The sequence below is a fragment of the Tamandua tetradactyla genome, chromosome 5 (genome assembly GCF_023851605.1).
Source record: "Tamandua tetradactyla isolate mTamTet1 chromosome 5, mTamTet1.pri, whole genome shotgun sequence".
Lineage (NCBI taxonomy): Eukaryota > Metazoa > Chordata > Mammalia > Pilosa > Myrmecophagidae > Tamandua > Tamandua tetradactyla.
The window spans coordinates 113,678,030-113,822,208 of record NC_135331.1 but is presented as its reverse complement, the minus strand read 5'-3'; the positions used below and the strand labels follow the sequence as shown (position 1 = coordinate 113,822,208).

General features: G+C 35.6%; 1 protein-coding gene across 3 annotated transcripts; it reads right to left on the bottom strand.

Moving 5' to 3' along the window:
• Positions 1–35,112: 35,112 nt before the first annotated feature.
• FAM83B (family with sequence similarity 83 member B) lies at positions 35,113–132,221 on the bottom strand. 3 transcript variants are annotated; one of them, XM_077162118.1, is made up of 5 exons: positions 132,131–132,221; positions 110,085–110,596; positions 47,530–47,694; positions 46,654–46,778; positions 35,113–41,646 (listed from the first exon to the last, which is right to left on the bottom strand). In XM_077162118.1, the coding sequence occupies exons 2-5, from the start codon at positions 110,526–110,528 to the stop codon at positions 39,351–39,353; spliced, it is 3,030 nt and encodes a 1,009-aa protein (XP_077018233.1). In that variant the 5' UTR covers positions 110,529–110,596; positions 132,131–132,221; the 3' UTR covers positions 35,113–39,350. The 3 variants fall into 3 exon arrangements, with proteins under 3 accessions (XP_077018233.1, XP_077018232.1, XP_077018234.1); XM_077162117.1 differs by lacking the exon at positions 132,131–132,221 and adding an exon at positions 132,023–132,120; XM_077162119.1 differs by lacking the exon at positions 132,131–132,221 and adding an exon at positions 131,644–131,691.
• Between the last annotated feature and the right edge of the window lie 11,958 nt (positions 132,222–144,179).

Genomic DNA, 144,179 nt, shown 5'->3' with positions numbered 1-144,179 from the left:
CAACATAAACCCACCAGCTACATCTCAGTAGTGAGTACCCATTGGATTCCTCTCTGCAAATGATAGAGTGTGTTACCTTATGACCAAGAAATATCTACTTTATTGACCTCTTCCTTTGGGGACAATTCCAAGCAGGCACAAATTCCAAGCAGGTTGGTCCTTGAAACAGTAATATTCTCTTCTCTGTGGAACATTTTCCCATCTCTCCTTCAAATTTTCTTCTGTGTCATATTGACTGGCAGAAATTAGATCTGAGCCTTTGCAGATAGATACAATACTGGCTTCATTTGAGGGGAAAGCCATGGGGGGAGAAACTAACAGAACTTTTGTTTGTAATTCACTACATCTTCCTCTCCCCAGTGGCACACCTGAGCACATATGACACACTCTGTGTGCTGCATTAGAATTAGAATGTTTACTTCTTGAAGGAGACAGATGTTTGGGGGAACAATTCAAAAGAAGTGAAAAATCAAAATGTTTGTAGTACGTATGAGTATGCATTTTATTTTTACAAGTGAACACCCACAGATTTTCTTGTATTATCATCAGATGATATATTTGAAAAAGTACCGACTACTGTGGTGTATTAGTGATGGAGCTCTGTTTGAAGGAATTTCATTGAACCTTTTGCTCTACTTTCTTAATGGGAAGGAAGCCCTCACAAAAAGATTAATATATAAACCCAATTTCTTGGTATACATTACAAGAGGATGAGGATTGGAAGGCAGCCAACTGGTAAAAATATAAAAAATATTTATGAGGGCATCGGCAGTTAAAAGTAAAATTTGCATAAGAAATTTCTAAACTTTACATGGAAAATGAAAGCTTTTATTTCTTTTACTTGAGGCTAAAAATATACACAGTGGCATAAATCTGTGAAGATCCATTTTTGAAAAAGTCTACAATATAAATGAATATGCAGCCCAATTATGTATTTCATTGAAGGTCAGCAATTATCTTTATATTAATATATAAGTATTAACAAATAAAATATCTTTATATTAATATATAATATATTAATCTCTTGGGATTAGGGAAAGAATACTATAGGGGAGAGCAAAATTCATCTAGGATTCTAACATTTAAACTGACATTTAAAAATGAAGGTGATAATTCTCAAATGCATAAAACAAATACTAGTTATTTACTCAGTTATTAAGGGAACTCAGTTACTAAGAATTTTAAGATATCTTAGATTTCTAGCTGAAGACAATTTATCAACCTTTTTAGCTTGATAGTTGCTTCTAAATTTGTGACAACAAACAAAAAAGGAAGAGAGTAAGAGAAGAAAGGAAGGAAGGAAAGATAGAGGAAGCGAGAGAGAGACAGGAAGAAAAGGCAGCCATCCCCCCACATCTCCTCAAAGCTATTCCACACTGCTTCAACCCTCTCCACCATGATTCTACTTCTTCCATTTTCCCAACCTCTCAATAATTGGTCAAAGAGGATAGGAATATCTGGTAAATAATGATAGTCAATAATGGCTGCCCATACTTCTATGATTTTTCAAAGCAGAAGTTGTAAATAGTGATCTAGAGAAGACATTTATTATATTCCTTTTACCAACCAGTCCCCAAGTCTTGCATGTTCTTCTTTTATGTAAAATATTATTAATCTTTTCTTTTTTAATTTCCATTTCCACCCCGCACTGCATATCAGTGTTTTCATATCTCACCTCTGGATAACTTTAACAGTAATTTAACTAATCTTTCTGTTTTCAGTTATTTTTCCTTCAAGTAGATACCATAAATCAGGTCAATTAATCTTTCTAAAATGCAAATTAAACTTGACATCTCCATGCCATGGTTATTTGAGATTTTAAAAAGCGTCCTAGATTAAGGTACAAGTGTCTCCACCCCCTAGCCCCAATCCGCATTGATCGCCTTTTATCCTGCTACTTTCAGTGGTGATCTTCAGCTCTACTAAGAAAATTTCGATATCTTTTATAATATATCAGACTTATTTTTTTATTCAAAAATTTTGCTGAGATTGTTTTCCTTCTATACTTTGTGCCATCTCTCTCCCATATTATTAAACTCATCGTTCTTTAAAATAATAAAATTAAAATTGCCATACTCCATAAAGTGTTGTGCTCCCAGCTCAGATGGTCTATACTCTCCCCACCTGTAACTATTTAATTGGATTTTCTGAAGTAGTGTTAGGAAATGGTTTACTTGTATATCTCTCCCACACCTCCCTACCCAAATGAATGGTAATGAACTCTAGAGTTTGTTTTTCTACCTCTAGCAACATTATTCACAAAGGAAATATTCAATAGATATTTTGTGAATAAATAAAACAAAATATACAAAATAACAGAATTCTTACAAATTAATTTAATATCCTGAATACATAGCAACATTTTGTTTTCCATTTATATTCATTAATTTTATTTATTAATTAATGAAACTATGTACCAATGAGGCCTAGTAGAAAAGACCAAATTTATAATCAAGCACTAAAATAAAGTTGGGAATATTGAAAGTGTAATTAATTTGCAATAAAATACACAAGGTTTGGAATCCTACTGACCAGAATTTCAATCTTAGCTTCCTCATTTCGAGACAAATGATTGAGAACAAATTGCTTAAGAAGATTTCCATTTAAGTCTCAGAATAATATTGAGTTATTCTGAGATATAAATGAAATCATGCAAATAAAACAGCACGTCTGTCCCAGAGAATATGTCCCATAAGTGATTACTATTTCTATCATTCACTGTAGTTGCAGTGCTATTATTATCCTTACTTTAGCTCAAAGATTAATTATGCTATTTAGGGTATAAGCCAAGGTGCTGTATAAACAGATCCCAATATTTCAGACAGAAGAGAAGTTAGTTTCACTTTCAATTATACAAGTCCAGACGTAGGTGAGTAGTTTTAAGGGGGATAAGTGAGGGCTCCATGAGGATAGTCATGGAGCCAGGAAGGTTCCAGCTTGTTGCTTTGTCATTACTAAGGATGTTGAACTTTTTCCACAGACTTCACATCTATATCTCAGCCTGAGAGACAACATAAGCATGGAGAGCAGAAACTTGCATTTGTTAAGCATTTAAAGCAGAAATCGCACCTTTGCTTCTGTTCAGATCCTACTGCAAAACAAATACTCACATGGCCACACTGAGCTGCAAGAAAAGCTGAGAACTGGAATCTATAATTGAGCAGCTATCTGCCCAGCCCAGAAGTTGGAGTAAGAAGAGATCCATTTCTTTTCAGAGAATAAAGAAATTCTCTTATCAGAGAATAAAGGAATATGGGGGATCCTAGCAGTCAACTTTAGGCATAAACTATAAACAGTCTTTTTCACAGATTAGAGTTCTCAGTCAACCACCAGAAAATGAGGCTGGGTGTGTTGCTTCTTCTTCTGGATGCAACCGTTAAATAGCTTTTGATTTTAAATTGTATTTATCTTAAACTTTCTCTAAGTATTCACTTTTCTCTCACTTTAAACTCCAGGGACATCTTGTAAATTACAGCTCACCTCAAAGCCAATGATGGCAATTGGGGGCGAGGTTGATTGTAAATTCAACAATAAAATCTGGGATAAGCTTAGTCTAGTGGTTCTGAAGTCTTTGTTGATGATGACCTCAGTAAGGAAAATATTTATATTGAGACCCAATGTATACATACATTTATATTACATGCGAAATAGAATTAGTTTTCCTTTTTTTGAAAAGTAGTAGAGCCCTTAATTTCATGACCCACAATTCGAAAGACGTTGACTGTGTTTATATAGGTCTCTTAAATGTTTTGGAATTTATTACCTTTCCCAAGTTGTAAAAGTTGTCTTTATATGAATCAGAACTTTACTATTCCATTACAAGAAATAAATAATTATTATAAACAAATAGAGCAGAAAAACACCTATACCAAGCAATATTGAATGTCTAGGCAATTTCAAGTTTTGTTTTCCTGGTCCCTTATTAAATGAACATGACAGCCTAATGGAATCAGGTTGTCATATGCACTGTGTTTCAGGGGCTCTTCTTACTTTGCTGATGGAGTATGGAGAGAGGATTGAAACGTGGATCAGCAAAATGTGACTGCCTGGGTTTGAATTCTGTTTCCGCCACTGTCTAGCAAGTTATTTAACTGCTCTATGCCTCACTTTCTCATCACAAAATGACAATAATAGCAGTAATACCTATTTATGGGATTGTTCTAAAAATTAAACTACTTGAAAGGTGTTGTAATGATCCAGCAAGTGTTAGCAAATTTAAATGGTTCAGCTAATATACAGTGGATGCCCAACATGTATCAAGCACATTTTAGGCAGTAGAAGTACAACAGTTAACCCAATAGAAAACACACAAAAACTCAGCTGTTATTGAACTTGCATTTTATGACCATCTCATTTCAACTCTAAAGGTTTCATTGTCCTCATTCTACATATAAGGAAAGTGAGTTCAGAGCCGTGATGTGATTGATCCAGTAGCTCATCAAGTAAAAACTACAATTAGCAGTGGTAAAAATCATACCCAGGTCAGTCTAATTCTCACAACATTGCGGCTACCAAAGATCATGCTAAATGCACAACAAACATTTCTTGAGATTCTCCTATGCACCAGGCACAAGATAAGTCACATATACTGTATAACCAGCCAGTGAGAGGCAACACATTTTCAGGCTTTGATGTGATGATTGTGGAGACCCCAGGGCCACGTGAGATAGCCTCCCTTCTCCGTGCTCTCCTGCTCCCGGATGAGGTTCCAGTGATGGTTAACACGTTTGTTCCAGGGGAGAAACCGACAGTAAATCACTTCTATCTGAGAATATTTGAATGAAGAAGGAACAATTTGTTTGGTAAGTTGTGAAAGGAGAAAACCTGCCTCATTTACTGAAATTCAAGGGCAGAATCAATATTCTTGATGGAATAGATTATTTCTTTTACTGCGGGGTTGTGTCTAAATATAACTCTCACTTTAATGGTTTGCTTCTACACAAGGGAACAGTATTTGCCAATGATTAAATGGGGTAATGGATTTTGTTCTAGCTGTATTATTTTGCTAGAACTTAAATAACTCTGCTTATACATTATTTTTTCTCACTTGTATGATGATTTGAGAACCTATTTAGCATATGAAAAAAGCTTTTGTGAGAATCTTTCATTTTAAGGAAAAAAGTGTGAAATGTGTTTTATTTATTCAGCTCATTTAGGGATTAGTTTATCCATTTAATTGAATGTTGTGAAATATTGATAGGGGTAACAAACTTTGTACAAAACAATTTTGAAAACATAAGCATAATAAAAATGTTAATACTTTATATAATGATAACATAATTGGAACCTTGATAATTTAAAAGCAAATTTGGGATTAGTATTAACATAAATCATCAGATCATCATTCTAACATTTTTTCGTGTACAGTCATCTAGATATACATATAGGAAATCTAATATTTACATGAATAAATAAGCCTTAAAAGCTGTTTAAAAAGAAGAAGTTCTTGATATTAACCTATTTAAAATTTTTTCTTTCTTATTGGAGTGAAGAAAAGTGGTTGTGAGGCATTCTATGACTTTAAATTCCATATAAATGGACATTTAATATAGAATTACAGATGTTATTTAAGGACTTAAACAATCAAAAACATTTTAAACCACAATAAACAGACTATTCACATTTATTTATGAAAGCACCAAAATCACAGTTTTCTCTGTAAATTATTTTACAGCATATAGCATGTGAATATTTTTTATAGACGAGTTTTAAATATTTGCTGTAGTTAAATAAATATATAAGGTTATGTTATATATTTTTTTGTTTTGTAAAGCAATGATGCCTTACAGAGTAAGCAAAATAAAGCAAACCATCAGATCATCAGTAATTTTTACATACATCCATTGCTAGTACATATGTAGTTTTATGTTCTGTTGTGGTTTTAAGTGATTTTTTATATATTATATCCTTTACTCTTTATCATAACTCATTTTGGAAATCCTATTTTAACTTCATTTCACAAATAAAGGGTTGTGTTCAACTTAGAGAATCAGGATGTATGCTCCCATCCAAAATTTGGTTTAGTGATTGAGCCTAATGAGCCACACACACTCAAAGCGATGACGAAAAGGCTTGTTATTCACACAATGAGACTTTCTGGGGCGAGCAGGGTGGTTTCCCAAGCAGGCCCAAAATGGCTTGAGAGAATGGAGTAAAGACTGGTTTGGCCCTTAAGGTGCTATTGCAGGTTGAATTGTGTTCCGTCAAAAATATGCTCAAGTCCTAAATTCTGGTCCTGTGACTATGACCCTATTTGTAGATAAAATCTTTGAAGATGTTATTTAGGATGATGTCAGGCTGGATTAGGGTGAGCCTTAATCCCATATAACTGGTGTCCTTAATAACAGAGGAAATTTGGGCACAATCAGTAAAAGAGAGACAGAGGGAGGCAGCTACGTCACAGAGGCAGGGATTCTCCTCTTTGTGAGGAAGTATGACCCTGCCTTGATGGCATATTTGTAGCCTAAAGAATGGTGAGATAATAAACTTCTGTTGTTTAAACTAGGTGGGTCTGTGTTCCTTGGGTTACAAAAGTCCTGGGAAACTAAGGCAAGTGGTTAGAAGTTGGGGTTGGAGTGAGGGTTTCTACAGGTGGTTTGAACTTTCCATTGGTGACAAAAAAGGGAGCTCCCAGGGCTTCTTGTTAGCTTTCCCAGGAGTGGTGGGATTTGAAAACTGCCCATGGTAAAACAAGAAAAATGGAGTCAGATTATCAAATAAATAAACTGAGAAAATCAGCATGGATAGCTTATCCAAGGTCATAGAGCTTGTAAACTGCAGATCTAGGCTTAAAACTCAGGCAGTTAGCATCTATGCTTTTAGCCAATATACAAGTTTTCTGATTATAAAAGCATCATTTGCTTACTGTAGAAAATACAAAATATGTAAATAAATTTGGAAGATAAAATAAAAGTTAGTCTTCATGACATAACACAGAGAAACCCATGGTTATATTTAGTTCTTTCTATACTGTCCTTTAAGAGTTACTACATTTTAATATCTGTATAGCACTTTGAATTTTTTTGAGTTAAACATTATATGCTAAACATAATTTTTTGGAATCCACTGTTCCTCAATGTGGTAATAGATTCTAAGACGGCCCCACAATCCCCATGCTTGGTGTTACCTCTGTATTATACCCTTCCCTTGAGTTAGGCAAAACCTGTCTTGTTTTTAATCAAAAGAAAATGGCAATGGTGATGGGGATATCACTCCCATAATTATGTTATTTTATATAGCAAATTTAAGAGATTTTGCAGAGCTGTAATTAAGGTCCCTTAAATTAGTCAAAAGGGAGATTATCCTGAGTAGACATGATATAATCTGGTGAACCCTCTAAAAGTAGAACTTAGCCTTCCCCAAAGAGAGCCATTCTCCTCTGAGTCTTGAAGAAATGAGCTGCTATGTGCTTACAGGGTAACATGGCCAGGAACTGCTGGTGGCCTGTAGGAGCAGAGAACAAACCTGTTGACAGCCAGCAGGAAAACAGGGACCCTAGTTGTATAACCACAGGAAACCGAATTCCACTAACAACCATGTGAACATGGAAGGAGACCCTAAGAATGGAATATGCAGCCCAGCCAGCAGATAGCTTGCAATTTTGTGATACTCTGAGAATCCTTCTAAGCCAAACCTGGACTCTTGACCCACAGCAACCAGTTTAAATCCAATAAATACATAGTAATTTGTGGTATAGCAATAGAAAGCTAATGCACTCAAATATGCATTTGAAATCATGGCACAAGAATCTATTGGATAGATATGACTTATCTTACATCATTTACTTGTTTCACATAAATCCAATTCTAAATTTATTACTCTTTCTTCGGTATAAATACGAAGAAGTCAATCTAGAGAGTGAGATGCCCACATGTTGTTTTTTGCATTTGTAAATCCATTACTTACTGTCTCGAGGGGCTATGAACCTAAGTACCTGTCCCTGACTTAAACAGAAGAAAGTCCCTTGACTAACAAGACAAATCAGTCACTCTCCCTGGAATGTGAATGTCAAGAAGAGTTGCAGAAGCACTGAAAAACAATGGATCTGACTCATAGTGATTGTGGCATCCTGGTGGGACTTTTCCATGATTCCCTCATACCTAGATATCCAATCTCCAAGTGCCTCATTGTTCAATTTTTTTCATTCTGAGTTAACTCATATCCTTCTAATAAATAAATGTGCACACACATGCACATACACAAACACACCCCAGTCTGTTTCTGTTGCTTGCAATTAGAGAATCCTACTAAATCTTTGCATCAAAAGACTAAACTTTTAACTGCTTTTCAAATGCCAACAAGGAACCTTATAATGACTTTTAATAATATGTGAGATTTCCCATTTCCCTACATGCTAAGATTTTTAAAATCTTCCCCATTTGATAGGCAAAAAAGACATCTTTTTTTCATTTATATTAAAAAAATTTCTTTTTTTTTTGTATGTTCAATTTTCTCCCTTTCTTTGTTGGGACACATATATATGTTTTGAATGTCTCATATTTTCTCACATAATGATTCTTATCAATCTTCAAAATTGAACAAATTTTCATGGTTTGGTCTTTAGCTTCTACAGTTTCTTCACTTACTTTTGCTACTTGTTTTTTATCTTCCTTTTGGATTCATTTTATGGTAATAAAACATGTTCTATAGTCTTTAGCTAGGGTTTTTTGGGGATAAATTTTCTGAGCCCTAGCATGACTTTTTGAAAATGTTTTATTTTGCTTTCATCCTTGAATAATTGTCCACCTGAGTGTAGAAAATTATGTTTGAGTTTTTTTTTTCATAAGAAATATAAAGGTGCTGATGCACTGCATTCAGAGTTCCAAAAAGAATTCTGATGCCATTGTGATTGATTCTTGGTTCTTTAGTCATCTATGTCTTCCTTCGTTAGGCTCATAGTACTTTTCACTTTATTCTAGATCTTCTGGAATTTTATCACAGTAGTTCTAGGTGTAAGATTTTTCTTTGTTCATTTTTTTCACCTTACTTGGCACCCAGTTAGCTAACAAGTTTAATTTATGTGTTTCTCCAATTCTTTCAGTATTTATTGTGTTTTTATTTTGAATATTCTATTTGCATTGAAATGCCTTTATACAGATATTGGAACTTCCAGATCCACCCTCCTTTTTTTCTTACTTCTGTTTTCATTTATTTAATTTACTTCCCTCTTGGCTGTGTTTGGAAGAATTCTTTATTTGATCTTACACCTACAAATTTACTCTTCATCTGAGTCCATTCTGATAGCCATTATATCTGTTTAATTTTATTTATTTTAATAATTTTTATACTTTCAAGGTGTCTGACTGTTCTTTTTTTTTGAACCACATTTATTCTTCATCATTTTGAGGATAATAGTTTTATTTATTTTAAGGTCTTGCTCTTTGTACCCTAATCATACTATTCCACAGGTAACATTCTTCTATTCCTTGCCATTCCTGCCTCCTTTCCTTGGAGTTGTATTGCTCGCAGAAGTGGAAAATTTTTCTTTCGTGCTCATTTTTCTGGTATGTAGTGAGGGGCAGGACGCTATGTGAAGGAAAGAATCAGGAGCTAGTTTTCTAGTCACAGAGTTTTCTGGGTGTCTCCTGCCACCCAGAGCACTACCTTGTCTCTCTGGCCCATGGACCCTACCTCACTGTTCCTGCCTGAACACAAAGACCTTTACTTTACCTTAAACAGACAGGGGAATGGGGCAGGGGAAGTGACCTACCAACATTCTTTCAGTTGACCCACAGTCCCTTCTTCTTTAACACAAGCATCATATCCAAACTTGGAAGCCTGGAACATCTCCCATCATTTTTATTTTTTTCTTTTTTCAGGAGTTTTCTTACATGCAGCTTTTGAGCTCTGACTGACTCCTTTAATCTGGTTTCATTACCTGCTATCTTCCAGTGATTGATCATCATTTCTAGTCTACTGAGAAAAAGTCTTTCTATTTCTAGATCCATTATGGGTTTTAAAAAATATATCGTTGGGTATTTTATAAGGGAGGATTGACTAGAACGCTTACTCATTCTACCATTGTAACATAGTTCTGAAGCAACTTTCTAAGCTTAAAGTCATCTGAAGAGATTACAAATGAAACTGTCTTTAGATGGCCTTTTTGGTTTGAAAAGGCAGTTTTTCAGCTAAATGCATTTCCTTCTTCCCACAGCCCTGAGGAAGCACTAATTCTTTAAATCTCTACCCTGTTCTGGGAGGGTTGAAATAATGGCCACCCTCAGAGCCGGCCCCCAGCAATCTGAATTCACTGATCAAAAGCTGTGATCAGTGATCAGTCGTGCCCCACCCCCCACCCCGTGTTGAGGAAAAAGCTTTAATGTCCCTTTCTGCCACCAGTGAGCTACCCAGGGATTGGACCTTCCAGCATCCTGCCCAAGAGTAGGGTGTGGACATGCAGTGATGTGTGCTGTAGTGTACCAAGCTTTACTGTGCTGTAGCCACCTCTTCCTTCTGCTCTTCCCTGATGCTATATAGTGTTCCTCTGGCCTGAGTTTCAAAATAGGTGTTTCAGACTATTTCTACTTGTATAATAACTGTTTTTATGGAAGGGCTGGAGCTCCCCACTCTGCCATCTTCGCTGTGTGTGTACAAAGTTAATTTTTTTAATGTATAGTGTATAACAAATGACTATGACCACTGACTCATTATATAAAAATTTCTTTTTAGTTTCTAGTGTATTAGAATAGCTAGAAGGAAATACCTGAAATTGTTGAACTGCAATCCAGTAGCCTTGACCTTTGGTAATGATTGTATATGATTGTATATATAGCTTTCACCCTTTGACCATGTGATTGTAAAAACCTTGTGACTGACACCCTTTTCATCCAGTGTATGGGCAGATGAATATTAAATTAAAAACAAATAGCAATAATAATGGGGGTGATACATGGTATTTGTGGCTTTGGGTTTTCTTTTTAATTTTTATTTCCTTTTTCTTGAGTAATAAAAATGTTTTAAAATTGGTTGCACAGCTATATGATGATGCTGTGGCCCATTGATATTATACTTTGGGTGAATTACATGTGTGTGAATTTCAATAAAGTTGCATTACAAATATACAGGGGTCCTATTTGGAATGATGGAAATGTTTTGGTAATTGATGGTGGTGACGGCAGCACAATATTGTGCATGTAATTAACAGCACTGAAATATATATCTGAATGTGATTAAAAGGAGGAAATATTAGATTGTACATATATAGTAACAGCATAATTTTTTTTAAAAAATCCATGGAACTACACTACACAGTGAACCCTAACATGGACTATAGTTAATAGTAAAATTACACAAATGTGCTATTATCAGTTGTAACAAATGTTCCACACCGATGCAATGTGTTAATAATAGGGTGGCATATGGACTCATGTATTTTATGCATGATTGTTCTGTAAACCCACTACTTCCCTACTAAAGAAAAAAAAAAACATAGAACCATACAACACAGTGAATCCTAAAACATACTACGGACTACAGTTAATAATACAATTATAATAGCAATGTTTCAACAATTGTAACAATGCAAAATGTTAATAATATGGAAAATTGTGTCTATGAGTGGCGTAATATGAGAACTCTGTGCATTCTGAACAAATTTTTTGTAAACCTGGAATTGTTCTAATAAAAAGTAATTCCTCCCCCAAAATAACCATCCTTAAACAAATATATAGCATAATTGTCTATATTAAGTTTTATTTCAATTTTTAAAGAATTGTACCTTGAATAAACTAAAGACTAAAAGGAAATTTGTGAAAATATCAGGAAATATTTTCTTAGGAGGGAAGCTTATAATTTTTATTATAATTAAAAAAAAATTTTCTAGTGATCTACAATGAGGAAATAATATCTCAATAAGTAGTAGGAGAATTTATTTTTTTAATTAATCTATTAAATAATATTTGTCTTTATTTCTCAACATCTGTGCTGGTTTGAGAGTATGTATGTCCCCTAGAAAAGCCATATTTTAATCCAAATCCCATTTCATACAGGCAGAATAATCCCTGTTCAATACTGTATGTTTGAAACTGTAATCAGATCATCTCCCTGGAGATGTGATTTAATCAAGAGTGGTGGATTAGGTTATGACATATCTCCACCCATTTGGGTGGATCTTGATAAGTTTCTGGAGTCTTATAAAAGAGGAAACATTTTGGAGAATGAGAGATTTCAGAGGGAGCAGAGAAGAATGACGTAGCCACGAGAAGCAGCCAGTCCACGAGCCAGCGACCTTTGGAGATGAAGAAAAATGCCTCCTGGGGAGTTTCATCAAACAAGAAGTCAGGAGAGAAGAAGCTGACAGATGATGCCGTGTTCGCCATGTGCCCTTCCAGATGAGAGAGGAACCCTGACCGTGTTTACCACGTGCCTTCCCAGATGAGAGAGAAACTGACCGTGTTCGCCATGTGCCCTTCCAATTGATAGAGAAACTCTGAACTTCATTGGCCTTCTTGAACCAAGGTATCTCTCCCTGGATGCCTTTGATTGGACATTTCAATAGACTTGTTGAAACTGGGACATTTTCTCGGCCTTAGAACTGTAAGCTAGCAACTTATTAAATTCCCCTTTTTAAAAGCCATTCTGTTTGGGGCATATTGCATTCCGGCAGCTAGCAAACTTAACAGCATCTTTCCCCGATTATTTCATATCTGATAATTTTGCCCCCTACTTGCCAAGTTAAGATGTTCCCCCTATTTCTGACTTCAAATAACCTCTTGACTCTGAAGATCCCCTCCTCTATTATGGAGGTTATAAGTTTACAAGAAAATCATACAGAAAATACAAAGTTTTCTCTTAATCTACCCAATTGCCAAAACATGCAACATTAATATGTCATTGTGGAGTTTTCTTAATTAGTTGGAAGCATCCTTATACAAAATAGCTTGGACTAGGTTGGTGTTCCTCCCTGGTAACAGACAAGGCACTAGTGACAGAGTGGATGGGGGAATGTATTTCAACACCGTTCCAATCACATCACATAGAATAAATTGCAAACTACCTCACCGAAGCAGGGGAAGCAGAAACCAAGCAGCTGTCACCACTCTGGCTCACTGGAGGCAACTAAGGAAGAAAAGGTTCAGGACCATTGAGAACCAGCAGATATGCCACGCTGGATAATATGCCTAGTGAGCCTTTAAATTGCTTCCTTAATTTAACACTATAGTATTTTGCTTAGAGAAATCTTTCTTGGAAGCAGAAGTAACATTTTTAAAGCAGAAATTCATGGCATGAAACTAAACCCAATTTCCTTGCTTTCCTTTCAAAGTCTGTGTTCAAAATATAAAAAAGGAAAATAGATAATAAATATGGTAATTTAGGGGGTCTTACTAATCCTCAGTAGATGTATTGAGTAAGGTATCAATTAACTACTAAGGAGACAGTAAACTTACTGATCTGTTAAATGGATTATGGATTCAATCTTCAAATTAAATCTTCTTTATTTAATTTTGAAAACATTTAAGTGGTAGATCTGGGAGCAATGAACTACTAATATGTTTTGGCCCCCCAAACCTCTGTTTCTTTGGCAGCCTGTATAAAAAATAGTATTCTAGTATGCATTATGAATTATACTTAGGGATAATTTCAGTTTCAAAACTACTTTGGACTTACTGTCAGCATATATTATTTAGATCTATACATTAAACTACATGGCAATTCATGGTAGTTTACTCCCACATTTAAAATGTATGTGCTGTGTGGTGTTGGATCTACAGGCAGAGCTCAGGAACTAATTCCAGAGGCATCCTCTTGCCCAGTTAGCCCTTAACCATTACCTCAGTGCGACTCTGTAGCACCAAACAAAGAAAATTCCATTTCTTTTATGGACAGTGATTTTTCTGGCTTTGTCCATTTAGGCTCACTCTAGCAGAATGAGTGACTTTGATATAGTGAAGATTATTCAGAACAATTCCCAAATTACAGACATGTGTCCTTCTTCTGTAAATACCTCAGCTCTACCAAATGGAGGGCTGATATTTTAAATTCCCGATAAGCAAATCTAAGTACTATTATAATATTCAAGCCCAGATTGTATTGGAACATTATTTTTGTTGTCCTGTGTGAAATGAAGATTTATATCAAAAATCTTAAATCTAAGTGCAATGCCAACAAAGCTGGCATCTTAAATAGATGGTCTCTGAAATTCATATGCAGGCATTCACAAAGACTGTAAGGTAATCATTAGTGCTGTCTTACTCTCCCAAGACATGGTCTTGTTTTTGCTTTTCTTTCCTAGTCCATATATGGCTTAGCAATTACGAAACTGAATTCAGAGAAATGCCTCAATATTCCAAGCAGACAACTTGCATAGGTTCATCATCACACCTAAATTTTTCACTAGCGAACCAGCCAAGCATTTGCTGATCTATAGGTCCAGTCTCCCACAAGATTATTTTTCTAACAATCTTTATCCTACATTAACCATTCTCTTATCTTGAATTTCTCACAACTTGAAAATTTGAGGTAAATAATGCAGAATTTCATTTATTTTTATACAAGAGAAAAGCTATTTAAAATTGTTGATAGTTCTCTTTCTTGTGATACAGACATCTAGCCTTAAGTTTTCAAAATTTCACCAGGAAACTGTCCCAAGCTGCACAAAAATAAATCAAGTAAATCACTAGAGGGAAGAATATAATGTGGCATACTTTGTCTTGGCAAAGAACTTTGACTTGATGCCGGTAGTGAGTGATGGTATATTTTAAATGTAGTGCCTCACCCATGGTTGCTCTCTGTGTAGGAATTTACTTAGGGATGAAGGACAACTCTGAAAAGATCAGGAGTGGGACTTACATTCCTTGTCTTAGAAGTTTGAAACCATTGGAACAGGTCAAATGACTGAAGGTTGCCCCCCTGAATGAGACCAGGGTTCCCCAAGAAGAAACATTGTTGAGAATGGGATCCAACCCATGACCCAATATCCAACCCTTGACCCTATATCTGAGGAGCCCTCATTCCATGCATTGTGTGGCTGATGATGGAGACCCTCCTGCCAATCATTTGAGTAGCACAGGTGGGTCTCAGCAGAGGCTGTGGGTGTGAATGAAGGACATGTTCTGTAAGGGCTGAGCCTAACTCTGGAGTGGCATAAAAATTTCCTTTTGGAGCTTTGTCATTTGACTATGGTAATAGATATAATTTGTTTTCTACCCCAGTGATAATACAGCACGTATCTACAATAATGATATTTTCTTGCATTTTTGTAGATGAAACCTTTACAATGGTTTTATTTCTTCAAACAAGTTATTATCTCCCTGAGACCAAGAACTATATCTTCTACATTTTTTGCAGATAACATCAATTGTGGTAATTTGTATATAATAGACATGTGATATACTTGTTCATTGAACAATATTTTACATTTATGTGGAGTTATGGTTCACAATTTCTTCCACAGAAAAAAATTATCTGACTAACACACAGAGAGACAGTTTAAAATTCAGGGAAATAAGGAATTTGTTCCCCATAGTTAGTAACTGGGGAGCTAGAATGCAAATGCAAGCTTAAATAATCTAAATGGGACTAACCATCCCAACTAAAAATAAATGACAATTTGATGATCATCAAGTCAAATTTCGACCACAGTTTATAGTTTCTTTTTTGACCTTCCACTAGATGAGACTCTTCTGTTTACCACAAAGCCCACCACTCATGGTTGAGCTACCCCTGGCACCCCTCAATGACTCAGGTTACTATTTGGCCCCTGAAGACACAATATCATAAACAACTTCATGAGGCATGCAACATGGAGAGCTCAGTCTTCTCACTTCCCTACCAGTTTAGGCACTTGGCTTAAAACAGAAGTCATAAATGGTTAGAAGGAAGCAAACCAAGCAAAGAGAGAGACTAAAAGGTTAAAGGGATACCAGGTAAGGCATGTGTTATGGGAGACCCTCATAAAAACAAAACAAAACAAAACAAAACAAAAACTCTCTATGCCCTGGGACTTCTGTCCTATAATAATCTTTCCTTCTTATAGAATGCAAAAGACTTACCAACTGTGAGTTTCATTTTTAAGCAAGTAATAAGTTTCCTAATACCCCTTTCAAGACGCAGGTGGCGTATCAACAAGGGATGGAATTACTTAAATTGATGTTTCTACCCTTATAATCCTTCCCTGTTTTTAAAACTAATTTATATATGTCTTGTTTATTGTATTTTATTACAAATTAGAAAATAACTTGTTCCTCAGTGATATAAATTAAAGGAGTTATGATTGAAAATTCCTACATGTATTTGTTAAGCTGCTGGAATGCAATATACCGTAAACAGAATGGCTTTTAAAAAGGGGAATTTAATCAGTTATAAGTTCACAGTTCTAAAGAAGTGAAAGTGTCCAAATTAAGGCACCTAACAAGTGGTTACCTTTGTTCAAGAAAGTCCAAGGCCTTTCAGAACACCTTTGTTAGTTGGGAAGGCACGTGGCTGTTGTTTGTAGTTCCCTTGCTCCTGGGCTCCACTGCTTTCAGCCTCTGCTCTTGGTGGGATTCCTTACTTTGCTTCTCCGGATCTGGCTTTCATCTCTTGGGTTCCCTTGGCTCTCTCCAGGTTCTTCTGGCTTGCATAACATCTCATGGCAATGCCTGCTGGACTCCAACCATCACCAAACACCCATATCTCTGTTCTAAGCTCTCTCCAAAATGTTTCCTCTTTTAATGGACTCCAGTAAACTAATTAAGACCCACCTGGAATAGATGAAGTCACATCTCCATCTAGTCAAAAGATCACACCAACAAATGAGTGTGTCACATCTCTGTGGAGATGATCTAATCAAAAGTTTATGCACTACAGTATTCAATTAGGATTAAAAGAAATGGCTGCTGCCACAAGATTGAATCAGGGTTAAACCATGTTTTTTCTGGGGTACACAACAGATTGAAATAGACACACCATACAGCCACAGAATCTGTCCAGATGAAGATAGTAGATGTAAGGACGCATCCAATTTTGGGAAGAGTCCCACTGGCCTCACAGGTCATACCGTGTACCCCAGCAGCCACAAAGCCCAAGCCCCCAATGTGTTTCCCCCAATGGCTGTGAGGGCACCATGAACCAAAGGCCCAGAACTGACTTGACAGTTAACAAATTCCAATTCAGGCCAAAGCTGGAAGCAGTACTAATGGTAGTTTCATATCGCTTGACATCATATTTAACAGAGTATTAAAGTACAGGATTTCCCTTTTGGCCAGTCTACATTTCTAATTTTCTTGAAATGTTCACCTTTTTATGCTCTTAAAACAATCAAAGAAAGTCCTGGCTCAGAGAAGGTGATTACTTTCATTTGACAGATCTTAAAAGACAATTGATATTCTGATTTATACTTAGGATCTTCTAATCATTAAATTGCCTTAAATTGCATCAGTTTTATTAAAAGTCTGCTCCTCTGTCCCTTTCCATCTTCTCTAATTCCAAAGGCATCATTCAAGGCTAGTTAGGAAGGCTCTATAAGTGCCTTAAAGAGCCCTTTGCAGAAAAGGTTTTTCATATAGAAAATAGATTTTTAGAATTTCTGAGTGTTTCTTTTTCCGATCTATTTGCAATACTTTGCTGTTGCAGTTAGTTAAGAAGAGCTATGAGGCTATGTTGGGCTCAGAAAGAAAGAGTTATGAGCTGTGTTTGTGGTTTTTCCAGAGGCTACCCAGGAAGAGTGAAGACAGAGGGGCGTCGTATATCTGCCATAATTACTCTGACAGTCTTTACATGATAAATATGATCCATGCGCTTAACTCGGTTAGGGCTCAGACTTGTGGAAATGTCAGCAAGAAACAAGGGCTAGGGGCTTGACCAACCCTCTCATAAGGCTGACAGCTGACAATGACTTAGCCAATGCTTAAGTATACAAATTGCAGCATGAAAAGGGGCTACGAGGACTGAGCTTTGACCAGGTTCATTTCCAAGGGTTCTGATTTGGCAACTCAAATCCCAGCTCAGAAAATTACTTAAGAAAAGGAAGATGGCAGCCCTGGGCACCTGGTTGCTTTGTCTTGGCTTTAGGACTCCTGGAAGTGGTTTCTTTATGGGACAAGGCACAGCCCTTGGGCAACATGAAGGATTAGTTAAGTCGAGAGAAATGGAAAAAAAATGTGAAAAAAGCAGGAAATGGAGTTGTAAAATAGAAATTAAGGTTAAAAAGGGGGTAGCTAATTGAAAAAACCTGGCCAGGCAGGGTAGGGAAAATTACAGTTTGGCATGAAAACCCAAAATTTCAGTTATACTGGTTTAAGACTAACTGCTGCTAAGAGCAATCAACACAATCAACCTCACCTCCTGCCAGCTGCCTCCTGCCTCCTGTTGGCCTGCAGGTTGGGGATCCTGTCTTAGGCTCCAGAAGGTCGGCCTGAGCCTCTGTGTCTATCATGCTGATGTCATTGAGAGAAGACATCTTTTCTGAGCTGCCCAGGGGATACAACCATCTCAGACCTAAAGATGGAAAATCGTTGTGACAGATCTTTACTTTTAGCTTCATAGAATAGAAGGGTTTCAAGCAAATGTTTCCCTACATATTTCACACACCTCAGTGCAACATCATGCAGTCATGCCGATGTACAATTAGCCTTAGGAAAATCATTTTGGTTTCTCTTTTATTCTTCCATACGCATGGCTTCAAATAAAGCAGTTTATGGAAATAGATCGAATACAAGAGACAGGTGTTCTGGAATACATTTTATGTGAAAGAGGGCTTTAACATATTAGTTGAAATAGTTTTAATTTTTCTGTTTCTTTGTAATTTTTTCCCAACACTAATGGAACAATGCCAATAAAATAAGTGACATAATAAGGACGTTAATCTGTGCAGGAAAAGTAGATATACTTTACTGTCAAATAAAAGATGAGAAAAAGAGAAAATCATGGAGGGTAATCACTTATTCAAATCTGGTAATTGCCATAGTTAGTAGAATGTGTCTCCAGCTTTAGCTGTATGAGACTCACCTTCAGATTGTTCTCTTCTGAGTCATACTACTGTTTGAGAATTGCAGATTTATTAAATATAGAAAATTTTCTTAAACTGAATAGTTCCCCTTATTGATTTTTAGAGACCTACTTATCAATATCAAATGCAAACTAAGTACAGGGAGAAATAATAAAAATTATTTTAAACGGTTTATAATTTTTAAATTATTCCATTCTTTAATGAAATAATTATCTCTGTCTTTGGAAACTGATTAAGTAAAAATGAATGTGAAAATGCCCATTAAGGAATCTTTTCGATATATTTCAGCACTTGAATACTGTTTTGTTTTGCTTGTTTTGTATTTGTTGATTTATCCATGCTGTATTAGTTAAGGTTGTCTAGAGAAACAGAAACAACAGGGAACACTAGCAAATATAAAATTTATAGAAGTGTCTCACATGACTGCAGGAACGCAGAGTCCAAAATCCGCAGGGCAGGCTGTGAAGCCGAAAATTCCAATGGAGGATCTGGACGAACTTCACAGGAGAGGCTCGCCAGCCGAAGTAGGAAGAGAGCCTGCCTCTTCTGAGTCCTCCTTAAAAGGCTTCCAATGATTAAGCATCACTCATTGCAGAAGACACTCCCCTTTGGCTGATTACAAGTGAAATCAGCTGTGGATGCAGCTGACATGATCATGATTTAATTCTATGAAATGTCCTCATTGCAACAGACAGGCCAGCACTTGCCCAACCAGACAAACAGGTTCCCCCACTTGGCCAAGTTGACACATGAACCTGACCATGACACATGTCATTAAAAATATGACTGCTATGCCTCAATACTTTTTTTTTTAATTTGCTGAAGAAAATGTGTAGTGAAAGGTGTAATTGCTAGAAAATCCATACTTCTAAAAGAGATGGATTGGTTAATTCGACTTGTTCACTATTAGTTACATAGTACCAAGAAAAACACTAAGACAAGTGTTGCACACATCATCACTAGTACTAAGATGTTTGCTTATTTTATATTAATACCAATGTGGTCTTTTGTTAGACCACATGAAAAGAATATGTTTTTATTTGTATCATTAACTATGAATTTGGACACATAATTGTAAGCAAAATATAATAGAATATGTCTTTATATATAGTAAAGGGCTCAGCCTCTTTGGGCTTCTTGGTTTTTTACACCTCAATCCCAATTTTAAGAAGCCATCAGAAGGAAGTTAGATATATGACTACCTTTGTACTTATAAAATAGTTTTCATCACAGGAACTCAAGATAACTTGCATTCATTCTTACAAAACACTTGCCGGTCTTTCAGTCTTTGTTGTATGTCTCTTACGGCTTCTGAGATGTGCCTGGCAGAATTAATACCAACTTTTCCTGCCTCCTAATCAAGAGAGCTGAGCAAACCCAGTAACGTTATATAAGTTGCAAGTCTTATTTACTTAAAGACATGCTTATACATCCATGTATGGAGTTGTGTTTGTGGGAGCCCTGTTAAATAGCCACCTTAAAAGGATAAGTATGCCAAGAAGGTGCCACCATATCAAATATATTTGGTTTTCACTTTGGGAAAAAGTAGTATTGCCTTCAGAGCCAGTTGATGAACTAATGAGAGCCACATATCACTCTCTGAGCACGTTCTACTTTCATCAAAGACAGCTCCAACTTATTTTTATTGTTTCTTTTGTTTCTCTCTATCATATTACCCCCATGCTGGAGATGTTTTTCCATCTAAATTTAAAAAAAAGGAAATGCCAAACAGATTTTTCACAGATCTCTTCTATAAAAATGATATTGATAGATGCAAAATTAGCTAACATTTTAAAAATGTCCTGTAAGTCAGAAACTATTCCAGGACTTTATTTGTACAGTTTCATATTTAATGTTCAATACAACTCTGTGGTTGGGAACTATTATTATCTTCCTATAACAGCTTATTAAAAATGAGAGACTGAGAGATCACATAACTTGCCTATGGCCATAGATGCCTTGTATAACCCACTAAATTGGATTTCCTTCAACATTATTTCTGGTCTGTCTGAAACCTTAAATTTGCTCAAGCCCTGGGTACTAAATGGCTTGGCTACAAAGTTGTATGAAACTCACCTTCAGATTGTTCTCTTTTGAGTCATACTACTGTTTAAGAATTGCAGATTTATTAAATTTAAAAAATTCTTGTAGGCTAAATAGTTTCCCGTATTGATTTTTAGAGATCTCCTTGTTGATATCAAATGCAAACTAAGTACAGCATTACTTTACAGTAATTTCACCTGGTATATTTCTGCTTCTCTTTATCCCTAGCTCATGATGCCAAGTTCTCAGCAAGTGGGAGGGTCTAATGCACTTTTGAGCACCATTTCCAAAGAGACACACAAATCCATTTTGAGTAACAACATAGTTGAAAAAATATATATTGGTTCCCAGGATGGCTAGTTTAAAAGAACCATACTTATTTGCATAAAAATTAGCTAAAAAAAGCTAAGAATTTTACCTTCATTATCTATCTTACTTTTCACCAAAATTACATTAGGGAGCTACTATTATGTCTAGTTTATAGATCAGAGTGGGGCAAACTATTCCCCACGGGTTCTGGTCTATCACTTGTTTTGGTACAGCTGATGTGCATAGAACGGTTTTAACACTTTTAAATTGTTGAAACAAAATCAAAGGCAGAATAATGTTCAGAAAATTATATTAATATTCAGATTTCAGATTTCATGAATGAAGTTTTATTGGAACACAGCCATACCCATCTGTTTATTTAACTGCCTGTGACTGCTTTCACTGTACAAGGCCTAGTTAAATTGTTGCAACAGAGACCGGATATTCTGTGAAGCCTAAAAAAGGTCAGCAAATTCAGCAGGCTGCCCTAAAGGTTTCCTAAAGCTATTGGTGAAAATAAGATAAAATTCAGGTCTGATTCATCCTGGAGATCATACTTTTACCAATCATACAGTGTTATTGTAATTCTAGTTGTATTGTAGTTGATGAGACTCACACCCAGGAAGTAAGTCACATTTTAGTGACTCAATAATCTATAGTCCATCTAGAGTGTTGTGGTAGGTTTTATCACTTTGGGAAAATCGTGTGCTGCTGAATTTATAAGGAGACTTTTTTTTGCTTTGCTCAATCTGCATGGCACAGTAAAGTTCTGGTTCCATTTCAACTGGAATGGTTGCCAACCCCCATACCGCAAACACTTCCACTTCTAACCTAACTTCAAAAGCACAGCACATATGCTAGGCTTTTGGAATTGGATGAAAGGTAAGGGGACCAGGCCCAAGAAATAATTACCAATGATTATTCAAAATTATACATTCAGTTAATTGCCAGTAAAGAGAAAAAGAATAATCCTTTTCTGGTTTCTGAAGCCAGAAATATATTCAATCCATTAAAATGAAAGGAAAAAAGCAACATTGCATCATGAGAATCGTTCTCTCAGAACAACATTTTAATGTCCAATCTTCATTTCAATAGCAACTTTAAGCTCATTTTTAATATTATTTTAATCTATACCTCGGCAACTGTGCCATTTAAGATATCATAATTAAAAGTAATTGTACAGCCTGTTTTTGTCTTTTTCCCTATAGTGGAATGTTGTTGCATTCAACCAAGGACATGAAGGATTAGCGGACACCTGTTTTTAGGTCTTTTCAGAAATGCATAGACTGGGACACGATAGCAAAGTAATAATTATATTGTGATTATACATTGATTTATGGATTAGCAGATAAATCACTTGGTAGTGCATGCTATTCACATTGTCAGCTGTTAAGGTCCTTGGACTGAAATAACGAATCTGCATTTGTTTCATGGCTGCCCACTCAGGGAGGCTTCATCCTCCAATCAGTGCTCTGCTGGGTCTTGGGCAACTATTTTTGTGACTTGGCAATTGAAGGTAAATAGCACAACTTAGAAAAGCATTGCTTTTATTAGACTAGTGTTTACCTTAAGAGGAGAAGTGAAGAATATTAAGGGATTTTTAAACTCTAGGTAAGAAGAAGGAGAGATTTATTAGCAAATTGTAAGGTAAAATGATTGCATACAGTTAAAGTAAATTAGATATTCTCAAATAGTCTTCTCAGTGCCTTTAACTCATCCTCTAGGCAAATCTTGCTTCAAAATTAAACCATTTTCATAGAGTAAGTAAAGCATGTGACTCTCCATCTGGGTATGTTTTCTCCTTCCTCTGAGTCCTCTTACTATTATGCGTGCTATTGCACTTTTGGTCTTTCTTTTATTGCAGTTGTTTCTTTACTTGAATCATTCCCCTGGCCCTTCGTAATGTAAACTCTTCGAAGGCAAGTTCTGAATTTTGGCAAGGGATTTTCGGATCATGCAATAGGTGACTAATGAGCAAGCATTGACTTGGATTGAATAAAATGTCTAATTGTGGAAATGTATGTTATAAGGGAAGATATGCACGTTTACTTGACAGACCGAAGGGAACTAGATCTATGACACACAGTTTCTTAGGTGAAACTAAAACAAATGTGTCCCTTCTAACATCCAGTTTGCTTTGATCCTTTCCAAAGACAAAGATAAATATATAGTGTAGGGGTATATTATATATACATATATATTTTTTCCTAGAATGATAGCTAAAGAGAAACTGAACTTCAGAGAGAAATAAGAGGATTAGACCTGAAAATATTTGTACTCCTCAAAGCAAGGAAGGTACAGGAATAGCTCGGGAACAATGGAAAAGTACCTAATCTGAATACAATTTCAGCATTACCATCCTTTCATGTTCCAATCCAGAACACAAGCATGGTCCTTTCTTTCCCAGTCTCTCATCCTTATTAAGCATTTAGTATATACAGGGCATTGTGCAGGAACCATATTTATAGTTCATATTCTAAGTGCCGCAAATTAATTTTGATGAGAGAGATAGATAAATATGATACTTTATTATAATTTATTATAATAAATCTAGTCTGAGTAGACTTTGTGGTTAAGATGTAAGAGCATGTAAATTTCTTTAAAACTGTAGTCAATTAATCCAATGAAAGATGAGTCAGTCTTAAAACATGACATTTTCTTTCTCTGCTTAAACTTTAAAGTCCAGTGGTCTCAATTCAAATTTTTATTGTAACATTTACTAGCTCCTTGTTCTGATGAAGCTCTATAAATGTTAATTTCCTCATTTGGTAAATAAGGATGACAATCGGATCTAGACAATTAAATTACTGTTAAGGATTGTTTAAGACAGTGCGTTTGAAATGCCTAGCACATAATAAACACTCAACATAGTCTAGCTACTAATACTATTAAAATCAGTATTGACCTATTGTGCAGCTGTCCTTATTATAGATCCCTTGCTCCGTGAAGCAGACATATTTTTTAATGTATGATTAATGCTGGTAAAGTTTGGATTTATTCATTGGACTTAATAAGTCAACTCGAGATGCCTTATGAAACTTTTCCAAGCCCAGGAGTCCCTGGTATTCTCTCTTCATACTTAACAAAGCACAGAAGCACTAATCCTGATTATCTTTCAAATATTGTTTTGATTTTCAACCTAGCCCTAAATAGTTAAAATGCATTCATGTATATTTTATTGATTCTGTAGTTATTTAAATTTAATTTAATAGAATATATAAAACACCATTTAAAATCTAATATGTGGGGCAGGCAACAGTGGCTTAGTGGCAGAGTTCTCACCTGCCATGCTGGAGACCCAGATTTCATTCCTGGAGTCGCCCATGCAAAAAAGAAAAAAGAAAAAAAAAAAAAAAACTGATGTGTTACGTCTTAGAATGGTGGTAATAAAATTATTCAAAATTCCTTTACTGAGATGACATGACATTCACTCAAAAAGTAGCAGGTAGAATGGGGTGGGGATTTGGAAACTAGTAAACTGGCTAAAATAGTTGCTTCTGTTATTTTTGAAAGTGAGGTTCTTGTGGGGAGCATTAGATTGGCTTCTATTCAAACTTATTAAAGCCATCTTTGAGGTCACAGATCTGTCAAAAAATTCAGAATCTGGATTTGAAGTCCAGGGTATATCATGATGTCTTTGTTTCTGTAAAGTGACAAGATCAAAATGATTATAACCTCAGAATTTTGGGACAATGGCAAGTTAACGTTTTGTCACTGAATATAGTAAAATATTTAGAGAAAAAAGAGATCTATTCTCAAATGACAAATTATGTCTTATTCGATGATGTACATTAATAGAGAGTACATTATTTCCAACCCAACTTCTAATGTTATTTATCAAAAGTAATTATACCTTAGCACAAAACAAAAGATCTAGCCGCTGGATCCCTATTTTGAATTTCAAATCAGGATTTCTGCCTGGATGCCCTCTCAAAGATTTCCAGCATCAGAAAAACCGAGTTACTCTAATAAATTCCAAATCTGACTGGAATGTGTGCTTGAAACTGTGTAAAGAGCAGGTTTCTGTGGCCGAGTATATCAACTCTCAGATTATCTGCTTCCAAATAAACTCTACTTGCCCATCCTGGGGAACTTCATCTCACTCCTTGCTGCACCTCTCAAAGTTGAATACGATTTCTGGCCCTCTCTTTTGGTATCTCATTACACTCCCAATATTCTAAGTTCTGCCTTCTTTGCATTACCCCAGTTGTTGTAAGTACACCCTCCCCAGACTGACCATTGCTTCCCCCATTAGGAGAGATTTTAGCTTGAGGTCTTAGATTTTTCTTTCTCATTCAATCATAGTTACTCTGCCCGTCCTTGGTCTGGATCTGAAACAAACTTTACTAGGCAAGTGTTTTGGTTTGCTAAAGCTGCGGAATGCGGTATACCAGAAATGGAATGGATTTTATAAAGGGGATTTATTAAATCACAAGTTACAATCCTAAGGCCATGAAAATGCCCAATTTAAGGCACCAAAAAGAGGAACCCTTCCCGGAGGAAAGACAGCATCCAGGTTCCTCCGTGACATGGAAATTCATGTGGTGATGTCAGATGGCCCTCCTGACTTGGTTTCAAAATGGTTCTCTCCACTCCTGTGGGCCCTTCTGGTTTCTGCTGGGGGCTTTCCTTCCACATCTCTAAACATCTTTATCTAGTTTCATCTTTCAGCTCTTCATGTCAGCTCTCAGGTCTCTATGTCAGCTCTTTTAAGGACTCCAGTAAACTAAGTGAGACCCACCTTGAACTGGCAAAGTCACATCTCTATCTGATCAAAAGGTCCCATCCACAACTGGTGGGTTGCCTCTCCATGGGAGAGACCTAATCAAAAGGTCTCACTCAAACAATAGATCTGCCCCCACATGATTGGATTAGGATTAAGAAAACATGGCTTTTCTGGGGCACATAATAGTTTCAAACCAGCTCAGCAAATAATGTCAGACTAAAAGAAATCCTCTTCAAAAATGCTGAACCCTTGAATTTGGATTCTATTTTGAAAGACTGTCTGGTTAAAGAGGAATTCAGCAGATGACACATTAAGATAGTCATCAGAAGCTTCCTTGGATGTTACTTTTAGTTGAAGGAAATACTGTTGTTTCCATCTTGAGAAATTTTGAAGTGTGTTATATACATCTAAGAATTTAAGAAACAGCCAGCATCCTGGATATTGATCATGTCTTTTTAAGCAAAGATTTCAGGAAGGGTCTTTTTGTCCATTTTTAAATCACATAGTAACAAAAATAAATTGTTTTTTTAGCAGAGAAGGCACATTTCTGTTTTGGATACTAGAGAAAAAAATAAGGCTGAGAGAAGTGCCATTTGCTCTTCTCTTTTTGCCTCTCTTCTCTTCTCTTTACTTCTTTTCTCTTTCTATCTTTCCCTGGATAGTTTTACTTAGTATTAGTCATCCACTTCAATTATCCATTTCAAATCTATTTCTTACTTCTTCCATGAGTCCTGGCTACATGTCCGTAATGACTAACTAAAACTGGGTATCCCATAAGCATTGGAAATCTAACACAACCATAAATGATTCCCCATTGCCCTCCCCATCCCCCCAATTGGCTCCTCCTTCTATATGCCTTATCTCAGTTAAGGAGAAGATGATAAAATGTAATCATTAGCTTGACAATTAAATCTTTACAATTTCATCTAAAATTGTTTTTCTATCATTTACTGCTTCTTTTGCACCTCCCAAGATCAAATTGCTCTACATTTTTCTTTAAGAAAAATACTATACATCAGAGCTGTCTTTCTTTGTATATGCTTTCCCTCTGCCTAGAGTGTCTTTTCAATTTTTCTTACTGTAATATATTATCTTCACTATAATTTTTCACAGGGTATATTAATTGTTAGTTTGTGACTTTTTCATCAATAGATTGTGCTCCTGAAGGGAAGGAATCATAAGAACCCTAAATGTATCCAGCAAATTATAGTCATTCAATTTCAGTGGATGAATAAGTGATTTTCTCATACAATATGCAGAGTAATTATACCTATTTATTAGGATCTTACTGACATTAGGATAAGGTTGATAAATCAGTAAATAGTAAATTGTTCAAGATATACACATTTGGAGGAAGGGCTAAACATCTGGAAAGATACCATTTTGTTTTCTCACTTGCTTGCAGAATGATGGAAAAGTTAAGTCCATTTTCAAAGTAAACCAGAGAATGCTGCTTTATAACTTCTGTCTAATTCAAACATTCAGAGATTTTTTCAGAAATTTCCTTCATCTAATTTCAAACCAGTCCTTCATGTGTAATGTCAGGGCCATTTCTGCATTTAAAGGAAATGTAGATGGTGTACATGAACCACACAAAGAAATATACTTTCAGATCTTTTATAGTTCTATGGAATAATTGAGAATGATATTGTGGTTATATTGGAAAAGAACCCTTAGCTTTTAGAGATGCCTAATGGAGCACTAACAGATGAAATATGTGACCTCTGAGATTTGCTTCAAAATATTATGAAACGGTAGAGGAGAAAAGGGTCTTGATGGGGCAGATTTATCCATGGGTTGAGGATTGTTTAGGACAGATGAGGGATAACTGACACCATTGAAATAGTCTGTCCACCGAATATTTATCTGAAATCCCCTACAATATATATATATATATATTTTAAAACAAATACATTTTCCATTATGACCAATGTCAACACAATTGTAACATTAAATACTTGTTCTTATTATTTGTGATGCACTCTGGTATTTTCTCTTCTCTTCTATTTTGTCTGCCTGTATGAACCATTACATTATTTTCAGTTTTTGCTTGAGGATCATGACAAACACTATTCTATATAACAGAATATACCGTTAGGTACTGTCTTTCCCCTGTCTAATGTCCATTCCTGCCCAGTTTTCTGAATTCCATGCTAAATATTAATTTCCTCTTAAGGCTTCCAGACTTTTAAACATCTCTGATATTGCTTCAATTTTGACTCATGAGTCTTGTCATGAAGTCTGCTATTAAATAGTTTCCTAGGATCAGTTCAAACAGATAAAGATTTATGCAGGCCATAGAAAGCTAAGGAAATCTAGGAAGAACAATAAATGACACTGTAAAATTGTTTTCCCAACTATATTACACTAAATAAAATAATGTTGTCACAGGCAATTAAATTGTGTTTTTTTTTAAATTTAAATTTGACGCTGATAGAAAAAGACTCTTCCTTAATGTACAGCCTCTCATATGTTTCACTCTATCTGTACCCTCCCTGTTTTACTGGTATTTCTAATGTTACTTCCCGATTACCCTTTAGCTTTGCAATCAGTGAAAATCTTCCAGCTTCATGGATTCCCAGGCATCTCAGATCACTCCTTAGCTTATATTTGTACAACCAACTTTTTTTTTCCATTGAATTCTATTCTGCATTTTTAAATACTTTCCCATTTGCCAAGGTCATTTGCAATCTTTTTGTTCCTATGGTACAAGCTATGCCTCCTGGGATGGTGCCATCAACAAACAACAAGCACTTTACAAATTGCAGCATTCAGTTCTTAATGATAATGTCAAAGACTATCCACTCCCACTGAACCATAAAAAAGTTTCCTGTCACATCAGGTTAATACCCACATGTAACTTGACTTCAAGCCTTAAACTCATTTTAACGGATCAAACTGAATCAAGAACAATCGAGTACTACCAAGTCCTCACTATTAACAGGCTTATATAGTTGTTTAAAAAACTAACAAACATGATAGCTTTTGGATGATTCAGTAGATTTTCATCCATACTAACATATTTAAGAACCTAAAGTCTTAATAAAGATGAAATGTGTAAACTTATACGCTTTGTATACTCTAGCCTTCCATTATGGCTTGTAAGTATTCATATTAGATCCTCAAATGTATTTTAAGATCTTTGAGGCCCTGTATTCAATAATGTGGAAGACAGTGCTCAATGTACACTAGGCAATTTAATATTATCATATCAAATTAAAATTTGGAATAACACTCTTTTTTTTTTTAATTCTGACCTAGGGAGGCAAAGAGATAAAATAATTCCCAAAGATAGAAGAGAAAATAATTGCTTAAGCACTTGAAAAAAAAAAAAGGGATCTGTAGTATTTGTTGGTGATTATATGTTAAATAACTTAATACTATGAGAAACGAAACTTGCATGGATTTGGATGAGTCAATCTGGCATCTAACACTGAACAATTTCTAACTAATCTAAAATCTTTAGTCTAGTATAATAATCAAGCCTGCTTGCCATACTTTAAACACACATCTCTCTATTAACCAAAATGAAGTATATGGTTATGCGGGAGATGGTCTATCAGAATCCTCAAAATTCCTATGATTCCTTGACATGAGAAAAAGATAATTTAAGACTCTCTTTCCAGGGTCACTAAATACTAAGGGAAATTAAACCATTGTATATCAATACTGTAAATGGGATTCTGTCATTTTGATCTATGGCACAGTTGTTACTCTGTGCATGTCATAAGGAGCTGGCACTGGAACACGTCCAGCCAAGGTGGATTGCTGCTGGGAGCTACTCTCAGCCTGCCTTCTCCAAGTCACCCCATTCCAGGCAATCTCTGGCCTCTGGTTTTATATTCCTTGGAGTTCAAACAAAAACACGTGAGATAGATGACATTTAAAAAATAGATTTTAGCACTCAAGTACTTAAATTTTGATCTCCAGCATCTGCAAATCAACCTCTATGTCAAACATTGAGTTCACTGGACAGAAATATTAAGAATTTAAAAGTTATTACTCCCTTCAGCAGAGTGAAAAAAAAAGCATTCAAAGTAATGCTGGCAGGGGGGATGATAACCCTACCTACTTCAAAGGGGCTCAAATTATAGAGGGGATGCCTTTAATATCTCCACACTCTGGTGAGGTGAAAGATAATATATTTATTTAATACAAAGGAAGCCAAAGCATAAAGAAGTGCCAAATAATAGCATGTCAGGAGATAGAAGTAACATTCAGCCTTCTAGCTGCTCTTTGCACTTCCTTCTAATATTATCTAATTTTATTTTTAAATAATATCTTTCATCTTGTAATGATTAGGATGCAAAACTTATTTCTCAGTTTTTTTCTTTGGAAATCAAATGAGACTAACATTTATTGAGTCCCTTTCCTGAGACAAGCACAGAAAAGCGCTTAATACAAACAGAATTGTTAAATTTTAAATCACATGAAATACATTTAAAAAATGTTTGTCAAGCCGACTACATATTTTCATACTTAAATTAGCAAAATATGCAATAAGCAACATTTTATTCTGCTTGGGAGAGAAAAATGAAAACTTTAACTTCAAGTAAAAATCTCCTTGTTTCTGGAGATTTATAGTAAAGCCTAATTAACTGTGTTTATTTTAATTTGATGAATATTCTGATATATTCCACCTGTGCAGTTAAACTAAAATAACATTTTACTACTTTGTAAAATGACAGAACAAATCCAACATTACACAAACCAAAACAAAAGATTCTTCCTAAAATATGGACTAAGTATAATTGAATCTACCCGATTGAAAGATAAAAAGATATTTCTCAGCTAGGAAAAAAAAGTTGGAAAAAATAAAATTAGAAAATTATATACAAAGAAAATAACAACCAAATTTGCTAATACTAGGATGTATCCTGAAAATTGTTTCCTAAAGTAAATACCTGATAAGGAACTCTTATCATGAATATGAATATCATGGAATTTTGAACGGCTGCAAGAAGGAATGAAGTTGTGAGGCATGCAACTAGGTGAATGAAGCTTGGGAACAGTATGTTCTGTGAATGAAGCCAGAAGTGAAAAGACAAATATTATAACGCCTAATTAATATGGACTAATTTATAATGTGCAAATTCTGAGAATTGAATTCAAGAACTTAGGTTATCAGGGGAAGGCTTGGTGTAACGGTTCCAAGACTGTAAATGCTTATAGCAGTCACATCTCTTCCTGAGTTATAACTGTGATTTCTAAATTCTGAGACGAGGAGCTCATTGTGTATAACCTGGCCTCTTCTAGAACTTCGGGTATCTGGGTGACACCTGAGACTCAGAACTAGCGCTCTGCAGCTATGAAAGTCAGCATTACCCCATACAGCAACTGTTAATGAAGGGGAAAAGGAGATCTGAGTTCAATTAGGAATATGAATGAAGCAGATTTGGTTAGGACTAAGGTAAATCAGAGTAAAGCGTAAAGGATGATATTGACTGGGTTTTAAAGCTTCAACTTCTTGTCAGACCAAGGAAGAGATGTTTATTTGGTGTAAAATCTCTTTTTTTTGGTAGCACATTATCTAATTTAACCTGTATGGTCAGTTTATTCGAACATGATAATTACATGGAACGTTGAAAGTGGAGTGAGATCTTCTTGGTTTGTAAAGGTTAGTGTGATGCCCCAATATGTCCCAGAGTAATTTGGGGAGAATAAAAAAGTATTTGTGAAACCCTCCTCAGGGACTGAGGAAAAATATAGATATATTAAACTTCCCCACCTGGGGAATTTCTGATACTCTCGCAAGGATTGGGGCCTACCAATTTAATAGGCTGTGCCCTCAATCTTGGGGCTTGCCCTTAGGAAATTTATTCTTATAAAGGAAAAAGCTGAGCCTACTTATAATTATGCATGAGTCACCCCCAGAGAACCTCTTTTATTACTCAGATGTGGCCTCACTCTGAAAGACAATTTGGCAGGTAAACTCACCTACATCCTATGTGGGACATGATCCCAGGGGCATAAAGCTCCCTGGAAACATGGGACATGACTCACAGGGCTGGGCCTGGACTTGGCAGTGTGGGATTGAGAAGGCCTTCTTCACCACAAGGGGGAAGAGAGATGAAAACAAAATCGTTTCAGTGGCTGAGAAATTTCAAATAGAGTTGAGAGGTTATTCTGGAGCTTATTCTTATGCATTATATCGATACTTCTTTTTAGTTTTGGTGTATTAGACTAGCTAGAAGGAAATACTTGAAACTGTTGAACTGTATTCCAGTAGCCTTGATTCTTGAAGATGACTTGATAACTATAGAGCTTTTAGTGAGACCGTGTGATCGTGAAAACCTTGTGGTTGACACTCACTTTATCCAAAGTATGGACAGATGAGTAAAAATTAAGGACAAAATATAAGTCAATAATAGGGGAAGATAAGGAATATGAGATGTTTTTGGTATTCTTTTTTTCACATGGGCAGGCACCAGGAATCGAACCCGGGTCCTCGGGCATGGCAGACAAGAGTTCTTGCCTGCTGAGCCACAGTGGCCCACCCTATTTTTATTCTTATATGAATTAGAGTAAGGAAAATGTTCTAAAATTGATTGTGGTGACGAATGCAGAACTATATGATATTGTGAATCACTGATTGTATACTTTACATGATTATATGGTATGTGAATATATCTCAATAAAATTGCATTAAAAAAACCATGGAATTACACTACACAATTCATGAACCCTGAGTTAAACCATGGACTTTACTTAATAGTACAGTCATTAAAGTGTGCTATTATTAATTGTAACAAACATCTAACACAAAGCAAATTGTTTAGGCAGGGGGGTATATGGAAATTCTGTATTTTGTGGGTGATTGCTCTGTAAACCCTCAACTTCTCTAATAAAGTAAAAATTTAAAGAATTCAAAGAAAGAAACAAACAAAAGTTATGAAATAATGACTTAAAAAAGAAAGAAAATTTGAAAATTGTAAAAAAAGAAAATTAGAGACCAGATATGTTAATATCAAGATATATCTTGAGACTTGCTTCCTAAAATAAATCCCTGTTAAGAAGCTCTTTTATTATTTTGATTGTTGTTTTGATTTGCTATTTCATTTTAAATCGCTTTAATGAAAGTGAAATAGTAGAGACCATTCTGCCAAATTCATACCTTGTGTTTTGGTATGTATTATGTGTGACAAATATGACTTGTATTTCCTGGGCCTTTCTAGCTTGGTAAGAAGGAAACAGGAAGTTCCCTTCTGTGTGAATTCTGTGGCCATTTCAGCAACCCTTAATTTCTTACCAAATATTTTCTAGGAGTCCCTAGGGAGTGTCTTATAACTGCTCTCTGGACTTACCCTCTTGATGACATCATGGCATTTGTTCTTTTCTGCTCTGACCTACTGTGGTAATATCAGAAATTACTGCCTACACCCAAGGAGGCAGATGTGTCTAATGGATAGCCAGCAGAGCCTGCAGTTGTTGCTATAACCTTTCAACATTAGCAGAGAGGCTGCTGCTGAAAGCACGAGGTCCGCAGTGAGAGCACACATCATCTGCGTAGCTCTTGGCAACCAAATCTCTCGAAGCATCATGGAAATTTTAGAGGAAGGTTATGCTGCTTCAGGCCCTCACAGCAGACCTGTGTTGGTTGACAATCAAAATCACTAATGCAAAATCATCACTCCTTTCTCTTGTGTGACTAATGCATTTGAGGTGAATTTGGGCAGCTCTACTCTCGTTTCCTTCAGGATGAATTCTTCAGCTTTCTTTCCTTCACACAAATAAATCCTCAGACCAACTATGACAGTTCTCTAAAGATCTGAGTGTGAACAAAGCTGAAGTTTGGGCTCGGACCCTTTCTGCATTAAGCTGTGCTCTTTAATACGAATGATCATTCAGTTATAAACAGCATATTTTGAAGGTATGGATATTAATGGACTGTGTCTTTCTCCATCTACAGTGAAGAAAATGACTGTCTTTATGGAATTCACTACTATGAGGCATTTCTCATGTGTATGAGGCAGGACAGATAGCTCTTAAAACAACATAAGAATTCTTGCAGTTAGCATGGGTTATTAAACCACTCATGAAAACTTGCTGGCAGCTTCTGATTACCCAGAATCCTCCTTTTTCCCTACATGAGAGACTCCCTATGACCTACATACTTGGGACATATTAGGTTCTCAGTACAAATGTTAAATAAATAAATGAACCAGATCGTCGAGAACAAATCCCAAGACAATTACCCAATTTATATGACCAACTGTCTTTGTTAACTCGGAGACATTCTCCTGTCTCTTCTTTCTCATTATTGCATTTCTATTTCTGTGTCACATGACTTGTTTCCCCAGAAAGAGCACACATGTATCCTCTTCAATGCCCTTTCATCATTTTTTAGTACTTTGGGCCAGTCTTTGGCCCCTCAAATCAACAGAAACTGTTTATAAATTTCCTTCAGGATGGTCACAGAAATGAGGCTATTACTATTTACCTCACAATCCTCACTGAACTGAATTTTCCTTAAACATCAGCGTTTATGATTAAATATTAAAAAAAATTATCTTTATACTCAACTATTTAAAATCACATTTGTTTTTAAAGACACTCAAAAATTCCCAATATGCAGTATTTCAACTATGTCATAGCTTGTAAAATAATCAGTGATGTAAAGAATATGCCTTTTTTTTAAGAAAAATGTTTTCTGAACTTTAAAGATCTAACTTTCAGACTCCAGGTTACTGAATGTCAGTAATTGGACCAACACAGAGTCACGTCTAAAAGAATGTTTTTTACTCAATTTTTACAAAGCTATGCAAAAGTTAGTAACGTTTTCTTTTAAGAAACAGATTTCTCTTTCTAAATCACGTTATTTAAAATAACTATTATATTCCAGTAGAAACAGAGAATGAATATATGTGTAATGGTTGTTTAAAGACAGAATGTCATTTCTGGATAAATTGTGTATAAAATATAATTGCTAATCAAAATTGAAGTAAAAATGTCTTAGAGATGATTTCAAAATCCTGGGGGAAATATTTTTAAATGTATGAAAAAATCTAAATTCCTGGTTTTATTAACTAAGTGAAAGAGTGAGCTTAAATGGAGAAATCCAGGATCTGAAGGAAAAAAATAAACTCACAATATATTGATATTTGTACAAAATTATTTAATATTTATTTGTTAAACAAAAGTTAATTTGGAAGAATATTTCTTTGCTAACATTGTATGCATATAAAAAATTGACTCTTTGGTTTTATTTCATCTTTTTTGCTTTAAATACAATATAACCCAAATGAATATTATGGCAGTTTTTTCTTTTACAGCATCGCGCATAGATCACACATAATGTGAAACAATGATTCTACTTTACATCCCTTAGTCATATGCACATTAGATACAAACATGTATTCTCAGAAGAAAATAACAGTGGAATAACACAAATGACCGGGTAGCTCCCGAGAAAAGGTAAAATTAAAAGCAGCTAGAATTCAATTGCTTTCACTGCTTATCAGGATCCACACTCGGCATCTCTCCATCAAACAAGCTATCTGCATCCACAAGTAAGACTTCCAGCATATATCCACACCTCAATACACTACATCAGAATTGTGGTTAATCTCAATTGTTATAACAGAGGAATGAAAGTGTGTTCAGAATATAGTCACTTAAATTATTCCAAGGCCACCTGCCAAGAAATATTTTGATATTATATCCATTTTCTATAGTGTCTGCTTACAAACAATTCTCAGTCACAGAATAAAAATTACATGGTCAAACTTTATTATGAAACTACATCTAAGTGATAATATCTTTCCAGTATTAACATAGGAGAGCAAGGAAGGTATTTTGCTTGAAGTCTGGTAGTGTCTGTTTAAAACCTGAAACTTAAAACTCTGAGTCAGTATCTTGAAGTGTATGTGCTTATGCAGTTATATACCTGAGGAGTTTCCAACCACAGAGACTTTGGAAAGCTATTATATACCGGGATAAAGGTATTTACGGAAGAAATAAAAAATAGAAGGAAAACAAGGATAAAAAAGCAGAGAATAAATCTTCGTCATGTGAAAGCCTAAGCTGCCTGCCACAGGTGGATGAAATAAAGCAGGAAGCAAACAGCACCCTATACTCCTCAATGCCATTTCTTCAGAGGGAGGAGCTTATCAACTATTTTGATAGGTTAGTTCCATAATCTATTCATACATTTCCAGAAATTACAGCAGTCACTGTTCAAAGAGAAATAGTTGTGCCTGTCCATGCAAAAAAAAGAAAAATAGTTTTTCTTGTAATAAACCATGATTAAATCTCTGGTCTTTATATAGTTTCAGCTTTAAAGTTATACTATTCTAAATCAGGGCTTTCAATTTCAGAGCTGTCTTACGACAATTCTGTTAGTTACAAAAGATGCTCCATACACTACTAGCAAAGAATGGACATTTAAGTAAATCTAGCTTGGTTAAGCATGGGTTCAGGACTTTGATAAGTGGATAAAGGACTATGGTGCAGAATTACAGAAGTGAATTTTTGCTCAGAACAAAACGAACATTCTCTTCCACCCATGGTGCTCCAATTTTAATGCTTTTAAATAAAATGACACTGACCTATTAAGATCATACAAAAAATTAACTAGCAATTAGAAATGTTTCTCTTATTGCAACTGAATTCATTGCCTGATTATAAGGAAATACATATTTCAAAGGTTATTTTAAAAAATTCTCTGTAAATATACTTGACTTCCTTTCTTGTGATACATGACTGTTCTCTCTCAACGTTTTATTTTTATGCTATTAATTTGTTAGGAATTGTGCAAAATTTCCAGTCTATTACATTCAGCTTCCTAAAGACAATACAATTTCATGTTGTAGTACTTGGGAATTTCCTTTGTTATAAAGGGAAATTAAAACCTACTTTTATGACTGATGCAAACTGAGTATGATATTCTGGGTTTGTGTTTATAGAATATTATTCTTGACAGTTACTGATGCATTTCTCTAGTTTGTAAAGGGATATAGAGTGAAAAAGAGAGTTGCGTAAATTCAAAGAACGCTCTTAAAGCATAGTGGAGTAGAAGCCAGCCAGGTGTGTAAAATAATCAGTGATGTAAAGAATATGCCTTTTTTTAAGAAAAATGTATTCTGAGCTTTAAAGATCTAACTTTCAGACTGAATATCATACTGAATATCAGTATGACATTCTTGTGGTATGAAAAATAACTTTAGTGTTTGTTTTAGTTTTCTAGGGTGCTCGAGCTAATACCATGACATGGTTCAGCTTAAACAATGGGAATTTACTCACTCATGGGTTTGAGGCCAGGAACATGTCCAAATCAAGGCATCATCAACGTAATGCTTTCCTCCCTGAAGACTGTGGCTCCCCAGGGCTGGCTGATGGTGTCCTTGGTTCCTCTGCCACATGAAAAGACACATAGTGGCATCTCCTGATCTCTTCCAGATTCTATGTCAGCATCTTGCTCCCTGTGTTTTTCTCTCTTTCTGAATTTCATTCTTTTATGAAGGACTCCAGTAATAAGCTTAAGACCTATCTTGACTGAGACAGGCTACACCTTAACTGAGGGAACATCATCAAAAAAACAAAAAACAAAAAAACAGTGGGTTCACACCCACAGGAATGGGTTAATTTTAAGAACATGTTTTTCTGTAGTACATGCTATTCCACATCATCAGTGTTCAAACCCCAGCTCTGACAATTCAGAGCCTTTTAACTCATCAAATTCATTCAACTTCTTTGAGACTTGAATTTCTCACTTGCAAAAAGGACATACTTAACTTCACAGGGTTATTGTGAATATTTAATGAGATAATGTGTTTAATATGGAATTCCTTTTCCCCAACTAGCCTCCTGACCTAATGGACTTCTTTCTCTGGCACAGAAACCCAGGAAGCAGGTTGCAACTTACTTCTGGTTCCTTTTCTTTCCTATTATTGCTTCAGGTAAATGAGAAGGAGATCAAAATGACCACCTACCTATTAAAACTGGCTTTATCAGATTATATTCAGAAATTATTCTCAATTTTAATTCCCTAATCTCGCCTACAATGATTTATTTTAGTCCTTGTGTGTCCTTGTTGTCCGGTGAAAATCAACTTAATCTTTCCTGATGGACTGATATTGAAATAGGCTGTATGCTTTCATAAACTTTTTCCCATTTAATTCTCATCAGATTTGGTAAGGCAGGCATTGAATGCTGTTGGAAGGTGACAGAATGTTATAGGCACTTTAGAGTTGTTACCTATTACTTATGAGTTGGGGCACTACTTCTCTGAGTCTCAATTATCGTCTCACTTCTCATCTATAAATAATGAGGACAATGGTCCCCACAAAATAGTGAGCTAGAATTTAAAGTTCTAGTTCATTATCTGGTCTACCATCAGTGTTCAATGAGTGTTAGGCTTTTTTTTTCCCTACTGTCAGGTTTCCTTGCTATGTTTCCTTTCATGTTTTTTAATATACTATTGGGAATTATTTTAGTGACATAGATATCAGTGCTACTATTTTAATGACTGAATTATAAATATATGGCTGAATGTTTAAAACAACTGCATAATGCCCTATATATTAATCTAGAAGGTGTTAAATAATAGTTCAGGCTTTCTAAATTCCTGCTGGCTTGCTATAAAATTGAAGTAAGCAATGACTATAGAGGCAGCCAATGGGTAAATGGAGTATAGGCTACCAGTTTCCAGAGTGAAAAGAGACACATTCTGGATGCTTTTCAAAGAATCAGGAAAATAGATTCCTATGATTTTTCCACCTGAGGCCGATACTTTGCAAACACTCTAGGCAAAATAAAAGTTTCACTAAGTTATTCAGTTTCAATTGTACTTTTGCTAACCGACCAGTTATACGTGCACCACAGGAAAATTAATAATACATTAACAAAATATATAACACACTATCCACGGAATTTAAAGTTATAAACAAAGAAAGGCTTTTCTTATTTTCTTATTTTTTGAAGACATGTGAACCCTATAAGGACATTTTAAAACAGTTCCCTGATTACTATTATGATGCTTTTTTAAAGGACTTTGGAATAAATGGATAAAATCCATACACCATCTCTCCACTAAAGTTCCTATTTAAGGCTAAAGATCTTCAGTCTGAAGAAAAAAATTTAGTAACATTTGGCTTTCACCATTACCATTTAAAAATCACGTGTTTATGGAGAAATTCCAGCAATAGTGTAATTAAGCACAACTAATTTTATCGTATAGAATAACACCTTGACTGTGCATTAATATCTCATAAATACATACATATTATCCAAAATTCTACCCATTCAGAATGCTGTTGACCCACTGGAAACTGGACCACAGTGTTCTTTGGACAAATATTTATAAGCATATTCATTTGTATTTTAATATCTATTTGAAATTATGGTATTTCACTTATTTTTATGTATGAAGTTTCCGAACTTTTGCATAAATCCTCGAAACTTGCTTTCATTGGGCTGATATGTGCGATAGACACCAGTGCTGTAATTAAGCATTGGGCTGGACCTGCCGTAATTGTTGCCCATAGTTGTGGACTTTATTTCTGGATGGTGTATACTGGTATTTGGCATGTTGCTTGTTGACTGCATAGTGCTCTCAATCTTACAAAATGGCTCAAAACGACTGTACACTCGCCGGTCAGTTGAATGAGATCTTAGAAGCTCGTTGGGCTTTGGCCTTGGAGAAGAAGCTGGTTTTCTTTCAGGAGCAACAACTGCACTAATCTCCTTGGAATCTTTGTATTGGATCTGTTCGGTGTTAAATCTTGGGGCAGAGGCATCTCCTGCCCTTTCCGAGAATGTGCATTCAACTGGACCTGGACAAGGCATTGTTCTATTATTTTCTTCAGATGGGGAATTTCTCCCCTGAGATGAGGTGACGGTAACATCTTCCTTACTCTTGTGGATACTGCCTTGAGAGTTTGAAGAAGAATGCTTTCTTCTAGGAGATGAATCAACTTTTGGCTCTGACTTTTTGGGGTTTTGATTCTCTTCACCCTCAGAAACTAAAGTATCAGAACTACTACACATTCTATAAAAGGCAGATGCTTTATTTTTGGATAGATTTTCTTTCTTTTCTGGGGTAAGGCTAAGTAATGATCTTAACTTCTGGGATCCTTTTTTCAAAAAACTTGGGGAACCTTTAACTTCCTTCTTTGAAGTGAGTTCTTTGTTGGGCTCCTCTTTATTCACATCAAGTAAAGCTGCAATGGAAATTGACTTGGTAGTGGTGCCAGTCGGAGGGCCTCTCTTGGCAACATCATCATCCTCTTCTATGTTATGGGTCACATTGTGCATGCTTTTAGAACTTTTCAGTAGATCCTCTTTGGGTCTTTCTGGTTGTCTAGCTCGATTCCTGGTAAGAGTACTATATACATAATGCTTACTATTTCCATGATCTAAATTGGCTTTTGTATGGTCAAAGATTGGGAAACTTCGTCTTTTAAGAAGATTCTCATCCTGCTGGTTCTTTAGATTTTCTGTCTGCTTATTTACACACAGAGTTGTATATAAATAGTTGTTTGACTCTGTATGATCATTGGTAGTATGGTTTAAGACTGCTGACTGTTTTTCAGGAACCTGCGAAGGGTGAAGTATTGGTGTCTCTGTCTGCAACGGAACCTTGGGGACTGATTCTAGTAAGGGTTTGTCTGTCAAATGCTGTACACTTGTAGGGGTATCTGGGACCTCTTTAGGCACATCACTTCCCTGGGAACCAATTATAGTTGAATTTGAGGAGCCAGTTGTACAGCTGTTAACTTCTTGCTGCTCAGGTAAAGTTGGTTTAAATACAAAAGATGAACGAAGTCGAGAATGGGTATAAAGAGCATTGGCTTTCAAATTCTCAGACCCGTCATAGCTCTCAAATCGGTCACCTAGAGCTGACCCATTTGAATCAGGCATAGCTTCTGAATGATCATTTAAGTAAGATTCAATTCTCCAGTTACGTAGGAATGACTTTGTGGTGTGTTCCAGGGTTGGCATTCGTTGCTGCAAAAAGCGAATATGATTATCTGTCCCATTAAAAGACCTCCGCACATTTGAATTCCTGTCTGCAAGATTTGTTTTTCTCTGAGCAAGCCGATTGGCAAAACTCTGGGCAGGTGTGTTGTGGTGGTTTGTGTAGCCTCCCCGTGATGACGATGCCACACTGAGACTATCTGAAGGTCTTTTCCATTGACCAGGTGCATTATTGGTTCGATTCAGAGCCCTGTTAAGCAGCAGGTATGGAGTTGTTTCTGGCTGTTCCCCAGCATAACTATGTCTTTTCCAATTTTCGTTTACCTGACTGGGTTGATATGGACGGATTTTATTAGGGCCATTAAAGTTTGGAACAAAATGAGGTTTGTATCCATGATTTCTTATGTTATATTTGTCATGTTCATTTCGAGTATATATCCCTCTGTTTTTAAAGTAACTAGAGTCTAGTTTATGAAAATTGTCTTGTCTACCAAATAGATTTCTTTGGCTGGAAACAGATGCTAATGAAGAAATCGAACGCTGATAAGTACCATTCTCCCAGAGTGCTTTGCCATGTTTCACCCTTGCTGACTCTTCATGTGCAAATGAACTGGGGACACAGGATCTAGCATACAGTGTTCTAAATTCTTCATCAAAGGATTCAACCAGTTGTCCTGTAATTATCTGAACCATGCTGAGGTGAGCTTTTTCAAATGACCACATGTAGCTGAAAAAAAAAAATCAGAATTGTAAATTTATATTTTGCTAAGTTAAAAGCAAAAGATTGAGGATAATATATAATTCTAATAAGAAAAGTTAGTTATTTAATGTTGACTTTCTGTTTTCTTTGGCTACCATAATTTAGAACAGATTCAGTCATTATATGCCTACCCTATAACTTGCTTCTACAACCCCATATTCATATTTTAAATAACAAAGGAACTCATGCCATGGCTTTGAATTCACCCATAATTTTTAGGCTTTAGAAGTTACTTTGCATTTTGCATCGCTGTCTATGAAGAATGTATGGAGTAAGAACAATATTTTATTTCATATGTAGTATCCTAGCAGGTTGTAGGGAAGCCAATATTAAAGGGAAAGTGGACAGAATTGGCTACTGTTGAATTATGCTGCCACCTGAGCTGGATCTCAGCTACCTGATATCTAAAATGAGGAAAAAGGCAGCGTATAAGATACAAGAAGACATAATAAAGTAAGATAGGTTTCTGCTAAGGAATGTAAATTTTAAGTATAGAGTACAAGTCTTCCAATTGTTATGTCTGTGGCTTATTCACTTGGTGTAATTTAGGATGCTAGGAGCTGTAAACAGAGAAATAATTTGTGGGCAGCAGCCTCAACCACTAAAGAGCAGCTTTACTGCTCAGGGTACACAGGATTGATCCATTTAGTTCCATAAACCACATCAATCCTAATGCCAGCCAGGACCTTTTAATATATAAAGCAGTGTCTAGGAAATCAAAGTTCATGACCACTTTGCAGTACTCTATGGAATTTCTAATCCCTTTGCTAAAGTTGAGTTAATAGCTATTTTGAAATTTCATATCAAATTTTAAATCTAGTTTTTTAAAACCTAGTATAATGTAACATACAGAGTCAATTAGCTGTAAAAAAGATGAGCTGACTATATGCTGGTTGTCAAGTCATATTCATGACACATGGAGATTAACACAAAAGGAAAAGGAGATGGAGCCATTCTCCACAATGGAGGAGCTGACTGTTGACACAGGGAAGACAAAAACATAGGTAGATGTAAAGATTCATGTAAAGTTTAATGGAAAACCATAAAATGCCAAGAACAGCAGCGTGCAACTAAAGAATCTGGTTATTCTTATGTGGTCATTATAAATGACATGCCTTTGCAATGTCTGGTACGAGAAGAATTGTGAGCGAGGTGCTCTTCATGTGCACAGCTGTGGGCCACCAGGCTGGCTTTAAAGAGGTGTGGAAGGAAACCACGAAAGGAATTTTCAATCTGACTGAAGATATGAATACAAAATGGGTGAGAAATATCAAGTAAAGAAATGAATAATCAGCTGCCATATATGAGAAAATCCATAAAAACAGTGGAATTTTAGCTTTGTTTTAAAAAATTTCAGAGAAGAAAGGTATGTGAGGAAAACTGCATAGAAGAAACAGATGGAAAAGCCAAGGAAGTAATAATGCCTCTGTCTTGGTTGAACACAGAGAACAGATTATATTTGGGTGGGGTAAAGAAGTTATATAAAAGATTGATGAAATAGTGGAGGAAGTCTTGAAATCAAAGCAGGGAGTTAGTGTAGGATTTGCTTCCCAATTTGGATGAATCATAATGCAAAGAGATGTCTGAGGAGTTTCTTTTCTTTTTATTTTTTTTTAGTAGCTCTTTGTAATATTGTAATACAGACTTGAAAGATGAGGTACGGAACTTACTATGAATTGTAAAGGGTTGGAATAAAGTAATAAGAGCCCAAACCAGTTGGGATGATGAGGAAAAATGTTGAGCTAGGTAACAAGAAGGAAGAATCAGAAGATTGGATTCTTTTATGTCATAAACGATGTTCACAGCTTATGATACTCTAGGTGTTGAGTGTAGGTTATTGAGAAGAGAATGGTATTGCTTTAGAGTGGCATTTGGGAAAGTTCCCCTGCTTCAGTAAATCAGAAAATAATTTCAAGTAACAGGGAAACTTTCAATTGGATATATTCAATAAGTAAATTTGAGAAAGTGGAGGCATACTTAGGGCTTGGTGATGAATATTATGTTTCTCTGTTTCCCTAGGTGGATTGCATCATCTATATGGGCATTGTGAATATAATTAACAGCACTGAATTATATATATATATGTGAATGTGGTTAAAGGGGAAATTTTGGGTGACATATATGTTATTAAAATAAAAATCAAAAGAAAAAACATAGGTCTGGTCAACACAATAAACTCGATTGTAAACAGTGGACTATAGTTAATAGTACAATTATAAAAAAGTTCTTTCATGAATTATGACAAATGTGCCTCACTAATGCAAGGTGTTAATAATATAGGGTAGTATATGGGAACTCTGTATTTTATATATTTTATCTCAGAATTAATATGCCAAATTCATAAGTCTTAGTCTCCCCTTCCCTTCCCTCTTCTGCCTTACTTCTCTCATTCAGTGGTTCGACCATCTTCCCAGGACAAAGAACCAGGAACCATCTCTCAATACTCTCTTTCCCAGGACCAACAGGAGCCATAGGTCCTTTTGGATCTAATTTCTACCACAATTCCTAAATGTATCACATATCTGCCCTAGCATACTATCACCTTTTTCTGAGGTATCACTATTTAAGTGTACTCCTGGTTTCCTCATTTTCCAGTGTTTCAACTAATATAGCAGTGGGTCCATCATTTCAGAACAAAGATGGCATCTGAGAGCCACTGAGGTGAGTGGAACTCATTTTTTTTAAATAACTTTTATAAGAGATTAGAAGACTCAAAAAGTAGAGGTTTATACATTTCTTTGTCAATCAGAGTTCTAGAAAATGCTTTCCTAAATATCTTTCAGATATTCATGTGACAATTTCAAATAAGGGTATCCAATTCAAAATATTGTCTGTGTACATATTGACTAAATGCATATGTGTTTTATCTTTTCAGTGTTAGTATCATAAATGGCAAAACTCTGTTGTTTTCTTGATTAGCCATCATCATGTGAATGAGATGTCACACAATGCAAATACAGATTCCAGGCCTTTCCAGGAACACTGGGAATTTAAAATAGGGCATTCTATAGCAAAGACTTCTAAATTTCCCTATTAGGAAACATCAACAATAGTAGAATATGAGGGACTCATAGTGTTTTTAAGACAAAAGAAGACAATTTTTAACCAGCTTTTATGAAAACAGGTTCATAAGTATTCTACCATATCTAGTTAGAATCTCCTTAGCAATAAGAAAGATCCACGGTGGGGGGAAAAATGGCAACAGTTGATCACCATTACATTTGTAAAGAAGTACATTTTAAATAAACTCAAAATAAGAAAGAGAACACAGTTGTTATGCAAGAGTTTTGATGGATTTTTATAACCTGTAGTCCATGTATTCCATAGTCACTTCCATAAAGAGTAAGGTAAATTATGATTAGATAGATAGATAAGACAGATACATAGGAAGATTGATAGATTTTTTTGTTGTTACTGTTCGTCTGTTTTTTTTTTCCTCATATTAATACCACAGAAAGCTCACTCACAGTACGCAAGGCACCTATTAATATCTAGCAGTAGCAAAATGAAGTTGAGGTGAATTTATTGAAGATAATCTTAAAAGTCAGTTTAAATGATAAAGATATAAAACTAACTATCAGGAGCTTAAATAATAAACATCATTCTATAAGTCAAGTGAACTCTCAATTTTAATTAAAATTTCAATTACAACTCTCTAAAACCAAAGAAAGTTGAACAAATATATGTACATGCAATGCATCCTTAGAAGGACTCATTAATTTCGAATACTTGTAATTTCTGCTCTTAACAAATTTACATTTGGAATTCCAAACAGCATTTTCAAAAAAGATTCCCTGAGCTTAAAGGGAATGTCAGCAGCTAATAACAGATAAAAGGAGGACTAAAAATAAAAGCCAACCTTAGGGGTTTTCATTTAATTGTCACCACAAGGACATGGTCTAGGTTCCGTGATTATAGTCATTTTCAGTGAACCAAAGGGCAAACAAGTCAAGTACCTTGCCCAAGACCACCCTAGTCAAGGTGCTGCTTCCTTCTCCTGGACTCTGTAAGTTACTAAGATAAAATACCAGTGTTTTTTGTTAAGACTGTTTAAATCCACAGCACTTCTGGCTCTCTCCCTAGGTCTTTAATAATGAGTTGACCCTACTCTGGTGACCTAGCAATTCCCATGTATTTGTTTGGTGTTTTTATCTGCCAGCTGATAAATCTTCTCTATATATCCCATTCAGGGCTAACTTTGTGGATTGATATGGGAGTAATAGGGCAGAGCTTATTCTCTAGGGCTATCCTGACCTGGAATGGAATGCTGCTTCTGGCTCTTTAGCTATGGGGTTTTAGACAAGTCATTTAACCTTTTGGAACTTCAGCTTCCTCTTTTATCTACAGATAAAAGCCACTGCCTACATACAAGATAAGTTGTAAAGAAGGGGGATGACATATGTAAAAGAGTTAAGCCAGAACAGAGTAGACATTCCACCAATGGTAACTTTAAAAGATATCAGAATGGTATTTGGGGCAGAGTAACTTCATCTAGTGGCTGCCACAGCAAATTTAAGTCAGACTATTACATTTTGATAATACTGTAGTCACTACATGATAACTATTAGATTCTTAGTAATACTTAAACAAGAAAAATTCATTCCATTGGTTCTTCAAAGTAGTAAAATAGTTGCTGCTTCTTTTTATTTTTTGAACAAGTGCTATTAAATCCAAACAATGTACCATTTTCATAAGAATCAAAAATACTTTTAGTATTATATAGTTGTAGGGAACCTTAGATATTTGTCAACTCTCTCATTTTTGGATGAAAAAACTGAAGCTCAAGGAAGTTATGTAATTTGCCTAAGGACTGTACTTTAGAGGCAAAGGCAGAACTAAAACCAAGGTCCCCAAGCTCCATGCAAGTGTTTGTTTTCTTATTTTTAAGAAATAACACATTACATTAATGTTTACAGCTAATAAACCCATTGTTTAAATAGTTGATAATGCTGGAGGTAAAAACAATAATCTTACCTGTAAGAACCATATATTACTTTCTGGCAGTCAACTAATAAAAATTTCTGTTCCAATTTTCCATGGAATTTTGCTCCTGTTTTTGAAATATAATCTTGGCCTTTTACAGTCCGCACTCGAATATTCTAAAATTATATGTAAATATAAAATAAAAATTATGACTGGATAGCAGCTGTCTTGAAAAGTAAAATGTATGACCATATACAGCCTTAACAACAAAAAATATTTATACTCGAAATAACTTTTATAAACACATAACCCAAAAATTTATTAAAAAGCAAATTTCAAAACATCTGTCATAAAAGCAATGCTCAAGGAATATAGTCACATAAAAATATGTATTTTAACATAGCTTAAAAGTAGGAGATATGAATTTACATTTACACAAAATCATTTGACAAATCATTTAGGATCCTAAGATCCTAAGAAATTAATTTTGGGTTATAGTTGCAAGATGCTAAAATAATTGAACAATAACATCCATTTTCTTTTCAAAAAGTCAAATGTAACTGAAAACATGTGCCAAATGATCTTGATCAGCAAACACAGGCTGAATCAAATAATCACTGGAGTCAGTGGTTTCAAGATTATGCAGGCAAACTTGTGGCATCAATTATGACTGTTGCAAAGTTAAATCAAAAGCTTAAGTGTTCACCACCAAGAAAAGTACAATATATGAAACCCTCATGAAAATCTGTATTTTCAGTCCACCTTCTATAAACTAAAAGGGACCCTTTTTTGTGATCAATTATTGTATCACCTTAAATATATTATTTTTCTATTTTACTTTTGGAATAATATCTCCTAATATACATTAAATTTGACTGACATGATAATGGTACAAAAAAACCTTCAGAAAAACCATGAAATTCTCACCCTTAGACGTTGTACTTGACAACCTTGTTTCTCAGTCATATTTAGAAAATGATTAAAATTGTACTCATCAAGCAGAATGTATACTGATATTCCTCGAGTTGATGCATCAACTATTTCTTTGAAAATATCCACATCTGTAAAGATATCCATTACTAAAGCAATGACCTGCAAAGATAAACATTTGAAACAATTTTAGATGCCTAAAAGAAAAAGATTCATGAATTGCTTTCTTTCAGGAAAATGTGAATAAAATAGAAATTGATTACTTATACATAAATACACAAATATTTATACATTTTTTGAAATAAAAGATAAAAATATATTCAGTATAAATACCAATATACATATTTGTAATACTAAGTAACTTTCATATTAGCTTTAATCAAAGGGAATCTGCATTTCAGTAGACTGTTGAGTGAAGGGCAAATCAAGGATTGCATGATTGTCTATAAGGTAGATGGAGGGAACCAAATGAAAACCAGTGACAGAGTTTTTGTTGGAAGACATTTTCAGGGAATGGCAGGACTTCTGGGATTAGTTGTTAAAAATTATGGTCTTGGGGAACTGGGACAGAGAAAAATTCTTCTAGGAATAAAAACATAGCTAGAAAGGATGAAAAGTAGAGAAAGGGGATAAGAGGATGAGCCGACTTGTACATCAAATATATGTGCCTCGAATTAGTTTAGCAGATGACATAAGCACAAGAAAAAATATGGAGAAAAGATTGATATAATTAAAAAGGTAAATGTAGAGGGAAATATCCTAAAGAACAGGCCCCTAAAATCAAAGAGTCCATATTAACCGTTTGAAACAAAACTGTTATTAACGCAGAGAATTGATGAGTAAAGTAATGCTGGAAGAAGGGAAAATAATTTATTAAAAAAAAAGAAAATTATTGACTATGTGCCAGATGCAAAAATTCATGCTTTTATGGCGTTACATTCTAGTAGGAGAAGACAGAGTAGGCAATAAACATCATTAATAAGTAAATTATATAGTAAGTTATGAGATGATACATTTATTGGAACAAAAAAATTGAGTAGAATAAGAGAGAGATGAGAAGGAAAGGTTTGGGGGGGGGGTTCACGGCACCTATCTTTGAGAAGGCATTCTTTGAGCAACAGGAAGTTATAACTATGTGAAGACTTTGAGAAAGAATGTTCCAGGCAGAGGAAAACAGCCAGGTAAAGGCCCTGTAGCAGGAGCATGCGTGGGGGTCACTGTGGTTAGAATGCAATGAAAAAGAGAGTGAATGTGAGTCTTGAAGGTACTGTAAAGACTGTTTTTTATAAAGACTGTTTTTTGTTGTTGTTGTTGTTGTTTGTTTGTTTGTTGTTGCTGTTTTTTTCCACATATGACTTTAAGCAATTAAAGGGTTTTAAGTTGACGTAGCAATGTGATCTGATTTATGCTTCAAAAGGAGTGGTCTGGCTACTGGGCTGAGAACAGAATTTTAGTGTACAGGCAATGGTGAGAACAGGGAAAGACTAGTTAGAATTATGAGAGCAATTCAAGTGGGGGGTGACGGTGGCTAGTACTAGGATGGGAGGGGCAGTGAAGAGGAGAAATGGTCAGATACCAGATATCCTTGAGCCAAAAGGACTTCCAGATGGATTAAATATGTGGTGTGACCTCTACCATAATAGTTGGAGACTTCAATTCCCTGCTCTCATCAAAGGATAGAACATCTAGACAGAGGGTCAGTAAAGACAGAGAATTTGTATCACACAATAAATGAACTAGTGACTTAACAGACATTTACAGAATATTACACCCCATAACAGCAGGACAGACATATTTCTCAAGTGCTCACGGATCATTTCTCAAGGATAAAGTCTCAATAAATTTAAAAGCATTGAAATCATACAAAATAGTTTCTCAGATCATAATGGAATGAAGTTGGAAATCAGTAAAAGGCAGAGAGCCAGAAAATTCACAAATATATGGAGATAAAAAACACTTAAACAATCAGTGGATCAAGGAAGAAATTACAAGAGAAATCAGTAAATATCTCGAGGCAAATGAAAATGAAAATATAATATATCAAAATGTATGGGATACAGCAAAGGCAGAACTAAGAGGGAAATTTATTGCCTTAAATGTCTATATCAAAAAAGAAGAAAGAGCAAAAGTCAAAGAGTTAACTATTCACTTGGAAAAATTAGAGAAAGAACAGCAAACTAACCCTAAAGCAAACAAAAGGAAAGAAATAACAAAGATTAGAGCAGAAATAAATGAAATTGAGAACATGAAAACAATCGAGAAAATCAACAAAACCAGAAGTTGGTTCTTTGAGAAACTCAATAAAATCAATGGGCACTTAGCTAGGTTGACAAAAAAGACAGGAAGAGGGAGAGGGAGAGGGAGGGGGAGGGGGAGGGGAGGGGGGGCAGGGGAGGGGGAGGGGGGAGGGGAGGGGGAGAGAAGATGTGAATAAATAAAATCAGAAATGGATAGAAGACATAACCACTGACCCCACAGAAATAAAGGAGATAATGAGAAGATACTGTGAGCAACTATATGCTAATAAACCAGACAAAACATTGGTGAAATGGACAACTTCCTAGAAAGGCATGAACAGCCAACATTGACTCAAGAAGAAATAGATGACTTCAACAAACCAATCACAAGTAAAGAGAGTGAATCAGTCATCAAGAAGCTCCCAAAACAGAAAAGTCCACGATCAGGTTCACATGTGAATTCTACCAAGCATTCAAGAACAAATTAGTACCAATCCTGCAAAAAAAACTCTTCAAAAAAACTGAAGAGGAGGGAAAGCTACCTAACTCATTCTATGAAGCCAACATCATCCTAATATCAAAGGCAGACAAAGATACAACAAGAAAATAAAATTACAGACCATCTCTCTAATGAATATAGACGCAGAAATCCTCAACAAAATACTTGCAAATCAAATCCAGCAGCACATTAAAAGAATTATACACCATGACAAGGCGGATTTATTCCAGGCATACAAGATCAGCTCAATATAAGAAAATCAATTAATGTAATACATCATATCAACAAATCAAAGCAGCAAAAACACATGACCATCTTGGTTGATGTAGAAAAGGCATTTGACAAAATTCACCATCCTTTTTTATTTATTTATTTATTTATTTTTTTACATGGGCAGGCACCAGGAATCGAACCCGGGTCCTCGGGCATGGCAGGCAAGCATTCTTACCTGCTGAGCCACCGTGGCCCACCATCCTTTTTTGATGAAAACACTTCAAAATACAGGAATAGAAGGGAACTCCCTCAACATGTTAAAGGGAATATATGAAAAACCCATGGCTAACATAATCCTCAATGGGGAAAGACTGAAAGCTTTCCTTCTAAGATCAGAAACAAGACAAGGACGCCCGCTCTCACCACTGCTATTCAACACTGCACTGGAAGTTCTAGCCAGAGCAGTCAGACAAGAAAAAGAAATAAAAGGCATTCAAATTGGAAAGGAAAAAGTAAAACTCTTGGGCGGGCCGCGGTGGCTCAGCGGGCAAAGTGCTTGCCTGCTATGCCGGAGGACCTCGGTTCGATTCCCGGCCCCAGCCCATGTAACAAAAAACGGAGAAACAGAATACAATAAAAACAAGAAAATGTTTAAAAATGTTTCCCTTTCTTCCTTCCTTCCTTCCTTCTCTCTGTCTTTCCTTTAAAAAAAAAAAAAAAAAAAAAAAAAAAAAAAAAAAAAAGTAAAACTCTTACTGTTTGCAGATATGATACTATATGTTGAAAATCCTGAAAAAATCGACAGCAAAGCTACTAGAGCTAATAAGTGAGTACAACAAAGTGGCAGGGCACAAGATCAACACCCAAAAACTAGTAATGAGCAATCTGAGGAGGAAATCAAGAAAATAATTGCATTTATGAAAGCAGCCAAGAGAATAAAATATCTAGGAATAAATTCAACTAAGGATACAAAAGACCTATACACAAAAAACTACTAGAAATGGCTAAATGAAATCATGGAAGACCCAAATAAATGGAAGGGCATACCGTGTTCATGAATTGGAAGACTAAATATAGTGAAGATGTCAATTCTACCCAAATTGATTTATAGATTCAATGCAATATCAATTAAAATCCCAACAACTTATTTTGTAGAAATAGAAAAACCAATAACCAAATTTATTTGTAAGGGAAGGGTGCCCTGAATAGCTAAAAATACCTTGAGCAAGAAAAATGAAGTGGGAGTTCACATACTACCTGATGTTAAAATATATTATGAAGCTACAGTGGAATAAAGATGGATATACTGACCAATGAATTCAAATAGAGTGTTCAGACATAGACCCTCTTATCTACGCACAGCTGATCTTTGATAAAGTGGTCACGCCAACCCACCTGGGTCAGAGCAGCCTCTTCAATAAATGGTGCTTTGGAGAACTGGATATTCATATGCAAAAGAATGAAAGAGAATCCATATCTCACACCCTATACAAAAATTAGCTTAAAATGGATCAACGACCTAAACATTAGAGCTAAGACCATAAAACTTTTAGAAGAAAACATAGGGAAATATCTTTAAAAACTTGTAATAGGAGGCAATTCCCTAGACCTTACACCCAAAGCATGAGCACTGAAGAAAGAAATCAATAAATGAGAACTGCTCAAAATTAAACACTTTTGTGCATCAAAGAACTTTGTCAAGAAAGTAAAAAGGCAGCCTACACGATGGGAGATAGTATTTGGAAATCACATATCAGATAAAGGTTTAGTACCCAGAATATTTAAAGATTTTTCAACTCAACAACATAAAGACAAATAACCTACTTAAAAACTGGGCAAAAGACATGAACAGACACTTCTCAGAACAGGAAATACAAACGGGCAAAAGGCACATGAAAAGATGTTCAACTTCACTGGCTATTAGGGAAATGCAAATCAAAACCACAATGAGATATCATCTCATACACACTAGAATGACTATTATCAAAAAAAATAGAAAACAACAAGTGCTGGGGAGGATGTGGAGAAAGACACACACTTATCCACTGATGGTGTGATGTAAAATGACACAACCACTCTGGAAGGCAGTTTTCACAATTCCTGAAGCTAAGTATACAATAGTCATATGATCCAGCAATCCATTTACTAGGTATATATTCAGAGGACATGAGGGCAAGGACACAAATGTACATTTGCACTTCAGTGTTTGTAGCAGCATTATTTATGACTGCCAAGAGATGGAAACAGCCCAAATGTTCATCAATGGATGTGTGGCTAAACAAACTGTATGTACATATTATGGAATATTACGCAGCTGTAAGACAGGATAAAGTCAGGAAGCATGGAACAAAGTGATTGAACCTTAAAGACATTACGTTGAGTGAAATACCAGAAATAAAAGAGCAAATGCTACTATAGTATCACTAATATGAACTAACATTAATGAGTGAACTTGGAGAATTAAAGTTAAGAACACACGTGATTAGGAGATAGAAATAGAGTAGAGATTGGGCAATTGGTGTAACAGGACTGATTGTAACAATTCAGACATAGATAGCTGATTGTAGCCCAATGATATAAGTACTGAATGAAGGTGAATATGAGTATGATAGAGGGATAAGGTCTGGGGGCACATATGTAACCAGAAGGGAAGATAGAGGATAAAAACTGAGACGGTATAATTTAGGAATGCCTAGACTGGACAATGATAGTGATTAAATGTAGAAATAAATGTGGCCTCTTTCTTTAAGCCAATGTGGCAGGTGAGCCCACATCTCCCACTCCACTGCATGGGACATGACTCCCAGGGGTGTAAATCTCCCTGGCAACGTAGGACAGAACTCCCAGCATGAGCTGAGACCCAGTATTAAGGGACTGAGAGAGCTTTCTTGACCAAAAGAGAAAAATGACACAAAATAAAGTCTCAGGGGCTCAGAGATTTCAAACAGAGTTGAGAGATTTTCCTAGAGGTTATTCTTACACATTATATAGTTATCCCTTTCTGGGTTGTAGTGTATTAGAGTGGCTAGTGGGAAGTACCTGAAATTGTTGAGCTGTGTTTCAGTAGCCATGTTTTTTGAAGATGATTGTATAATGATATAGTTTTTACAACGTGACTATGTTATTGTGAAAACTTTGTGCCTGATGCTCCTTTTATCTAAGGTATGGACAGACGAGTAAAAAAATATGGATAGAGAATGAACAAATAATAGGGAGGAAAAAGGTTATAACAAATTGGGTAGATGGAAATACTAGTGGTCAAAGAGAGGGAGGGATAAGGAGTATGATATGCATTAGTTTTTTTCTTTTTATTTCTTTTTATGGAGTGATGCAAATGTTCTGAAATATTTTCATGGTGATGAATGCACAACTATGTGATGATATTGTAAGCCACTGATTGTAAACCATGTATGGAATGTTTGTATGTTAAGATTTATCAATAAAAATATTTTTTAAAAATATGTAGTGTGAGAGAAAAAAGTGAGGCCAAGGATAGCTGTAAGGGTTTTGCCCTCTTCATCCTGAAGGACAGAGCTACATTACTGAGATAGGGAAGAATACAAGTGCAGTAAAAGATTAAAAGGAAGCAGAGAAATAGAACGTAACTGTGGGTAAAATTGGGTCAAGAGAACCTGTATTTTTGTTTTATTTTAAAATGAGAGAGAGCACGTGTGTATGCTAATGAAACAATCCAGTACGGAGAGAAAAATAATTGTCAGCATTAGGGGACCAACTGGTCATAAATTTGAAGTGGGATCAGTCAATATGTCTGTGAGTTTTTCTCCAATCCTTCTCCAGGTGCAGGGAGTGGGCATGGAAAAGGCAGAGGGTGATTTAACCATGGCTGAGATCCTGCCATGAAAGCATAACAAAGCGAGAGAGGGCAGGAGAGGGTGTGTGCAATGTGGAGTGACTGGAATCTAAGCTGGGTAAGAGAGGAGAGAGGACGTCATGGATGTAAGAAGCAATGAAATGGTGGTAGGATCAATAAATTAGAGCCCCTGCCAGGGTTAAAGGACAGTTGGGTATTGACAAAGTACTAATTTGTACGGTTTAATAAGTATTTTATCATTTAAATATATATACTGAAATAGTTACAAATGAAGCTATAGATTGCCTTATATTTACTTCAAATATAATAGATGAAAAAAAATGAATTGATCATTGTTGAAACTGGTTGATGGTATATGAAGGTTCTATTTCTACTTTCGAAATTTTCCATAACACAGTTAAACAAAATTAGAAAGAAAGGAAGATAGGCTACTAGTAGTAACAAAGGGAGGAAGAAAAAAATAGAAGCATAGGAGGTGGTGAGATGGTAAATGCATGAACTAGCTTACGTAGGCTATGCACTTATCAGTCATGATTCTGTCACAGATAGTCAATGGCAAAAATATCTGTAGGACAAAATCACCAAAGGAGAAAAGGACAAGGAACTGGTCTTTAGAAAGACCTCTTATATGTATATCATTAATTATTTAATGCATTTATTATGCACTAATGAGTGGTGTGATGATGTATGAGCACTGAGATAAAGAAATAAATATGCATACTATAATTTATTTTACAGTTTTTAAGAAGTGTATGTCTGGAGCAGACCAGCACTAGTCTTTTCATTTGAAAGGATTTCTTTTTAAATAAATAAACATTATATAACACAAGATTTTTTAAGAAAGAAATTAAACAACATAGCTAAAGAATTTATTTGTAATTTGCCAGATAGTCTCATGTAACAAATTACTTTAGATTTTGGAAACAAACACAACACATTATAAGGACAAACAAAGGTTTTTGTTTGCAAAAAGTAATTGAAGTCACTCAGGCAGTGGATGAATCTAGCACACCAAAGGTAGAACAAACGGCAATCTTTCTTGCATGACAGATAATACACTGGTCTGGATCCATGAGACCAGATTACACATCTTTGACAAGCTTATCTGATGTCGATGGAGTCAGGTAGCTTATCAGGGCTTCTGATTCCCCAAACACTCACGCAAATGCTTTGGAAAATTACATAAAGTCTGTAAATAAATTTCAGCTGTGCCAAGAAAAGCAAACTAAAATGTAGCTCATATTTATGTTGGGTGACATTCCTGGAAAAGGGACAATAATTAGAAATGGGTTAGTTGACTTATTTAATCATACTGGTTCTGTAGAAATGACTGCAATGACTACATATAATCAAGGGCAAATTATATATCCAGTTTGTAGAAAGCTTTTCAAAAGGTACATCAACTGATTATAAGTCAATACAGAAACTAGTTATATTAAATGATAATAATTAAACTCACACTGTATATATACTACTCAATTCTTTTCTTGCCTCTTTGTCTATTCCTGTTCTATTTTTTACTTTATATCTTTTTTAAAATTTAAATAAATGCACTCATTGGGAACATGAAGCTTAGAATATCTTTTTGAAGATTTGAGAGAAACTTCAAATCTTTTAGTAGTTTCAGAGAACCTGACTTGAGAACTTAGTTTTGCTTTTCTTTCTCACAATTAATTTTCCTGATGTGACCCAGATACCAAAGGTCATACGGAATTAAACTAATATAATTACTGGCAATAAATGTATGATAAATTCATATGCATGCCCCAATTTAACACCACTTAGGAGAGCAGATAACCAGGTATTAAGAAATAAACCATAATAGTGACTCAGAAAAGAAAAAGAAAACAAAATTGTTCCATCTGTACATGGTTGTTCGGGTGGGTAAACGAGCAGAATAAAATATACTAAGAGTACTTCATGGATAAGTCTTAAATAATGAACAAAGATTATTTTTAGCTTCACAAGCTGGAAAACTAGCATTGCAAACGCACATAGAGATCGAAAGGAAAGTGACAGTAATATTTTAATAAATATTTGCTGAATTAATGGAAAGTTAACCACAGATATCATTATGCTTAGGAGTATGAAATAAATTCAGTTGAGATTTAAACAGATTATGAAAGACCTTAAAAATATGGCACATGTTTAAACTTGATCTGAAAGGCAATATAGATCCTGAAAAAAAGAATGTCTGGTCAAAATAGTGTTTTGGGAAACTAATATTGAACTTCGGGAAAATATCTAAGTTCTATTAAGACATACTGACTGAAAAAGATTGTGAATTTTTCTTTATGATATTTATTGTAATGTCCATAATTATAAATGCATTGAAATTACAAAAAAAAAGGTATGGTCAAAGCCAATGATAAGAAAGATGAAAAAGAAAGAAGTAAAGATAAATGTTAGATATGACAGACAATGTCATCATGATATTGACATTAAATATGTGCATTTGCTTAGCATGCTTCACTATCTTTAATATTTTATTTTTGAAACCTATATTTGTTTTTCCCTACTGTAGTATGATACAAAACTATTAGAAATGTAGAGTATATGACACAGATACTTAATGAAATGTAGGTGTATTTTAGGTTAAAGTTCGGTAGTCACAGTACTAGCATAATCATTTTCCGCATTGAATATTATCCTTTTTATGCAGTTGCAGGTTGAAAGCTATGCTTCAAAATACCACCATTTGAAAGGATTCAGACTTCATCGGTAATTGCCTGAATACAGACAGGAGGATTTATTTTTTAGGACAGAAGAAAAACTAAAAGTTTCAATTAAAAAGATATTAATGGAGTGCCATAATAACGATTTATAATAAAATTCAACACAAATGGAAAACTTTAAGAAATGAGTGATAGAAATACAGGGAAAAGTCCACTTAGGGGATACACAATTCTGAGTCTATAAAACCTATCAAAAGCAATGTGCCAAATGGATTTCAGAAAAAAAAAGGCTAATATTAAAAATAATTGCTTTTAGCCCTAATCTACCTGCAGCCCCAAGTAATAGTGTTCATTTCACATAAAATTTATATATGATATACTGAATATACTACATATGTATAGTATGTTACATCTTGACATTAAGAATATATTGATAATGCTGAAGATAAACTTAAGTATCTATATCTGTAGCTGTTATCTACTTAGCAAAAGCCTTGGATTGCCATAAATTAAGTGATTTGGGATAAATTACTGAAATGACTCTATGAGTCTCATTATCTCTGTATATAATACCTAAATTAAGCTAGAGATAATCTTGCATTTACTAAGTTCCAAAATTCTATGATTCAATTACTATATATTCATTCAAATTATGACAGTTGAAATAATATGAATAGACAAAGGTTCCAAGCTTTATCATTAAGGAGTACAAGATTTCATTTAATATATTAAAACATGAGGACTAAATCATCCTAGACATCTCAGGAAATTATTTTAAACTGATTTATGTATTACTAGGGGGATACAATAAAGACTTGATACTTAGAATTCTTATTTATTGAAGATACTCAAATAACCAGATCTTACCATTCTTCAACAATTAGACAAAATATAATTGTAGCAGTTAGCTTGTAAAAATATCCCAAACCAAAATTTGAAAATAGAAAAAATCTAGATTACTGTAAGATAAATCAACAAGAAATGAAAAAGGGGAATGTTTATGCTACGGACCGGCTGTGTTGTGGCTATGGAATAAATCTATAGTAGAAAAATATGTATATCTATCAATTCAGAAGGGTAACTGCACACATCACTTCCCACATTCTTTCCCTAACATTTAATGATTAAAAGTAGTAACACAACACAAAAATAAACTGTGCTTTTACCTTTGTTCTACTTAAGCAACCCCTTTCACCAGCACTGTATAAATAATCATCTTTGCCTTATAAAATAAAACCTTTTATCTGATACTTTAAGGTATAAGGAGGAAAGATACATCAGATAACTTGCCAAAATAAAAAAATGAAATAGAGACCAAAAGCCATTCTTCAAAAGAAACAGACATTCCAGCTTGAAAGTGTATGTGCCCCAGAAAAGCCATGTTCTTCAATCCTCATTCAATAATGCTGAGTGGGATCTTTTTTATTGTTTCCATAGAGATGTGACCCACTCAATTGTGGGTGGTAACTTTTGATTAAATGGTTTCCATGGAGATGTGCCTCTACCCATTCAAGGTGGGGCTGCTTACTGGAGCCCTTTAAGAGAGAACCATTTTGGAAAAAGCTTCAAAGTCAATAGAGCCACAGAGTCAGAGATCTTTGGAAGGATTTCCCGGGGGAGGGGGGGGGATCCTTATGAAACAAAAAGCCAGAAGAGAAAGCTAACAGATATCACCACTGGCCTTTCTATCTGACAGAGGTGTTCTGAATGGCATCATCCTTTCTTGAGTGAAGTTAACCTTTTGTTGGTGCCTTAATTTGGCCTTAGAACAATAAATTTACAACTTAATAAATTCCCCTTTTAAAAGCCATTCTGTTTCTGGTATATTGCATTGTGGCAGTTTTAACAAACTAAAACAGATATTTCTCTACTTAATTTCTTACATAGCTTGCTATTAACCTTTCAGTTCTGCACTAAAATTGTATGTGTGATTGCTTATTTCCACTGGTGGAATTTAAAAGAAAATCTATTATGGAGAAAATAAGTTTATCATAATAATCATTATTTTAAATAATTAATTGGAACTGAGCAAATCTACTCAAAATTCTAATTAAGGAGGTAAAAATATAGCTAAAGGTAGAATAATTAATACATTCTTATTTCTATGGCTCTTTAAATTTCACAAATAGTGAGCACAAACCTAATGTTAAAATAAGAAATGATTTAAAATAGCTTAAATTTGGGAGGAAGTCACTGGGGAAGAAAATATTTGGAGACAGAAAATTTTAAAAAATACATATTTTTAGAATTTAGTGAAAACTTTAGTTCTCATTAAAACTTCTATATTAGACTAAAATATATTTGACCTTTCTGAATATTCATTTTGTAATTACTGGGTTGCTTAGATCTTTCTATCATTTACTCTATATAACTTGAGTACAAATATATTTCTTATTCATCTTTTAATATCTAGCTTCTGATATAAGCAAAACTGACATATAACAGGTGTTTAATAAATTTTTGTTGGGAAGAAGTGGCTACCTCACGCCTACTCTCAAGGAGTGCATAGGTTTGGGAGAGATTCATACCTAGAACCAGTGATAAAACTGACACATAATAAAATTCTGATCAAACCACGGTAAAGAAATACTTTCTTCTGACTAAGTATTATCTGTCATTAGTACGCAGAGCCTGTAGTGAATGAGGCACCCCCTTAGATCTTGTTAATAAGAGAAATGATACATCTTTCCAAGAATTGAAACTCACTACATAGTGGATGAAAGCACTGGTGTACAAAGAACCTTAATAAAGAGACTGCAGCCTATAAGATGTTGCTACAGCCAAATGAATGACTTATTATATATAAATTTAATATATACAAATTAGATATTTCAGTAGAAGACTATGGAACTTGGTTGGCAAGCCATGGCAATAATGCAGAGACAAACACTACCTATGTCCTTCTAAGTACCTTCCAGAGGGGAGAAGGGTACCCAAAGGAATGAATTTGACCTTTCTGAAAATACTAGCCAGGTATACATGGTTAGTAACGGCATCTGCGGCAGATGCATTTCAAACATCATATAGCAAGTTCCTCTTCTGATTTCATGCCTTGCAAGTATATCTGGTCTTATAAAAAATTGTAGCTATGGGCAGAGGATAGCCAGCTGAATAACTCAAATCTGTTAGCATGCTGAGTCCTTAGAGTTGGCACTGTAAAATGGCATTTTGGTGTCAGAAACCAGTGTTCCAATCTTAGTCAATATGAATTTATTTTAGAGAAAAGTATCCACCTGTACCATGGCTGATCCTGGACCTTAAACTTAAGGATGAAACACAGGTCCTGAAGGACCAGAATGCTCATGCATTCCAGCTACCCCCATGTGCTGGTTTGAAAGGAAGCATGCCCCCTAAGAAAAGCCATGTTTTAATATAAATCCCAGTTCATAAAGGTAGAATAATCTCTATTCAATACTGTATGTTTGAAACTGTAATGAGATCATCTCCCTGGTTGATGTGATTTAGTTAAGAATGGTTGTTAAACTGGATTAGGGGATAACATGTCTCCACCCATTTGAGTGGGTCTTGATTAGTTTCTGAAGTTCTATAAAAGAGGAAACATTTTGGAGAATGAGAGATTCAGAGAGATTCAGAGAGAGCAACACTACAAAGCAGAGAGTCCACCAGCCAGTGACCTTTGGAGATGAAGAAGGAAGACACCTCCCGGGGAGCTTCATGAAATAGGGAGCCAGGAGAGAAAGCTAGCAGATGACGCCGTGTTCACCATGTGCCCTTCCAGCTGAGAGAGAAGCCCTGACTGTGTTCGCCATGTGCCTTCTCACTTGAGAGAGAAGCCCTGAACTTCATCGGCCTTCTTGAACTAAGGTATCTTTCCCTGGATGCCTTTGATTGGACATTTCTTTAGACTTGTTTTAATTGGGACATTTTCTCGGTCTTAGAACTGTAAACCAGCAACTTATTAAATTCCCCTTTTTAAAAGCCTTTCTGTTTCTGGAATATTTCATTCCAGCAGCTAGCAAACTAGAACACCCCATAACTGGCTTGAGAGATCCTCCCTTGCAGCTCTGCAGCCAGGAATGGGGAACGCAGTAGTCAGCAGACTTGCTTTCCCTGCACACAGAGACCACTTAGCCAGTGCAAACTGCCTGATACCCCACCCCCCGAGACAGGCCACTATGGGCACCTGGCTTTTGGGCAGACTGGGGGACTCTCCCCCAGGGAGGAGGTGGAGAAGCAGAGTGAAGTCAGTGACAACTGGATAGGGAAAGTGACTTGTTGGGTCTCAATATCGCTCCCTTTCCCCCAGGGAGACTTGGAGACCTCAGACGGATGGAAAGGTGAGGCTGAGGAAGCTGGGTGAACTATGTGCTGTGACCAGCCACACACCATAACCAGCTACCAGGCATTTCTGGGTTGACTGTGGGCAAAGGCAACTGAAATATCCAGTCCTGCAGTCCAAGAGCATCCCAAATGGGAGTCTGGAGACCTTCAGACACATCAGGCACACAAGCAGAGCCAACTGAGGTGTACAACCCCATCTCATAGCCCCAGGACTGGCTGTTTGAGCACACACTGAGACCAGTGGTCCTGGCTGGAATTTCAAAGTCTTCATCCTGCTAAGACGGCAGCTGCGGTCAGGGAGAGGAGGGCCTGAGGGCAAGAGGTGATTCAAGCACGCCATCTGCTGGGAAGAAGAAGAAAGTGCAGTCTAGCAAAGTGCCTAGTTGCCTAGCTTTTATTAGACCCTCAAGTTGTATTGCATCCCCTTCATGAGATCTGGGCTTTGGTTTGGTGGGGAATTACTGACACACCAAGTACAAAAGAGGACCTTCAATACAAACCCAAGCAGATACAAAAGTCTAGAAGAGTGAAGGAAATCAACCTGTAAAATAATTTTATCAAGATAGTCAAATGTCCCAAATTCAATAAAAAATCATAAAGCACATGAAAATTTAGGCAGATATGATCCAGCCAAATAACCAAATTAAAACACTGGAGGGGACCTAGAATATGGAGCAACTAATTAAGTATGTTCACATTGACATAAAGGATATCAAGAAGACACTGGAAGAACATAAAGAAGAATGTGAAAGAATAAGTAGAAAACCAGCAGATCTCACAGAGATGAAAGACAATGTAGAGCAAATAAAAAATAAACTAGAGACACACAACAGCAGATTTGAATTAGAGGAAGAAAGAATAAATGAACTAGAAGACAGGAAAATTGAACTCAAGTGAACAAAAGAACAAATGGTAAGGAAGATGGAAAAATGGAATAGGATCTCAGAAAATGTTAGGACAAGATGAACAGCACAAATACAAGAATTATCAATGTCCAAGAAGAAGAGAAGAGCAAAGGGCTAGGAAGATTAGTTGAAGAAATAGTGGGAGAAAACTTCCAATCCTTAAAAAGTACATAAATATAGAAATCAAAGAGGCCCAACAGACAAAAAACAGAATAAATCCCAATAGGCCACCTCCAAGACAAATACTAATCAGACTATCAATTGCTGAAGAAAAGCAGAAAATCTTGTAATCAGAAAGATAAAAGTGATTCACTGCATACGAGGGAAAACACAAGACTGAGTTCAGCTACTCAACAGGGAACATAAGAGTTAAGGTAGTGGTAATATATTTAAGATCCTGAAAGAGAAAGACTTTCAGCCAAGAATTCTTCATCCAGACAAGCTGTCCTTCAAAATTGAGGGGGAGATTCAAATCTTCACAGACAAACAAAGGCTAAAAGAATTTGTCAACAAGAGGTCGGCCCTACAAAAAATACTAAAGGAAGTTCAGTTGACTGAAAAAAAAAATAAAGACAGGAGAAGGAGGTCTGGAGGAGGGCACAGTTTTGAAGATTATCAGTAAGTGTTACTTGAAGAATAAAAAGGAGAGGGAAAAGAACATATAGATCTGACAAATAAAAACTAAAGGATGAGATGGTAGATTCAAGAACTGCCTTTACAATAATAACTTTGAATGCTAATGGACTAAAGTCACCAATTAAAAGATACAGATTGGAATAATGGATGAAAAAATATTATTCATCTATATACTGCTATATACTCATTTTAGACTGAACATGACAGATGGAAGATGTTCTATGCAAGCTGAAACCAAAAGAAAGCAAGAGTAGCTATACTAATATCAGACAAAGTAGACTTAATTATTAATAAAAGGGACAATTCAACAAGGAAGAAAAAACCATCTTAAATGCTTATGCTTCCAATCAAGGAGCTCCAAAATGCACGAAACAAACATTGACAAAACCAAAGGGAGCAAAAGATGTTTCAACAATAATAGTGGGAAAATTCAATATACCACTATCCTCTATAGAAAGAACAAACAGCAGAGGATCAACAAGAACACAGAGAACGTAAATAATGTGATAAATGAATTAGACCTAACAGACATATATAGATCGTTATACCCCAAAACATCAGAATACACATTTTTTTTCTAGTGCTCACAGAATATTCACCAGTACAGATCATATGCTGGGGCACAAAACAGATATTTCTAAATGTAGTAAGACTGAAATTATTCAAAGTATTTTGCCTGGCCACAATGGAATGAAGCTGGAAATTAATAACCACCAAAGAACCACAGCTTTCACAAATACATAGAGATTAAGTAACACACTCTTAAACCATCAAGGGGTCAAAGAAGAAATTGCAAGAGATACCAATAAATATCTGGAGATGAATGGAAATGAGAATACAACATATCAAAGCTTATGGGATGCAGGGGGTGCAAGAGTAGTTCAGTGGCAGAATTCTTGCCTGCCATGCAGGAGACCTAGGTTCAATTCTGGGTTCATGCACTTACCAAAAAAATAAACAAGCAAGCAAAACAAACAAACAAAAAGTAAACAAACAAAATGTAACAGGTGGTGCTACAATAACAGGATATTCACATGGAAAAATAATGAAATGTGACCCTCGCTATACAGCATACAAAAAGAAAAAAAAAAACTTATGGGGTGCAGCAAAAGCAGAGCTGAGAGAGAAATATACTGCCCTTCATGCTTATATGTAAAAAGAAGACAAGCAGAAATCTAAGAATTAACTACTCACCTGTAGGAACTACAGAAAGAACAGTAAACTAACTTCAGAGCAAACAGAAGAAGAGAAATAACAAAGATTAAAGCAGAAATAAATGTACAGCAACAACAACAAGAAAAAAACAATAGAATCAACAAAACCAACAGATGTTTCTTTGAGAAAATTGATCAAATCCATGAACCCCTAGCTAGGCTGAAATAAAGAAAGAGGGGAAAAAAAGAGAGGATATAAATAAACAAAATCAGAAATGAGAGGGGGGCTATTATCGTGAATCCTGAAGAAATTTTAAAAAATCATAAGAGGATACTATGAATAACTATACACCAACAAACTAAACAACTTAGAAGAAATGGACAAATTCCTAGACACACATGAATGACCTACATTGACTCAAAAAGAAATAGAAGATCTCAATAAATCAATCACAAGTAAAGAGATTCAATCTGTCATCAAAAATTTTCCTACAAAGAAAAGCCCAGAGCCAGATGGCTTCAAAAGTGAATTTTATCAACATTCCAAAAACAACTTGATTTAATCTTGCTTAAACTCTTCCAAAAAACTGAGGAAAAAAGAATGCTACCTAACTCATTTTATGAAGCTAATGTCACTCTAATACCAAAACCGGATAAAGACGTTACAAGAAAGGAAAACTATAAACCAAGCTACCTAATGAACACAGATGCATAGATTCTCAAGAAAATACCTGCAAATTGAATCAAATGACACATCAAAAGAATTATACATCCTGATCAAGTGGGGTTTGTACCAGGAATGCAAGGTTGTAACATGCCACATTAACAAATCAAAAGGGTAAAATCATATGATCATATCAATGGATGGTGAAAAAGCATTTAACATCCAGCATCCTTTTCTGATAAAACCCTTCAAAAGGTAGGAATCAAAGGAAACTTCCTCAACAACAAAAAGGGTATATATAAAAAACCCATAGCCAGCATCATACTTAGTGGTGTGAAATGGAAAGTATTCCCCCTAAGATTGGGAATGAGACAAGGTTGTCCATTTCATTACTATTATTCAACATTGTTGAAGTGCTTGCTAGAGCAATCAGGAAGGAGAAAAAAATAAAAGGCATGCTACTAGGAAAGGAAGAAGTAAAATTTTCATTATTTGCAGATGACATGATCCTATACTTAAAAAATCCTGAGAAGTCTATGACAAAACTACTTGAGCTAAGTAACAATTTCGTCAAACTGGAGGGATACAAGATTAACGGGCAAAAATCAGTAATGTTTCTATACATTAGTAATGTCCTAACAGAGGAGATAATTAAGGAAAAATTCCATTCAGAATAGCAACAAAAAGAATCAAGTATCTAGGAATAAGCTTAACCAGGGATATCAAGGACCTGTACACAGAAAACTATAAAACGTTCCTAAAAGAAATCAAAGAAGACCTAATAGGTGGAAAGACATTCCATGCTCATGGACAGGAAGGTTGAACGTCATTAAGATGTCAGTTCTACCCAAACTGATCTACAGATTCAATGCAATAACAATCAAAATCTCAACAATCTAGTTTGAAGACTTGAAAAAGCTAGTTTTCAAGTTAATTTGGAAGGAAAGAGACACCAAATAGCTAAAGATACCCTAAAAAAGAAGAGCGAAGCAGGAGGACTAACTTTTCCAGACTTAAAAGCTTATTATAAAGTCACAGTGGTCAAAATTGCACGGTACTGGCAAACAGATAGAAGTATTGCTCAATGGAATCAAATCGAGATTGCAGAGATAGATCACCAAATCTATGGTCAACTGATCTTCAACAAGGCCTCCAAATCCACTGAATTCCAACTGAATAGTCTTTTCAATAAATATGCATGGAGGAACTGGATATCAACAGTCAAAAGAATGAATAAGGACCCCTACCTTATACCCTATATAAACATGAACTTAAAATCAATCAAAAACTTAAATATAAGGACCAGTGCCATAAAACTCCTAGAAGAAAACATAGAGAAACAGCTTAAAGACCTAGTGATAGGAGGTAGCTTCTTAAATGTTACCCCCAAGGCACAAGCAACAAAAGAAAATACAAATAACTGGGAACTCAAGAAAATCAAATGCATCTGCACCTCAAAGGACTTTGTCAAAAGGTAAAGAAGCAGCCAACTCAATGGAGAGGAACACTTGGAAACCACATATCAGATAAAGGTTTGACATCCTGTATACATAAAAAAATTATATAACTCAACAACAAAAAAGCAAACAACCCAATTACAAAATGGGCACAGGAAATGAATATACATTTTTCCAAAGAGCAAATACAAATGACTAAAAAGCACATAAGACATATTCATCGTCATTAGCTATAAGGGAAATGCAAATCAAGACTATAATGAGATATTCTCTCACACCTTTAAGAACGGCTACTATTGAAAATTAAAAAAAAATATTTGCAAAGTCCACTTGGGGTGAAAGGAAATATTAAACTTCCCCATCCGGAGAATTCCTGATATTCTCACAAACAGTGGGGGCAACCAAGTCAACAGACTAAGCCCTCAATCTTGGGACTCACCCCTATGAAGTTTATTCCTGCAAAGGAGAGGCTAAACCGACTTATAATTATGCCTAACAGTCACCCCCAGAGAGCCTCTTTTGTTGTTAAGATGTGGCCTCTCTCTCTAAGCCAACTCAGCAGGTGAATTCATTGCCCTTCCCTTTACGTGGGACATGACTCCCAGGGGTGTAAATCTCCCTGGCAACATGGAACCTGAGTCCCAGGGATGAGCTGGGACCTGGCATCAGGGGAATGAGAAAGCCTTCTTGACCAAAAGAGGTAAGAGAGAAATGAGACAAAATAAAGTCTCACTGGCTGAGAGATTTCAAACAGAGTTGAGAGGTTATCATGAAGGTATTCTTATGCATTACATAGATCCCCTTTTTAGTTTATGGAATACTGGAGTGCTAGATGGAAGTACCTGAAACTGATGAACTGTGTTCCAGTAGCCCTGATTCTTGATGAAGACTGTATAACTATATAGCTTTTACAATGTGACTGTGTGATGGTGAAAACCTTGTCTGAGGCTTCTTTTATCCAGGGTATGGACAGATGAGTAAAATACTGTGGTTCAATGAGAGGGAAGGGTAAGGGGTATACATATGAGTTCTTTTTTCTTTTTATTTCTTTTTCTGGAATGATACAGATCTTCTAAAAATGATCATGGTGAAGAATGCACAACTATGTGACGATATAGTGAGCCACTGATTATATAATGTGATTGGACTGTATGTGTGGATATTTTTCAATTAAAAAAAAAGAATGGCTGCTATTAAACAAGCAGAAACCTACAAATGTTGGAGAGAATGTGAAGAAAGTGGAACATTTATTCACCGCTGTTGGGAATGTATAATGGTACCACAGCTGTGAAAGACAGTTTGGTGGTCCTACAGAAAGCAAAATATCGAGTTGTCCTAAGACAATACTCAGTATATACCCAGAAGAGCCTAAAGCAGTGACACAAACTGACATTTGCACACGGATGTTCATTGCAGCATTATTTACAATTGCTAAAGATAGAAACAATTTAAATGCCCTTCAACAGATGAATAGATAAACAAAATGTGGTATATACATATGAAGGAATATTATACAGTACAAGATGAAATGAGGTCCTAAAGCATATGGACAACATGAATGAACCTTGAGGATATAATGCTAAGCGAAATAAACCAGAGACCAAAGGATAGGAACTGTATGATCTCGCTATTACAATTCTGATTAGGGTAAATTTAGAGGCTTATAATACTGAATATAGGGAACCTAGAAGTATACAGAAGCTAAAGATGGGTGAATGGTTACCTAATGAGGTAGAAGTTAAATGTAAGGGAATGGATAGATAGAAGTGATGGAGTTCATTAGTGGGGTTACAAGTAACAGTGCCATACCGAAGGTGAATTTGAATGAAAATGGTTGTATAGAACCATGTAGCCACAAACTTAACAATTATAAATAAGTTCTCACATGAACTACTTCAAAGGTCTGATCTTGTTCAATGAGTCAACAATAAAGGGGAGTATAGGGGGGAATTTTGCATGCTATGGTCTATAGTTAACTGGAAGACATTGGCAGTACCACAGGAATACGAGGAGTAAATAATTGAGGGGGTAGGGGTATAAGAAATAAGTGGAGGTTAGATTTGGTATTTAGTGAGGCTGTATTTATTGTTTCTTTATTCTTTGGAACAATGAAAATTGTCTAAAATTGAGAGTGATGATGATTGTACAACTGAATAAGGACACTGTAAGACATGACTTGATTATTTTGGACATTATCCATGATGCTCAATAGATGGAAGGAGCTGAACAGTACAATGACTGAGAAGCAGAAAGACGAACTGTGATGTATTCCTAAGATGGAACACTGGGCAGCACAAAAAGGAACAAAGTCATGAGGCACACAACGAAGTGAATAATGAACCTCAGGGACATTATGCTCTGTGAAATAAGCCAAAAACAAAAGAATAAATATGGGATGGTCTCTTTTAGAAAACACTTATAAGAAAAAATGGAGGCTAGATTGTAAGCTCTCCTAGCAGCAGTTGTAAGTTTATTTCTAGATTCTGAGATGCTGTACCATATGTGTATAAGCTGGTATTTCCCTGGAACTCTGGGTACCTCTGTGATACGCCAAGACTCAGATTCAGAGTTCTGCAGCTCTGAAAGACAGCATTGTTACATAAGCAGCTTGTAAAGTAACTGAAAAAGAGCTCAGGTTTCAATTAGAGATGAAAATGCAGCCAATCTGGTTGGGACTAAAATAAATCAGAATACAGAGCAAAGGAAGATAGTATATATATTCTAGAGATTCACCTACTGTATGAGACCAAAGGCAGAGAGGCTTATTGTGTCTAGAACTTAAGTTTTTCTAACACACAATCTAAATAAACCTGGATAGCTCATATAAACAATGCAAACACATGAAGCCCAGAAGGGAAACAAGGCCTTATAATTCTGCATAGCTTAATGTAATAGCTGTATACATTCTAGACTTTGTTTGGCTGATAATTTAAAAGTATTGGTAAAGTCCCTTGAGGGACTGGAGAGAAAAATACGGAACTATTAAACTTTCCACCTGGGAAACTCCTGATACTCTCTCAAACATTAGGGATTTCCAAATAAATAAGCCAAGCCCTTGATTTTGAGGTTTGCCCTTAGGAAAATATTTTCTGTAGTAGAGCAGCTAAGTTTACCCATGATAATGTCTAGAATTGCTTCCAGGAAACCTCTTTTGTTCAGATGTGGCCCCCCTCTCTCTCTAAGCTCAATTCTGTAAGGAAAATCATTACGTTCCCAGCTATGTGTGACATGCCATTTAGGGGTGAAAGTCTCTCTGATAAGATGGGATATAACTCCCAGGGATGAAAGTTTTCCCTGGCAATGTGACATGACTCCCAGGGTGGAGCTTGGCCCTGGTACTGTGGGATGGACAACCTCTTTGGGACCAAAAGGGAGAAAGGAAATGTAACAAAATAAGGCATCAGTGGCTAAGGGAGTTCAAATGGAGTCTGAGGGGTTATTCTGGAGGCTACTCTTATACAAGCTTCAGTTAGATATTGCTAATTAACATGGTTTGCCAAACCCCAAACAACATCATTTCTGTTAACCCTATAGAATACCTAGGGCTCTAACTGAGATTCTACAAATGTTTCATGCACTAAGTCTATTTTCCAGAAACCCATAACCTCCACATGGTTCCTAGGCCAGAGAAGTCCTGAAACCCAGAGGGACCGGCCTCTCTAAGAATATCAACTAATTCCATCCTCTATCCTATATTGTTGACAACTCTTTTCAATGTGAAAAAGTTAGAATGGGCATAGCCTAAAGACCCCTATAGATTGGGGTAGGGTTCAATGAGAAGGATGCGCTATAACAGAGAATGATAAAATAAGTATGCTCAATCACTATACTGATATTTCTTTTACTCTCTGATGTTTTGAAGAAGCTAGAAGGAAAAACCTGAAATTATAGAACAGTAACCCATACGAAACTTTGAAATCTGTTCTGGAACTACTTGTGAAAATGTACTCTGAAAAGTATGGCTTTGTGCATGTGTGTATGTGTTATACTTCACAATAAAAATCGTTAAAAACTAAATAAAGAAAACTGAAAATAAAGCAGATTATGGAAACAATCAAATTATGGTATACCACTTGAAAAAGAACAAAGTAGCAATCCCAAGAGCTAAATAACAGATTTTCTAATAAGTTTTATGAAAATGCATTTGTGATTTGATAACAAAAATGAAAAGCACAACGCTTATTAGGCTTGTTCAATGTATTGAATACTGAAACTTGGCCACTTAAGGTTTGCAAAGCTCTGTTGATCAAAGGTGAAGAAAAAGAAATAAAATTATGATATTAAAAAAAAGCTTATGTCAAATGGTTTTTTTAGTGCTGATTTGAAGCTCTTATGTACCCTAGATAAGGCCAAGTCCCTACCTGTGGGCACAGAGCTATGTAGATGGAACCTTTCTTAGGCTGTTTCAGTTGAAACATAACCCAGCCCATTCAAGGTGGGTCTTAATCCTTTACTGGAGTCCTTTATGAGAAGATAAAGAATCAGAAAAACTGAGAGAGCTAGAGAGAGATAAACACCCTAGAGAAGCTAAGAGAGGACCCACAGACGCTTAGAGAGAAGCTACTAGAAGCAGAATCTGAAGGCACAAAACCCAGATCAAAAGATGCCAGCCTTGTGCCTTCCCATGTGAAAGATGCCAGCAGCCTTCTCTAAGAGAAGGGGTATCTATTCCTTGATGCCTTAATATGGACATTTTTATGGGTGTATAAATTCTAATTTTTCATAATACCTTGCTGGTGTTAATAGGAATGCATCTGTTGGTTTCTTCTATTTAAAAGATACCTAGAGGCATACATGCAGACACAAAACTCAGGTGATTATAAATTAAACCACTGATTTGAATTTGATAGGAACAATCAATGTAGTGGCAGTGGAAATCTCGTAGTTAATCGTTTTGTGTAGGTTAAATCAAAATTTAAAATTTCAATTACTTGGATTCAAAACACTAGGAAGAACATAACATTCAAAGACCAAAAATAGAGTATGTTTGACCAAAACTCCTCTTTTATAATTGAAGTATAATATTGTTAAGTATTTTCATGTGAACACTGAAACAAATTGCCTCCTAGGAAATATAAGTCAATATGTGATAAGATATAAGCTTCCAATTCTTAATAAGTGAAATGAGAACTTAATTATTTTTGGCATTGTATCTCAGAAACCGTTTAAGTACCCTAGTGACGTTTTCTCATGTGAACATATTGTTTTGTGCAAGGGTATTTCTGAAAATCTTCCATATACCTAATTCATTTGATCCCCATAATAACCTTTAGGGACGGACAAAGCAGTAGGTAACTTTGCTGTTTTATACATGAGAAACAGCTCAGAACAACTATGAGCCTTGCCAAAGCCCAAAAAGTGAACTTTTCACTATAAACTTAATTTCTTTTCTGATTGGATCCTGTCATGTGGGACCAATTATTCTACCTTTCTCATGTTTCCATGGGGGTGAACCTTAGTCCTTCTATGTTCTGATGAATTCAAAGAAGAACCCGGACATGCTGAGCTCAGTCCCTGCACCCTTTTGAGGCCAGACTATATTCAGAGAGAAGACGTTCTGCTCAGGCCCTTCAAGTTGCAACTCTCACAGCCTTCCAAAACCCCTGTATGAGGAAAGTCTGTGGTCAGCAGGTATTGGCTACTGGCTAGGTAAGTTCTCCTAATTACAAGGTGAAGCATGAGGGCACCTACAAAACTGAATCTAACATCTCATCCTCCAAAAGCTTGAAAAGGAATAAAGGTGACAACTTGTTCTCAATCTTCCTGGCTCCTATGTCTTAGATGATTTCAAACTCTAGCCAGTTTATGTTCCCCTAATTGTATTTACCACGATTAAAGTTCAGAGAGATACAAAACTGAATTATCTCCTTAAAAGAAATTTCACAAAAAGGCTTAGAATAAATGTGATAAATTATGATTTCCAACGTCATGAAATAAGTATTCCCTGCTGTCTCAAAGAGCAAAGAAAATTTAAGTGTCTGGTTACCTAATACATAATTCAACACCACAATGATTCCACAAAGTAATTTTCCAAAACCAAAGACATCTTTTGACATCCATATAAAACCTTTATAATTCCATAGGGAGAAAAAAAATCTAATTTGATTAAAAAAAAAAAAAAACTTCAGTATCAGAGGAGGCCTCTTGAATTTCTGGAAAATACATCAGCATTTTGAAGATAAAATTAAATTTCAAAACTATGTTAAAATTCCCTAGAGGGCAGAGACCATATCAAATTCATATCTGAATCTGCAGCTCATTAATTAATGGCCCTTAATAAATATTTAGTATACAAATACGTTAACCCCAATGTCCATAGCTCAAGTGAACAGAAGACTGTGGCAAGGACAATTTATCTCCACTCTATTGCTCACCTCAGAATTCAAGAACTACCTATGGAATAATCTTGTCAAGAAAAATAAAAGTGAAATCCAAACAAGCCTCTAGATCTAAGCGGTAGTTTACAAGTATACAAAACAGGGTAGAAGAACCCATGCAATGGCACTGATGAAGCAATCAGCAAAGTTCAGAATGAAGGGATTCTCCCAGACAAGTGTCCTGGTTTCTACAATAATAAATGTCTCCCTCCCAGAATGAAAAAAAAAAAAAAAGAAAAAAGAATGGGGAGAATTTTAAAGAGTAAAAGACACTTAAGAAACATACTAAACAAATGCAATGATGTTTGGGCTTTGTTTGAATCTTTGATATGAACAAAGCTGCTGTAAAAAGACATTTATGCTTTAATCAGGGAAATTTCAACACTGACCAGATATTCGATGACATAAATGAATATTTTTGTTTGGTTTTTAGATTTGATAAGTATATGTGGGTTATGTCCTTTTGTTTGTTTAAGTCCTTATATTTTAGAAAATAATGTTGAAGAAATTACAGATAAAAATGATACAAAGTATGAGATTTACTTCAACATAATTCAGCAGGGATGGAGAATATGGTGGAAACAAGACTGAGCATACACCGATAATTACTGGAATTGGATGATTCATATATGAAGTTTCTTAATATTTTTCTGTCTTTAATAATTGAAGTATAATTCAATTATAAATCATTGAAAAGTTCGATAACAAAATGATACACATTCAATGAACTATCACGATTTTCACTCTATGCCTTGTTCCTTCTTTCTCTTCTCGTTTGTTCCTTATATTTCATCCTTGCTAAATTTCCCTGTTCTTTCTTTTGCCCCCATTCTTCATAAGTCACTTTTCAGTGTTTCCTTTTCCTCCACATTTAAATGCCCTATCTCTACATATCTTCTTGAATCTGAGATCTACCATTTTCTAGCTAAGAAAATATGAGAAGTAGAAAATATGATAAGTAAATTAACTTCTTTGAGCCTCAATTTACTCATCTATAAAATAGAGTAAATAGTCCATACTTCATAAGATTGCTGTGAAAATTAGTTGAGATGATGCATTTATGTGCAATGTCTAGCACACAGTAAGAAGATCATTAAATATTTGTGATTACTAATAAAAATGTTGGTATTGATATAACTTGAAGAATAGATATTTGTGTTATATTTGAACAGAACTCTATAGTACCTAACTGAAAGAGTGAAGTGTTTCATATTTCTCAGAGCAACTTTTAATAAATGGTGGCCTTAGCCAAATCTTCTCTTGCAATAATAAAAAAAAAAAAAAAATGAAACAGACAAACTTATCGGCTATAAAAAGCTATATCCTTTACTTGAATAACTTTCACTTTAACATCAAATATAACCAACAGATTTTATTTCCCATTAATCCTACAGTTCTCTGCAATAAGCAAATATAAACATACCAAAAGATGTATTTACATGATTAATTAGCTTGACATAAAAATCAAACATACTCCATACTCGAAAATACTGTGAGGGCTATTTATTCACTAGTAAATTCCAAAACATAACCATAATTTATGTACTTTTCTGAAGCAAGATTCTGTAAAAAAAAAAACTTGTCAGTGCGCCCTGTTGAAAGAATGTGTTCTAGTTTGCAAGCTACCGCAAGGCAATATATCAGAAACAGAATGGGTTTTACAGAGGGGAATTTATTAAGTTGCTACTTTACAGTTCTGAGACTGTGAAAATTCCAAATTAAAGCAAGGCTATAGAAATGTCCAAATCAAGCACCAACAAGAGGTTACCTTCACTCAAGAAAGGCCGATGAAGTTCAGGGTTTCTCTCTCAAGTGGAAAGGCACAAGGTGAACATGGCAATGTCTGCTAGCTTTCTCTCCAGGCTTCTATGAAGCTCCCCCAGGGGCGTTTTCCTTCTTGATCTCCAAAGGTCACTGGCTGTGTGGGCTTTCGTGGTCTCTCATGGCTCCATTCAAAATGCTTCCTCTTTTAAAGGATTCCAGAAAACTAATCAAAACCCACCTGGAATGGGTGGAGTCACATCTCCCTCAAAGGTTAATACCCACAATTGGGTGCATCACATCGCCCTGGAGATAATCTGATCAAGTTTCCAACATACAATGCTGAATAAGATTTAAAAGAAATGGCTGCCTCCACAAGATTAGAATAGAATTAAGACATGGTTTTCTAGGGTACATAAATCCTTTCAAACTGACAGAATGTCTCTATTTTTAATTTATTTTACAGCTGAAAACTGAAGTTTGGTTCAAAATTGAGGTTTCCTTTATAATTGCTGAAATGATCATAATTTATTCCAAATATTTTCATTAGATTAAACCAAAGCGTTTTATCAGTGACACTGAGGAAGTTCAAGGTCCTTAAGTATCAATATGGACAGATATTCAACATAAATGTTATTTTGAAAAGTAAAATATGTCTATATAAATATGTCTTCAAGAAGCCAGTTATAAGCGTAGGGAAAATGAAGCTAATACTTTAAAAAGAAGGAAGAAAGGAAGAGAAGATGCAGAAGATGAGAAGGAGGAGAAAACTAGACAAATATTCTCTTGGAACAATATTAAATTTGGTTACTGTGCCAAAAATATAAAAATGGCATTTTAAAATACTTCAACTCCAAATATTTCCAAAGGATGAGTAAATTCATCTTTCATACCACAGGGACATAAATAATATTGAAAAGGTACTTAAATTCTAACAAGACAAACTGGAATTTCAGTTTCTGCCAAAAAAAAAATTTTTTTAAAACAATTTAAAAATGGCTCTAATTCAGGTTTCTTGAAACTTTTATTTTTTGGAAATAGGTCAAATGGCAAAGGAAAATTATACCAGATAGGCATTGAAGCATTTGTATTATCATAGCAAAGGAAAAGATTATCCAAATTATTAAAATGGGAAACAGTTTGATGAGAAATCTAACTTAGAGCTTTTTGTAATAAGCTGATCAAATGCAATATAAGGGACCAAAATAATCTGTCCTCCAAGAAGAGAGAAGAAAAGGGTTATGTGAAATACTTTCGTGAATTTAAATCCTCTAAGAATTTTTAAGGATATATCATTTTCAATAACAAATGTTTACTTTTGAATTGGATTATAATCAATAAGCATCAAAAAGACACATAATGCTACTTCTCCAGAGAGGCTTATCACTAATCATCCAGTTAAAGGTCCATCTCATTCTCTTAGACATAATGTCACATGCGCCTTGCCTTTCTTACATTGAACTCAAACTTCCTACATAAAATTTAGGGGTATTCCTTTCAATTCTGCAGTTTGTGTTTTTTAAAAAAATAGCTGGTTAGCAATATTCTTTTACAACACAAATTTATAAAGTATTTTTCTATTTTATACACACATACACACACACACACACATTTTCATTTTCCACCCACAACCCCATACCTCTCCTGAGGAAAAATTACAGAAAAACAGCTAAGAAAAATAGCAATAATTTCACGAGGGACAATGGTATTTTCTTCTCCTCTTTGTATATGCATATTTTTGCAAAGCTGCGATCATCTTGTTTATGTAATGTTGTATTCTGTCTATTTATCATTATAGTATTAATATTTTCCTATTATACACAGTTGTAGCATCCTGAATTTGAAAAAAAGTAGCTCTCCAAAGCAGTGTGAAGAATGCACTGGAGAGAAAGAAGTTTGAACACAAAAACATCAATTACAAAGCCACTATAAAAGTCCAGGAATGGTCGGGCCATGGTGGCTCAGCAGGCAGAGTTCTCACCTGCCATGCTGGAGACCCAGGTTCAATTCCTGGTGCCTGCCCATGCCAAAAACAAGAGTCCAGGAACGTGTGTCTATCCTAATTGACAGAGTTTTTCAGGGTTCTGGTAGGAAATAGCATTTCCCTAGGAGTTTTCAATGTTAGCATATTCATGAATGGACTATATACAGAACTGGGGGGAGAGTTAAAGGAATCAGCAAGGCAGACAGAACACTGGCAGTTAAGCAGGGAGTGGACAAGAAAAAAGACAAACTTTTCTCCCTTCTGTCTTCCAGTCTTCTGCTGATGCCTCCTACTGGACAATCCTCTGCTTTCCAAAAAGACCGTCAGCAAGGAAGACCAGGTAATGCAGCTGAGGAAGGCATCAACCTCTGAAGACCAAAGAAGGGTGGACATCAGACCTGATAGGCATGGACATAACCTGCTCAGGGGTGTAGAACTGACAGCAGATTTCAGAGGTATTTTGGAACCAGGTGGCAAAAACAAAATGATTTCTGGTAGGTGAAGAGGAAATTTCAGGATAACTCCTAGGTTTCTGGATTGGGTAACTGAGTGTCAGTGTTATCATGACAGACATAGGTAGATTAACGATTGGAAAGGAAGAGTTTGGATTTGGATCTGTAGTATTTCAGCTATTTAAGGTAGCACAAGACGGAAACTCTCAGCTTTTCAATCTATCTTCCAAATGATCTGCTGAATAATCATTTGCAGAGTCAAATCTAAATCATTTACAATGGCATTCAGTGTTCATCTGGTTAACTTTCCTTTCTTAGCTTTATACCTCACTGCATATTCCATGCCTCCCACTCTGAGCCATGAACTTTAACAATATCATGCCTGTGCAGCTCCTTTAGTCTAAAGCTCCATCTTTGCTTTCTCTTTGAAAATCCAACTCATCTTTAAAGGTTCAGCCTACATGCAGGCCTCTTCACAAAGTCTTGGCCAATTCCCTGGGTCTAAATTTAATTTTGCATCTTAATGTATATTCCATCTGCAGCTTATTTGTACTTTTAGCACAGCATTTATTTCATCCAACCTCATTGCTTATTTATTTCTCTCACTGGAATAATGAGCTACCTGAGGGCAAGGAGCATAACATAGAGATTTTTGTATTCCTGTCAAATTTTATCCCTACCAATATTACTCAATGAAATTTCTTAAAATTATTCATTGTTCTTTTTCAGAATTGTCAAGTGCAGTTATTTTCAAATACCAAATGAGCAAATATTTGCTATAAATGAATGTTTGCATTTCTTCTCTTGAATGCCTCAAAACTCTAGGGATTTTATAAATAAAGCACTGTCTCTGAAATCTTGTATAGTTACTTTTCACTTGAAACCTACAGAGTTCTGGGAAGGAAGTAATTTACAGCAAATGGACTATTATTAAGTTTAACTTTATTCTGGTTCCAGGTAATATTTTATGCTTGCACACTTGTATGAAGTAGCTGGAAGAGTCAAAAGGTGATCCCACTTGCTATTCAAATGAAGTGTGCCCTGAAATATATTCTCAATGTAACAGATGACAATACTGTAGGTAACAACGTAGAAAAGATAGGTCTTGGTAAACTGGAAATAACAACACTTGCATTGTGGAGGATGTTTTAAGAATCAAATTACTCAAAACAACCCTGTGTACCAGGCTGGACAAGTGTCATTATCACTATTTATTATTAAAAACCATTACAAACAGCAGTAACAACAAAAATCTAAAATCATGGTAACTAAGACATCTATTTATGATCGCACCATAAATGATACAGATAAAACTAAAACAGTTTTCTTCTAATTCAGTACTTTATTATTATAGTATGTGACTTCCCCAGCCTCACCCACCTGTACCTCCCTCCACTCACGTCCTGCCAGAATCAGGGGTAAATGAGCATACCTGAGAAGATTTCAGGTCAAGGTCACCAACCCTTTTGGTAAAATCTAACTTGATCCCAGATATGTGGTTAATGCATAATGAGAGGCAAAGAATAGTCCAATGCAGGGCTCCATTCTTGAAACATACCTACACTTCAAGTGCTAACTCTTGTCTCATAGTTGTGGCAATATCCTTGATATGGTCATTGGGGTAAGCTTGTGTTAAATTATACTTTGTCTTTACCCTCTTTGGAGGATCATGTCTAAACCCAATCTGGGGCAAGAATCTAAGTCTGAGAGTTTCTATTCCAAAATGCACCTAAGCCCATTATGGATGATTTCCAATGTATGTATTTATATTACAGAAGTTAGTTAGATTTATTTTCTAAAAAAAAAAGTAAAGCTGAAAACTTATTTGAAAAATCCACCTGATTATTTAAAAATTAAGTAATCAGAAAAAAATCATATGTTCATGTCCTTTAAAAGGCATAGAATATTTAAATACAATGTATTTCAAAGTGTAAAAAGGAGCTCTTCTCCTTAGTGGTAGAACCGTACTTTGGGAATAACAAAAAAATAAAGATGGAAGAATTCAGTACCCCAATAGCGTAAAAAGAATGCCTCATGAAAGAAAGTGCTTAGTTTCTAATTTAGAAAATGGAGAAAAGAAGAACTGAGGGTGAATGAAATAGTAAAATATAACTTCTGTTAGTTGAAAACCCTATACACGGCATCTTTAATATACTTCCAGCATTTGAAAGGAATACTTTCAGCATTTGCAAGATCTTTTTTTTTTCTTTTTCTAATGAACTCCCAAGAAGACAGAGATCTCCAATTGGCCAACAAATGAGTTAGCAACATCTATTTTGTGTTCTGCAAGTATCAAACCCACTGATTCTTTCTTCCCCTGAATTCTGGCAAAGAGAGCCTTAGAAAAATAATAGTAATTTTTATCCCTTCAGTGGATTTTCTTTCATAACACGGTTCTATACACATCTGTTTAAAGCCATTCCTTTGGTAAAAGTCATACTGCAACTTATTCAAGATAAAAGTATTGTCACAATATCTGTGGCTGAGTTCTCTTATCAAGTCAATACAAAAAAGTGTATTAGTATTTGAAATCACGATTTCCTCAAATGTTAGTACGTTTTCTGAAATTTGGATAACAGTGTTTAACTGGAACTCTAAACAGAAGAAATTCATAAATTCAGCAAAGACATGAATTGGATTAACTCTGACTTTTGTGATGTCTTCAAACTCTGAGATTATATGATTCGATTAAAAAAATCTTATAAAGCATTCCCTATGAAAATATTATCAAGACCTCTCTTCTTCTTCAGTCTCATGCTGTCAGAAGCTAATGAAATGAGATGTTGGGTACAGAAGTTGAAAGTAAAGATCAAATGAGAGCAAAGAGAATAAAGAAGGGGAGAGATGCAGTACTAGGCTTATGAAAATGGCTTCTAATATTATTTTAAAAAACTGGAAATTTTTAATTTTATATGTTAGCAACATTTAATAATGCTTTGGGATTGTTTGGTTGTCTACCTTGACAATACTACAAAACCACTGGAATCAGACAATAAAATGACACTATCTAACAAAAATAACAACTTCTTGAATACCATTTGATTGAATCAAACAATGATGAGAATAATTGTAAATTAAAAACTAAGAATAAGTACAGCCCAGCAGAGCTCACCACAGCCCAGCACAACACAATGCAGGTCAGAGCCCAGAGACAACTCGGACCCAGACTTTTGGAGTTCCAGAAAGGAGTCCCCCCAGGGAAAGCTGTTTGAACCCAAAAGCTGGGAGGGAAGGCCAGTAGATGTTGCCATGTGCCTCCCCATGAGACAGAGGAACTAAGAGGAAAACCACTTGCCCTTCTTCCAAAGACTATATATTTATTACTAAATAAATCCCTTTTATAAAAGCCAGTCCACTTCTGGTGTATTGCATTCCAGCAGTATTAGTAAACTAAAACACCATACGACAAGTTAAAGGCCCTGGGACAGCCTAAGAATGCCTCAGACTTCAGAGAGAAAGTTTCATCTTGATGATGCCTTGATTTGGACTTTTCTTTTAGCCTTAAAAACATAAGCCAATAGGGCGGGCCACAGTGGCTCAGCAGGTAAGAATGCTTACCTGCCATGCCCGAGGACCTGGATTCGATTCCCAGTGCCTGCCCATGTAATAAAAAAAAAAACATAAGCCAATAAATTCCCATTGTTTAAGCTATACCACTACACTGGTATTTGCTTGAGCAGCCTAGGAAACTGAGATAACCACTATCTCACACTATATACAAAAATCAGTTCAGAAAGACTAGAACTAAATGGTAAGGGTAAAAAAAAAAAATTTAGAAAAAGCAGAACTTGTCCACAAACTTGGAGTAGGCAAACATTTTCTTAAAGACATAACAAAAAGGACTATTTTGAAAACTGACTAATTGGATTATATTAAGATTAGAACTTCTGTTCAGTAAGAAGAAAAGGCAATCCACAGGATGGAAGAAAATGTTGGCAATATATGTTTCCAACAACAAAGGGCTCATATCCAAAATATATTTTTAAATTCCTATAAATTAATAAGAAAAAGGCAGGCAACACAATACTTTTTAAAAAGGCAAAGATGACCACTACACACACACACACACACACACACACACACACACACAGATTCAATTAACCAATAAACATAAGAAATAGTGCTTAACTTCATTAGTCATCAAGGAAATACAAATCAAAACCATGTGATATTACTACACTCACCAGAGTGACTGAGATCAAGAAAGGATATATAAAACCAAGTATTAACAAAGATGTGAAACAACTGAAACTCCGATATGCTACTGGCAGATGTGTAAGTTCATACAACCACTGCGGAAAACTGCTTGGCAATATCTACAGTTCAATAAGTGCATATCCTCAGACCCAAACAGTCCAATCCTGTGTATAGACCCAAGAGAAAGCATTCACACGTTCGCTGAAAGACACGTACAAGAATGCTCACAGCAGCACTACCTGTAACTACCCTCAAATGCTCATCAACAAAGAACAGATATATAACTTACTGGTTATTCACACAAAGAAATTGTATAAAGCAATTTTAAAAATTAAGTATAATCTAGACAAGGGTTTTACTACACTAAAGTTAACAATTTAAAAAGGCTGAATATATTTCTAACATTTTGTTTTTGTGTTGCGTCAGCTATCAAGTGGCATTCAAGAAAATACACAGGCTGAAGAAAACGTATGTATAGCACATATTGAAAAGTAGGCTTTCTCATATAACTGTAGTGAGGTTTAAATTTGATGGCACAGTTCATTCTAAACACATTAATAATAGAACCAAATGGAAATGGGCACTTCAGAGAACAATGAATTTTAATGTAATCAGAGAAGAATGTCTAAACAAAAAGATTCACAAATATGTGTTGGATGAGAGCGACTGTATAATACCTGTAGTGCCTTTGAGTGGATATTTCAGTGTGTTATTATTGTCATAATATTTTACCAGGATTTAAACATCATTCTTAGTAATATTCTTTATATATCAATTCACCACAGTTTTTAAATCACCTATTACCTATAGGAATAGCCAAAACTCATCTTCCTTTAACTGTGTACTAAACTATATATAGAGTCTAAGTCTAGTCAAAAAAATGAACTTTTTTTCTTAAGTAAAATATAAATGATAAAATAGATACCAAAGCATCAGCTCCATGCAGCCCATGTATGTTACTTATATGGGGCCACTGCACAGGCTCTGGTTCTTTTATCAGCCCACGCTGATATAAATGACTTCGTTTATTTCTAAGTTGACCTAGACTTTCTGTATGTTGTACATACTTTCTGCATGTTACAGTTCTTTGAAAATTCCATTTACATGGAATTTAGCTTCTCCAAAAAGATAGAATAGGACAACATGGTGAAACAAAAGTTTTGAATTCTCTTCAAAACTTCCTATTGGAGCAAGTGAGGAAACTGGTTTCTCGAGGAGTGGATCCCTGGTACCCGATCAGTATGAAAGCAACCCTGAGGCACAGCTGGGGCCAACAGCGGTCCCAGACTGCTCCACAACCATATGTTTTCTCTGAAACAAATAAATGCTCCCTGATATACCCTAGATTATTTTCTCCACATCTGCCTCTTACCTTCAGTGGATGCAGAGAAGACATTACACTAAGGAAGCAGCACGACATTAGCAGGTGGGCTGCAGAGTCTCCCTCCCACCTTCTTCATTCCTGCCATAACTATCACAGCTACTGCAGCCTCTGGGAAGTATTTCCATGCCGGGCCAGAATGTCCTTCCTCCATTTTCCTTACAGGATATTTCTCTCTTCTCTTCTCTTCTCTTCCCAACTCTTTCTCCCCCTTTCTCCTTTTCTCCCCATCCCTTCCCTCTTCTGCTTTCTCTGATTCTCCAGATTTTCTTTTCTGTTCTGTTGTGCTCACCTCTCTTCTTTTATATATATATTCCCTCCTCTTTACTCCCTGGTTTTCTTTACAAAGTTCTAAAGTTTTTATTTTTGTCACTCATTCCCACCTTTCTGATCTTGGATTTCTAATGAAGTCTGTCTCTGAGACTGTTAGTCTAACAATGTCTTGACAATCAGAGACTCTTTGGCCCATGAAACAATCAATAATCACTGCAGTGGGCAGAGGTGGGCCATAACTATGTGTTTATTTTGGATTCAAAAATAGTTACTGAGTTCTCATTCTCTGTGAGTGACATTTAGCAAGGGCTGGGGGCAGGGTGGCAGGTGAGGAGAGGAAATGCAAAGAAAATGGGGGAGTGATTAAAGATTTTATAAAGGGGAGAGAAGGCAGGAATCTAGTTTAGAAGAATACTTATCTTTGGATAACAGGATAATAGGCAGAAATGGAATATCTTTAAATTTATTCAAAATTGTACCACAGAAACTTTGGAAGATAATACTACTCACTGCTTCTGAACAAGTGTGTAACTTCAGATAGACTTGTTGATTTAACTGCCCATATATCATTATAGGTATGATCACTCCCTAAACCATTATATGTATGGAAGACCAACTACTTTATAAATCATTTTAGAGGGAGAGAAATAGTATTTTCATTTTTAATATTTGAAAAACATTGACTCATTACTTAGCAATTGCACTTTAAATAATGTGTGAGCAAAGACTTTAAGCTATTTGCAATTAGTCATGGGAGCTTTAAAGTAAGTAGCAAATATCTTGCCCAAATGGGGTAGGACAAAATAATCTGGGGCGTTCGGGTCAGTTTTCATCTTAACAGACTCTTCCCATGGTCACACTGGATAAAAGCTGACATTATTTCCTTAAGGAGGAGGATGCGGGAAGTGATATTAGAACCCACTAAATCCCCTGAATATGCTTTCTCTACAAACTTCTGAAGATTTTTACTATCCACTCCCACCCCTCCACCTTTAGCTTGCATGAGGTTCAGGTAACCGATGTCAGACTCTGGTTCTTTTCCTGGCATATAGGCACATAGTGTAATGATTTTAATATATATCTGGAAAGTGAAATGTGAGAATACTTAGAACTATTTGGAGAAAACAGTAATTGAAAAGTATAATATTAGGCAAGAATAAAGTAATATTTCACTAGCATATAAAAGTAGGTCAGTAGAAAGGGATAAAGAAAGAATAAGTTTAAAAACATATTCGAGTAAAGAAAAAATAAGAAAAAAAACATATTCAAGTAAATCATGAAGATGATTTTAAAACCATTGAGAAAAAATGAAATATCCCATTAATGGAGCTGGAGCAGTCTAATATATTAGACAGAAAACTGAAACTGGATTGCTAACTTCATACCTTGTAACAAAAAATATCCCAGAGGGTAATAAAGGAGATTAGGAAATGGAGGAAAACCAATGAAAATCCTTGAAAAAAACCCCAAAAACATAGGGGAGACAATCCTTCTAGGTATAAATAACTCCAAATTGGAAAGCATAAAGAAAAACACTAGTACATTTGAACAACAGCAATTTAACATTTTATGATAGCCAAAAAAGAAAAGACAAAATAAATCTGATAAATGAAAACTGTAAATATTGCAATATATGACAAAGGTTAGTATTTCTAATATTTATAGAGCTATAGAGAGATAAACATTTTATGAACCAATAAGAAAAAAGACCAATACCCCAAAAAGAAAGATGACTAAAATCAATACATGTGGACAATACATATATAAGATGTTGAATACCTCCGTAACAGAGAAAGGCAAATTAAAATAATAGAATATCATAGTTTACCTTTCATCTTGTCAAAAAATTTGAGATTGAAAACTTGCAGTGTTAGCAGGTGAGAGAAAATAAGGCATTGTCATGAAATCTCAGTGGGATTGTAAGTAGATAAAATCTTCCCTTATGGCAATCTGACAGTATTCTTTATAGTTAGTAAGTATATTCTCTTTGACCACACTAGCCCAGTTCTGGGGACTTATCTTGGGATAAAAACAGATTACTCAAATGTATAGAGATGTATGTATTTGCATATCCAACACTGTACTCTGTAATTACATACGCTGGTAAACAACCTAAATATCCATTAATAGAGCATTACAGTTATGTTACAGTAATATAATGAAAGAAAGTGGTGAAAAAAGTCAGGCTCAAAACAGCAAGTACAATGTAAGCCCACTTACTGAAATACTGTAACTATTGTCACCAAAATGATTTCAGGTTATTACTGTCTTCCATGGGTCTTCTTGTATTATCTGAATATCATTGTAAGTATGACTTGCTCTATTTTTTCTCTGACTATCAAAACGTATTTGTTCTACATATTTATGAAAAATAAACTGTATAAATTTCACTTTACAACTGGAGGTTAGTCATTTGTTTTATTCATAAAGACTAAAATTAAAGATCCCCTCAAGATTTTGTATGCAGAGAAAGCAAACACAGTGATCATCACTCCTTGAAGAATTCTATTTTAATGAGCTTTACTCCTGTCAGAGTGACTTAGAGCTGACATACATATATAATGTTGGACACTACTAGCAGAGTACTAGAAATAAAATGAAAAGAATAACCTAATTCTTATACCAAATAAGTTGAGTTTTTGCCTGGAATTGTATGGTTGCTTTATCTTAGGAAAAATACCCAAAGAGAGAGAGAGAGAGAAAATGTCCAAAACAAATAACTATAATGATTCAGAAGGACAAAGGCAGCCACCCCAATAACCAAAACAAAATGATTATAAATCTCAGGAAGAATACGATCACGAAGTTAAGGTACGAAATCATGACAGACCTGCCCGATTCCAAATAGTGTATCCCCAGAGAAGTAGTTGTGCTTTATAGATAGTGGACATAAGGAATTTCTGCCTCTGGAAGTAGGTAAAGTCAGAAAAATGCAAATAGAACATAGTGAGGATAAATGAATACATAATGTATAATTTCACAAATGCCTCTGAGCTGTAAGTTAGGAGCATTTGAGGATACTGCCATACATTTTCAAAGTCAACATCATGGAACATAATGACTCTATTTCACAACATGCAGCTTGTCAATGCCAGAAACAACACAGTAGATATGGGAAACAATGATTTAGCCCAATAAAGCAGTTCCCTCACTATGACTTAGATGATATAAAAAATAACTGGGATGGAAATGATTCAGGCACACAGCAACACATGCCCATATTATGAATGAATAAGGTTAGTCTTTTCATTCCTAAACGAGAAACACCTAGGAATGAGAAGATGGCTGACCACTAAAGGTTGATATAAAGAGATAAAGGAGGGTCTTCTAGAAAGAAATACAGTCTGTCAAATTAGTTTCTTGGCATACAAAATGATGCAACTGTCACTAAACACATCAACCTGTCAGAGTTAAAGTGCTTAATTACTTTAAATTGGTTCTCTATAAACTTGGTTAATAAAAATTATCTGAATGGAAAAGTATTTCTAGAGCATAATTTCAGCCAGCAACTGTTGTTCCTTTTCTTTATGCTTCAGTATTAAAAGATTGAATAAAGAAAGCAGCATTATTTTTAATAAGAAACTACATGTTATTTTATTAACCTTGTGTATCAGAGCAATGCTCTGTCAACACAACATTTTAAAAAGTCTCTTTCAATAAGCATGTGATGTGCTATTTATTCCTTAATATGAAGGGAAATTCTTCAATACAGGGGTTTCAGGGAATAAGGCTCTCCACTCTTTCTATTATTATAACAGGCTGTTCCCACATTTGTTTGAAGATCACAATATACAATTTTTTATAATGGTGAACACCATTTGAAAGCTGATACAATTTTATTAACATATACTATATTGAGTCAGGTGTTTAGCAAAATCTCCTGTTACACTGGTGTTTATAGTCTAGGAATACTGGGCAGACATATTAAACGGAAGGTAGCAATACTGAAGGATAACAGCCTGTGGATAGGCACAATATAAATTGTAGTCTGAGACATCTGTCATCTTTACCCTTCAGGCTTTTTGCTTTTAAACTATTCAAGAACCATGGTTTGGCTAGAAAGTTGGACAGATTACCCAGCTCTCTCAATACATGTGTCAACAATAGTTTCTGCTGTCAGCAACTCAGCAAAGTTAACCAGTGTCAAAGAGCAGAAATGTTCTATTGTAAATTTAAAATTTTGACCCATATCTGTCCTTCAGGTTCTGAATGAACAATGAGTTGCTTTGAATGTTGAGCATACCAGTGCCAAATGTTACTTATTCATTGAACAGGTGGATATGGGTCTTATGATTCTGCAGTTACATTTCCCAGCCTTTCTTTACTAAGTAGAATGGAGCTCTACCATGCTTATCAGTTTTGAAATTTCTAACTTATTGGTAAAGGAAATTATTTGAAACATGCCACCAGTCAGCTACAAGCTGAAAAGTCAATTCAGGGAGTGCAAGGGTAATTCAGTCTTGCATGAATTCTCGCCTGCCATGTGGGTGACCCAGGTTTGATTCCGGCCCATTCCCAAAACAAGCAAGCAAACAAACAAACAAAAAAAAACAAACACATTCAACAAATGGTGCCGCAATAACGGGATACTCACACGGAAAAAGAATGAAATGTGACCCTGATATACAGCAAACAAACAAAAAAGTCAATTCAACCTTCACAGATCAAGCACTGGATTTGCTGTTATTTGTTACATATATGTATATGTAGTCACCGTCAGACACTTAAAAACCACATCTGGTCTCTCATTTGCTCCCATCAGGCATCAACATTTACTTGACTATCGGCACATACAGGATCTGTGGCACAAAATGTTTCTTAACTTAGAAATACAATCATTTAGAAAATACTTTTGAAATATGAAAGAAAAACCAGATCAACTGCTGATTTCTTCCCTCAACAGTAGCTAAAGCAATGTGCTCATTTTATTTGGTTGCCTCAATACTCTTCAGGTATAGCATACTCCCATAAAGTAAGACAATAACGATTACATTAATAACTTCATGTACATGATTATATTTCACACGTCAAATGTGCATGTTGACAAATCTTAGTCTATTTAAATGTGATATTGCCTTCTGTTCATCATCTCTAAACCACCTATTATGAGATAAACTATGTTAACAAGTTTCATATATCAGGGTTTTGTTTTGTTTTTTTAAACCTGAATCATTTCATTTGTTATGACTGAAAATTGTACTATGCGTCATTTGATCCCTGGCGCTCAATTTAGCTTCAGTCACCAAAATTTAAGAATTAATGTTTGAACCACATTCAGCTTGTCCATTTCCACTAACTACTGAACAGAACACTGACAGAACCAAGTTGAAGAGAACACTTATCTGGTATGATAAGAGATAAAATATGTATTTTTGAATCGAGTGTAGAGTTACTATATTTGCTACTACTAATGAATCCTAAAACACGTACAAAATTACCCTTGCTTAAGATTTTTTAAATGACTAAGAAAAATACCTGAAAAACCTTTATTTTGCCCTCATACTTCTCAATGGTGTATATAAATATTAGGATTACTGAAGCTTTCCTAAAATTTCTTCTTTATCAATACATGCCCCTAACTTTAGTTTTCACCAGTTTCTCCTTTCTACTTAAGAAAAAGATGCTGGACAGTTATTGTGTGCCAGGAATTTAAAAACATATAAGATGCAATCACCTCCCCAAGGAGTGCAAAGACTATTTGGACAGCAGAGGCATAAACATAAGATCACAGGATGATTGAGTACTACAGGATTAGTCCATGGAAGGTAATATTAACCTAACTGGGGAGTACAGGGAAATGTTTGCATAAACACATTTTAACTAAAACTTGGAGATCAGGAAGAAATCACCAGGAAAAAAAGAACACTGCAGAAGAATAGGGAGATAAGTTAAGAGCATCTTGAAACAGGCTAGGCAAGAAACCATGCAAGCCTGAAGTAAAGCAGATGGCCCTGGGAACAGAGAAGATAGAACTAAGGGTTAAATTCTGGTGATAGACTCAACAAATCTTGATTTAAAAAAAAAAAAACTGGATGGGGGTGGGGAGCTTAAGGAATAGGAAGGAGTTAATAAATTTGATTTCAAAATTACTATTTTGAATAAACAGTTGAATAGAGGTACCATTATCCTAGTCAGACAATATAAGTGGAATATCAAGTTTGGAATTGGTACAGAGATAACAAGAGTTCGGTTTGGGGTATATGGGACCCTCAGGTGATGCTAACCTGGTGATGATAGGTGGTGTTTCTTTCTCCTGGCCTTTGTTCCAAATCTCAGCAAGTAACAAATAACCTATAAGGACCAGCCATCTTTATCTCTCAGCTCTGCAAAGTGTGGAGAGCACCTGACCCTGCTTCACACCTCCACAAAGCAAACGTAACTCCCTAATGCAATTCTTGCATTGCTACTGAGCTGGCAGAGAATTCTTTTCTGAACTAGAGACAGCTTGGGAGGAGAAGATCATTGGAAAGCAACAACAGGCTGTTTCCAAGTATGCCTGAAGCTTCTTGTCGATCTCAGACATTAATTTTAAGGGGTAAAATACAGAAAATTCTGTTGAATCCTCAGAAATCCTTTTTAGACTAGAAATTTTAGTGAGCCCTCAAAAGAAGAAGAAGAGTATGGCATTAGCTGCTCTAAGTAAGATCAACCTGATTATTCCAAGGAAAGTGGAAACTATAGATAGATGAGATAGATCGATAGGTAGATCGATAGATAGATAGATAGATAGATAGGTAGATATAGATATAGATATAGATATAGATATAGATATACACACACACACAACCAAGGAGCATAGGTGTTACTGTGATTTTTCAATTTTTGATAATGCTAGTTTAAAATGTTTAATAATTCACATATTTGTTTCATTCATTGAGGTCTTCTTCTGGGCCCAAATAAACAATTGATTGTTTCACTTGACTACGCCACAATTACAAATCCAAAACTCCTTAAAGTTTAAGGATGCTGATTAAGAAAATCAGCCCAGGCACTATTTCTATTTTATAGTTGTCTAATCCATAGCTGCTAGCCAAAAGCAGCTGGTTGTGAGTTGGCATATGATCTGTTCAATTCTTTTGCTGCTAGTTAGCAGTGTGGCTTGCATTTCTTTTTCTACTGTCACATTATCTTACAAGTCCAGACCAAAAGAGAGATGACTGAGAAATGCCAGAATATAAATCTGCTAAACAAAGGCTTAAAAATGTTTACCTAAATTTGACAGCTAACAAGTGAGGTTTTTTAGTTGTTTTGCCTTTTCCCAGACATCTTCAGAATTTTTCAGATGGAAAATTTTAAATTAGGATGTTTGTCAAAGGTTCTAAGAAAATTTTCAGAGTCCTCTATCCTTATCAGTAGAGAAGAAACTAATACATAAGCCAGTGTCAGAAACTTTTAACCTCATTTAAGGGCTTTCCTGTTTATAACATTTAAAGTACTGAGGATACATAACAATACAATCAAGGGTTTCATTATCAGCAAAAAGTTTATAAATATTATTTTAGATTGATCATGAGACCCATGGCTGGTTCCCATGTGTGGTTTCTCTAACTGCCAGACGGTATTTTTTCTTCCCCTATTAGGTGCCTCACCAGTACTTGCTGACAAAGATGTCCCTAGGACTGCTGGACGATAAAGAACAGCCTAAAGGGTCTCAGAGAGAAGCCATGGGAAGGAATGCAACAGTGTTGAATAGGAAAAGAATAACAGCAGCAGCAACAACAACATAATAAAGAAGAAGATGATGATGATGATAAAGATGACTCCGGTGAAGGGACTACAGAGAGAAAACTTCTACCTAAATAGAAGCTTATGTATTTTCTAACTATTTAGCATTTTTATTGTTTCTGCATTAGCTATAAGAATCTAAAGATGCTTATAAGTATACAATTGTGCTTAATTTTTAATACATATCATTTTTTGCATTAAAGAAATTCCTTCCAAGGATTTTATCTATCAAGTCTAATATAACAAAAATATTTTTCTAATTTTTATTCTATCAACTTTAGATGGAAAGCATTCTTAAATATAGAATACAGTCCCCTACCTTCTCAAACAGAATATACTGGACATAATTTATTTCCGTTGTCATTTAAATGTGCTCTAACACAAGGACACCTTTAATGGGTATTGACCATGGCAGTCGCTATGCTTCTGTGCTATGGTATTCTTTTTACATTGTACAGTTTTACTCTTGTCATCAGGCTCTTGCTATTAGAACACTTCCTTCTCCTGTCAGTATGGCTTCTTGTATTCTGACTTAATACTTGTAATCAGATCTGGAGTTGAAAAATCAGGGAGCTAATTCAATTGTATGTAGAATAATGGTAAGTCTCTGGGCTAAGACCCAAAGGGTCTATTCCACCAATAATCTTTAAATTTGTACCACATCTATTTTGGCCACTCTGGGACTAATCTGTTTAGTTCTTGGTTCTCTGCAGCATTCTAGATGGATTTTATAGCCAGGCAGCCAAACGTGGAAAAGTAGCAAGCTATATTACTTTTGTCTTAACCAATTGATGAAATTTAGTGAAAGTTCTTGTTTGTTTGTTTTTTGTTTCTTAACTATGCCATGTGTCATAATCAAATTTATGTGTCAACTTGGCTAGGCTAAAGTATCCAGTTATTCAATCAAATGATAATCTAGGTGTTGCTGTGAAGTTATTTTGTAGATCTGACTAACTTGGACAGATACCCCATGTTATCGGTATCAGAACCCATTCTCCCTGATTCATTTGAAGCCTCCTCAGCTGAAGAAACTATTATACACAACACAAAGTAAGGTAAAAATGAACATGAGATTTCCATGTTTATTTTCAGAAAATATGATGCCTTAGTATGTGAGCCTTTATTACAGTTCTCTGATGTATCAACTAGTTTTGAACATAATATTGATTTTCAAATTAAAAACAAGAACCACAAACAGGTATATCAACCTGAGTATATAAAAGAAATACATATATTATAAAGTGTGACGAGACCACGATGGCTCAGCAGGCAGAGTTCTCACCTGCCATGCTGGAGACCCGGGTTCGATTCCTGGTGCCTGCCATGAAAAAATGTAATGTACAAGTCTCAAGGAAATACAAAGAAGTATAACTGAATTTTATACAAGGATAAAAAGGCAAAGGCTGAAGAGACCTTTAAATGGTGTCAAATCTATTCCTTCATCTTCTCTAAAACATGATTGCTCTAGCCAAATGCAACTTTTCCTCCCCAGACTCAGAGATAGTTCCTTCCATAACTCTTTCTAATGCTTCTTCTCACTTATTCAGGCGCTGACCTTTTTTTTTTCTTTCCTCGCATCCCTGCTGGTTTATATGTCCACAAGAATGTACTATTTTTAAAGGACCTGTCAATATATGAGTTAAGACCCAGACACTGGAGTCAGAGAATTAGTTTCTAGTCTTGTTTATACCACATATCGGCAGCTGGCCTTGGTCAACTTATTTAATCTTTTAAAATCTCAGTTTCTTTTTCTGAAAAAATAGGAATAATAATACCTTCTCAACATTTTTAAAGATCAAATGAAATGCTCTTTGAGGCATGTAGCATCATCCCAAGCTCATAGTAAAAACTAAATAGGACTGCTGAGATTCAAAGCCAGGCTCTCTGGATCCTGAGATCGTGCTCTGAACCACTGTCCTTAGCAGCCCCATATGTTTATAAAGTCTGTAGTTTCTTTCCTAAAGGCACAATATAGATTTGTCACTGCTTATTTCTAATACACTTCTAGCCAAAAAAAAAAAAAAAAGCCATTCTGAATTTGAATCCAAAATTCCAAGGGCTTGTTATTTTTCCAGTATGCCATGCTACTAAACAGAAAACTTAAGGGGTTGGCCTCACATTCTATTCCAGTCAAAAACAAAAATATTAATTTAAACACCAGATGGCTGAGGACAAACCCCTGTTGAGTTCTGTCTCTTCACTTCCCTAAGATGACACAAATTCTTAATTAAAATCTCTTCGAGTATGTTCTCTTGAATATAAGACACCTGCATAACCTAAATTTGTACATTTTTGTTTGGCATGTATGTGTGTTTCCTTGGTAGACATCACCACATGCATATGTTAAGCTACGTAAAGTGATCATGTTTTCCCATTTTACCTATGAAACTGTCATCCTAAACAAAATTAAAGATTCATCACAGTACAAATACACCATAGACACCATCTGACCACTATTCTATCAGGATGAGAAGGTCTTCTAGTACTTGAAGTTTACAAATTCTTGGCAGATCCGCTTCTGCCAGAATTCAAATATGAAAAACTTGGGAAAGTCATTTAAATAAGTGGACACCCGGTCACTGAAAGACACTGGCTACATATACTTCAGCATTTATATGACTGAAAAGACAAACCGTTAAATACGAGCCCTGAAAGGACTTTATTCCTTCATCCTTAAATTAATCCTCTACAGACAAATATGAAAGCCCAAATGAAAAAGAACACAGTTTCTGTCATGGGATAGTTACAATACTGTTATTTGACCACCAGAAAATGTATTAGTTCAGGTTAAAATAAGATGAAAAGAACCAATTATCTTTTAACCCTTATATCGATATAATGCAAAATCACTTTCAATGTAGAGAGATACAGCATGGCTATTTTAATCAATATTGATGCCTCACATATACGCACATATGCAGCAAAAAATACTCTTTGGAAGCTCCTTTCTTATTTTTGTGCATATAGATATTATCAAAAGAGAATCTTTGGGACTAAAAAAACAGAATGTTTTCATAAAAAGAACCACTTTCCCTATATGTCACATTCTTCAGGTACTGTATCTTAGGTTTAATGTAGAAACTGGTTCTGATTTACTAGAATCATAGAGCTTTAATTGGTTCCAATATGGTAGACATTTATTATAATTAAAAATGGTAAAATTTAAAGCGCTTTGAGTATCTTTTAAGAGCCATCAGGTGAAGCTAACCGTTCATGTCTACAACTCTCCCAAGATAAAAAATGTTGAGTTACTAATGTCAGAATTTTGGCTCATATTTTAAGTGCTATGTATTTATACTGTTTATTAAACAGTTTAGACTTGTAAAAATTTGCACTAACATGCAAAATTGTAAAATGTGTGAACAACCACAAAGTAAGTAAACAGTGACAAGGAACATGTCAGTGGTATAAATCAAGGGAATTCTCAGGTGTAATCTCATTTCCCTAGCAGAGATCAGGGAAAGCTTCCTAGAAAATATATTAGTAATCTATTGCTGCATAACAAATTACTCCCCTCCCCCCAAACTCAGTGGCTTAAAACAACAAACATTTATTACCTCACAGTTTCTGTGGTAAGGAATTTATGAGCTGCTTAGGTAGGTGTTTCTGACTCATAGGGTCTCTTCTGAAGCTTCATTTATCAGCCAGGGCATCTGCAGTTGGCTCTGGCAAGAACCGATATGCTTCAAAGAGGTATATCTCACATGGCTGTTGATGGGAAGACTCAGTTACTCACCACATGGGCTTGAATGATCTCATGACATAGCAGCTAGCTTCTCCCGGAGCAGATGATCCACAAGAGAGCAAGGAAAGTGCACAATGAGGTTATATGCAGTCACACCATCACTTCTGCCATATTCTATTATATAGTAAGGCACTATATCAAGTCTATACTCAAGGGAAGGAAATTAGGCTCCACCTTTGGTAGGGATGACTATTGAAGAGTAGTGGGCCTATTTAAAATCATTACATGTAAGATTTAAATTTTGTGTGTTAAAAAATATCTACAATATTAATAGGCAGATATAGCAAAGAATATTTCTGGAAGAGAGAAGGGTAAAGGCAATGATTTAGAAATAGAAAAAATTCCATGTCAAACATAGAAAGGCAGAAATTAGGTGATTCAATACTCCTGTGGTGAGCAGAATAGAGAGATTCAGAATACAAAAGCCAATAATCAGAAAAGAATGACATGATCAGTGGTCATTTTGGCAACTGTTTGTAAGAATACCGGAGAAAACAATTGTTATGTAGCAAGATGAGTTAAGGAGACTTTTGCACTTAACTATAAAAATTAAGAGAGGAAAGCAGGATGGAAGAGTGTGATCATATTTGAAAGCAGAGAGGAAATATATATATTTAAACATATATAATTATATATATATGATTAAAGTAACAGAAAATTTAGGAAAGGGGATGTTCAAGATCACAGATTTAATTTTTCTCCTAAAACACAGATTAGAAGAGAAGGTAGCTGAAAGTAGGCTTTTGAGATGGAGTGCAAGAAAGCTGAAAGGAATTCAGTCTCCAGGTCAGTCAAAAAGGAAGCATCATGATTAGCTAAGGAAGTGACTCTGAGATTCAGGGAGAACAGATAATCAGTTCAAATTTAATACTAAGCTACATGAATAACCTGCGTAATTTTAAAAATGACTCTTATCACTGTTTCTTTTCATCAATGATTACATGAGTAGAATGTATTGGTACATAGCTTTATAGCAATCTATAGCAGTTTCTTTAGCAATATGGGGGTGGGGGTGGTCGCGGGGCAGCGGGAAGTAGAATTTTTCCACTTCTGCAGTAGAGAAGAATTTGCATAGAGTAGTATACTAAAGAGTATACTAAAGAGTATATTCCTTGGGTCACATTAACTTCCATATTATTTTTAAATAATTGCTTGAATCTCAATTTCTTTGATCTCACCCTTAAAAATAAAACAATGCAGATATATGAATCAAGGTGAAACTGAGCTCTGGGAATCTGTGATTTTGAGCTCCAGAGAATCTGTGTTTTCAGCTCCAGGGGTTTTGCTACTGTGACACTAGGCAGATAAATCCTGAGAGCTCTGTTGATTGAATCAATATTGGTCTGCTTTTACAAAAAAATACAAAAAGGCAGCTGATAAGGCAATGTTTTATTTTGGGAATGAGCTGCATGTTTTTATCAATCTGGGCTGTGAATAACTGAAATAAATTGTTTGAAAATGTAACTCAAAATAGGAAAAAGTTAGTGTACTAAGGATAGACACATATGCCATACATAATAAACAATCCTAATCAAATAAAAATGGAAACTCTGTTGTTTCACATTACATAATTTTTAAGGTAAGATGCTTTATGGAATAAATAAATGCTTCAAAATTTTAAAAAGCCAATTCAAGAGCAAGACAAAACAATCATAAATTTCTTTAAACCTAGTAACAGACTCAAATATTCCTTTTAAAATTAAAATATTTAAAAGGAGAAGCAATCAAATCTGTATTAATATAGAACAAGCAGAAAAATGCCAAACAAACAAAAGAAATTATAAAAGATAAAAAACTTGACCTAAATTCAAACTGTGGTGCATACATACGAAGGAATACTGAGCAGCCACAGAAAGAAATGAAGTCATGAGGCATGCAACAAGGTGAAGGAACCTGGGGGACATTATGTGGTATAAAATAAGTCAGGAACAAAAGAAAAAATAATGTATGGTCTATTTTAGAAAATATTTATAAGAAAATCAGATTCTAGATTGTAAGCTCTTATAGCAGTCACCTTTAGTCCAGAGTTGTAAATGTTATTTCTAGATTTTGACAGGTTGTACCTTATATGTATAACCTGGTATCTCCCTGGAATTTTGGCTACTTGTGCTACACCTAAGATTCAGAATGGTGTTCTGCAGCTGTGAAAGTCAGCACTGCAATATGCAGCAATGGTTGAAGACACCAAAGAAGACATCAGGCTTCAATTAAAGATAAGAGTGAAGCTATCAGTCAGGACTAAGGTAAATCAGAATACAGAGGGAAGGATGACATTGTCTGTATTTTAGAACTTCACCTACTGTATGAGGCCAAAAGAAGAGAGGTTTATTTTGTCCAAAACCTAAATTTTCTGTAGCACATACTCTAACTCAACCTGTCTAGACGGATCATTTAAACAACCCTAACATATTCAGCACAGAATGGGAATGAGGGCTTTTAATTCTGTGTAGCTTAAAGTAATATCGGGATACACCTCAGAGTATACTGAGCAGATAATTTTAAAGTATTGGCAAAGTCTCCAGAGGAATGGGAGAAAAAATATGGAACTATTAAGCTTTACCACTGGATAAACCTTTGATACTACCTCAAACATTAGGGACTCCCAAGTCAATAGGCCAAGCCCTTGATCTCAAACCTTGCTTGTGTGAAGCTTATTTCTGTAATAGAAAAACTAAGCCTACCTATAGTTATGCTTAAGAGTTACTTCCAGAAACCTCTTTTGTTGCTCAGAAGTGTCCTCTCTCTCTAAGCACAATTCTACAAGTAAAATCATTAGGGATGAAGCTGGCCCTGGCACTGTGGGATGGACAATGCCTTCCTGACCAAAAAGGGGAAAAGAAATGTAACAAAATAAGGTATTAGGGCTAAGAGAGTTCAAATAGAGTCAAAAGGCTATTCTGGAGGCTACTCTTATGCTAGCTTCATAACTTCAGAGCTAGATATTGTGACTATTACCATGGTTTGCCAAACCCCAACCAAAGCCATTCCTGTCAACCCTAAAGAACACCTAGAGCTCTTTCTGAGATTTACAAAAGTTTCACACACTAAGATTACTTTCTAGAAACCTACAACCTCCAGATGGGTTCCTATGGCAGATAAATCCTGAAACCTAGCTTCGCCAAGAACATCAACTACTTTCATCCCTTTCTCCCAAATTATGGACACCCCTTTCCAACATGAAAAAGTTAGAATAGGCAGAGCCCAAATACCCCTGAAGATTGGGAGAAGGCTCAAAGAAGAAGGAGGAGTTACAAGAGGGAAGACGGGACTTAACAAATGAGTGTGACTGCTGAATCATTTCATTGGTATTTCTTTTAGTCTCCATGTCTTGGAGCAGCTAGAAGGAAAATCCTAAAAAGTCATGGAACTTGTAACCCATACCAAACTCTGAACTCTGTTCTATAACTATTTGTTACAATGTACTTTGAAATGTACTGCTTTTCTGTATATGTAATATTTCACAATAAAAAAAGTTTAAAAAAAACAAAAAACTCGTCCTAAATGGAACAGAGAGGACTTCACCTAATTACGATAGAGTATCTATTACTTTCAAATGCTCATGAGTCATCTACCAAAATTGATGACATGCCTAACCATAAAGCAAATTTCAAATATTTTCAAAGTATCCAAATCATACAGAGTAAGTTCTCTAATCACAATATAATTTAAATAGAATTTAACAATAAAAATAAAAATTCAGAATTGTTTGGAAAAGCCTACAAAAAGGGTTGTGAGAATTCAGCTGATGTGCATGATGTCTGACATGAAGTCATGATTGAACAATGTATTCTGATGCTCAAGCTCCATCTGAGCCCACTGCCTAGGTTCAAAAACAGGTTCTATTTCTTTCATCTTCAAATCTGAAAAGGGATAATAGTGGTACCCATCTTAGCTGTTGTGAAGATAAATATGCCTGGCACATAGCACTCAATAAACATTAGATATTATTATGTCATTAACAAATTACTTCCTTTCCCATGAGAGAAGCAACATGTTATAAGAGAATCCTGGAATGGAAGTCAAAAGAGCAGGATATCATCAGGACTGATGGTTGCTAACCAGTGGGCTGACTGGACAAGCCTATTCACCTCTCTCAATTTCTCTCAATTTCCCTGGCCATGAAACTCAGATTCTTTTTATCAGTAATTGCTCCAAAGTTTCAGCAGGCTCATGTATGAGCACTATTTCACACATGCTGATTTATTTTCATGATTATGGATTCTCCAATAGCACATATTGGATTGATATTTAGCCAAATGGCAACTTCTTTGCCTTTCACGTTTATTTACTTGTTTAAAATATTTCCTGTGCCTGAATTCATAGGGGGAAATCCAATGTGATTACTAATAAGAAATTAATACAGCCCAAAGGAAAATTGTGGTATGTAAAATAAAATGCACACTTAATTGATTTTTCTGCATTTAAAACTCCAAGAGTCAACTAATTCTTGAGTGTCTAATGCTATGAAAAACAGTTATAAAGTTTTCTTAATATCTAAAGGGATACCATAAGACTTTTATTATATTAGCACTGGAGTTCCAGGGAGGGGTGGGGGATGGCTAGGGAATGGGTGGAGGCAGAGGTAGCAGAAGTCTGCCCTGGTGAGGTAAATGTTATCAAAGATATTGTTTACAATAGCCAGCACCTGGTGTAATAAAAAGCAGCCTGACTTTTAGTTAATCTTATTATTCTTTTTAAATTCCCTATAGAAAATGAACTTCCTTATTATCTGAATCCAGAGTAGGTCGATCTCATTGTGCCCTGTGTTGTAATACCACTGCATAGCAGTACAGGAAATCAAATATTTTATTATGGGAAAATACCCTAAAGGAAAATAAAACAAAAAACAGGGGCCAAATTTTTATATGTGTTTTAGTTTATAAGCTGCTGAAATGCAATATACAGGAAACAAAATGGCTTTAAAAGGGAGTAAGTTGCAAGTTTACAGTTCTAAGGCCATGAAAATGTCCAAATTAAGGCATCCAGAGAAAGATACCTTAACTCTAAATAAAGGTGGATGAAGTTCGAGGGTTCTCTCTCAGCTGGAGGGCACATGGTGACATCTGCTAGATTTCTCTCCTCATGTCACAGGACTTTCCCGGGGGCATTTTCCTTCTACATCTCCAAAGGTCTCTGGCTGTGTGGACTCTATGGGCACTAAAGCTTTTTCCAAAATGGTTCCCTCCTAGGGCCCTAGTAAGCACCCCACCTTAAATAGGTGGTGACACATCTCCATGGAAAACATCTAATCAAAAACTATCACCCACAATTGGGTGGGTCACATCTCCATGAAACAATCAAAAAGATCCCACCCAGCAATATTGAATAAGGATTAAAGAACTTGGCTTTCTGGGCTATACAATAGATTCAAACAGGCACAATATGCAATATCATCTTAAGTATAATGCATTTAATTTCTAAGATCTGTATGAGGTGCACAAGCATGTATCTCTCTATCCATCGATTCATCTAACCTGGAAGAAAATTTCCAAAAATTGTAGCATGGTTATCTCCACTGGTAGATGATGGCTGAATTTTATTTTCTTAACCCTTTCCTGTATTTTTCCATGTTTTCTATAAGAAATATATGAAATCTGAAACTAAGAAAAAATAATCCTCTAATAAATACATTTGTGGGAGTGGTAAGATGTGTTTGCCAATAAATATTTTGGAGGCATTTTATCTATATCCATAATTTTTCTATTCTGAAATTTCAGGAAGTATCTCTATAATACTCTGATAACCAAGGAGTAAAAAGCAATAAAATAATAAAATAAGCCCAGCCCCTTTGTAATATATAGGCCTTTTAGAATATTGTCCTCCACATGCATAAAACATTTTATCTATGTATCTATATGAGTTTTTTAGCATTTCTGCCAAATAAACCACTTTAGGTGTTTCTTTTTCCCACTTCTATGACCAAACTGAATGTATGCACATAGTAGGGGCTCAATAGGTACTTAAATAATTGAACCATGTATATGTGAATGAACCTTTTTGTAGAGAAATTTTATTGACTTGAAGTTAAGACATTACCTTAAAATAAGTGTAAGACAAGAAAAGAACTTTCTTTGAAAAATAGAACTAGGTATTTATATTTTTCTATTACAGCAGCAAATTGAAGATACATTTTCACCTCAAGAAGACATTTCATTTTACACTGAACTTTAGTCAGCTAAATTGAACATATCCCAACATGTTACAAACCCATTTTATTTTCCTTCTAGAACATGGCTTAACTAACTAAAACATGACATTAACATGTCTAAGACCAAATATGATGACATCACTTGTCCTACTCAAAAACATGTCATGACTTCCCACTGTCCATATCCAAAGTTGGATTAAAGTTCCTCCACAATTTGTCTTCAATCTACCTCTCTGAAAAACTCCCACCTTCCCAGTTTTCTACCCCATTCAACTTCTCCCACATTCCCTTCTGGCTGAAAACACCAAGCTCTCCACCATAAATCTTCTACTTCTCGAAATTTATTTACTCAAAATGGCCTAAATAACCTCTTATATGACACCTTCCCAGTTTCTTATTCTGTAAACTTTCACTTACTTGACCCAGTAAATGGTAATTGCCTAATAATTGCTGATAGAGTTTGACTGAAAAGACTAAGTGTTGGGAGGTACTCCTTCTCAGCAGGGGATATGATGCACTCCTGTTAGTAAGCATCTAGTGAGTCTTATTCTTAGCTCACATGCTCTTCTTACCCACTCCTTTGTGAATCTTACTCCAAGTTCCTTTCAACTCTTTCTCTGCTAGACCCTCAGTGTCAGGACTGATATCCAATCCAGCCACTCCTTATCAGAGTTCTACTGTGAATCTCTATATTTAGACATGTCTGAAGTCTAAACCTGGGTTGCTGGAGCTGGGGACCTTATCCACTCCAAGACTTTGGTGAAAGTGATAAATGAAGGTCCCTGAACTTCACAACTCTGATGTCAACTCCATCACTCTAATTGATCAGGCCAAAACTCGTGGAGTCATTTTATATCCCTTAACTTATTTTACACCCCACATTTCATTATCTTCAAAATATATCCAAAATCTAATCATCAGTGCTACCATCCTGGTCTAAGACTCCATCAATTCTCACCTTTTAATTTTAATGGCCACTTACCTGCTCACTTTTATACCCCTAGAGTCAATTTTCAATACGACAACAAGAGGTATCATTTTAAAGTACAGCATGTTTGAAATTGATCATGTCTCTCTTTTGTTCAAAATTTCCCAGTAGCTCCCCATTTTACACAGCATAAACCACAGACCTTGCAATGGCCTTGAGGACCTCCACATTCTAGCTTGCATGTTACCTTTGACAAACAGGCCATTTTCCTGCCCTAAAATGTCCCCTCTGTCTACTCTTCTCTGCCTACAAATATCTGCAAGGCTGACTCCCTCTTTCTTCAAATCCTGGCTCAAGTATCACTTAACTGATGAGGGCTACTCTGAACACCCTATTTATAATTGAAAACTACTCCTCCAATACTCCCAAACCCTGACCCAACTCTATTTGCGTGTGTGTGCTTTTCTTGACAGCTTTCCTGTCATTTTGTTATGTTGGGTATCTGTTCTTCCTCCTTTTGTATGTAAGGTTCATTTAAGGCAGAGATGCTTTGTTTCATTTTTTTTTTTTTTGGTTCATAATTTTTTATTTTGAAATAATTTCAAACCTAGAGGACAGTTGCAAAACTAATACAAACCCCATACAGAGAACTCTAACAAACCCCCAGCCCCCTACATACCCAGGTCCATCAACTTTTACATTTTGCCACCTTTTCTGTACCATTCTGTCATCTATCTATGTATCTGTGTATCTACGTATCTATCTATCTTCTCAGCATCTGAGAGCAGGTCCCACACATCATACTCTTTAAACACATAGTACTTCCACGAACATTACCTACGAACAAGGATATTCACTTATGTAATCACCATAAGTACAGTTATCAGGTTCAAGAAACTTAACATGGATATAAACTTTATATTCTATATTCAAATTCTTCCTTACATCCCAATATTGTCCTTTTGAGCCTTTTAACCTCCTTTCTTAGATCCCAGTCAGTCATATATTGCATTTAATTATCTATTTAGTTTATTTTTTTTTAATCGTGGGAACATATATAGCATAAATCTTCCCATCCTAACTCCTCTCAAACATACCATTTAGCAATGTTACAGTAAGGAAGTGATTTTTGGTACTTTATTCTCTTATGTAACACCAGAAGTTAGAACAGTACTTGATAAACAGTACATGCTCAATAAATATTTGCTGAATGAGGAATGGGCTGCCATACTTTTAATTTCTTAGGTTGGTTAGACTGATTCCCTTTTTAGTGGAATTCAGCAGGCCAAAATTAAACTTCAATGCCTGACTTTCCTCTCTTCCTTCTTTGAATTCTCCTAATACTTGAACTCTGAGAACCCATGTCCTTTCATTGCATCCTGATCTGGTCTGCATTCTCAGTGCTACACCTCATCTACTCATCATAACTTTGTGTCCATTCCTGGCAAGTTAATTCTGACTTCTCATTACAACCCCATTATGGACTTGTACCTGGCCCATTCAGAAACCATTGCTTCCACATCTTCACCAGCTGGTGTCAATCCTAGACTTTCTCAACCAATTCTTCTAATAACTCCATTTAGTAATAAAGGAGGATGACTACTTTTCAATTATGATTATTTTGTTGTCACTGTGCTCCACTAACATTAACCACAGTCATACCTGTCACAAGAAGGCACATTTTTCATCAGTAAAATTAGAATGACAAAAGTACATATTTCACAGGATTTTTGCGAAGGTTAATTTATGGTAATGCATATAAAGTGATCAACATAGTGCCTGACATATGAGTACTCAATAAATATCACCTGCTACTGTTACTAGATTATATATTGTAAATCCATTACTTAAATAACATGCCAGATCAAGCCTTGGTGATGAAAGCTGACCATGTTTTTCAAGATAATTAAAGAGTGAATAGTTAAAAGATACCCATTGTTGATAATAAAAGCCTGCACCATATGATGAATCTGTGTCAACTATAGAAGAGTATATAGAATATTTTAAAATCAAAATGTCAGAGCGGAGTTACAGCCCTCATCATCTCAAAAAGACTCCTGTAGCAAATCTCCATTATTTTACATCTAATGAGAGGACAGACAAGTAACAGAAAGTAATATCTCCCTATTCCCAAGAAAATTAACTTTGATAAGATACCTCAACATGTACCTGAGGTCCTAAGCTTGTCTTTTCATTCATTGCCAGCTACATTTTATTCATAACATTTTGAAAAAGAATGAGTATAGCCAGGTCATGTTATCTTCTTTTCACCCATATTCCTTTTACTCCCTATTGCAATATTTCCCAACCCCTTTGCTTTGCATTTATTTTTCTGGCTTGGCCCCGAAAGCTCCTGAATTTGTAAGGCTGTTAAAATCCATCCCTATGGAACATATGTATTACTTAGGCATTATGATAATTCAGTATTTTATGATGACAATGTTTTACGATAATTAGCTTTGCCATACCAAAAAACTACTGGAGGTGAGTTCTCAGAAAAATATCATGCATTTGAATAAGTAACTAAATAAGTGCTCATTGCATTCTATTCCTGAAACAGGGAGGAAAAATGAGTGAATATAAGGGATCATAAAAAATAAACATGCTACTGCAGACATTGAGACTACAGAGATAAATTTTGCACTATAATCAATAACAACACCCCAAAGTTCAACAGAAAGATTGTATACACCACATGCAGTTCCTACAGGAATTGTCTCTCATAGCTTATAATGGAAAAAAATATATAAAAGTATCAAAAGAGATAACCGAGTAAAGAAAATGGTCTTAAAACCATAATCAGGTAAATAATATGCACTCTGAAGGAATTCAAATGCTAGGGCTTCTTTCCAACAATTAATATGGGTAAAAATTAATATTAGTAAGGCAAAGTTTTTAATAACTTTATTGCAACCTACAAGCAACTCTACTTTTTCTTCTTAAAAGCTAAACTGTTTTCCAAGTTGTCAATTTTAAAATAAATATTTGTTAAAAATAAAAGTCATAGATGATCTTTAGATTTTAACTGAACACATACTTGGTAAAATATTTGAAATTCATAAGTTAGTGAAAACTTTGACATGCAGCCAAGTTGGAAATCGCATATAGTAATTTTATGTTCATTTTCAAACTTCTCCGGGTTTTTTAACAAAGAATAAATAGCTCCTTTATCAGTAAAACAGAAGTTTTTAAACTAAAAGGACTAATCACAATGTGCTCTAAATACTACTACTTAACACCTTTTGAGTTTTATCAGAAATATTTTAAGTTACAATACTTAATAAACAAGGAGTGACTTAAACTAACTTTTGACAGTAAGATGGCAGGTCTATAATGAATATGAATTTTCAAAATTCACAAAACTTTTGTTGTTGTTTTTTTCCGCATAAATATGGTTCACATCTATAATGTCTTTAAACCTCCCCAAAATTATCACTTTAAAGATTCTAGAAGAAAATGGAATGGTTTACTTTTTTCTATTGCTCTATAGAACATGCCCCATTCACTTAATTTTTCACTGGAGCTCTGTATCTTTTCACGTCCTCAAATTTTAGCTAAGAAAGTATGGTTTAGCATTTTTTTTTGTCTTCAGTACACCTTTTTATAAAGGAGGGCACCTTTTTTGCACATCCTGAAATATTCAATGCACAAATCTAAGCTGTCTTCACAACAGGTCCAATTTTCAAATATACTTTCGTTGAGTCAATATTTTCCCAGTTCGAATCTTTTGAGCAATAAAAATTGAGAAGTACTGTGTTGCTCTGCAACTAATGCAGTGTACATAATCATTATGATATTTCAGAAGTGTGTTTAAGTCTCTTCTTGAATAGTCATTTCACAAACAACTAATAATGCCAGCTGGCATTCCTAGCTTGAGATACTGTCTCATTAGATACTAAATTTGGTCAGAGGTTAGTCTCAGTTTAAAAGAACAAATTTCAAATGACAATGACAGAAAAATACAGACTAATAAATGTTCTGACAAGATAAACTTCTGGAATAACATGGCAGTCATTATTCCAGAAAAGAAGTAGGAGGAAAAGAAGCAGAGGCAGCAGCAGCAGCCCTAGAAACACATACTGGGTGCCAAATATGTGGTAGGTGTCAAGTCAACTATTTGATTCAAATCTCACCAGGATCCTATGGTGTATTAGCATCTCCATCTTACAGTAGGAAAAAACAAAACTCAGAGAGATTTTATGTGTATACTCCTATATGAATAGCTGGTTGAGCTGGGATTCTACGCAGCCCTGACAGTGTAGCGTTAAGGTACCAAGCGTTCATATCATCCCATAGTGCCTCTTTTAAAAAGTATTTGAATCTGAGCAATAAAAACAAGGAAGTTACAGCTTTTTACCTATACAAGTTACTAAATCAATCAAGGAAGCCTAAAACTTTATCTTGCAATAAGGTAAAACAGTCCCTGTATATTATCTTCTCTGCTCTCTCTTCTCTCTTAAGTATGTTAAAAAATAATATACCTAGTATCATCAGAATTATTGATAGCAGTGGTGTGTGAACGGTCTGAGAGGAATGTATCACCCCTATAGAGCACTAGGAGTTTGGCTTAGAAAGAATATTTCCTTACAGACCCAGCAATAGTTGGTATGGGAAAGTCAGTGCAATTTTAACAAAATATCTCCCTCTCTCCCTCCTTCCCTTTCTTAACCTTTTGCATCTCTCCTTCTTCCCTTTCTTCTCCCTTTCTCTCTTTCCCTCTTTCTCTCTCATACACTCAAATGTAAATGTGTATTAACACCTATTGCTTAGTATTCAGAAAAGTGGTATTCAACTTAATGTCACAGGACAGTAATGTCACTACATCTGACTAATCAAAAGACACTTTCTGGAAGAAACTAATTTTGACTTGAATTCAAAGAACGAAAGGAGATTCACAGTAAGAATTGGAGTAAGGATGATGCAGATAAGAAGTTCTTAATAAAAATTAGGGCCACTGGGAGGGAGATGACCCTAGCCCCAAAACGGCACTGGGAAATATATACCAGTCACTTAACTGGGAAAGACATGACTGAAAAGTGATGCAGACAGAAGTGACACATCATCACACAATCAAAATTACTCACTTTATGGACTAATTCAGCAAGGAGTAACATTGTAAGGTAATCTTGAGTTGGTAGGTACTAGGAGGTTCGGATAGAGATTATTAGATTTTTAAAAACACCAGAGGTTTCTGGCGCCATGTCTTTCACTATATAGACAGTTCCTGGGGAGTGCAAGGACTTGTTTAATACCACACTAATTAGTGGTAGAGCCCTGGTCACCAGCCTTTCGACTACCACCACTTCTACAATACCAGTCAGCTCCTAGGCTGCGCCTCTGTCTTCTGTTTGCCTCTCCCTTTGTGCTGTAGGGCCAACTGGTTAATATTTCTCTGTATTACTAATGACACCCACGGCCATAACAGACACACCCAGGAACTCAGGGAGGAACCAAGACCTGCACTGGGTGATGTAGGACAAAGCACCTCAGGAGTTACTCTGTCCTGATTCTCACAAGACTTTTGCTTATGTGACTCTTTGATTCTATATTTCACAAGAGTGAGATTCACAGCTCACAAAAGAAGTTAGCCTAGAATTAGGAAATCGGATGATACAAATATTATTCCAGTAAAACATTTACATGCTCAAGGATTTCGGAAGTTATAACTCTGTGGCTATCCACCACTAAGTGGTTGGAAGAAAAATTGCAGCAATGAAAGATGATTTTTAAAAATAATTAGAGAGAATGCTTTTCTAAGAGAAGTTCACAATTAGGGATACGTGCATATATTATCTTGGGAACACTTCCAGAGAGACAAGTAATTACCTGGGAAAAGTCCTAGTAGACATTATCAGGCTTTACAAAGTTGACACGAATGTAATTACGTCAATCACGCAGTGAAGGTTTAAAATAGAAAGGGGCTAGGAAGAAAGCCAATAAACTAAAATGTGGCCCTTTTAGGGCTCAAGTAAGATGTTATTTATACTTGGATTCTTCCAAAGAAAACTTCTTTAAAAGTAAGCGAACAAACAATAACAAGAAAAAACTAAACCGAAACGCACAAACAGAAAACCTCTAAACAACTTCTACATGGCCATTGGCAAAAGTAAAATGAATAAATAAAAACAAATCTATGGATTTCTGAAATACTATAAAGGTCATATTCTGCTTATAAGAGCAGAATGATTCAAGAATTGTATAACTAAAGCTAGAAACAAGAGTATATGAATTAATGAAATTCAAAGGCAAAATATTCCCAGTAAATACAGATTAGATCTAGTGCAATTTTAAATTCCTTTCTCAGGGACTCGAAGCTTAACTTGGTGGTTAAGACTGGATTTCAAATGTTCAGTATTCTAAGCAAATTGCCTTTGGATTCTTTTCATTATTTTAAAATCTTTCCATAATATGGCATTTATTTTCATATGCACCTTATCTCAATTGCAAACAGAACAGGAAAAAGGATTTACATTCTTATCTGACATCACTCTATAAATTCTGCTTTGCTAGTTCCTAACCATTTGTTTGGCTTCATATTTCCACAGAATTTTACAATGTTGGTTACCAAAAAAAATCTCCCTGATAAATTTGGAGGTAAGAAACCTTATCCTATGCTTTAAAATATATATTATTCAAATACTTTATGAAAAAAAATAAAGTTCACTTTCACAGTGACATGGCAATTCATTGAGAATTTCCAATAAAGATCATTTGTACCCTGACAATAGTTCAAAAAGAGAAAGTTTATCCTGATGACTAATTGGTAATTCTAAAAGGTAATAAGAATCTGACTTGTCTGCAGAATAAATAATACTCACAAAAACCACAGTTAATCTTTAAAAATAATATGTTCTGACAAGTTTTATTTCATGATATTATTTGTTCGTTTTATTTGAAAATTTCTCACATGACCTTGTCTGGTTTTGGGCTAAATAGTCATACTAATAAGACATGGGACAATAACTTTTTTTTCCTCAGGGTAGTAAATTCTTCCAAAAATCTTTAAATCAACATAATGGCATATAAAGAAATATCTAAAATATTAGAGAAACATACAGCCTACAAACATATAGCTTAGGTGACCTCAATATTTATTGCACTTAGGTAGAAATCAACACATTCCTCACACTTTTGAAAATAACCTCAACAAAGTTATCTGTAATAATTTATATTCAATTGTAATATATTCAATTTACAAAGTCTAAGTTAATTCCCTTTCTTTGAATTCTGGTTGGATATGTGCATAAAATTAAATAAAGGTAGAATTCTCTTTCCTATCTTATGGCACATTGATTTTGTAGGAGGAAGCAGAACGTTAAATTATAATTTTATGGTATGGACTTAAATTCCCTTAGCTTGGAAGTAGGAGTTTTCAGCAAATCAAATGACCAGGGTAAGGATATTACTTTTAAAGCTTCACTAAATACACAGCTGCCATATTCAGAAGAAAAATACATCAAAATTTCATAACTAATGTTCACTTCCCAGTGATTGCTAGTCCAAGAACCCATGATATCACTTGAATTACATTTTGTGAAACAAGTGCAATGCCCCTACTGATTGTGCCATAATAATAACCTTACTTTTCAATGTTCAGTTAACACCATGGTTCAAAAATATATTGTCTTCCCCAAATAAAAATTGGCAAATGTTGGTTCTTGATATTTGTTAAAAATTTGTCTTTTACAAGGACTCACATATTTGTGATTTTTGTCCTGTGGTTTAAAAACCCACAACTGTATACGTTGTTCACAGAGCATAGGATAGTTCAGTTTTTAAAATATCCATGGTTCAGTTCAAAAAATTGAACAGACAGTTCAATTCATTCAATAAAAGTTTGAACACCTAATGTGCGCCTGTTACTATTGCTAATTTTTAACAACTGGAAGAGATTACTGCTTCCTTTAGTGTAATCCTGCTAAAAGATTTAACATGGCTAAAAAGTTAAGTTATTTAAGCTTAGCAGGGTTGGGGGATAAATCACCTTCTTTCTGCAAGCCTGCATTTGACATTAGCCTCAGAACATCGTGTCTCCCTAACGTGATGACTAGGCTTTTAGGTATCTATCTTGTAACGACCATGTCAGCTGGGGACTTCAAGTGTCTTATATTTCTGTACTTCACAAAAGCATGCTTTTCCAAGCATTTCTTTCCTGTTGATAAGAAAGCAATGCCATATATGTGTGCATCCTCCTAAAGTCTCTCTTTTAGATCTAAATCTCTTTATTTAAAAATATCTATAACTAAGAAATAAGCACATTATAGTTAAAAATCACAACTTTTTTCCCATAAATTTTTTAACTCTAGGTTGAGCTCAATAAACAGCTTAGAACGTTTTGTTGTAAATGCCTAACATAGTACATAGAAAACTCCCAGTAACTTTAATTGATTGATTAAAAGAAATTTCTGCAGCCTTATATAAGCTTTAAAATAGAATTTCTGACATTTATAAGGCACTATAAATATTTGATAAAGAGCACCAAAACCCTAAAATGCTAAGTACCTCAGCACCTTACTTCAGAATTTTACATTATCACGCTTGATTTTATACTGTTTCCATACAACTCAGGAAATAGATTAGTAAACCTACAGTTTAGTTAATAGCATAAACAATATCCAGAGAAGAATTAGGACCAGTTCTATTGAAAACGAAGTTTCACCAGAGCCACCAAAATCACATTTCCTTTCACAGAATAAGAAAATCTCAAATGGTGTAGACTTATGACTGTATGAAATCACCTTACTCCCAGTCCACACAAATCTTGGGTCTTCTGGGGATACACACATTTGGGACTCTCTACATTTAGCAGGATCTTAATGCCATCCTCACAGACATAGAGAAGATATGGGAAAGGAAGACCTTCCTAAGAATAAAGTAATTCCTGAAAATAATAGGCATGATCTCCACATACAGAGATTCTCTGATTAGCATACATACCTGTTATACCATGCTCTGTATTTTCTTACATGCTTAAGTTTTTTTCATTTGGAAATATAAATGTTATTACCTTTCTTGCTTCTTTTATCATCTTCCGAATAGTCTCCTTTATGGTAAGCAGCTGTGCTCTGGGAGGGTGAAAGAGGAGATCTATGTGGGTACCTCCTAAGAGTCCAGGCATCACATACGGCCATCCTAAGTCAAGGTTTGGAGCTTCCACATCAGATTCAATGGGCCAGTAGGTCCCTGAAGATGAGGCATCATCGCAAGAACTGTCAGGACCATATGTTGAATTTTGTGTAACTTTCTGAACATTTTTCAAAATATAATTAATTTCTTCCTCAGCTAAAAATTCTGAAACTCGTTCCTTGGCAAGAAATTCTTGGTATGCTTCTAACCCATGTTCAATAAGAGCATCAATGGCTACCCTATACCATTCCTTGTAGTGAGGCTCAATGTAGTTGTCCGATTTACACTCATCGTTTAATGAGGAGAGCATCGATGAGGTCTCCATGCTTGCAGGTGTTTGACAACAGCACTTTCAAATGTCCATTCGTGCAGTGGCGAGAGGTATCTGGTTGTCTGAAAAGAAGGAAATAGCAGCCAGTTAGAATTTTGTAACCAAATATATTTTTTCTGTTTGATCCTCCATTTTTGTTGAGATATATTCACATACCATATAGACTATCAAAAGTATTTAATGGTATATGTCAACTATTTATTTTCACATTTATTTATTCCATTTCTAACAGCTCAAAAGGCATGTATTTCATTCCAAAATGATATTAATGGCACTACAATCCACAAATCTATCACAAAGAAGGTAAACAGATCTCCTTTTATAAACTGTTGGCTGATTTTCCTTTTCCAAGTTACACTACTTTCAGCACTTCATCTAAGACAACACACCTTTCTTCTCGGGCTTTCAAAAAACCCACCTTTCTTAACTTTAATTGAACACTAAACCTAGTGTTATCAGCTGCCATAGTCTTTTTGGTTTGTTTTTAAAGAATTTAAATAAGAATTTAAATATAATAAATACCTAGCCAGTCTTTAGTGGGAGTCTCTACTGAATAATTGTTATGCATATAATAATATTCTGGATGAGGGGGTGCAAGGGCAGTTCAGTGGTAGAATTCTCACTTGTCATATGGGAGACCTGGGTACAATTTCCAATCCGCGCACTTCCCCCCAAAAAAACAAGCAAAATAAACAAAGAAACAAAACAAAAATTCAACAATTGGTGCTGCAGTAACAGGATACTCACACGGAAACATAATTAAATGTGACCCCGCCATACAGCATACAAAATAATAATAATAATAATATCCTGGATGACTTATGCTAGACAAAAAGCACAAAACACCCACCTTCCAGAATTAATTAATTAGCTGAAGAGGCAAAATTGTAGGTACAAAACTGTTAAATGAGTAGTGCCTGTATCCAGTGCTTTAAGAAGAAAAGCAAGTAGAGATCAATATGGATTAAATGAGTCATGGCTAATCCTGAGGAGGGCACGATCCATCACTGAACACAGGGAGAAAAGGAAGAATATGATGAGGTAGACGGAATACTGGCATCCCACACAACGGTAAAAACAGAAGCAGAAACACAGAAGCAGAAACAAGCTCAAACACGGAATGAGCTTGGTACATTCAGGAGTCATCAAAAAAATTCAGTCTACTGGACTGCAGGTTCCTTTTACTAGGAATAGGAGATAAAATTGGGAAGACAAGACAGAGCCAGGTATGAAGTAACACTGGAGAGTTTTGAGAGTCAGCGAGACTAAACTTGTGTTTAAAGCAATTAGTCTAACACCTGCAGGGAAGCAGGAGGAGAAACTTGTTGCTAGGAGAGTCTTTCAGCATTCAAACACCCGGTAGAAAAGTGATGAAAACATCTAAGTGATGGTTCAAAGGGAGATCTCCTGAAATGTGGGGACTCGACAGCACAGAAGTAATGAATATATTCAGGACCTCAAAGATAATCCAGGGGTTTCTTTCAGGAATTAAATTTGCCATGCAAGCTCACTCCTACCCCATCCCTTACGATGTCCACAACTGTCATTCATCCAATCATTTGTTCACTAACGCAGTGTGAGACACTCTACCGGACTTTATCAGATAAGAGACTTCCCACTCTTTTGACGTCATGATCTCTATTGTGTGGATTCACACAACGTACAACACTGTATTATGCTATAAGAACTGGTAAAGGCCCATCTGGCTAAAAACATTGTCAGTGGCCCTACCTTAATGTTAAGATTTCCAATTAATTCAGCCTTTTAGGTTTTAAACCCATCAAAATTTAAGTCAGAAGGGTAATTTAGGAAGCCTAAATTATTTATGCTTATTTAGGAATGGCTTCCTAATTTATTTATGTCATTATTTCATAATTCCTTAGCTCAAAATAAGAAATGAGAGGTACTGGCTAATCATAAAGAGAAGTCATGAGGAATGGAAAATAGGGGGCCAGTAACTCTGAAGGCCAATTAAGGGTCAGTACAGATCCAGCAAATACTAATGCACACTTGATGAGCAGAAGACAAAGGGTATCTCACTGCGCTAATTTGATGGAAGGCAATCATGAGTTTTAGGGGAGGAAAAAAGTAGGAATTTTATACAGAATGTCCAAGACTATAGAAAAGCAAAAGATGAAATCTGATATGAGAACAAAAATAGTTCTCTTCTGTCTCCTGGAGCACCCTCGGCTTGAGATATAACTTGATCCAGGTCAAGGCAGCTAGAACTGCCCCGAATCTTTGTCTCTGATACAGCTTTGGAGTTCTAGAGGAGGAAGACACTTTTCCTACCCAAAATGGTATTATGGTGTCTTGCAGAAACATGATTCTACTCTCTCATGGGCAGGAGGAGCAATGCCAAGTTGGTTTGTTAGTATAAAAGCTGTAGTATAGAGAAATAAAATGCACTTTTTATTATCTAAATTAAATTAAGCTATTGACATACACAGAGAATACATTCTGAAACTTTCATGTTTCTCTATCACTATATAAGGGTTTTTTTTTACCAAATCACATTTCATTCAAGTTCAGTGGTTCTCAACAGGGGTGATTTTCTTCCCAAGGGACATTTTCAATGTCTGCAGACATTTTTGATCATCAAAAATTAGGAGGAACTGTGCTACTGGGATCTACTATGTGGGGGATTCTGCTAAATGTCTTACAATGCTCAGCACACCCTCCCACAAGAAGGACATATCTGTCACAAAAGGGAAATAGTGCCAAGGTTGAGAAATCTTCTTTAAGTTGCACCAAGAAACGCATCATATTACGCTACGAAACAACGTCCTCTTAAACATTCATTAAAATTTTCTTTTGCACACAATATTCACTTTTAACAAAGAAATAAGGTTTTAATTATCTTGACCACAGTCAAGATAATTTGCTTAAAGTATATTTTTCCATAAGATTTAATGAGGTATGGTTTTCATTTGATAATTACAGCTGAGGAAGGGATGAATATCCAGTGATAACATGGAAATCACACCTGTTGTTCATAATTACTGTATTAAAAATAATCAGTAACTACTGATTGTTCATAAAAATCCCAAATTTTCTGAGCACTTTTCTCTTTACTTAATGTTTTAAATTTAACTTCTGAATTTCTATCATATGTGATTGTGGTGTTAAATGCATATTACCCATTTGGAAGTTTAATATAAATAAAATATATATTAAAAATTATATTCATTTCTGAGCTTCATCTATGCATATAAATACATTTTAACTATAAAAAAGTAATTCTTTGTGTATAAACGGAGAAAGCAGAGGAAATTTCAAAAGGACTGTGAAAGCAAATACAACCATGAAGTCAATAGATGGAAAGTTAATTACAGGAAAAAAAATTGAAAATGAAGAAACAAACACTGTAGGATTAATCAAATAATAATTCCAGATACAATGAAAAAAAAACATGTCAAAGAAAGAAGAGAGCACTGCAATTAAGATACTGTATATAATAAATAAATACATTTGATATTGTACAGCTGGAGAAGCTACATTCTACTTATTCTCTGAAGATATTCATTTATCACAAGAGCTGTTTACAAGGGATACTTGAAGGAACCATCCACAAACAAATTTAAGAGAGAACAACACAGCTATGAAACTTGCATAAATGGATGCTGCACTAAAACAGCTTTGTATTTAGCTACTGACTTACAATAGCATTCTAAACATTTCGGGGGCCTTACCTAAGGTAAAAAATAATTGGGTGCACCTTTAAATTTATGAACAAGTCCATTATTAATAACCATTAAATCTCCTAGAAAGCATAGTCTTTTGATCCACAAGGTAGAGTTAATTAGTAGAGCAAAATAAAATCTGGCCAAGATGTATAATTCAGGCAGACCACCAGGATCAACCAGTAGTTAAATGGCTCATTCCAAAAAAGTTGCCTTACAAAGTGTATGATTCAGATCCCTGTTTCAAAAATATTACAAATTGCATTCAATGTTGAATCTTTAGAGTCATTTGTGGAAAGCGGAAATTCCAAATGTTAATTCTATAAATACAAAGGACATGAAACAAGGCATACAAAATAGATTTCAAATCATGGACCACTCTGAAAAACAGTTTAGAAGTTTCTGATAAAATGAAACACACAACTAACCACATATGATGCGGTATTTGCACTCTTGGGATTTATTCCAAAGAAATCAAATCTTACATTCTTGCAACAAACTTCATATAAATGTTCATGGCAGTTCTATTTGTAAAAGCCCCAAACTGGAAATAGCCGAAATATCTTTCAACTGGTGAATGTTAAATAAACTACAGTGCTTCCATATAGTTATGGAAGCATATTACCCTGAAATAAAACAATCTCAACTGACACACACAACAACCTGGATAAATCTCCAGAAACTTATGCTGAACGGAAAAAAAAAAAAAAAGCCAATCCCCAAAAGTCATATATTGCATGATTCAATCTGTATAACATTCTTGAAATGATACAACTATAGAAATGGAGTACAGATAGTAGTTTGTCAGGGGTTAGAAAACGTGGCGGGGGGAGTGGGAGGGATGTGGTGTGACTATGAAAGAGCAGTGAGAGGTGAAGGAAATGTTCTACATCTTGATTATATCAATGTTAATATCCTGGTTGTGATACTGTCTTACAGCCTTGCAAGACGGAACCATGAGGGAAAACTAGGTAAAGGGTACAAGAAATCTATTTGTATTATTTCTTTCAACTGCATGTGACTCTACAATTATCTCAAAATTAAAAAATAATTTTAAAAAATTAATTTTAATTAAAATAATTTTAATTTTAATTAAAAATAATTAAAATCATATCGATGAGCATGTTTCATGCCTTGCAAAGGAAAAAGAAAAAAGTATAGCAAGTAAGACGAGAGCTCATCTCAAATATCAGACTGCCAGGGTTCAAGACCTGATTCTTCAATTGTTGTGAAGATCCTGGACAAGTTACCCGATGTTCACAAGCCTCAGTTTGACCATGTGTGAAAAGAAGGATGATAACAGTATTCATCTCATTGGGTCATTCCAAGGAGTAAATGAAGTAATGCACTTAAAGTGCTTAACTTTTAACATCATCATCATTATTTTACATTTTAGCAATTTATTACAGTATAATTACTACAAAGATACTAATCGGTTTGATGAGTTGTTTTTTTTTTTAATATTTCAAAACAGTAATGTTTTTTCACATCATTAGCAATATCACCAAGTTTGGAACTATTTTATCAACTGAAGCATGCAACTAAGCAGCAAAATTGAGCCTCAATTTGTTTATGGTTTCTGATCAAAGAAGATTCACTGTCTGAATCTGAAGATTCAGAATAAAGACTTTTGAAATATAGGTCAATGGGAATAAATGCTCCAAAATGAAATTATGACTTTTTAAAATCACATAGAGTTTGAAGTTTTGATTACTTTATGCACACTCAGATGACCCAAATAGGAACTGAAAAAAATATATATAGAAAGGATCACAGGTGCTAATACTACTGCAGTTCTTTTCCCAACATGTTTTTATGCTGTTTCTATTCAGCTTCTGAATGCACGCAAAAAAAAAGTTTCTTTATTTTATACCTTAAAAAATGATAACAAATTAACTTCTTATATAAAAAAATAAGTCTGTCATCATGAAATGATTTCAAGTTTTTTTTTCCAGTTTATGTGATATAAATCTAGTTCTCTTGCATAACGTCAATGTTAACCAAATTTTATTAAGGAACTGTTTCCTTTTCATGTATGTTAAGAAAAAAATAGTGATTTTTTTAGTGATTGACTTGTGATTTTTATCAAAATAGCTACCTTCAAAATATGAGAAAATGTTTCATAAAGGACTGTTTCAGAATATATCTGTCTGATGAAATCATAATACACCGTCCACAATAGCTGAAAGTCAGACTTCTCTTCTTTCTTCAGATTTTTAGTTGTCAAGATTGTGCCTGACTGAATTTGATTACCAGAAATCTAAGATCACAATTAAAATATTAAAGATGCTATTATTAAATTAAAAATTCATCATAATATTCAAACTGTCAATTGCAGTTTGATATCTAATCATAGCATTCAAACTCAACAAAAAACTCAAAGCAGCCTTCATAATAACACTTAAAACAAAATAGCCCAATAGCACAGAATACACTCATCCACACAGTATAATTTTTCAGAAGACCAAGGAATACAGGAACACATGGCATACTCAATCACAGTGTGCCACATACAAACATTTCCACAGGTTGATCACCAATAGAATCACCCATTTTATAAAACTCATTAAAGGACAAATTTGAATACTTGCAATGCACTTTATAAATCCAAAATGGAAAATCCATTTGCTTAATAACCCATCTTTTCCTTAATTTCCTGTAATTGACACAATTTTGCAGGGAGGGGATAGCAATAGTATTATTTTCTTCCAATATAATTCCAGGTTGTACTTGTGCTTGCTTTTATTACATGTATTTGACATTCCTGGTTTAAACTATAGGAAATTTAGATGTCAGGGTAATGAAAGTTACACTAATATATGTTAATGATGTTGAAATATAACTTCACTGTTATTTGGAAGTATTTATCAAGAAATTCCTACAGAATAATTCACGAAGAAATAAAATTGTTTTATATGTAATGGTTGGTTTTAAGACCTAGATCAAGTTATTTCAGGAAACTAAACCTCATATTCTTCACCAGGGAAACGAGTAAAATAATAGTCCTGACTGCAAAGGGTTTCTACGAGAATTAAATAAGATAAAAGCTCTTAACTATATCTGCCTTAGATAGGACTAAAATGTTGTTCAGCAGTAATATAAGGAGATTTATTTAACTATAAAGCTGTGCAAAAACAGAATAAGAGAGCAAGCCACAGTGGCTCAGCAGGCAGAGTTCTCGCCTGCCATGCCAGAGACCTGGGTTCGATTCCTGGTGTCTGGTGCCTGCCCATGCAAAAAAAAAAAAAAAAAAAAAAAAAAAATTAAATAGAATGAGAACTCTTTCTTTTGATTTTCTTACTGATTCCCTTCTTTCTGTATGTAACCAAGCAGAAGACATATTTTTGGAGAGTTCTATAATGTATAACAAGTTAGGTTCTTGGGGCACTCTGCTTCAATATTCCAAGATGTTATTCATTTTGCCTGCAGAAAATTTCTGTGATACTCACAAACTTGCTAACTTTGCTTAGAGGTGAGGAGGCTGTTAAGAAAATGTTTCTTACACTGATGTGACAGGGAACTGCCTGCCAGGCCTTTTCCCAGTTTTTCTTGAGTCAATCTTTGCATTTCAGCTTCATTTTATTTGAAGTTAAAGAACATTAGACACACCCATGTTCAAATGCAAAAACAAAACACGAATGTCCAAACCTGCCTCTTGTGGTTTTAATGCTATATAAAAATGCTGAGATTATGATGCTATGTGGATAAAAGGCAAGCTACAAAATTATATGAGCAAAATTATAATTAAATAAAATCACTGGGAAAAAAAAAGAAAGAAAAAACACCAGAAAATAAGACTGATTGTCTATGAGTAGTGGTTTAATGGGTGATTTTTTAAAAGCTTCCTGTCATTTTTCTGTACTTACCAAATTTTCATCGATGAATAATGTATTATTTTTCAATGAAGAAGAAAAATTTTAAAGAAGCACCTCAATAAATATTTTTGTCTTTTTTAAGCTATCCACCTCTTTTCTTATTCATGTACTAGTGATTTAAAACTTTGCATATGAAACTTTTTAACTGTGTACAGTACAGAATATCCAAAACTAAAGCTATATGAGAACAGGGACCATAAAGGAAAACAATTAAAATAAATATTTGAACTTAATGAGACTTAGTAATTAGCTCACTGATACACAATGCCATCCCTAACTCTGGCACTAGCATTAAAACCGCTGCTAAAAGGCTCCCAATGCAAACCCCTGGACATATTATCACTTCTCACATTACTGAAATACACCATTCTGTGCTCTATCCACTAGACCACGAGTTGGTAGAGAGCATGTCTGTTCAGAACAATTCCTGAAATTTGGCAGATTACTTTTAAATAGTAACCTAATAATATACTGCCTCCATACCTAAAGGAAATGGAATGAGAGTTGATTAAACTATGATGGGCAAGAAAATGACATTGTAAATAAATTTAAAAATTTAATACCCATGCAAAACTTTTTTTAAGATTTAAGCAGGTATGTGTTTATGATGAATAGAATTACCATTTTTGATAATATAAAATAGTCTTTTGAAAATAATACTTGGAAAACTATTAAGTATTATAAAAGTAATTAGGTACATTCTTATATCTACCTCAAAAAAGCACAAATACTAATTTCAAATGAGCAATTTATCAAAAGAATAGAGATATTACCAAGTGTCTTCTGGGGATTCTTTCTAAAATTTTTATTAAAATTGTTTATGTTAAAAGATAATAAAAAAGAATTTTTAAAAACTGTGTTAAATTCATTGTACAAGCATTTCTTAAGCATTTAAATTAATAATAATAAAGTTTTAAGTCCCAAGTTTTTCAACAAAAGTAGTCATATAAATTATCTGTAAAACATAATTCCCATATTTTGGGTTCAATTCTATTATTATATAAACTTATATCAGCAGGAAGAGTTCATTGGCTGTTTAAATACATTATGTTCATGGGCATTTGGTATATCATTTAGGTTAAACTGAAATAAACTATATATTTCAGAGCAGCCCCTGGGAAGCTGAAGTCTATATTTTACAACTTTATAAAACAGAGCAGTGTGAGGCTTATGTTTATACAATAAATCATCCAGATTTGAACCAAGATTCTGGTTTCAAGAAGTAAGCATATAAAAGTCCCCTTGGGGAAATGGCGAGAAAGGGGGAAAATTCAACTTCCCCATGTGGAAAATTCCTGATACTCTCACTAGCAGTGGGGACTATCAAAGCAATAGATCGAGCCCTCAATCTTGGAGTTTGTTCATATGAAACTTATCCCTGCAAAGGACAGGCTAACCCTACCTAAAATTAGGCCTAAGAGTGACCCCCAGAGAGCCTCTTTTGTTGCTCAGATGTGGCCTCTCTCTCAGCCAACACAACAAGCAAACTCACTGCCCCCTCCCTAAGAGGGACATGACTCTCAGGGCTGTAAACCTTCTGGCAATGTGGGACAGAAATCCTAGAATGACCTGGGACTCAGCATCAAGGGGTTGAGAAAACCTTCTTGACCAAAAGGGAGAAGAGAGAAATGAGACAAAATACAGTGCCAATGGCTGAGAGATTTCAAACAGAGTTGAGAGGTTATCCTGGAGGTTATTCTTAGGCATTATATAGATATCATTTTTTTAGTTAAGGTATATTGGAGAGGCTGGAGGAAAGTGCCTGAAAATGTAGAGCTGTGTTCCAGTAGCCATGTTTCTTGAAGATGATTGTATAATGCTATAGCTTTCAAGAAATGACTGTGTGATTGTGAAACCTTGTGTCTAATGCTCCTTTTATCTACACTATGGACAGATGAGTAAAACACATGATTAAAAATAAATAAATAACAGGGGAAAAAATTCTAAATTTAATACATTGAAATGTTAGTGATCAATGAAAGGGAACGGTAAGGGGTATAGAAAAAATTAGAGAAACAAAGGCTAAAATACATTGGGTAGATGGAAATACTAGCAGTCAATGAGAGGGAGGGGTAAGGGATGGTTGTATCATTTATTTTCATTTTATTTTTATTTCTTTTTCTGAATTGATGTAAATGTTTGTTCTAGTTTGCTAGATGCCAGAATGCAACACACCAGAGATGGATTGGCTTTTAATAAAAGGGGATTTATTTTGTTAGTTCTTCAGAGGAAAGGCAGCTAACTTTCCACTGAGGTTCTTTCTTACATGGAAGGCACAGGATGGTCTCTGCTGGTCTTCTCTCCAGGCCCCTGGGTTCCAACAATTTTTCCCGGGGTGACTTCTTTCTGCATCTCCAAAGGCCTGGGCTGAGCTGCAAGTGCTGAGATGAGGAATACCAAGCTGCTAGGCTGTGCTACTTTGAGCTCTCTCATTTAAGCACCAGCCAATTAAGTAAAATGTCACTCATTGCAGCAGACACGCCTCCTAGCCGACTGCAGATGTAATTAGCAACAGATGAGGTTCACGTACCATTGGCTTATGTCTGCAGCAACAAGACTAGGTATGCTCACCTGGCCAAGTTGACAACTGAATCTAACTAACACAATGTTCTAAGAAATAATCACGCGGATGACTGTGAGTTTTTTATTATATACCAAGAATGGAATGATCATATGGTAAGAATGTCCATGTTTGCATGTGGTTATGCTTAAATTTTTTTCTTTTAAAGTAGACAATACTTGTAGCAGGAACTATTTTTCTCAAGGATGCTGGAGTGCCAGGGGGAAGATGACTTTTAGCAGTGACTGTTGCTAATGGTATCTGAAAATCATTATATTATATCCTAAAGGCTGGGTTTCAGGAAAACAAATAAAATGCTATATAGGGAAGGGGCCTCAAATGCCATCAAAACTGTATAATTTCATAATATCAGGGCTTGGACATGGGAGCTCTATTCAACTCTAACTTCACTTAACTCTTTCTCCTCAATAACTTCTTCTCAGAACAATCTCATCCCATCTTATAGCTATAAATATCATATATCCCACTAATGACTTGCAAATGTCTTTCTAAGCTCCAGACATATCATCAATTGGTTTCTAGACACCTCCCTAGATGTCTAATAGATTTTTTCTTCCTTTATGTTCAACATGTCAAGTTAATTCTCATTAAAAAATCTTTACACTAATTGTTCCATCTCCCTGGAATGCTCTTACTTTTAATTCCTATCTCATTCACAAGTCATCTTCTTATAGTTTTCCACACTACTCATTGTAAACAGTCTGCCATGCTCAATCACATTGCTTGGCTTTATTTAACTTATAGCACTTATCATTACATGTGACAATGATGGAATTTATTTGTAGTCTCCTTACAAGAATGGAAGCTCTTCACAGAGCAACAAGTTGGTGTATTCTAATGTATCAATTCTCCTGTCATACTGCTTATTATATACTTTGAGTATCACAGCTGTTCAAGACAAGACCAATCCTCTTACATAACGTTTGGAGGTTCTAAGCTGTATGTGCCCCAGAAAAACATGTTTTTAAATCTAATTCATTCATGTGGGTGTGAACCCACTGTAAGTAGGACCTTTTGTTGAATCTTCTTCAGTGAAGGCATGACCCATCTGAATCAGAATGGGTCTTATCCCTCTTATTGGAGTCCTTTATAAGAGAATGAAATTCAGACACACAGAGAGAAAGCCAGGGAAGAAGAAGCCATGATCACCAAAACCCAGAAGTGAAGCGAAAGACCAGCATATGCTGTCATGTGCTTTGCCATGTGGCAGAGGAGCCAAGGATTGCTGGCAACCAGTCTTTGGGAAGAAAGCCTCACCTGGATGATGTCTTCATGTGGACATTTTCTCAGACTCAATCTGTAAACTAATAAATTCCCATTGTTTGAGCCAACCCATTTCATGGTACTAAAACAGGTTTGGATTCTGGGAGAGCTGGGTACTACTACAGCTTTGGAATTGGGTAATGGAAAGAGGCTGGAAGAAATATGAGGTGCATGATACTGTTGATAGAAATATGGAAGTCAAGGTACTTTCAATGAGGTCTTAGACAGAAATGATGAAGTGTTATTGGAAACTGGAATAAAGGAGATCCTAGTTATAAAGTGGCAGAAAACTTGGCAAAACTGAGTTCTGACATCAGACGGAAGGCAAAATTTGTAAGTGGCGGGCTTGAATATTTAGCTGAGGGGATTCTAAGCTAAATGTACAAAGTGTAGCTGATTTCTCCTTGCAGTTTACAGTAACATGTGAAAGGAAAGGGATAAGCTAAGAACTGGACTCCTGGGCACAAAGAAAACAGAAACTGATGGCTTGAAAATTCTGATCTTCTGGAAAGCAAGTCCCCAGGGAAAGTGTTCCATGAGAGGGTTCAACTTAACATGGAAACAGTCAACCATTTCAGTGCAAGTCAGAAGTGGAAATGCAGTTTTCCAGGACAGATTTGTGGAAAGTCCTAATGTCTGATGGTTGCAACCCCTCTATTCTGCATGGGAAACCAATAAATTTGTTGTGGGATCTATATGAATGGAACCATGCCAACTTGGACTAAAACAGAAAAGGGACAAATTGAAGGAAAAATCACTTCAAGAACAGAATGATGGAAGCTGAAGTCTGGATCAAAGTGACCTTTGTAGGCCACGATAGAAAGCCTAACCATGTGTGTGTGGAAAGAGTGAGCTTGCCCCAGCACTTGGAAAGAGCAAACCCTCAACCCCTTGTTCAAGAAGAGTGCTACCATCCCAATGTTCTAAAACGATGGAGCCTGTGCCCTGAAGACTGCAGAGAGTCTGGCTGCCTCCCCAGTGTTTGATGGAGGTAGAGCCCATGCTCCAAGGATCGAGAAAAATCCAGACTTTACCCCAAAACTTGGAGAGGATGGACCTTCACCCCAGTGTTCAGGGTGAGCATGGTCACTGTGTAAGCACTTGGTATGGGTGGGGCTGCAGCTCCACCTGGCCCGGAGGTCAAAACGTCGTTCCATAGATGACTCTCAGGCCATGAAATCTTATGGGGTACGCCCTGCAGGTTTTGGAATTGTTTGTGATTCCTGACCCCTCTTTTCCTTCCAGTTTCTCCTATAGGAATTCAAATGTTCATCCTATATTTGCCCCTCCTTCATATGTCAGAAACAGATATTATTCTCTAGGTTTCACTGGTCCACAGACTGAGGGAAATCATGACCCAGGAAAGACCTATAACCAATTTTGATTAAGATTTTATTTCTGAAACGGCTTATCTTTGGGATATTGTGATTAAATGAATGTATTTTGCATATGGAAAGAACATGTCTTCTTGGGGTTCAGAGGATGGGGCATGATGGTTTGAAGCTGTATATACCCTAGAAAAACTAGTGATTAAATCCAATCAATCTCTGTGACTGAGAACCTGTTGTAAGGAGGAACTTTTGAAGAGCCTACTTCAGTTAAAGCATGACACACCTGAATCAGAATGGATCTTAACCCTCTTCCTGGAGTTCTTCATAAGAGAATGAAATTCAGCTATACAGACAGAAATCCAGAAAAGCAAAAAGCTGTAGTCAACAAAAACTGGAAGAGAAGGGAGAGACCAGCACATGCTACTTTGCCTGGCCATGTAACTGAGGAGCCAAGGATCGGCAGCAGCTGGTCTTCAGGAAGAAAGCATCACTTTGATGCTTACTTGATTTGGACATTTTCTCGGCTTCAAACTGTAAACTAATAAATTCCCATGGTTTAAGCCAACCCATTTCATGGCATCAGCTTAAGAAGCTTAGGAAATTAAAACAGGACTTTCGCTCAGTTCTGCTCTCACTAAGTATTCGTAAAGGAGAAATAGCTGGGGATCTATCTATCATCCATCTATTGATCTATGTATGTATATATGCATGTATGCATTTATCTATCTATCTGAACTATCCCCTCTTGTGTGTGCTTTACCACTCCTTCTCCCCAGTTCCCAATACCCATCCACAAACTCCTGAATACCACATGAAGTAGTGCTCAAGATATTTCAACTTCAATCTCAGAACTCAGTATAATTTATAATGAAGTCATGATATATTTAAAAGAGAACACTACAGCAACAAGGGCTCCATAGAGTAAAATATTGAGTATGTGTCATATGCACTTTTGTTTAATCTTTTGAGCCTATTTAAGGCAATAATAAAAAATCACCCTTGTGACATGTTGACATTTACAGAGGAGCAGATGCTAGAAGAAAAAATAATAAATATGGGCTCCAATATTAACTATTAAAGTGACTTCCCAAATACATTTAACAATAGCAAGGTGCTTCATCTATGAAGAAAGTGAAATTTAGCAAATAAAATATTTTAAGAAAATGTATCTTTCTTAAGCATAATAGGAACAACTATCAAAGGTCAAAAGGTATTTTATATTCAGGGACAGAAAAGCAATTCTAGATTGTTAAAAAGTAGAGGTTTAAAAACAGGAATAATATCGTATAAATTATATAAGAGGGCCCAAATTTGTTTAGTAAAAAATGCCTTAAAATGTATTAGATATTAATAATATATCTAGCCTATTAAGAGCCGTCTATACAATCAAAATATCTAAATTCATTCCAGTGGGTAAAATTATTCATTTTTTCTCAAGATTCACCTTTAAGCAAACTTGTTTAGCAAAATTTAAATAAAGTACTTTTTTTTCAATTTTCCCTCAAAAAAATCCCAATAAAATTTGATTGGAAAACTAGTTCATACTAGTTCAGACCTTCCATTCTTTTCTAAATAGCAGTCTTCACTGACTCCTTTCCCTTTTTCATAGAAAACCTGCATACACATGGACATTAAAAATAAGTGATAAGAAATAAAGTTTTTAAAAGTGTAAAATGCTGCCTGGTTTGAATACATGGATTTCTAGTTTTTGTGGATTACATATGAACAGCATTCTGGGTTCCTTGCTATCTCTTTTCCACTTAATTCCTCTACTAGTGGGCCTAACCTGAGAGATTATAATAACTGAGACAAAGTGGATGTTTAGAAAGCTCTAGTCACAGTTGCCCAAAGCAGATCTGAACCAGAAAATGCACCTGGCAGCTCTACTGCTTCACTTTCATTTGTCTTTCAGGCCTGTGCCAGTTTAACAATGAGGGAGAAGGTGACAGCATGGCCACACTGTAGCCTATCACTCATTACTTTCTGCTCTGCATAATATACCTGTTTGTTCATAATTATAAGGGAATATTAATGTTGCTTTTTCCACTCCTTTGCTGATAAAATTTCAAAGGCAGGACTCTTCTCTCAGTCTTGAAATAGTGCTTTCCCAAAAGAGGTGCGCTGTATTTAGCAATTCCTATAACAATATACATTCCTAAGTGGAAAGCCCTTGGTACTCATCCCCTGGGACTACAATTGATTATGTTATCTAAAGTGATTTATCCACTCTTTGCTTCAGATTTAACCAACTGCTATGCAAATAAAAAAAAAAGTTACTCATACAAAATAAACAGAATTATTTGGGGAAAATGGCATCACTATGTTCTCACATTAAAATCAAAGATGGTAATTAGGTTTTTAACTCAAACAATTAATGATTTTAACTAGTCATTTATTCTACGAGTGTGAGGCATCTCACATGTAGATGTATTGCTTCAGATGATTAAGGTCTCCTGCTCTAAATTTATGGGAATCATTTTCAAAGCCAATGCCTTGGGGAAATTTTACTCTCTTTTCCTCTAAAAGTTTCTTGTAGTAACTCTTCTGCATATAAGTTTTAACCTGCTAAATGGGTATAAATACACTCTATAAACAAAATTTGGAATTTCAAATAGCTTTAAGATCATATATAAATAACAGGATTCTGAACCATGGCTCTGAATTTGCACCAGAGGTGACTCATCTCTCAAAGAACACCTTTAGATATGAGTGTACATGATTGGCTTATAGCACAAATAAGTGTCTGTTCCATAAAGCACTATACATACGTGTGCCAGTTTGAAAGATTACGTGCCTTACAACAGTCATATTTTAATCCTGATCCATCTTGTGGAGGCAGCCATTTCTTTTAATCCCTATTCAGCACTGTAGGTTGGAAAGTTGATTAGATTACTCTAGGAAGAGTGACACGCCCAATTGTGGGTATTAACCTTTGATTAGAGGGAGATTCCAGATGGGTCTTGATTAGTTTACTGGAATCCTTTAGAAGAGAAGAGCAGCAGAGCCACGAGACAGCCATGAGAACCATAAGAGCCCAGGCCCAAAGACCTCTGGAGATGAAGAAGGAAAACACCCTCAAGGGAGCTTCAGGAAACAAGAAGCCTAGAGAGAGAGCTAGCAGATGTCGCCATGTTCACCTTATTCTCCATGTGCCTTTCCAGTTGAGAGAGAAATCCTGAACCTCATCAGCCTTCTTGAAGGTAACCTCTTCTTGGTGTCTTAATTTGGACATTTCAATATACTGGCTTTAATTTGTAGATTTTCACTGCCTTAGAATTGTAAACTTGCAACTTCATAAATTCCCCCTTTTAAAAGCCGTTCTGTTTCTGGTATATTGCATTCTGGCAGCTAATAAACTAGAACAATATGATATATATGGACTGATATTCTTTGCCTGCCGATCACAGATGAAGAAATTGTGGTGTATATTGTGATTTTAAGTTTCTTTAATACCATTTCCTATTTTTTAATTAAAAAAAATAATGTACCTGTGATTTCCCTCTTTTGACCTTTGAACAGCCTGAACTTTTCTACATTAGCATTGATACTCAAAGTATCTTTCCTATGGTAAATCCAGGTTTTAATCCTTCAATTAACAAATATTCCATTTTACCACACAGTGAGGTTGTCAGCTAGGTAATAATTCAGTGTTAATAACATCATTATCCTTCTTTTTGCCATGTCATTTGTACAATTATTTAAATACTTCATTGTAACAAATTTATTTCATAAGGTTTTGGAAAACAGTAAAGCTCATGTGCTGATGCTACTGATATGATGTTTATATCACACATTAAATATAATTGAGGCAAAGAGAAATTATTGCAGATGCCAGATGAGGCAAATCTTTAGGTTTAATCAGATGGCCATTGGGCATGTCTTCAATTGTGAAGGAAAAGAACAAAATTAAAGAAAATGAATAAAATGCTAGAAATGTATTGTTGAATATTGTTGAAAGTGTAACTAGTAATTTAATATATTTTAGCTATCAGGAACTAAATACCCTTTGTAAAATTTACATTCATTATTTAACTTTCATATAATTTGAATTTTATAGATTTTTAGAACAAACAATATACCAACTAGCAATTTAATATATTTTAGCTATCAGGAACTAAATTCCCTTTGTAAAATTTACATTTATTATTTAACTTTCATATAATCTGAATTTTATAGATTTTTTTTAGAACAAACAATATACCAAAAATAGAGAAATTCACCGATAGAAATGACAGGGACAAAAAGGTAAATAAATAAATGCATAGGTTGAGAAACAGACAAATAAATACAGGTAGGTTTGGTAGAAAATAAAAAAGAAGGAAATGGGAAGAGGTGAAAAGAGAAAAGAAAAGAAATAAGAAGAGGGGGAAAAGGGGGAAAGGGAAACAAAAAGAAAGGAAGAAAGGAAGGAAGAGAAGTACAGAGAAGGAAAAAAAAGAAGAGAGGGACAAAAGAGGACTAGGAAGGATGAGAAGCCACAAGAAAGATGAAAAGGGACAGCAGAGATGAGAAAGGAAGGGTTGACTTTAGAGAATGATATAAGAATCATGGGGTTAACTTGTCAGTTCCTCCCTCTAAAAACAACTTAGCTCTATTTCACCAAAAAACTCAGAAGTCATATCTCTTTGAGAAAAATAAAATTCTTTTAAAATATCAGGAAACAGCTAATGAATTAGTCAGATTAAACTAAAGAATGAAAACCATCGATGCTGTCTAGGTAGACGTATAAGAGCCCAGACAAGCATTCTAAGTTAAATGATTCTATTACAGACATTGGAGTGAAAGATGCCACTCATTAGTGGTTTGAAAACTGCCTTTTCTTCCCCAATGAGTAATAAAACCGGAGAAGCAACCTGACATTAAATAGAGAACTAAAATCATTTGAAAGGAAAATGTGATGCTAGATGAAGAAATAATGAGCTTTCTAGAGATAACTTGTAGAGACTTCAATTAGCACTATTTTATAGTATAGAAGTGATCAGAGAGATCAGAGAGATTTCAGAACAGAACAGGACACACTAGTGATCACATAGTCCGAGCTTTTTGTACTGACAGTGAAAAGCCTCACCCACATCTGCTAATATTCAGTTTAATAAATGATTAGTGAATATACGTAAGAACTGTGGAAACCTTCAGAGAATATGAAGGGAAATACTAAGTTAATGGGCTTGATCCATTCATTTCTCAGTGTTTATAATGTATATTAGATTCCTAAACTATAAGCAATATCTTCTATCTTTGTATCTGCAGAATGGAGCACATGCCTAGCACATACGCACTGAATGAATTAACAGTGTAAAAGAGCACAAAGTTATATAACTTTTAGATATAACTATATAACTTTTGCATAAATGTTTTTTAAAAATTGGCCCCCTTTATTTTAACTGTAACATGGAGATTACACCAGATCCTATGCTAGTGTACGAGAGAATGACCATTACTAATTTACCTTCCCCAGGGATAGGTGAAGTCTGCAAATTACTCAACACCTAGCTCAACAGATAAATGTCATATGCCTTTAGGGACATCTGGCCCTACTCCTGAAGACAGTGAAAAAAATTAAACAAAATACAAATTGAGTAGTAATTAGATGTCCCCAGAGGAAAAGTTTCCTGATACCATTCATGATCATGAAGTTCAAGCACTTCCCAAAACAGATATGCCCAAATGATGAATATCCCTGATTTATTGGATCATCTCTCCAACCCAGGACTTCTTTCTCACATCATCACCATTGCTGAGAACATCCTTATACTCCCACTTCTACTTCCTGTGTATAGCAGTCCTCAGACTATTTTAACACAACCTTCCTCTCCAATCACAAAGCCAACATGCCCCACTCCACTTCACCTCCGCACATATCCTTTGCACCACAGCTCAACATTTCCTAGGCTCCTATCTCAACTGCCCACTGCACCAGATCTGCCAGTGACTGGCAGTGCTATACCCCACAGAGGCCTGCTCTAGGTTTTCTTAGGACAGTGCCCATGCCAAGGAAGGCTTCAGCAGGAAAGCCCCATTCCTGGAATCTCAACCTGAAGCCCAAGCACATTCTCTCAGAGAAATGTTGCTGGCTTTGATCCTCGATGGCACATATTTGCTATTTGTCATTTAGGTGCTACGACAAGTTAACCCAAGGTTTTCTTATAGTTTGCCTGTGAAAATAACCATCATTTAAAACTCTGTTTTCACAGAGCAAAAAAAAATGTATTCTGACTTACAAACGATAAATTCACCAAAAAAAGTTGTAAAATGCATCCCAACATCCAGATGAGAAATTATTAAACGAACAAATATACATTTTAAACTTAACAGTAACATTTTAATAGACTCGGTGAGCAGTGAAACATCCCTGTGACACATTTTATGTCACAAAAGGACAGACCTGAGACTTTCCTAACCAGCTAAACAAGGACAATTTGTAGTTTTACAAGTAATGAGTTACATTAAGATAAGTGGGGCCCTTTCAAAAGGTTTCCTCCAATCAGAATTATGTTTTAGAAGAGGACTGATTTACTGGGATCATACTTTCACCACAGGGGCTGCATACTTCTAGGCAAACAATGCTACATCTTGGGAACACACTATTGAATAATGTTGAACGGGAAAAAGGTAAGTGAATTGCCGCAGAGAAAGTCAAGTCATGGATAAGAAAATAACAAATGAACATGCACTATCAATTCTAAGAGGATGTGGTAGCAGGAGGGGATATAATGGAAGGAATAATAAAATTAAGCCATCCCAAAAGAGGGTAATGAGTTACAGTTAAGGTAATGAATCAAGAGAGTAATCACAAAGGACATCACTGAGTCAGCACCAGAGGTGTGGTTTGTCTCCATCTATGCAATACCTTTCAGCAACTGTTCAATGGGTGATGCTTCCCACAATAAATTCTCAGCATCTGCTGTCTCAAAGCCTGTCAGCTTTAAAGGAGGGATCCACCCAGTGCCTCAAGCAGGCTCTACAGGGTGCAGCCTGCACCTATAATAGCTGAATGTACCACATGTGCAGCAAGCCCAAAAGCAAGGGGCTGGAATGTGGAATTGGAAGGTGCAGGACTTCTCTCTGAGACCTGCAGGAAGTCTGGAAGAAAACAAACAAAAGAAGGACCCCTCCTTTCATCTTCTTTCACACCACCCTGACTCTTTAGTTATTTTGAAACACCAAAAGGGCCAACTTTCTCTTTTATGTCCCTTTCATCACCGTCCTCTTTCCTACTGTTTATCAGAACTGATTCAGAGTCTCAGCCTGAATTTTCCTGGGGCGCTTCAACTTGTTGGAGATGGGAAAGGGAAGGCAGGGAGGTACCTGCCAGTAATTTGGCAAGATGGCTATCAAGTCCAGGTTTGGAATCGAGCTTTTCAGCATTATAATCCAGCTTCCTGTGCCTGCCACTCGCATGCTTTTTCTTTATTAGAAAACCTGTGGTTTTACAGAACAATCATGCATAAAATACAGGACTCCCATACACCACCCTATTATTAACACCTTGCATTGGTGTGGACCATGTGTTACAATTGATGAAAGCATATTTTTATAATTATTCTATTAACTATAGTCCATGTTTCAACTTAAGGTTCGTTGTTTGTGTAGTGCAGTTCTACTGATTTAAAAAAAAATCGTTATTGTTACCATATATAAAGCCTAGCATTTCCCCTTTTAAACACATTCATATATATATATATATCAATATATATTTATATATATATACATATATCAATGTTGTAACTGCTTACCTTTTTCTCAGTAACTAGTTCTCTTGGTTCTCATTCCCTATAACCTCTCAACTTCTTGTAAAGACTCAAGACTTTCCTGGGTTCCCACACCCTTGCAGGTGCTTCCCTGTAAAGTACCATTGTCTCTTTACATACCCAAGATTCCAGCAACTAATACAGGTACAGGCTCTGTCCCCTCACCTACTTCATACAGGTAATAATACCACAAACACGGCACACAGAACATGCCCACGGGCTCAAAGCACCTTTCCAGGAGCAATCTGCTCTAGTCCCAATCTCTTCTTAAAGTCACCACAACCTAGAATGTATTCTTTAGAATGTATCAGGATCACCTAATGAGAACTCTCACTTCAGCTCAGGCCGACCCAACAATCGAAAATCATGTCTCAAGTAATCTGAGCTGAGAAATGGAATCGGATACCAGAAAAGAAATTTGGTGGGAAAACCGTCTGCCTCCCTTTGCAGTTCTGCTCTGCACTCGAGACAAACAGAACCACCCACGCCCCTCCGCAGCCTAAAAGCCGCCACCTTTTCCTCGAATGTGGCCTCCTACGCTCTCCCCTAAGGAAGAAAAGAAGCAACCCTCCACTTCCCCCACTTACTTCCTCCCAGAAGGCTCTTCCCAGACCCTCTCACCCACCTCCTCTCCCGGGGTCCTCGGCGGACTGCTGGAAGAACGAGGAAAACAAACCTAACTTCCCTAGTGGGAGGCGCCTGTCCCCTGGGACGCCAGACCCACGCCGCCAAACTCTCAACTTTCCAAACTCCCATCTCACTTTTCCCTACAAGATAGTGAAAGAAAAGTAGAAAGGACGGAAGAACTAGAACTCTGTCCCCTGGTAAATTTCCGATCCCGCGTGCGTTCCCGGGGCGAGGTCCCCTTCCTTCCACTGCCCGGCCAGCTGAAGGTGGGTGCAGCCCAGGGCTCTGTAGCACCCCCACCCCCACCCCCTCCACAACCGCGTCCGCCCGTCTCCCGACCGCCGAGGCCGGGGAGGGGAGCCCGGAACCCCACTTACGGTCCGCAGCCCCCCCAGTAGCACGCAGCCGCGCCCCGCACACCGCGCCCGCCGCCGAGGGTTCGCCTCCCAGGAAGCGGCGCGAGTGAAGGAGGGAGGGGGAGTTACCTGCCGAGCGTCAGGTCCGCGGAGGGAAGCTCACTCCTCCCGGACCGCGCCTCTCGCCGACTGGCTGAGTGCGGGCGGGTGTTGGGACGAGTTGCAACAAGTTCGAAGTCGTCACATTAAACCCCGCTCAGCCAGAAAGCGCTTCGGAATCTGTCTGATCTCACCAAAAAAAGAAGAAAAAAACAAAAAACACAGCCCTCTTCCAGCAAAGTATTATAACGCCTTTCTTTCCTGTCTACCCTGGGGGCTACGAGGCAATTACAAGTCCCTCTTATCCTCTGGGGCTAGCAGGGAGGACAGCAGCGCTCACCTGGTCCCATTTCTGGTCCTCCCTGGGCTCCGGAATGCACAGACCAGAGGTCAAGAGGGCCGCGTGGAAAGAGCAAGGGTTGTCTACCAGCCTTGAGAGAATGGGGCGTTTTCAATCCACAGTAGCTAATTCCAAGAAACAGCCAACTATGCAGATCCCTAATTGCTAGTGTATTTCCAATAAGGCTTGGAAAATACCAGGAAATGGAAAGGTCCAGGGAAAAGGGCTTGTGCATTTACATTTTTATGTAAAAGAATTTCAAAAAATATCATCAGATACGGTACCAACGCTTCACTCTCCTGATAACTGACTTGGGATGAAGAACTAAAAGAGGATATATGCATGAAAAGCAGTTCATTTGAGGTGGGATACTGCGGCGCAATATTGTGAAAGTAGAGATTCTAATTTGGTATTAACGTAAGATAATTATTAAAATCGATAAAATTCGATTTTTATTTCCTTGCTGTACTCAGTAAATCTGTTGTGAGTGTTTATAATACCTTTTATAATCATCCAGTCTTCAAGACTAAGCCATTTGCAGCAAATATTTAAAATACTGCTTAGTACTGGAAGAATGAAACAGTGTAATCAACATATTTCAAGCTTTAGGTATGATATGTAAAATATCACAAAATGGAATAGAATTGATCCTTAAAAAATGACTTTATGGCAATTTGCTCTGAATAAAACACTTAGAGAAATGCTAGATTTATGGGATTTGAGTTGCCCCTGGACTGGATAAAGCAGACTTGACAGAAGAATGAAAGTGATACAGTCCTAGATATTGACACATCAAAGCAAAAGCCAAAGGCAGGAAAGTAAAAGTAAGTTCCGGGAAAGTATAAACCAAGTGCCCTGGGCCCTGGGCATGGTTGCCGTGGAAGCTAAATTTAGAAATTAAGTTTGGAGCATTTTGCTTAACTTCAGAATGATGGAAATAATATTTACTATCAAGGATTGTTCAGAGAATTATGAATTAGAAATTGTATATTTAAAGCCCTCATCATCTTATTGCCTGATATGCAGTAAGCTCTTAATGAGTGGTGGTTATTATCAGGTCAGATTGTGAAGATCTGATGGCAAGCTGAAGAATATGGATTGATTGTTACTGGGGGACATGATAACTAATCTAACAATTGGTGCCCTTTCGTCTGAATTCTAGTGTCAGGAAGAGCAATTAGACCCAGCTGTGGCATGAAAAGGTGACAAAGATGGGAGTAGTAAAGATGGAAAGGAAGAGACCAATGTGAGAACGAATGAGATTGAAAATCAATGGGATTGTGATCTAATTTGATTTGATGTTAAAAAGAAAGAAGTAAAAAATAACTGGGTTTTCAAGCTATACAAACTGTCAGTGGAGGGGAGGAATGAAATACAATGGCCATGTGTGGGGAAAAGTGGTTATTGGCACGAGCAGGGTCAAGTGGAAGATAACAGCATCCCTGGATAAAAAGACATTTGGAAAAAAGACAGTGGAAAGGATAGTGAATAAGGAGCAGAGGTGCAGAGGGGATAGAAAGGGAGACATGAGACCTCAGTCTGTGGAAAACATGGAAATATGAAAAACATGCCTAATGACTCCAAAAATGATATTTGCTTTTGTTTTTGTTTTTAACAAATAGATGATATTGAAGAGAGGAACTAACCCTAGAAATTTGTAATTAATAGTCAAACTAACATGAAGAATGAGAAGAATCCACTCATGGATTAAGAGACTCTCCAAAGAATATCTGTTGATAAAATGAGTCACAATTCATTGCCTCTTTACCTCATCTACAAAAAATAGCCTGAAGCCCAAGTACAAATTAGTGGAAATATGAAATTGCATTCAACTAGATGTTTATTTAACTCCCACATTAAGTTTCGTTAGAGGAGGGTATTCAAAAGCAGTGATCCGGGATTATATTACCACCTTAGAAGTACGTAAAATTCAATTGAGAAGACAAAATATTTATATGTGAAATATAATAGTACAGAAAGTTTTATATATATGTGTGTGTGTGTATACACAACTAAAGTTCATTGAGAAAAAATAAATCATATTCTCGGTGATCTTTGTTTTGCTTTTAACAAAATTGTGTTTCTTCAAAAATCACTAGAAGTGTGATAAATAGCTATTCCAATTAATTATCAGGTTTCAGTCATTATTTGTCGACAAAAGAAATGCTAAGCTTCTCGTTCCTTCAAGAACTTTAGAATATAAATATTTTAACATACATCAGAGTAATGTCCTCCTGTCAGATAAAGCCATTAATCCAGAAAGAATATCTTGTCTAACAATAAAAAACTAATTGTGCTTGAAGTATTTTTCAGCACTAAAAAGGAACAAAGCCCTGATATATGTGACAACATGGATGGAACTTGCAGACATTATGCTGAGTGAAATAAACCAGACACAAAAGGACAAATGTTGTGTGATCCCATGAGATGAAATAATGAGAATAAGCAAACTTATAGAGTTAGAATCTAGAATATAGGTTACCAGGGATGGGTTGGGGCTAGGGTATGGGGATTTAATGCTTAATTTGTCCAGAATTTCTATTTAAGTTGATTGTAATTTGGGAAATGGATGGTAGTGATGCTAGTACAATATTGTGAGTGTCGTTAACAATACTGAACTATATTTGTGAATGTGGTTAAAAAGGAAATTTTTATATGTTACTAGAATAAAAATTAAAGGATAACATAGGATTGGGGGTGCAAGGTAGTTCAGTAGCAGAATTCTAACCTGCCATGTGGAAGACCCGGATTCAATTCCTGGCCCATGCACTTCCAAAAACAAACAAACAAGCAGACAAAGAAAGAACAAACAAACAAACAATGAAAATTCAACAAATGGTGCTGCAATAACAGATTGCACATGGAAAAAGAATGAAATATGACCCCTGCTGTGCTATTTGAAAGGATTATGCAGCCTAGAAAAGCCATATTTTAATCGTGATCCATCTTGTGGACGCAGCCATTTCTTTTAATACTTATTCAGTACTGTAGGTTGGAAACTTGATTCGATTACTCCAGAGAGAGCGACACACCCAATTGTGGGTACTAACCTTTGCTTAGAGGGAGATGAGACACCACTCATTTCAGGTGTGTCTTGATTATGGAATCTCTAAAAGAGGGAGCATTTTGGAGAAAGTGATAGAGCCAGGAGAAGCAAATTCCTATCAGTATTGGCAAAACCCACTGATGGATGAATCACCACATTAGTTTAATAGACTTACAACATTGCATATAAGATTGCTGTGAAAATTATTGAAATGAACTTAAAAATCATTTCAAATATTTGCCACATTTAAAAAATATTACATAAGACTAAAGAAAAAAAATGTTAACTCAGTACAAGATTTACATTTTGACTGATACATTTCCTAATATAACTTATATGGATAGTTTAATTGAACACCATAAGTACATGGAACCTTGAATAGAGCCTGAGATTTTGTAAGTTTGTCCAGGGTGATGCTCCAATAAATCCCAGAGAGATTTGAACAGCGAATAAAAAAGTATTTGCAAAGTCCCCTTGGGAGAATGGTGAGAAAGGGGGACAATTCAATCTTCCCCATTTGGAGAATCCCTGATATTTTCACAAGCAGTGGGGACAACCAAATCAATAGGCCAAGACCTCAATCTTGCGATTTGTTCATATGAAACTTATCCTTGCAAAGGATAGACTAGGTCTTCTTAAGACTGGGTTTAAGAGTCACCCCTGGAGAACCTCTTTTGTTGTTCAGATGTGGCCTATCTCTTTGTCAGCCAACATGGCAAGCAAACTCACCACCCTCCCCCTTCTCTACGTGGGACATGACTCCCAAGGGTGTAAACCTCCCTGGCAGTGTGGGACAGAGATCCTGGAATGAGCTGGGACTCACCATCGAGGGCCTTCTCGAGCGAAGGGGAGGAAAGAAATTGGACAAAATAAAGTCAGTGGCTGAGAGACTTCAAACAGAGCCAAGAGGTTATCCTAGAGGTTATTCTTATGCATTATATAGATATCCCCTTTTTAGTTTAAGGCATATTGGAGAGGCTAGAGGGAAGTGCCTGAAACTGTAGAGTTGTGTTCCAGTAGCCATGTTTCTTGAAGATAAGTGTATAGTGATATAACTTTTGCAGTGTAACTATGTGATTGTGAAAACCTTGTGTCTGATGCTCCTTTTGTCTATGATATTGACAGATGACTAAAAAATATGGATTAAAAATAAATAAATAATAGGGGGAACAAATGTTAAAATAAATTGAGTAGACTGAAATACTAGTGAACAATGAAAGGGATTGGTAAGGGGTATAGAAAAAAATTAGGGGAAACAAAGGTTAAAATCTATTGAGTAGATGGAAATACTAATAGTCAATGAGAGGGAGGGGTAAGGGGAATGGTAAGTGTGGTTTTTTTCTTTTTTCTTTGTATTTCTTTTTCTGGAGTGATACAAATGTTCTAAAAAATTATCATAGTGATGAATATACTACTATGTGATGATATTGTGAGCCATTGATTGTACACCATACACGGAATGTTTGTATGTTAAGAATATTCATGTTTGTATGTTGTTTTGGTTTGATAATACAAAATAAATTAAATTAAAAAAAAGTATTTCATAAGCGTGACTAAGTCAACCAGTATTTATTGAGCATTCGCTATAGGAGAGGCATCATGCCAGACATTGATTAGGTCAGTAAGATTAATAAAGTATAATAGATAACTAACTGGGCATCCTCCATGTTTAACGGAATCCTTGACTTGCACATGTGTGTATAGAGATAGAACATCTTAATACCATTTAAAATCCAAAAAGATAGTATGAGCATTTGTGGAAAGAGACATGAAAGCAAATGTAATTAAGAAGCATTAGGTAGACGTGTAGTTTAACAACTTTTTTCCCCTCACTAAGTTACTTCACATAGATAAGAAAACACATTATTGAACCTTGAACTTTGTACTTCCTCCATTCATCCAAATTATGGTGCTGAATGGATTTTTTTTTAATCTGCAAGTATCTGTAAAAGGTCAGGTAATTGTAACAAATCATTTTAGGGGATGAGGTAAAGAGAAATAAAAGAACTAATTAAAACAGCAGAAAATCATGGTCCTTTATTTTTAAATAGCTAAACTCATTAGATCATGTGCACCTGTGGTGCTTTTCCTCCTCTCGTTTTCTTGGAAACATCACATACATGAAAGTATCACGTTGCTTACGTTCTTCATAGTACACATAAATACCTTTTAAAACCTTGCCAGTATTTACTGGTAAAATACATAATCATGCAATTTGGTGTTAGGGACAGGACATAAGTTAGTGTGACGTGGATGGAAGATATTTGGATTGGATTTCTCAGAGGGAACTGAAGTCTACGCTATAACTTTTTGTGATTAAAAAAAGATAGCTAAAGCATCCCAGTTAACTCTTATCTCCAGCTTCCATTTTTCTGGAAGGCTTAATTTGGGCATGTCACACAATTCTGTATCACTGTCCCAAACATACTGTGTTTATTTTACCTCATATCTTTCCCCACCTCTGCTCAATGGATCTCCAGCCTGTCTAGTTCCTCAAAACCTGACGCTGTTCAGACCTGCCTCAATTCCCACATTGTATTATTCCAGCTTTGACTAGTGTGCACGTTACCTTAAAATGCACAGGACTTATTCATTTAACAACAGTTTTCTGCCAACAATATGTAGCCTTATGCATGCCTTCTGTTGTTTATCTGGACTGTTATTGAATTCTTCTGGTGTAATTTAAATTTACCAGTGTCTTGTCTTTCAATCTGATCAGTGGTCCTCAGTGGAAGCACAACCCATTGGATTATTTGGAAAACGTTACAGTAATTAAGGCTCTACTACCTTTTGGTGGGCAGAAGCCTGGAATGACATATGTCCTATCCCATATTTTGGTGATATTTTCAACAGCCCTGCCAGACATAATAAAGATGGAAAATCCATTTATAATTATTGGTGTCTAAAGTTCTCTCAGTTTTACATACTCTCAGTTTACAAACATAAGATACTTTTGCAGAGTTTTAATATGCATTGAATTACAGGAATCTAATCACAATATATTTTTGCTTGGTTTAGACATTTGCTAATAATTACTCACCATTTTGTAAATGAAAGCTCTAACAAAACTACTGTGGATTTACCAACAAATTCACTGGTTTCCATCTGCACACCACAAAGGCAAGCATCTGACAATTTTTTCATGCTTCTAGTAGAGTTGCATATGAATATCTATATACTGAAACATAGTATTTTTTATAAATTGCTTTTATTTATATAATAATTACGATGACATTCTTTTTTTTTTTTTTAAGACAGTGGAGGGTGATTATGGATTACTAAATAGGAAAATGCCTTGAATAGGTCTTTGGCAAAATATGACATTATTTCTAAAGTTATGTGTGTAGGTTATGTTATTTTTAAATTTTGCTCTACTAAAATAAGGGGATGTTTCCAAAAAAAATTGTTAAAAATACAAAGAGGGACAGGCCACAGTGGCTCAGCAGGCAGAGTTCTCACCTGCCATGATGGAGACCCAGGTTCATTTACCAGTGCCTGCCCACTAGAAAAAAAAAAAAAAAATGGGGGCTGTCGAATCTGACAGAGTTGAGATCACAATCAGATTGAATGTTTTCAAAGGAAATGAAAAGAAAATGAAGTGGAAAACTAAACTTTATTGAGTACTTCCTTTGTGCTGACACAGTGACTTGGATCTTTAAATATATTGAACACACTGAACGAGTAGTCCAGAACTGACAGCAACCAGTAAGTGATGAAACAAGAAATACTTCAGTGCTTAAAACATTTAATTAAGGACAAACAAAAAGTCTTTAATGTGGCCTATTCTAGCATAGATTGGCCTGTCTATTTCTCTACTTCTTTACTACTTCATCCGGCATATCTCCCATTTCCCTCATCCTGCACGCTTGTCCATGCTTTCTGAGCTCCAACTGCATTAACTCCATGAATTTCAGTTTCTCTTTCACCAGGCTCTCTTTTTCCTCAGGGCCTTTGTTTATGCTATTCCCTCTGCCTGTAAATCTTATCTTCAGCCTATTTCCCTTCCAAATACTAAAATCCCTAAATCCCTAAAATCCCAAATCCCTAAAATCTAGGGAACTCTAGGTATTATATATTTAAAAACATAAGAGGACTCTGAAAGTTAAAGAGAAGTCAAATCAGCTAAGGAACTCAGGTATTGAGGAACAGCATGGTATTTGGTTCTCTGAGTTTTCTTTTTGCCTCATATATTCTGGCCTGGGAGCTGAAAAGTCTAACAGCCTAGGAATGTCAAAAAAAGCAAAGATATGAAAAGGCCTGAGAAATGATTACTTTCTCTTGCAAGAAATAACTGGACCAGCTGAACACCATGGGTTAAAAAAAAAACAAAAAAAACAAAACAAAAACCTATAGCCAGTACAGCCCAATTGGGGAGTACAGACTTCCTCCTTCATACAGTTGTAATAAGGCACCTGTCTCCAACCACATTACCATCAGGTAGGTGTCAAAGAAGACTGAATATGGAGCTTTTGGTAATAAGCATCTCCCACATTTGCGTGGAGGCCAGAGAAGATACTAGACTTTCATTCCAACCCAGCAGTAGTGCTCTACCTCCCCAGAGAAGTGATGCCAGAGAGGGTTGAGTAGGGAGTCAGGACTTTCATCCATTCTGGGCCATAATGAGACCCTGTCCCATGGTGTCAGTGAAGAATACACAGGGAGCCAGGGCCCAGTAGTAACAAGGCACCACTCCCCTTCTCTGACAGGGAAGGACAAATGGGAAACCAAAGTTTCCACAACCATCCAGCAGCTTTGAGACCTCCTCCTTTTACAACATTAATGGAGGCAGCATGGAGGGCAGTGAAGAGGCAACCCTCTCCTTCCCATCCATGGGGGTATTAACAGAGGCCTGATGGGAAGCCTGGCTTTCCACTCCCAACCAGCAGCAATGAAGTGCCTCTTTCCCACTGGAGTACCTACCAATGATGACCAGTGTAAAACCTAGATTTTCACCCCCTAGAGTGGCATGGAAGTATCTCCTTCCACTTATCAGTGTGATGTCAAAGGAGGCCTGCAAAACCAGAAGATCTAGATAAGATTCAATACTCATAAAACAATACCTAAAATATAAATGATTCAAAGAAAAAAACCACCCATCATACAAGAAACCAGGAAAATATCAACCTGAATTGAAAAAGGCAATCACCAGGTGCCAATACAGAGATGGTGCATTTGTTAGAAATAGCTGATAAGGATTTTAAAACAGCCATTGCACTTGAATGAAAAAAACAGAAAATTTCAGCAAATAAATAGAATACATAAAGAATGAAACAGAAATTTAAGAACTTAAAGATACACTAATCAAAACAAAAACTCAGTTGATGGACTCGACAGCAGTATGGATTAGAAAGAGAAAAGAATCAACAAATTTGAACATAGAGCAGTAGAAATTACCCAGACAGAACTACAGAGAGAAAATAGAACTTTAAAAAAGGAAAGAGAGAGAACTGCGGTTATCTCTGGGACTGTAATGAAAGATCCAAACATTAAGATGCTTAGAGTTTCAGAGGAGAGTAGAAAGAAAGTGATATTTTTAAAATACCCAGTTAAATAATGGCTGAAAATTTCTTAAAATTACAAAACACATAAACCTGTAGATTCAAGAAGTTGAATAAATCCCGAACAGGATAAAAAAAAAAAAAATACCAGGCCACAGCTCATCATAATCAAACTTCTAAAAACTGAGGACAAAAATAAATCTTGAAAGCAACAAGAGAAATACTACTTTACCGATAGGTGAACAGAGATCTGAATGACAGCAGATTTCTAATGAGATACTGTGAAAGCCAGGAGAAAGTGGCACACAATTTTTCAGGTTCAAAAATAACTAACAACCCGCTATTCCATATTCTTTTTCCTTTAAGAAAACTAATAAAATCTGTCATCAACAAGCTTTCCTTAAAAGAGTGGATAAAGGAAATTCTTTAATCACAAAGAAAGTGATAAAAGGTGGAATCTAGGAACATCAAGAAGGAAGAAATAACATGGTAAACAAAAATATTGGTAAGTTCAATGAACTTTTCTTCTTCTTTTAAAATGTTAAAATTATGTTATACAGTTGAAGCAAAAGTTATAACATCTTCCCAGGTGCAGTTCTATATTTAAGCTAATTATACAGGGGATGGTAAAGGTACTTCAGGGAAGGTAAATTTTTATACTTCACTCAAGCTTGTAAAATGAAAACACCATTGGACTGTGGTAAGTTATATATACATAAAGTAATATCTTGAACCAGTACTAACAAATCCATACAAAAAGATACACTTTAAAAACATTATAGATAGCTCACATAGGGGGAGGGTAATGATTTTCCTTACAAAGTTGGGCTTAGAGGAAAAGAGGCCACATTTGAACAACAAAAGAGGTTTCCTGTAAGCAACTCTTAGGCATAATTATAGGTAGTCTTTGCTTCTCCATTACAAAGGTAAGTTTTATAAGGCTAAGCCTCAAAATCAAGAGCTTGGCCTATTATTTTGGAAGTCCCTAATGTTTGAGAGAATACTAGGCATTTTTCAGTTGAGAAAGTTTGGTAATTTCATCTTTTTCTCCAGTCCCTTAAGTACCATTTCTTTGTAATTATCAGCCCTCCATATCCTAGGATGTATCCAGTATTATACTACGTATTACATTAAGCTATACAGAATTAAAAGGCCTCTTCCCCATTCTGGGCTCCATGTGTTTGAGTTGTTTAAATGAGCTAGTCAGACAGTTGATTTAGTTTGTGTGTTACAGAAGATCATGGGACATGGCTCTCAGGGATGAGCTTGGCCCTGGCACTGTGGAATTGACAATGCTTTCTGGACAAAAAGGAGAAGAAATGTAACAAAATAAAGTATCATGGCTAAAAGAGTCCAAATGAAGTTGAAAGGCTGTTCTGGAGGCTACTCTTATGCAAGCCTCAGCTAGATGTTGTTAATTGACACAATGTCCCAAACCCCAACCAACACAATTCCTGTTACCCCTAGAGAACAAACAGGGCTATAACTGAGAATCTACAAAAGCTTCACACACTTAAGTTTAATTTTCAGAAAGCTGAAACCTTCAATTTATTCCCTGACCAGAGAAGTCCTGAAACCCCAGAGGTGCCAAGGAGATTGACCAGTTCCATCCCCCTATCCCATATTGTCGACACCCTTTTTCAACATGAAAAAGTTAAAATAGGCATAGGTCAAATATCCCTAAAGATTGGGAGAAGGATCAAAGGAGAAGGAGGAGTTATAACAAAGAAGATAGGATTTAACACGAGTGTGACTACTGAATCATTATATTGATATTTCTGGTTAGTTTACAGCGTATTGGAGTAGCCAGAAGGAAAAACCCGAAATTATGGAACTGTAACCCATACCATACTTTGAGATCTTTTCTATACCTACTGATTAAAATTGTACTTAAAAATACATTGTTTTTGTGTGTATATATTATATCCTACAATAAAAAAGTTTAAAAAAATATCGAGAGAAGGAAAGAGAGAGAGAAAAAATAATACAGATGGATCAAAATGGAACTCAAAGAATATTTCAATACCCCATAGGAAACTAGGAAAAAGAAAACACAGAAATGAAAAACAGAGGCAACAAACAGAAAACAAAGAAGTAGTAAAACAAACATGCATTGTAGAAAATTAACAGAGCATTAGAAAAATCTGTGTGCAACTCTGCAAGCACTTCTCTCTCTCTCTCCCTTAAGAAAACCACACTCTGGAATACTTCCTGTCCTTTTCTTTCTACATGTTACTTTTCTCCCAGAATATTACTTTATGTAAATACTTCTGTGTCAAAAGACAGAGATCAAATTGATTATCTTAATGCGTGCTTGAGAGTCCCTTTTGAGGCTACACCATATTATATATGTGGCATTTCCCTACTGATTAGGTTTTTGATTATTAGATCTACTACCTACAATGCTGCAGAAAAAACCCTTGTGCATATAAGAAGAAAAAATCTACTCCTCCTTTAGTTTTCAGCTCAACTCTCCTTTCTACAGGAAAGACTTCTTAGCTTCTCAGAAAAGATCAATACTAGGTTTATAATGTCTCAGGTACTCTCTTATTCCTAAAAACTATCATAATTCTAATTTTAAATTTATTCATGGAAAAATCAACTCTAAATTCTCAGAACCCTCCCACTACTTCCAGAGAACAAGCAGTTGTGTGTTTCTATTCAACTTTGTAACCCTTGTGCCCAGAATGCATAGGGGTGCTCAATAAGTACATGAAGAATGGATGAGGAAATAAATAAATTCATAAAGTATTATAACTGAGAGCACCTTATTTTTAAGTCTTCCAAAAATTGCTTGCACATCCTCCCTGTTGTCTCTTAACACCTGCTGCAGCTGGCATTTCGTTTTTCCCTTCTAAGAATTGAGAATCTATGCATAGCGTTGAAAAGGCTAAACAGAAGAGATTGTGAGTATCAAAGGATCCCACATCTATACTCCTTAATATCAAACTTGCAATGTCAAAATTTATCTTATAATCACTGCTTTAATCATTAGAATGAAATTATTCCCAGTTAAACAACAAATAAACTCACTTTTGAACAGTGTTCTCTTCTTCCCCTAACCCCTGCATGCCAACCAGTGGGGTTAAATAGAACTTTATTTCAAATACACAAAATAAAATCCACCATCACTATGATTGTTAGCTTGTAAAAAGGAATTTAAGGAGAATTGTTCAGTTTATGAAAAAAAAATTA

Bases quoted from the DNA above. Each gene is read 5' to 3' on its own strand.
- FAM83B (XM_077162118.1), bottom strand. From the start codon at position 110,528: ATGGAGACCTCATCGATGCTCTCCTCATTAAACGATGAGTGTAAATCG. The intron at 47,695-110,084 runs GTAATAACATTT...TTATCTTTGCAG, and splicing joins TGATAAAAGAAGCAAGAAAG to GTCATTGCTTTAGTAATGGA. The intron at 46,779-47,529 runs GTGAGAATTTCA...ATATAATTTTAG, and splicing joins GTCAAGTACAACGTCTAAGG to AATATTCGAGTGCGGACTGT.